A 144,179-nucleotide genomic window follows, 5' to 3' on the forward strand; every position below is an offset into this window, starting at 1 on the left:
ATATTTCATGGATCAATAAAGTTGAATCATCAGTGCCATGTTGAATTGTAAGAGTTGCCACTCTCTTAGACTTTGACCATTTTCGAGGATATGAGAAATATGGTCTATGGATGAATTAGTACAATTCATTTTAAGTGTGGTAGTATTTCGTAAAACCACAGGGTCAAAGGAGAAACAAACGTGTTGTTCATGTCGATCCATAGAAAGGAGCTGGACAAAAATAAGTTGCAGTTTGATTTTATTATGTTGGTTACCACAAGGAGATGAAGGAAATGAAGTGGTATGTGAATTACCGGATAATATGGATCAACTATAACTCCAATGATGAGTAAAAGCTATACAAGTGTTGAAGAGGGCCATAACCCACAAGCCCAGGATTTACCGAGGAACAAGCACAGTCTTGTTGAAGGAAGAATTATGAAGGATCCATGAAATGTCTACCGATCAATTTATAGCTATTTCATAGGAGGATACGTAAAACCAGAGGGTATTGGTGAAATGATAGTTGTTTCCATTTGGCTCGGAGAATTGATGGATTTATCCTAACCCAGTTCGTGGACAAGAGAAATCTGCAATGCCTGTGAGGATGCACGAGTGTTAGGATGCGAGATTCACTAAACCTTATACAGGGTAATGATTTGGGTGCGACATGGCTTGGCCACCATGACGACTTACTCTTATCATTCACTCTTGTTATTTGGAATGGTAAATCTGAGTGACTTACCTACAGTAAAGTGTCGACGCCCATTGAAGCCTTGATTAAGCCTTAGAATGGTATGATGATAAACCCATGTACATGGTAGCTGTTGCCAATCGTAGGTTACACGGTGAGAATGAAGCCAAGACCCATTTCTTGCAGGGAACCAGCAATGGCAGACCACCATGATATTTTTGTGAGTTGTTTAGCATTGGCGCTAGACCTGTCAGATGAGAAGATCCAGTCTCGGAATAATTCATTTTGATGCAAAGACCCAAGATATTGAAGGAAATGTTATGCCTCTAACAGGAGAGCATCAATGAAGGAGTTATTACAAGAAATTTGAGGACAAATGTGTTGTCAACACTATAGAGGTGGTGCATGAGTTTATTTTAAGTGTGGTAGCACCTGAGACATTCATGATGATCAATGGAATTGCAAGGAGACCCCAACCCTAACCTTCTCTTTCTAGCCTTTCCAAATCTCGAGGACGAGATTCATTTTAAGTGTGGTAGGTTTGTAACATCCCAAAATTCTATATTTTGGAATGTTATATTAAATAAATAAATAGGGTTGTTTGTTTGATTGTAGTGTGATGGATTGTGTCACAATATTTTATTTTCACTAGAATTAAAACATTTTAAGTTCTTGTTTAAAACTTTTCTAATCATGTTATAAAAGTTGGGTAACATTTTGTCCAATAAAGAAAACTATGGTTGGGGAAGTTTATTCAAGAAAATCAAAGGGCTTTAATTTTTGTTTGACTTTTTTTGAAATATTGGAAGCCACAATCACAATTTTGGAGTGAGAATAAGATGACTTTCTCAAATGTGGTGGATGAATATTTCATATGGAGTTTGTTTGGATTTTGGAGTTCCAATTGAAATATGATATTATTTGGAGTTTTACTGTCGTTTAAATATTTCCAAATTAATCTAATAAAATTTAATGAGAGGAGATAATGTGACTTCTCCAAAAATATATTTGGAAATATTTAATACGGTACAATTGTCCTTTTGTTAATTTACAATTGTCCTTATGTCCATAAAAAAATGTATTCTAGCTTGTGCGCACAGATACTATTTTGTAGGCACCAAACTATAATTATGTGTATGTGAACATTCATTTTATTTGCTGTTTTAAAACTTTTGCACAAAAAATATATTATTTTGTAATTATGTCCTAACCCTATTTGGACCATGCCCACTTCTATTTTTTTTCATTCTCTCTTTCCATTTTTCCCCATGGGCCTGGTTCCCCACTAAGGCCCATCTTATTTTTTTTCCTTAACCCAAGTCCATGAACCCCTTCTTCCTCCTCCTCCTCTGTATGTTTCTATCTTGAGGAGAACAGAAACGGCCATGGCTCCCCACCTCTTCCTCTCCTCCTCCCACTCAATTCATATCCCATTACGACTTGCAATCATTGCAAAAATTATTGAGGAATGTCAAGAGAACTCATTCAGGGAATTAAAACTCAATTTCATTGCTTTAATTGGACGCACGGAGCCGTGAAACATACACGCACAAACTGCCATTGGAGGCCACAATGAGCTCGTTTGATCTCCCTGTACCGGCTCCCTCGGCCACTATAAATAGGACCCCTAGGTGCGCCTCGAAGCCCTCATCCCTCTCCCTGAAAACCCCTCTTTATATCGCTCTATTCCGAGAGGAATTGCTCGTCGGGATTTATCCGTTTTCGCAACTCCGGCGGCTTCTCCATCGCGCCCGAGGACGAGGACGATCTCAACTCTGCTTCTCTCAAGTTCGCCTCGGCCTCCTCTCCGCCGTTTGGCCATTCGTTGACGTCGGTACCTTTTCTTCTCCAACTCCGACGAAACTCCGGCGAAACTCTGCTGAGCACTGTTGAAATCCCGTAATTGTTTTTTAGAAAAATACTCAAACTTCGGAAATTCATATCTCCTAGACCATAAGTCTGAATTCGACAAATTTTATATCCACGGATTCGTTGAAACACGAAGTTTATCATGAGACAAAAATATTTCACTTTAGGTAAATTAAATTTGACACAAATTTAAAATTTGTATTTGAGTATTTCTGCTATATCAATTAATCTATAATTCTTTTGAAAATGTTTCCTTCAGAAAAATTGATCCTTCGGTCCATATCTCGCTGTTAGAATTTTTTCCTAATTGTTCACCAATGTCTAGCCATTATTTCAACCTTAACACTTCATATAGTTTTTCTTTTATCGTAACTCAATTTCATCATTAGTTTAATTTGATTCTTGATTCAACTTTCTTGAGAAGATCATTAGGAACCTCTCTGGTCATATGCTATCATTATATAAATTTAGACTTCATGAGATGTTACAAACATTTCGTAACATAAACCTTTATGCCACAAACTCCATCTACCATTTTCATTATAGACTTTGTCGTAGAACCTTGCCTCACAACTCTTCAACCCGTGATCTTCACTTTGACCCAACCCTAGAACAAAACCTATATCATATTTTCATTCTTGATCTTATCTCAACCCGTAACCAAGTCCTAGCAACTTATGTAGGAATGTTTTTTTTATTTTGTATTGTAATTTGAATATTTTATTTGTGTCTTTATTTGGATGTTGTTGTGTGTTAAAGTACTTTCTTATATCGTTAGATATATCATAACGAGAAGGAGAGATGACTCAATAGAATATTTATCTTCTTCAAGACTATAAGGCAAGTTACATCTTGATCATGCTCTTTTATACCTATGTTTTATATATGCATTTAGTCCTTTGATGTAGGGTTTGCATGAATATGTTAGTTGGCTATATTATAAACCCAGTAGTGCAATGAGGTCGGTCTGAGCCTTTACTTCTTTGTCGCCAATGTTGTAGGATTTTGCTATGCCATTGTAGACGGGGATTGGTATGTGAGATCATGAAAGTTGCGAGTGATATAATAATTAAGGGTAACCTTAAGGTGGCAACATTAACACACATCTGGGTGGATTGGTAAGGGGCACCCTGGAGAAACCAGTGGACTTGCCCGGGCACCCTGGAGAAACCAGTGGACTTGCCCAGGGGATCCCGGAGTACCCGTGTGATCACCCTATGGACTGCCACCCAGGCTCAAAGGGATTCATCAATTTTTCATGACTAGAAGCTTACCTGCACAGCCACAAGCTATTATGGGCTTTGGCTTAGTTGAGTACGTTGTGTGACCTCTTACAGTGGTAGACGAGCAGATGTAGTTATATATGTAGGTGTACCGGTCTACCCAGGGTTAAGAGGGAACACTTCAGAAAGACTATGTATCGATCTTCCGGCTCTCAAACACCAGGCAGTGCGAGGACTGCAAAGGAGGTGATCGAGTCTTGTGGGGAAAAGTGTGCAAAACTCTGGAGAGTGTAAAACTAATCGATTAGTCGTGTCCCCGGTTATGGAAAATTTGAGAATCTGGAAAGAGGGAATTGAGCAATCCCATCACTCTAAATAATCTAATGGGTTTTAATGAATTTGGGTATAGATTGAATGGAGCAACCATCTCAATCATATTATGATGAATTATGTAGTAACAATATGATATTATTTTGATGATAGGGAAAAATCAGCTTTATGCAAATTAAATTTAGAACCAACCACCAGCCATATTGCATGTATAAATAGGACATTTATTCATCTCTTGTGGTGTGACTTGCCAGTACATTCAACGTACTGACCTACACGGCTGCAACATATTATGTTGCAGGTATTATCCAACGAGTAAGTGATACGATAGGGTTACGGTCCGCACTCAACTTGCCGATGGCGTTGATGGGACTCCACACCCGTTTTCCTGTTTCTGCTGAGATTCTTAAGGTATATATCAGTTTTTTGTTACTTATACATGTGATTGCACTTTGATATGTACATTGATGTACTATGTGTGCTAGCATACAGATCCAGGGATAGCACAGATACACAGAGACTTAACCGTCTGAGGTCGGGTCGCTATAGTGATCCAAGATCACATTGAGTCTATAGGAAAAGCCAATACTATCAAGGAGGGATGAGGTGTTGCTTAATGAGGTTCTTGCTCAAAATGCTTAGTGATATGCTCCAAAACCCTCAACTACTTTATCACATCCACATATGATCTAAACGAGAAGTCAAACTCGGCCCCACCGATTCTTCCTATCCGGCGCCACCGAGTTTCAAATGGCATAGCCACTGCCACAAACCCTAGGCACATCGGTCTCACTGATAGGGATCTCGGTCTCACCGAGATGGGGTTGTAATCTCTCTGTTTCCCTTCGTAACATTTCAGTCTCACCGAGATGAGCGATCGGTCCCACCGAGATTGCAATGTAAACTCTCTGTTTTCCCTTCGTAACGTTTCGGTCTCACCGAAATGAGCGATCGGTCCCACCTAGTTTACCTGGCCAACTCTCTGGTTAGCTTATTACCAAAATCGGTCTCACCGAGTTTGTGTAATCGGTCTCACCGAGATTACGTTATGCCCTAACCCTAATCATATCGGTCCTACCGAGTTGCATGTCGGTCCCACCGAAAACCCTAACGGTCACTAGCTTTGCTGAATCGGTCCGACCGAGTTTAACCATTCGGTCCCACCGAGTTTGGGAAGTTATGTGTAATGGTTAGATTTTGTGTGGAGGCTATATATACCCCTCCACCACCTCTTCATTCGTGGAGAGAGCCATCAGAACGAACCTACACTTCCAACTTACTTTTTTGAGAGAGAGAACCACCTACACTTGTGTTGAGACCAAGATATCCCATTCCTACCATATGAATCTTGATCTCTAGCCTTCCCCAAGTTGCTTTCCACTCAAATCTTCTTTCCACCAAATCCAAATCCTGTGAGAGAGAGTTGAGTGTTGGGGAGACTATCATTTGAAGCACAAGAGCAAGGAGTTCATCATCAACACACCATTTGTTACTTCTTGGAGAGTGGTGTCTCCTAGATTGGCTAGGTGTCACTTGGGAGCCTCCGACAAGATTGTGGAGTTGAACCAAGGAGTTTGTAAGGGCAAGGAGATCGCCTACTTCTGAAGATCTACCGCTAGTGAGGCAAGTCCTTCGTGGGCGATGGCCATGGTGGGATCGACAAGGTTGCTTCTTCATGGACCCTTCGTGGGTGGAGCCCTCCGTTGACTCGCGCAACCGTTACCCTTCGTGGGTTGAAGTCTCCATCAACATGGATGTACGGTAGCACCACTTATCGGAACCACGACAAAAACATCTGTGTCTCCAGTTGTGTTTGAATCCTCCAAACCTCTCCCTTTACATTCTTGCAAGTTGCATGCTTTACTTTCCGCTGCTCATATACTCTTTGCATGCTTGCTTCAATTGTATTAAGATTGCTTGACTTGTCCAAAGTTGCTAAAATCTGCCAAGAACTAAAATTGGGAAAAGGCTAGATTTTTATTTGGTCAAGTAGTCTAATCACCCCTCCTCTAGACATACTTTCGATCCTACAAGTGGTATCAGAGCTTTGGTTTCCATTTGCTTTGATTTTCATAGCTTTTGGTGGTCATAGCCTTGGTTTCACAACCTAGGAGAGTATGGCGTCTAGCGAGGGAAATTACCACCGTAGAGGTCCTTGCTTTGATGGCACTAATTTTGCTAGTTGGAAGCATAAGTTGAAAATGCATATTCTTGGACATAACCCCACCGTTTGGGCTATTGTGTGTATTGGCTTGCAAGGTGAATTCTTTGATGGGAGAGAACCGAACCGTGAAGCTACCGTGGAAGAGTTGAAGATGCTACAATACAATGCTCAAGCTTGTGATATCCTCTTCAACGGATTGTGCCCCGAAGAATTCAACAAAATCAGCCGTCTTGAGAATGCAAAGGAAATTTGGGATACTTTGATTGATATGCATGAAGGTACCGACTCTGTCAAGGAATCCAAGTTGCATGTGCTTCAAAGTCAACTTGACAAGTTCAAAATGAAGGATGGTGAAGGTGTCGCTGAAATGTACTCTAGGCTTGCTCTTATCACAAATGAGAATGCTGGCTTAGGAAGTGAAGAGATGACCGACAAATTCATCAAGAAGATCCGAAGAGTCTTGGATGGAAAATATGATACCGTATGCACATTTATCCAAATGATGCCAAATTAAAAAGATCTCAAGCCAACAGAAGTCATTGGAAGAATTGTTGCTCATGAGATGTCACTCAAGGATAAGGAGGAGCTCCATAACAAGTCAAGTGGTGCTTACAAAGCCTCATGTGAAGCACCCACATCATCAAGTGAGAAAAAACCTTCAATGAATAATTGAGCCTAATGGCGAAGAACTTCAACAAGTTCTACAAGAGTAGAAGCAAAGAGAGAAGTTCCAAGTCAAGGTCCTACAATGACAAAAGATCTTCTAGTCGAGAGCGAAACTGCTACAATTGTGGAAGACCCGGACACTACTCCAATGAGTGTACGGCCCCCAACAAGAGAAGAGAAGATTCTCCCAAAAGAAGAAGTAGAAGAGAAGAGTCACCATAGAGGGAGAGAAGGAGTAGGTATGATCGTTATGAACGAAGACCCTCTTGGAGAAGCAAGGATTCGGAAAGGAAGGACTAGTCATCAAGGAGCTACACAAAACGAAGACATCAAGCTCATGTTGGTGAATGGGTATCCGGCTCCGACTCCGACAATCACTCTCAGAGAAGCTATCACTCCGACTCCGAATATACTCAAGATGAAGGTGTTGCCGGTCTAGCACTTGTGTCAACCAACTCCTACGACATATTTCATTCACCAAATGAAGGACTTGGAAGATGCTTCATGGCTAATGGCCCAAAGGTATCACACCCCGAGTATGTTGATTTCAGTAGTGATGATGATTTACTTGTTGACAACTCTAGTGATGAATACTATGATGAAACATCAATTAATCATGCTAATCAAGATAAAATGAATGGCAATGATAAGGAGAAGATTGAGTTTCTAACTAAAGAACTAAACACTCTTAAGTTAGCTAATGAAAGTATCTTAGGAGATCATCGAGAACTTTTAAGGACTCATGAGAAATTACGTTTTGAAAAGCTCAACCTTGAGCAAGAGCATGAGTTCTTAAAAGCAATCAATGATGATCTTCGCAAGAAAATTTCTTCTTACATGGCCAAGCGTTTACTCTTATCCACTTATATGCCTCAAGTCAAGTCTAGTAACAAGAACAAGAAGGATTCTTCCTCTAGTAGTAACAATAATCATGCTAAATCCAATATTGTTGCTTCTAGTAGTTCTCTTGATTCCGCTAATGATTCTCTTAGCCTAGTTACACTTGAGCAAGAAAATAGCTTATTGAAGGGAATCATAGAGAAAGGTGTTTACAAGAGCCTTGCCGGGAGTAAGAAATTCAAGGAAATTGTACACAAGCAAGGAAGGCACCGGAAGAATCAAGGTATCGGTTTTGAACGAAAGTTCAACGCCAATGGAGTTGAGTGGGAAGAAGATCAATACCCCAAGACGAAGTTTGTTCCTCAACAAGAGAAGTATGATCCTACTTCTTTCAAAGGGACACAAGCTCAAGATGATCTTCCACCATAAGACCACAAGGAAAAAGGCAAGGACCAGCTTCAAGAGGAAATTGATGCATTTGAAGAAGCTCCTAAGGCCTTGGTCAAGTGGGTTCCCAAGACTACATCAAGTTCCACTTCATCAAGTACAACTACAACTCCAAGGATTCCCATCAAGATGGTGTGGATCCCGAAGAAGAAGAACTAGAGAGTTCTTGAGGGTGACTCCGCCAACATACTTCACTCTTATCATTTTGGCAAGAACAAGTGCAATCAACTTGCACATCTTGCACTAGCTCAAGGAGTCACAAACCCTCTTGTTGGTAAGACAAGGGACAAGGTAACCTAATGCTCTCATAGACATCATCTTGTATGTGCATCACTCTATGTCTATGGATATCCTTGTCTGTTCCTTGTGGGACTAACCCGTGTAGGTATTGAAAGTGCAACTCACTCCAAAGGATAGCTCCGAATGATCTACATCAACTTAGAGCATCCACATCTTCAACAACTACATGAAGTCATCATCGACAAAACCCAAGGTTAGTTCATCCCTCTTAGGGGGGATCTCACATCTAGGGGGAGCTTTACTCTAAGAATTGAGCTAAAGCAAATCTAATGGTGTGAACACAACAACGCTTTATGTAAAAGTGGTAACCCCACTTATGCTTAAACGATGAGTATGACCTATGATCAAATGTTCTCATTTGACTCCTAAGTCAATATACTCATATATAGATGACCTAGTCATCGCCAATTGCTTGATGGATGCTAGAATTGTTTGTGCATGCTTTGCCACATATTTCATTTGTCATTTTATTGTGTGAGCATGCTGGTTGCATAATTTACTAATTCGAAGACATCCACTTGTTGTTTTGATTGGTTGGTTTCTTTTTCTCTTGCCAAGTGGATGGACAAGAATGCCTAAGAACCTTCTCCAGCTATCTATGCTCTTCTCGTCTCAAACTCTATTCATGCTGCATCACAAAGTTTGATCAAGTCAGATTCGAACCACTCTGTGTGAGGAGCACTCGGAGTCCTCGATTCATCATAGACTTAAACTTCCAAAACTTATTTGTGTGTTTCGGTCTGACCGATTCATCCATTTCGGTCATACCGAGATCACTAAGTTGATCTAGGTTTTTAATCTCGGTGCAACCGATTTGAACTTTTCGGTCACACCGAGTTGCAGTAACTACTTGCAGTTATGAATCTCGGTGCCACCGAGTTGTTCCACTCGGTCACACCGACAGGGTCAGGCTATATATACCCACGGGCCAAAATTTGGAAAACTTTCCGAACCTCTTCGCCCGTGCTCAGCCTGCTCTGCCTCCTTGGGTCTCCGGATCATCCTCCTTGTCGCTAGCCGCCTCCAGTCGCGGGTCTTCGCCGCCGTCAACGGGGTCGTCTCCATCGTTGCCGCCGTAGCAAGTCCATCGCTGAACTAGGGTATGGACTTGATCTTTGTGCTGTTCTCACTCCGATTCCCTAGCACATTGTTTTGCCATGTATCTTGCCACGATTGAGATCACTCTATCCAATGAAAACACTCCATAGTTTAGTTGTGGATTGAAAATTTAGGGTTAGGTTTCCGCCGAAACCATCTCGGACCGACCGAGTTGCTGAAATCGGTTCCACCGATTTGGCTCAGGCCATTGCACATGTGATTCTCGGTCTGACTGAGAATTGCAAATCGGTGTGACCGAGTTCGAGTCTTTGTGAAAGCCTAGCAGTCTCGTTGCCACCGAACTATGACTCGGTCTGATCGAGTTCACTAGTTTAGGTTCCAACAGCTGCTTCGGTATCACCGAGATTTCAAGTCGGTAGGTCCGAAATGCTTTCTGTGGAAAACTAAATTAAGTTTTTGATTCATTCTTTTGCAAAAACCTCTGCAATTTGTGATGCTCGTCCACTCTACCTCATCTATAATCCATTCACAGGGTCTGCTGTCAGTGACAGTCAAAACAAGTCTGAGGAGCAAGTGAACTTGAGTGAGGGCACTAGTCCCTCTAGCAGCTTTGATGAAGGAAGCAGAAGTACCCCCAGCAACTTGCCTAAGGCAGCCACCAGGACCAGAAAGAAGAAAACCTCAGATTCTGAGGATGAGGACTATGTGGCTGCTGAGGAAGAGGCCATCTCAAAGAGGAAAGTCCTGAAAAAGGAATATGGCACAACTGCTGCCACTAAGCCAGGGATGAATCAAAAGGTTCCTGTCAAGAGAGCTCCCATGCCAAAAGCCAGAACATCCACTCAAGAGACTTTGGTATCTGCACCCGAAGAGCAGGTTGTGGCAGAAAAGAATTGAAAGGAAAGGGTCAAGAAGACCACTGCCAGAGTTCTTGGGAGATCTTCAATAATGAAAGACTCTGAAGAAGAGGAAGAGGAAGAGGATGCAGCACCAGCACCCAAAGCTCAAAAGCTTATGGGAGATGCTATAAGGGTAGGGGATGTTCCATCTAAGCCTAAGATTGCTCCTAAGACTGCTACTCTAGCTCCAAAGCCAAAACCAAAGAGGAGCACCAGGAACATCCCTGCTGAGGAGAAGAACAAGGCCCCAGTGCCTCAAGCTACTGAAGAAGAAGATGATTCTATCGTGTTAAGGAAGTTGAAGCCCAAAATTCCAGACCACAATGATGCTCATCTAGTTGCAGAGAACATGAAAATCAGGAAGGATATTGTTCTAAGGCTATGGAGAGAGTCTGATCCATATGCCACCAGGAGAAGGACTGTTGTGGACTACAAGTTCCATACAAAGGAACAATAGGACTTCTATGAGACTATCTTACTTGAAAAGAAGCCCATAGTGTGTGACATGAGATGGGTCGATTGGACATTCATTGAGGAAAATGAGGATCACTTCCTTGGTGTATATGACAGCTTCAAGGCGTGTGGAGTCGATGAATTTGTGGCTCAGAAGCTCACAAAGTGGAATGATGAGCTCATCATGCAGTTCTACTCCATAGCTCATTTCTACCCAGATGGAAGAATTGTCTGGATGTCTGAAGGTACTAGGTACCAGTCAATGGTTGCTGAATGGGAAAAATTGATCAATGCTCCTGAGGAGAGTAAAGATGACTTGGATGTCTATGCCAAGAATAAGAAGGATCACAACACCATGGCACACATGTACAAAGAGATCCCAGATGCTCCTCTTGAGACACACAAGTTTGGATCAGTACATTACCTTCTGTCAGGCTTCCCAACAATCAACTGGATCCTCAGGCACACTCTCTTGCCAAAGTTAGGTGATCACAAGATGATAAGAGGCCATGCAATTAACTTGCTTCACATATTTGATCTGCCTCAAAAGTTCAAAGTCATGAGCCTAATTGTGGAAACCATAAAGAGGATAGCTGCAGATCAGAAGAGGAGTTGTGGGTATGCCCCACAGATCTAGGAGCTAATCAACTCCAAGATGGGCACTGGCACATATCTCCTAGACAAGGAACACATGCCCATCTACCCAGATTTTGAGGACAACACTATGGTGATGGATGAGAATGAACCATCTTCTATGCACGCACAAGCCAAGAAGGAGAAGGCAAGGGCTGAAAAGGCTGCAAAGATGCCAACCATGGATGAGGCATCTCGGTATCTTCTGAAGAGCAAGCAAGATCAGCTTGGCTACTTGATTGCCTCCACTCTGAGGATTGAGAAGGGATTGGCTACCCTGACTCAAAACCAGGAGAGCTTGGAGAGGATCGTGGAGTAGAAGTTCTATGACTTAGATGTGAAGGTCACTGAGATCCAGTCAGTCGTTGAGCAACTTCAGGATGAAGTGCAGGAGAAGAAGGGCAAGTCTACCACTGATGCTTTTTCTAGAGTGCCCAGAGGTCAGAGGTCTGCTGCTATGCCTGTCACAGACACCAGAGCAACTTCATCTGCACCAGCTACAGCTTCAGTGCCACCAGCTCCAGCACCTACTCCACCAGCTCCATCTACATCGACTGACACATTCGTCCTTGGAGTTCTGTCTACACCACCACCTGAAGACCAAGCTTGAGTGATGATTTAGAACTATGCATTTTTATGAGCTTTTTGGTAACTTGTTGCCAAAGGGGGAGAAAATGTATAGTTCATAGGCTTCGAGAAAGAGTGTTGCTTTTGTTCTCTCTTGCATTTCTCCTTGGTGGTTGAACTTTATTATCTTCTCGTTTGAGATACTTTATACTTTATTATCATGTGTTTGATCATATACTACCTTTATGCTTGTTGGATGACATTATCCTTTTATATTCCATATGATCACTCACTTTGCTTGGTGATGAGTGCATGTATTTCAATTATTATCATTTTGAGCGCTCCACCAAGATGTATGTGACATGGAAGAGTAACTCATGATCCTAACTCTTTGTGCATTTGCAGTCCAAAGCAAATCTTAAACTATGCACAAATTCAGGGGGAGCTCTTGCTTTTCACATACTTATCAAAGCGACAATGTTTTTCACTCTTATTATCATTTGTCGAAGCTTTGATCTATATGTTGTCATCAATTACCAAAAAGGGGGAGATTGAAAGTGCAACTATCCCTAGGTGGTTTTGGTAATTCCTAACAACATATAGCTCATTGAGCTAATGCTATTTCAAGATTAATATCTCAGGAAAGCTCAATGATTGGCATGGCATGGATGAGAAAAGTGGACCCCTCAAAATGCTAAGGACAAAGGATTGGCTCAAGCTCAAAGCTCAAGACTCTACATTTTCCATTTTAGTGATCCAAGATCACATTGAGTCTATAGGAAAAGCCAATACTATCAAGGAGGGATGAGGTGTGGCTTAATGAGGTTCTTGCTCAAAATGCTTAGTGATATGCTCCAAAACCCTCAACTACTTTCTCACATCCACATATGTCCTAACCCAGAAGTCAAACTCGGCCGCACCGATTCTTCCTATCCGGCCCCACCGAGTTTCAAATGTCATAGCCAATGCCACAAACCCTAGGCAAATCGGTCTCACCGATAGGGATCTCGGTCTCACTGAGATGGGGTTGTAATCTCTATGTTTTCCTTCGTAACATTTTGGTCTCACCGAGATGAGCGATCCATCCCACCGAGATTGCAATGTAAACTCTCTGTTTTCCCTTCGTAACGTTTCGGTCTCACCGAAATGAGCGATCGGTCCCACCGAGTTTACGTGACCAACTCTCGGGTTACCTTATTACCAAAATCGGTCTCACCGAGTTTGTGTAATTGGTCTCACCGACATTACATTATGCCCTAACCCTAATCATATCGGTCCTACCGAGTTGCATGTTGGTCCCACCGAAAACCCTAATGGTCACTAGCTTTGCTGAATCAGTTCGGCCGAGTTTAACCATTCGGTCCCACCGAGTTTGGGAAGTTATGTGTAACGGTTAGATTTTGTGTGGAGGCTATATATACCCCTCCACCACCTCTTCATTCGTGGAGAGATCCATCAGAACAAACCTACACTTCCAACTTACTTTTTCTGAGAGAGAACCACCTACACTTGTGTTGAGACTAAGATATCCCATTCCTACCATATGAATCTTGATCTCTATCCTTCCCCAAGTTGCTTTCCACTCAAATCTTCTTTTCCACCAAATCCAAATCCTGTGAGAGAGAGTTGAGTGTTGGGGAGACTATCATTTGAAGCACAAGAGCAAGGAGTTCATCATCAACACACCATTTGTTTCTTCTTGGAGAGTGGTGTCTCATAGATTGGCTAGGTGTCACTTGGGAGCCTCCGACAAGATTGTGGAGTTGAACCAAGGAGTTTGTAAGGGCAAGGAGATCGCCTACTTCGTGAAGATCTACCGGTAGTGAGGCAAGTCCTTCGTGGGCGATGGCCATGGTGGGATAGACAAGGTGGACCCTTCATGGGTGGAGCCCTCCATCGACTCGCGCAACCGTTACCATTCATGGGTTGAAGTCTCCATCAACGTGGATGTACGATAGCACCACCTATCGGAACCATGACAAAAACATCCGTGTCTCCAATTGCGTTTGAATCCTCCAAACCCTTGCCTTTACATTCTTGCAAGTTGCATGCTTTACTTTCCGCTGCTCATATACTCTTTGCATACTTGCTTGAATTGTATTAAGATTGCTTGACTTGTCCAAAGTTGCTAAAATCTGCCAAGAACTAAAATTGGGAAAAGGCTAGATTTTTATTTGGTCAAGTAGTCTAATCACCCCCCCTTCTAGACATACTTTTGATCCTAGACCTTCCCTCGTTCGTCCTTATATCCAACAACCTCATTGTTGAGAAATTAAGAAAGGTAGCCTCTGGAACAAACTAGCCTGGTGGCCACTGCCGGCGTCGTCAATCCCCATGCCTCCGCTCAGGCCGACCACCAATCACCACTACGCCCCACTCCTCTTCACCTTATCTCCTATTTCTCGAGATATCATTAGTTTTTACACATGGGATTACTCCCTCATGGGTCAATCACAACAAGTGTTTTATAAAAAAAATGCATCTTGATGTTCTGTGCAATGCACGGATCTTGCTAGTACTCCTATAGAAGACTAAGTTGGTGATGATGCTGTATCTGTCATCCGTTGTTTGTGACCATTAGATCTACATCTAACGACTGTGAGGTAAGTTGTTGCCTTTTCTCACCAACATCCCACTTGTCTACCAATTTGCAGAAAAACCCACAATTAGTATGTTAAAACCAACCACATCCCTCCCTGACCTCTCCAAAATAGCCCAAGGAATATATTCTAATTGAAACATAATATATCTCTAGTGATATATGTATATCAAAATTAGAGTGTTTTGTATCAAGTTCGTGAATAAGTATTATTCTAATTATGATTCATTGCAACGCACATGAACATTGCTAGTATTTCCAACCATGCAAAAAAATTCCCTAGTATTCCATAGTTTCGAGTTTTCCATCAAGATATTAGTCACTCATGGTTGATATTTACTTTCAATCATGTACACATATGCTCTATGTAACTAGCCTTGCTTATTGGGTTCCAAAGCTTAACTTTCACTCCTACTTACAATATGTCGAGTATTTAACAAAAAACTACCACTTTCAACCAGCCCTAGGAAGAATCTATTGTACAAAAAATAGCAAAAACATACCCAAAATTTCTTAATCCACGCCAAAAACTACTACCTAGTACTCCCTTCATCCCATAATGTAAGACGTTTTTGCAAGCTAGTTTAGCTTGCAAAAACATCTGATATTATGGGACAGAGGGAGTACCGATTAGGTTTGCTTAAACCCATTTATGATAGGGTTGGACCACACGTCCATGCTGACGAGGCAGCTTAAACCAACACATTTTGTTTGATCCTTGACACAAGGGACCCACATCTGACCTTCTATCCTGTTATTCCCCCTCAAATCATTATTTTTCCTGAATATTACTTCAAACAGTACTGATGCGTGTTCGTTGATGGCGCTGGTGATGAGCGAGTTGGTCGACGCTCCACCGGACGGGGTGGACACCGCGCTGGCCTCCGCACGGGTTGGCAGGCTGGCCCGAGCATGACTCACGAGCGAGCAAGCTGCTGCTCTGGCCTTCGCTCGAGCCAGATGGCTGGCCTTAGCACGGCGCGCGCGAGCAAGCCGCCGCCCCACCGTGCCAATCTAGCTAGCAAACCTTGCAGACAAGCAGCTGGACAGAGCTATCTTGGCTAGCTAGCAGCCGCGAGCGCCGGACGGAGCTGGCATCCGGGCTGCCGCAAGATGGGCTCCGCACCGCCGGTTGTTTTGACCTCTCCTTCTGCCGGCGGTGGTAGCTGCGTCCCATGGCCGAGGATGACTAGGCGGACGGGCTAGAGGTAGGAGGTCACTCGGGGATTTTTGTGCAGACTAACATGTAGGTCCCACAAGTCATACCGCCCGGTCGAATAGAAGGCGTTGACTTAATGGGTGACATGGGCCCTATTTGGATACTCTAAGCCAAAGGTTAGAGTTAGATTCTAACCCTAAAGTAACTCTAACCAAAGTGGTGTTGGGATGGCAGGGTTAGATTGAAAACAAATGTATCCAAACAGGGCCATGGGTTGAAACGTGCCTATAACGGCACTTTGTAGAGTAGTCGTTTATTGGTAGGGCTGGTTGGTAAGAGCATGTACAATGGTTGATAAGGTAGTCTTATCTTAAGGTTCCACGTATGCAAGTGGCAGTAGTTTCTTAGCATTATTAGTGGTTTCTTGCATTATTAGGGGTTTCTTGTAAGGAACAATGTAATTCTAGGGGGAGTGCATACCTCATTTTGTGGGATCGATCCCGACCGAACGCACGGCGGCCTTTTTTTTAAATAGTAACTTCGCTGCGAGCCAATATTTTACACGACTAGTATGAGGTTTGAAGTCAAACGGACGTGCGGCACCACAATCTGGGTGCACTAGATAGCCTAGCCACGTGAACGGGTTTTCCTTCCCAGCATCTCGTGGCTCGCGTGCTCGCCCTAGCCGCACCTCGCTTGCAGCTACCTCATCAGCTAGTAGCATATTTAAACTAGCGCCTCCCAATTAAGCCTGAGGAGCCAGAAAAGCCTGGTGGGGCAATGGGAACTGTGCAATATGGCTCTGTACGTAAAGTGCTCTACTACTACTCTATAGTTTGTGGTGTTGCATGTATGGACTTCACTCCATTATCAGCTGTACTATAAAAGAAATTCCTCTTGACATGTTTTTTTGAAACGGAGGCAAAAGCTTTGCTTCATCTCATTCATAAAGAAGGAACTACTAACAAAGTTCGACGAGACCCATTACACCTCCACAAATGGAAGCGAAAATCATAGTCTCGCTGTATCAAATAACTCAAATGTTCTGCCCCCGCAGTAACCGTCGCTGATAAACAGGCTACTAGTGTGTGCGCGAGAGGAGCGGCTCAGTAGGCCAGCTACGTGAGAGGACCGGCTGAATAGAGCACCGAGAGTATCCACTAGGCTACTATGCAGGTGTACTTTCCCTGCATTGATAGTACAACGATGGTTCTAGAGCACAGTAGTACCCTCCACTTCCAACTGTAGCTCCTTGGCCCTGAGATTCAAGAGTTCAAAAATGGTGCACTATACTAGAAGTACAGTACATCACACTACTAGTTGAGAAAGTAGTACTAGTACTACTACAGTACGGGTACGTACTCCTCCGTCACATAATGTAAGACGTTTTTTGGCACTAGTTGGCGTGTACAAAAAATAGCAAAAACATACCCAAAATTTCTTAATCCACACCAAAAACTACTAGCTAGTGCCAAAAATTTCATACTAGTGTTATTATTTATAGTATAATGCAATCCCATAACGTCCCATAATGCTAGTACTAGTAGTAAATAATAGCCTCACCCCTTCACTAAGGAACGATCTACAATTGAAGGGATGAGGCCCTGCGGTTACTACGCTCTTATCTCCTCCTCGCCAGTTCCCCTCCCCCTGAAGAGAAGGCAGTTCGTCGCTGCTCCCATGGATTCGCCAAGCGGTTCTCCTCCTCATCGGGGCTAGGAGACCTTGGACGACGATCCTCTGGGAGAAATCGCACGCCGCTCCGACGTCCTCACCTCTGCAAGACTCGGTCCTTCCTGCACCAACTTTTTCAAGACGGTGCTTAAAAAGGCTTGGGAAAAGGCCATGCTTGTTGGTCTTCCATGCGTCCTTGAGGAGAAGGTTCTTCTATGGGACAATCCTTCGAACAGTCCACCGCTCCCTAGCCATGGTTGCACATTGACTCTGCTAGAGTTGCCGACGTTGAGAGCTAGTCGGGTTTTGTCCGATGAGCAGGTCAGTAATGGAGTTTGATCATGTAGTACTTAGTTATTCCATTTCCATCCCGTAATTTCTCCGCTGCCCACCGTCTTATATATAGGTCTGGGTCGGTGCCAATGAAGATTGGCTTGCGTACCTCTAGACTGGCTGGGCTTGAATACGTATGATGATGCCTACATGAGATTGAAGAAGATAGCAATTGCGGACCCACCGACAAAGCGACGTGGCTACGACGATTACTATCTCATCGCGGTTTTCGACATAAGGATTGCCATCAATGCAAGAGGCAGTAACGGCAGAGGCTGGCGCATGTTGGTGGCGGCAGATTTGTACCCCTACATGTTCGAAGACGTCATGCGCCATCTAGGCCGCATCTTCGCGGTGACAAGCCAGGGGACTTGTTTCATCTGTTTGCCATCCTACGGTACGGGAGATTACAAACGAAATGCACAAACCATCATTTGCATCCCTAATGGTACTCCATTATTTTGCAGGGACCAGTCATCCCGCGATCAAAATAAGATCGTCAATCCTAGATGTGCATTTGCATCCGTGATTTGGTCTAACCTGGAACCTTGTAGCTGACTTTGGCATATTGGGATCAACTATCTTAGCAGTCATTACCCATGGTACCACTAATGTGCAACATGGTCACACAATCTACCATGATCGGACCGTCACCATCTACCCAGGTATTCCATTTTTAACCCTCTCACCTTCTCTTTCATTGTTGTACTAGTACTCTACTTACGTACTAGTAGGAGTACTGTTTACCTTGGAGGACGTGTACAGCTAGCTAGGCCCTTGAAGACTTGAACCCACTAGCTGCCACCATTTTTGTTTTTCCATGTCTTACTATCTCATCCATGTAGCCAAGAGTGGCTATATATAATAAGCTGTTTATTTTACTTCCTCTACACCGAAGTAGTACTATTTGCCGCAGAGTATTACTGACCGCCATATTTGAGCACAACATTATTATGCATGGACCTTGACTATGTACGTCACCATGTGCCCAGACCTGAGATGCCGCATGTACCAGATGAACGGCGCCGAGTTCGACCCCATTGATGCTATGTGGGTGCTGAGGAACACTCTTCGAGAGTACTCGGTTTTCATTGGGGACAGCTACCCCATTGTGAAGTGGATGCCACCTTCCGTGCACGACACGAAAGGCCTGTCGTTCATGAAGCGTGGTTGTGTCTTCAGTCCGCACCGCCGGATGAATGACATGCTGGGACACGCTATCCCTGATTTATGCCGCTTCAGCTTGGATGAGTCTCTGTCGTGTGGAACAGGACTAGAAAGCTGCGACAATGATTCCCGTTGCCACCGCTATGGATCGTGACATCCATGAAGAACACCTGGGACTGGAACCTGGAGGAGGACATGTAGCCCATCTATAACATGTAATTGGAGTACGGTAAATTGTGAATGGTAACGCTGTGAATATATGTAGACTAGTCGTGCACAAATTTATCACATGAATTGGAGATGAACTTGTGTGGCATACTGGCATTTGTCCTTTAGAAATTATTACTAGTAAATGTGTTATGTGTACGTGCAACTTGCGTGGTTGTTGCATGGGCTCCAACATGCTCTTTGATAAAAAAGGTGGCACAGCTTTGGATATACGTGACGTGCCGGCATCATACAGTAGCATCGTTCTCTATAGTTGTAGTACACTCCTACTAGGACGACAACTCCTATAAAACCTTGCGCTTGGCTCTTTGCCTCTTCGGGAGGTTCAACAGTTCGTACTCGTGTGAACCTTGCACTTGGCTCTTTGCCTCTTTGGAAGGTCCAACAATGATGATACTACAGTACAATATGCTTCTAGCAATCTGACACCGATTGAACTGCTGCACGTCCACCGCGAGGGCGAGGGAGAGGGAGAGGGCGCTGTAGTCAAAACCCTCTCCTCGTCCTGCGAACCACCACGCACGTGGGTGAGGGAGAGACGTAGTGTTACACCCACAATGCAGCTATATCTCCCACGTGTCGGGGCACGACTTAGAGGCATAGCCGCATGGTTGTTTTGTCGCAAGAGGGGTAATCTTCACACAATCCCATGTACTGAATAAGAAAGGGATAAAGAGTTGGCTTACAATCGCCACTTCACACAAATAAAAAGTTAAACATACATCATCCAGAGTACAATCAAGGTCCGACTACTGAACCAAAATAAAGGAAGACAACCCCAGATGCTAGATCCCCGATCGTCCCAACTGGGCACCACTACTGATCATCCGGAAAAGACACAAAACAATGACTAAGATCTTCATCGAGCTCTCACTTGAGTGCGGTTGCGCCACCTGCACTGGTATCATCGGCACCTACAACTGTTTGGAAGTATATGTGAGTCACGAGGACTCGGAAATCTCACACCCGTGAGATCAAGACTATTTAAGCTTATGGATAGGATAGGGTAAAGAGGTGGAGCTGCAGCAAGCACTAAGAAAATATGGTTGCTAACATATGCAAATAAGAGCGAGAAGAGAAGCAACGCAATAGCCGTGAAGCTAGAAGTGATCAAGAAGTGACCCTAAAACAACTTACGTTCAAATATAACACAAGAACCTTGTTCACTTCCCGGTCTCTGTTGAAAAGAGACCATCACTACTACACACGCGGTTGATGCATTTTAATTAAGTCAAGTGTCAAGTTCTCTACAACCGGATATTAACAAATTCGCATCTACCACATAACTGCAGGCACGGCTCTCGAAAGTTTATACCCTGCAGGGGTGTCCCAACTTAGCCCATCACAAGCTCTCACGGTCAAAGAAGGATATTCCTTCTCCTGGAAAGACCCGGTCAGTCTCGGAATCCCAGTTACAAGACATTTTGACAATGGTAAAACAAGACCAGCAAAGCCGCCTGATGTGCCAACAATCCCGATAGGAGTCGCACATTTCTCGTTCCCAGGGCAACACCGGATGAGACTAGCTACGAGTAAAACCAGCCCTCAAGTTTCCCCGAGGTGGCCCCGCAAGCAGCTCGGTTCGGACCAACACTTAGAGAAGCACTGGCCCGGGGGGGTAAAATAGAGATGACCCTTGGGAGCACGACTCCCAAGGGAAAAGTATTGGTTGTGGTGAGGCAAATGGTAAAACAAAGGTTGGGCCTTGCTGGAGGAGTTTTATTCAAAGCAAACTGAGAAAGGGTTCCCATAACACCCAACTGCGTAAGGAACGCAAAATCAAGGAACATAACAGCCGTATGACGGAAACTAGGGCGGCAAGTGTGGAACAAAACACAAAGCATAAGGCTGAGCCTTCCACCCTTTACCAAGTATATAGATGTATTGATTAAAATAAGAGATATTGTGATATCCCAACATATCCATGTTCCAACATGGAACAAACTTTAGCTTCACCTGCAACTAGAAACGCTATAAGAGGGGCTGAGCAAAGTGGTAACATAGCCAAACAACGGTTTGCTAGGACGGTGGGTTAGAGGCTTGACATGGCAATATGGGAGGCATGATAAACAAGTGGTAGGTAGCGTGACATAGCGGTAGAGTGAACAACTATCAAGCAAAGATAGAAGTGATATCGAGGGTATGGTCATCTTGCCTGAGATCCCGCAAGGAAGAAGAATGAGTCCATGAAGAAGACAAACAGACGTAGTCGAACGGATCCTCACAAATGCAACGTTACCAGAACAAACAAGAAGAAGCAACACCAGAAAAAAAAACATGGTAAACAACCATCACATCAACATGGCATGATGCACAATCAAGTATGATGCATGTTTGGTTTAAAGAGTCATGGCATGGCAAAGTGCACAAACAATACTACAAATTAAGTGGAGCTGAATATGCAACGAGTTGTGTATTGACGAAACACCACATCAATTATTTAGTTCTCTCTCGTTTATGTACCCAACAATATCAAATGTTAATAAACATGGCAAGGGGTGAAGCATATGAAAACTACCTATCTAGGCAAGCTTAAATGAGGCCGGAACAACAAACAACAATTCCCGAAAATCCCCATGTGCATATTTTAAGGTTGGTACTGTTCTGCCCTATACACAATTTTAGAGTTATTAAACATGCATAGTAATGCCACGATGTTAAACTAGGCATTTTTCCACCCCATTTACATATAAATTTTGTTTAGTTTGGAGCTATGGTTATTTAGTTATGAAATAAATCATTTTTTTGACTGGTGACTGTAGGGAAAACCCCCCACAACATTTCACTTTTATTCAAATGAAAAGAATACAATGTACAAAGATTACAAGGGGTAATCAGAACAGGAAAGTAAAAGAAAGAAAAACTAATCATCTGAGAATACAAAATCCTCATGGAGGTAGAAAGGAAATCCATTTTAGAAGCTCCTCCTTGTATCTAGCCTTGACTTTGTGTTACATGAGTGTAATATCATGGATAAATTACACTTCTCCATTTATTGAAACTCTGCCTCTCATGCCTGAACACTCTTGCATACCTGATTATCCAAATGTTCCAGCAAGCAACAAAAACAACTTAAGTAAAGAATGGCTTTGCAAAATCATGTTTAGCTTGCATAACAATAGAAGACATGTCATCCCCAGGTGGCCATGTAACTTGCAGATAGTTCCATATTCTCACACTGAAGTTGCATTCAAAGAACAGGTGGTTCCTGGTCTCACGAGCCCTCAAGGGACAAAGAAGGCAGTCAAATCCATCATCCAGATGTCGATGCCTTCTTTCCACCATATCTTTGGTATTGAGCCTGTCCATGATTAACATCCAGGCAAATACTTCGATTTTCATTGTGCAGGAGGATTTCCATGTCCATAGAAGGGGAGGGTTAAAAGACATGTTAGAATGCATGAAAGAGTAAAATAGCTTGGGCTTAAATGCATTACATGTCCCCTATGAAATAAATCATTTTAACATGGTATTTGAGGAAATTTAAACAAACATCAATTTAAACATTTTAACATGGATGAAAGTGGCATATTATGAAACTAGACAAAATTCTAAGCATTTTACATATATGAAGTTTTTACATACGATGCACGGTTTGTGAGTTAGGATATGCATGAACATGAAGGGCTTTTCTGCAAAACTGTCAGGCTTTGGAAAAATAGTCAAATCGCTACACAGGGAAAAAAATATGCCACGGGCCGAAACTGTTGGGCCAAAGTGCACAGGAGACTGGAGGGGGCTGCTCACCCATGGGCCAAGCCCAGTCGGAGCAACGGCTCGACGAGCTGGCTAGGTGGCCTGGTGAGGCAGGGACTCGGTCAACGCTCGCAGGCGCTGCATCAGAGCAGGTCAACGCGGGCGAACCCACACCGCTCGAGGTAGAGGAACATGAGGCAGAGGCGAGGCGGCGTCATGGGACTTGGGAGCGATGCTCATCCGACGACAGTGGCGCAACGATGGGAGCCGGGAACGGGCGGCGGTGCTCTAGGGTTGCAAAATTTGGTGATAGAGGGAGTTGGCGGGGATGCGAACGTATCGCAGCTGCGACAGGAGCTCCTGCTGAATAAAAGAGAGAGGGTTCATCGAGAGAGAGATTGGGAGGTTGAGAGCCGGGGAGGAAGAACTGCCGGAGGAGGAAGGAGAATAAAGGGAAGGCACGGAGTACAGGGAACCTCGGGAGGTTGGTGCTTGGTGGTCTGGCGAGGTCCTGCGCGGGCGCTCGAGGCAGCAGGGGGGTCTGGACGGCCATTGCAGGGCTTGAGTGGAGACGAGACGACAGCATGAATCTGCTGGGGACGGGCCGGAGCTTGCCGGATCCGGCAGCGGGGCGATGAACGAGCGGCGGCCATGGCACGGTCTCCTGTGTGTTGCTCGCCGGTGAGGTCGTGGCGGCGCACTCCAGCACAAGCGAAGGAGGCCTCGGGCGTGGATCTGGCCCCCGAAAACAGACATGTAGAGGGGAGGACCGGGTGAGCTTGGGCTCCTGGCGCCTTGGCCGTCAGGGTCCTACGAGAGAGAGAGAGAGAGAGAGAGAGATGTGAGAGAGAATAGGAGAAAGAAGGAAGAGAAAGAGGGACCGAGGGCGAGGGCATGGGGTCGGCCTGGTGGTGGCTCTGGTTGCCGGCGGGAGAAGTCGCTCAGGGTCGATGGTGGGAGCGGCAACGAGGCAACGGGGTGCTCCGGCAGGACCGAGGCTAGAAGGAGGAGGCGGAGGGAATTGGATCAAGAAAAAAACAGAGGAGGCTCTGGATTGGGATGATGGAGATCCCGAGGAAGATGCGGCGGCGGTTGAAGGGACAAGTCCCTAGATTTTAGGGTTTGTCCAAATGACTAGGGGTGGACTATATATATATGGAAAAGAGGGAAGTTTGGTGCATCCGATCGAAATTAGCCGGTTGAGATAAAATAGACTAGGTGAGTTCAAATAAGGAAACGGAGATGTTTTAGAGATGTTTGGGGATGATCAGGATCCAACGCTCACGACTGCTCGGGTCGGGTTCGGGGAACTTTCGGACGCGCACGCGAGGGGTCGGGTGGAACTTGTGGGCTGTGCAGAAGGCCTCGGGCTGAGAGAAGAGAAGAGAGAGAGAGGCCCGACAGCAGTTTTCGGAGACCGAAAACGTCCGACGTATGACCGGCTATAATGCCGCTATATGTTTAACGGTTGGGCTATCAAACGAGCTCTGAATGTGACGAAACTTGGCAGGCGGCCTACTGACAACATAACAACACCGCATGTGAACTTTCAACCCATTCCAAGAACATTTTCCAGCCACTTATAAAATAATATTTTGGACGTGCCACGGGTGCGTGCAAGTGTGTCTGGGCTCAGAACGGACAATGGAAAGAACTTGGAGACCCGGACAGATGCAAGTTTTGAAAACATGATGATGCAATGCGGATGATGACAAGGAAAAATGCAACACGCAAGCAAATGACATGGCAAAGACAGCGAATAACTGGAAGACACCTGGCGCAACGGTATCGGGGCGTTATAACACTCCACCACTACAAGAGGATCTCGTCCCGAGATCTAATGATGGCATCAGAGAGAAACGGAAGAGGAAAAGGTAAAACAAAATTGCTTCTTTGAAAAATGAGTGAAACCAAAGAACCTTACGAGGTTGAACAACTTGAAAGAAAGAATACAACGAAGATGACCAAAGTTGAAAACACTCCGTTAGAAAAGATGAACAAGGAACATTACTAGAACCTTGGAGGTTGCAAAGCTAAGAATGACGAGCACAATGGAAAAGAAGGAATTGAAACCACTCTCTTTGAAATGAGATAAATAAGGAACAAGGAAGAACAATTTCGTACAACACTCCGGTTGAAAAGAGATACAAAACTTGATAAGATGAAAAGAACTCGAATGAAAACACAACACTCCGGCTAAATGGATAAGCAAGGAAAAGAACATGATCTTGAGAAAATGAGATGATTGGTCGAAGTGAGCAACAATACAACGCCTCCGGAACAAAGAGTAGAAGCTAGATCGTTGGAAAGAATAGAACGGAGAAGAAAAAGACAACTTCTACCACAAATGAACTAGCAAAGCACCCTTCCAAGAAGGTTAAAACGGAGTTGTTGGAAAAACCAACAATGGAACGAATAAGCTTGTAGTGGGCTTATGGAAACACCTCAACATTATGAGGTGACAAATGGCCACTAAAGGAAGCCATTGATTTGAGTGAGAGAACCAAGGCGATGAAAAACTTATTTCACCTAGAGGATAGGAGAAAACTTGGATCATTGGTAAGTACCATAATAGCAACATTCCTTAGGGAAGGATTTAGGTGAAATATAACCCAAGATAACTTCAATGAAGAGATTGATGGGTTGCAAAGCATCTCCTGAATGAAGAGAAAATGATGGGTTTAATTATCTCATTCTTAACCACTTGTGAATCATGAAACACGAAGGGAAATTATCAACAATGACATAACACCACCTCAAAAGATGAGACATGAAAGAATTGCACTTCGGAATGCAAGAAGAAGAATGCTTGAACTGCTCAAAACAAGACATTTGCTGAACACCATGTTTATTTTAGAGAATAGGTTGGCGGATCGTCACTTCTAGAGAAATCTTGAAGAATGAAAGGAATCCTTGATGAGCCACCATGTTGAGCCTCCATGAAGAACTCCGGTAATAAAAGGATGATAAAAAAAGAGAAGCTGAAAACACAAGGTGAAGCCTTGCAATGATTTAGATGGATCTTCGTGATGATGAGAGATTGGAACTCCGGGAAAAGAAGAGATGAAACAATTGAAACCGAGAATTTATTCATCATGAACAAACTCCGAAGGAAGGAATTAATCACTTGGGTGAAAGAAGAATAAGAATTACATTATGCGTATCCTTTACCAATTTAAATTGATGACAAGCAACGGATTTGGCATACTACTTATTCTCGTAGAAATGATTAAGAGAGATACAACGTAAACTTGAGAAAGGTGTTGATGGAACCACCGGTGGGATTTGGAAACAACGAATGAATTGATATGACAACGAAGGAAGAGAAATCTTGAACGAACCATCGTAAGAATTGAAAATGAACGGAGAAAAGATAAGGAAACACTGGGAAGAATTAGAAAATGAACGAAGATACTTGAGAGAATTTAGATACAAGTAAACAGAGAGATCCCGAGCTGATTAGATTATACTTGAATGATGCACCGGTAAGATTTGGAAAACGAGAGCTGAAAGCTGAGAATGAATAAACCCAAAATGATGGCCTTCGTGGAATCAAACTGAAAAGACTCATCAATTGCTCTGGATGGGTGAAAATAATTCTCACAATCAAAAACAATTATGAGAGGATGGCATCAAGCTTGAACTACACATCTTTGGAAAAAACGGGTATGATTTGGAGGAGAAACTCTTCTTCGGTCTTCAAATGCATAGAATGACGTTGAGAAACACCACCATGAATTGTTGAGACACTCCGGAATAATGTAGAATATAAAGGTTGAATCAACAATGAAAAGACTTTGAAAGATCTTAGAGAAAGACATATGACTGGTGACAATTCATTCTTATGTCACACTTTAAAATGAATTTGAGAGTAATTCCAAGAAAAAGAAGAGTTAGGTAAGATTCTTAAAAAGACCTGTGGGTTAGGGCCCATTCAAAAGATACACCGTTGAACGATATAAAAGAGAGATTGCGCCGGTTGAATTAAATGGCTTGAATGAGATTACAACCTCGAAAGAGCTTGAACGAATGCAGAGTGCAAACACGAATCTTGGAGATATCTTCAGCAATCTGGAACAATTGAATAGCAAGAGGGGAATGATTATGAGGTGCACCGGAATAGGAAAGCGTTTGGAACAAGGAAAAGGATATGATCAACAAATCTTGAATTGAATCCACCGGAGAAGAAAACGAGTGAAGAGTGACGAACTTGCAGCTCCCTTAGCATCTTCATACGAAACACCGGGTAAAACATTGAAAGAAAAGACTGAAGAGACTTCTCACAAATAAAATGATACATGATTAGAAATCTGAATCCTTGAAGAAAAAGGGTGGGAGGGCGGCAAAAACAAAGACAACTTGGGACTGATGAAACAAACACCAATGAGAAAACTGAGATTGGATCTTGCAAATGGGAAAATGATAGGATCATCTTGAAGAGAATCGCATCGGTTGGACATAGAATTGAGATGACAATCTCGATAAATAAGAAGGGTTAGCATTCACATAGTAATATGAGAACACCACTTAGGATAGAGGCATGGAATCAACATTTGACTTCGAAGCAACTCGAATACCACAACTCAAAACAAAATAAAGGATTTGGCTTGCAGAATAAGCTGGAAAAAAAACATATGATAGACCCCATATCGTATCATGTGTCAGTTGGAAAGATATCCTACGAGATACTTGAATTCCCACTTATAACTCCCGAAACTTTCTGGTTATGCAATCAGGTGTTGGGGATATAGGGGAAGCATAATATCTCACCCAAACTAACAATCCCTACATCTAGGTGTATCCATCCTTCAACACATAACCAAGAAACCTTCAAAAATCATGTACCTCAACCTTTGAAAAGCATCCGTTATACGAGTTATGGCAATACTCCCGAACTCCCGCCCAAGTACTGGGTGGCGTCGAGGTTATCTCACCAACAACTGCATAAAAGAGATTTTCGATGTCGGCGAACTCAGGTATTCTAGAACTGTAACGATAAAATTGTGACGACAGCACCTCGGAGCTCAACTCCCCGGGACACATCCACAACCCCTAAATGTCAGGAGGCACCAAGAACAATGTTCTCATCACAAGAATACCAGAACGATTCCAAGATACCCGCATGATCCTAAAAAAATCGTGAAATTTGAGGAGAGGAAAGTCAAAACTTCTACGTTAGGAGACCTCACCAAAGCGACGAAGGGACTGAGGAGTAAAAAGAATCCTACTCTCTGATATATATAATACTAAGACTCAAAACATTTTGTTCGAGACTCAACAACGTCAGCGATTCGATCAAGCAGGGGGCTCCTAAGTCGGGGATGGCTCTGATTACCAACTTGTTACACCCACAATGCGGCTATATCTCCCACGTGTCGGGGCACGACTTAGAGGCATAGCCGCATGGTGGTTTTGTCGCAAGAGGGGTAATCTTCACACAATCCCATGTACTGAATAAGAAAGGGATAAAGAGTTGGCTTACAATCGGCACTTAACACAAATAAAAAGTTAAACATAGATCATCCAGAGTACAATCAAGGTCTGACTAGGGAACCAAAATAAAAGAAGACAACCCCAAATGCTAGATCCCCGATCGTCCCAACTGGGCACCACTACTGATCATCTAGAAAAGACACAAAACAATGACTAAGATCTTCATCGAGCTCTCACTTGAGCGCGGTTGTGCCACCTGCACTGGTAACATCGGCACCTGCAACTGTTTGGAATTATCTGTGAGTCACGAGGTGTAATGCCCCGAGACCGTTGCGCCAGGTGTCTTCCAGTTATTCCACTATCTTTGCCATGTCATTTTCTTGCGTGTTGCATCTTGCCATGTCATCATGTGCATTGCATCATCATGTTTTCAAAACTTGCATCCGTCTGGGTTCCCCCAGTTTCGTCCGTTGTCCGTTCTGAGCCCAGACACACTTGCACGCGCCCGCGGCACCTCCGAAATATTATTTTATAAGTGTCCAGAAAATGTTCTCGGAATGGGATGAAAGTTGGTGTGAGGTGTTATTATGTTGTTAGTAGGTCGCCTGCCAAGTTTCATCGCATTTAGAGTCCGTTTGACGCCCCAACGGTTAACTATAGCGGCATTATAGTAGGTCTATCGTCGGACGTTTCCGGTCTCCGGAAACGGTTGTCGGGTTGTAGTCCCCCTCTCTCTTCTCAGTCCAACCACACACTTGACGTCGTTTGCCTAATCCCTCTTTGCACAATGCATCGACCCCTCGCGCGTGTCCGATATTTCCCTGAACCCGACCCACTCAGTCGTCACCGATGGGTCCGGATCATCCCCATACATCTATAAAACATCTTCGTTTTGTTCATTGGACTCCCTAGCCTATTTCTTTCCATCCGTCTGATTACGATCGGAGGGGCAATTAGTTCCGGCCTCATTTGAACTTGCCTAGATAGATAGTTTTCATATGCTTCACCCTTGGCATGTTTAATATCATTTAATTTTGTTGGGTACATAAACGGGAGTGAACTAAATAAGTCATGTGGTGTTCCGTCAATATGCAGCTCATTGTATATTGAGCTCCACTTAATTTGTATTATTGTTTGTGCACTTTGCCATGCCATGCCTCTTTAGACCGGACATGCATCATACTTGGTTGCGCATCATGCCATGATTATGTGATGGTTGTTTACTATGTTGCTTGCTTCTTTCCGGGTTGCTTCTCTCTTTAGCTTCGGTTTCGTTCCGGAGTTGTGAGGATTCGTTCGACTACGTCTGCTTGTCTTCTTCATGGACTCATTCTTCTTCCTTGCAGGATCTCAGGCAAGATGACCATACCCTCGAAATCACTTCTATCTTTGCTTGCTAGTTGTTCGCTCTATCGCTATGTCGCGCTACCTGCCACTTGTTATATCATGCCCCCCATATTGCCATGTCCAGCCTCTAACCCACCTTCCTAGAAAACCGTTGTTTGGCTATGTTACCGCTTTTGCTCAGCCCCTCTTATAGTGTTGCTAGTTGCAGGTGAAGTTGAAGATTGTTCCATGTTGGAACATGGATGTGTTGGGATATCACAATACCTCTTATTTTAATTAATGCATCTATATACTTGGTAAAGGGTGGAAGGCTCGGCCTTATGCCTGGTGTTTTGTTCCACTCTTGCCGCCCTAGTTTTCATCATACCGGTGTTATGTTCCTTGATTTTGTGTTCCTTACGCGGTTGGGTGTTATGGGAACCCCTTGACAGTTCGCCTTGAATAAAACTCCTCTAGCAAGGCCCAACCTTGGTTTTACATTTGCCTAAGAACCTATAACTTTCCCTTGGGTTTTCGTGAGCCCGAGGGTCATCTTTATTTTAAAGCCCCCGGGCCAGTGCTCCTCTGAGTGTTGGTCCAACCTGTCAACCGCCGGTGGCCACCAGGGGCAACTCTGGGCTGGCCTACCAGAAGTTTGGACAATCTGGTGTGCCCTGAGAACGAGATATGTGCAGCTCCTATCAGGATTTGTCGGCACAGTCGGGCGGCTTTGCTGGTCTTGTTTTACCATTGTCGAAATGTCTTGTAACCGGGATTCCGAGACTGATCGGGTCTTCCCGGGAGAAGGAATGTCCTTCGTTGACCGTGAGAGCTTATGATGGGCTAAGTAGGGACACCCCTGCAGGGTATAAACTTTCAAGAGTCGTGCCCGCGGTTATGTGGCAGATAGGAATTTGTTAATATCCGGTTGTAGAGAACTTGACACTTAACTTAATTAAAATGAATCAACCGCGTGTGTAGCCGTGATGGTCTCTTCTCGGTGGAGTCCCGGGAAGCGAACACGGTTCTTGTGTTACGCTTGAATGTAAGTAGTTTCGGGATCACTTCTTGATCACTTCTAGTTCACGAACGTTGCGTTGCTTCTCTTCTCGCTCTTATTTGCATAAGTTAGCCACCATATATGTTTAGTGCTTGCTGCAGCTCCACCTCACTACCCTTTCCTACCCATAAGCTTAAATAGTCTTGATCTCGTGGGTGTGAGATTGCTGAATCCTCGTGACTCACGGATACTTCCAAACAGTTGCAGGTGCTGAGGATACCAGTGCAGGTGACGCAACCGAGCTCAAGTGGGAGCTCGATGAAGATCTTGGTCGTTGTTATGTGTCTTTTTTGGTTGATCAGTAGTGGAGCCCAGTTGGATGATCAGGGATCTAGCATTTGGGGTTTTCTTCCTTTATTTTGGTTTCGTAGTCGGACCTTGATTGTATTCTGGACGATGTATGTTTAACTTGTATTTGTGTGAAGTGGCGATTGTATGCCAACTCTTTACCCCTTTCTTATTCAGTACATGGGATTGTGTGAAGATTACCCCTCTTGTGAAAAAACTACCATGCGGCTATGCCTCTAAGTCATGCCCCGACACGTGGGAGATATAGCCGCATTGTGGGTGTTACAAGTTGGTAATCAGAGCCATCCCCGACTTAGGACCCCCCTGCTTGATCGAATCGTTGACGTTGTTGAGTCTAGAACAAAATGTTTTGAGTCTTAAGATTATATATATTGTAGAGTAGGATTCTGTTTACTCCTCAATCCCTTCGTCGCTCTGGCAAGGCCTCCTGACGTAGAAGTTTGACTCTCCTCTCCTCAAATTTCACGAAATGTTTTGAGGATCACACGGGTATCTTGGAATCGTCCGATATTCTTGTGATGAGAACATTGTTCTTGGTGCCTCCTGACATTTAGGGGTTGTGGCAGTGTCCCGGAGAGTTGAGCTCCGAGGTGTTGTCATCACAATTTTATCGTTGCAGTTCTGGAATACCTGAGTTGCGTCGACATCGAAAATCTCTTTTTTGCAGTTGTTGGTGAGATAACCTCGACGCCACCCTGTACTGGGCGATAGTTCGGGAGTATTGCCATAACTCGTATAACGGATGCTTTTCAAAGGTTGAGGTACATGATTTCCGAAGGTTTATTGGTTATGTGTTGAAGGATGGATCCAGCTGGATGTAGGAATTGTTAGTTTGGGTGAGATATTATGCTTCCCCTGTATCCCCAACACCTGATTGCATAACCAGAAAGTTTCGGGAGTTTATAAGTGGGAATTCAAGTATCACATAGGATATCCTTCCAATGGACACATGATACGATATGGGGTCTATCATATGTTTGTTCCGGCTTTTTTCCTTAGCCAATCCTTTGTTTTGTTTTGGTTTGTGGTATTCGAGCTGCTTCAATGTCAAGTGTTGATTCCATACCTTTTCCAAATGGGGTTTCTCATATTTCTATGGGAGTGCTAATCCATCTTGATCATCGAGTTTGTCATCTCAATTTATTCTCAACTAGTGTGCTCCTCTTCAAGTGGATCTGATCATTTTCAACATCCGGAAGATCAACTCTAAGTTTTCTCAACAGTATCCTTTCCATCTGCCCAAGTTGCCTTTGTTTTCCCGCCCTCCCACCATTTTTCTTCAAGGATTCAGATTTCTTAATCAGGTATCCTTTTATTTATGAGAAGTATCTTCACTCTTTTCTTTCAATGTTTTACCCGGTTTTTCTTATGAAGATGCTAAGGGAGCTTCAAGTTCGTCACTCTTCACTCGCTTTCTTCTCCCGTGGATTCAATTCATGCTTTGTTGATCATATCCTTTTCCTCATTCCAAATTCTTTCCCATGCCGGTGCACCTCATAATCATTCCCCGCTTGCTACTCAAATGTTCCGGATTGCTAAAGATATTTCTAAGATTCAAGTTTACATTCTCAATTCGCTCAAGTTCTTTTGAGGATGTTATCTCATTCAAGCCATTTAAATCAACTGGTGCAATCTCTCTTTTCAAGCAATCTCTTCAACGGTGTTTTTTTTGAGTGGGCCCTAACCCACAGGTCTTTCCCAAGATCTTACCTGACTCTTCTTATTTCCCAGAGTTATTCTCAAATTCTCTCAAAGTTTGATGTAAGAATGAGTTATCATCAGTCAAATGCCTTTCTCCAAGATGTTTCAAAAAAAACTCATCGTTGGTTCAACCTTTCTAATTGTCATTCCGGAGTACCTCAATGTTTCTAATTGTCACACCGGATGAGCAATCAGTACAACGAAAACCAAACCTCAAGTTTCCCCGAGGTGGCGCTGCAAGGGGCTCTAGTTCGAACCAACACTTAGAGAAGCACTGGCACGGGGGGTTAAAATAAAGATGACCCTCGGGTTGGCCGACCCAAGGGAAGGTTAATAGGTTTTTAGGCAAATGTAAAACCAAGGTTGGGCCTTGCTAGAGGAGTTTTATTCAAAGCAAACTGTCAAGGGGTTCCCATAACACCCAACTGTGTAAGGAACGCAAAATCAAGGAACATAACACCTGTATGACGGAAACTAGGGCGGCAAGAGTGGAACAAAACACCAGGCATAAGGCCGAGCCTTCCACCCTTTACCAAGTATATAGATGCATTAATTAAATAAGAGATAATGTGATATCCCAACATATCCATGTTCCAACATGGAACAAACTTTAGCTTCACCTGCAACTAGCAAAGCTATAAGAGGGGCTGAGCAAAGCGGTAACATAGCCAAACAACGGTTTGCTAGGACGGTGGGTGATGAGGACATCAATACCATTGTTGCACCCACAGCCCCTGCTGCTATACACACTGGACCGATTACTAGAGCTCGCGCACGCCAATTGAATTATCTGGTACTTTCGTTTCTTGGTAACGATTCTAATGTTCATGAGAATATGATGCTGCCTAAATTGGATACATTTGTTTTTCTTACAAATGAAGGGCCTAGCTTGGACAAGAAAGATGAACCTTGGAGCAAGTTCAAGCATGGAGATGATGGCATGCACAAGGGGAACAAGAACGGAGTTACAAGTGATGATTCCAGGACTCTGAAGCCACCATAATGAGTGCATGAAGCATGGGACGAAATATACAAGATGCCACTTCATAAATTTCGTCCCGAGGCTATTTTAGGTGCTGCGTCACCTTATTATTGGGCCAGGCCCATGTATTTTCGAAGTACTTCAGTATAGGCTGTTTTTAGAGTCCGTATGTGTGGGGAAACAAGAGTTAGGGTTGGTTTCAGACCCCTCCACCAAGGGCCACGAAATTCCCCCTCTCTCCTCCATATATACAGCCCTTAGGGCATCGTTTAGGCTTTGGGTTTTGTTTAGATTAAAAGTTCGCCATAGCTGCAACTTCGCGTACTTCGTTTGTGTCCAACGACCAAACCAAGACGTCACAGAACCCCACCTTGATGAATAAAGCTTTCATCTTATATTCGCAATATCCAGATTGCAATCTCAGTTTCTTGCTTGTTCTTCGTTTGCTCGCAGGAAACAGACCCTCGTGGTCAGGTTGATCGTGCTCCGGCGTGGTCAATAACCCTCGGAAGTTGGTTTAGCGATTGCTAAGGCGCGACGTCTCGCACGTTCGTAGTCGGATCGTCAAGGTTGACTCCCACAGAAAACGATAGCCACCATCTCACCGAAACATCGGGACACCTTTGCCTCTATCAAGTGGTATCAGATTTTCAGGTTGCTCGGTGAGATTTTACAGTTTTTCGTAGATTAGTTCGAGTCTGTTCTTCATACCTACAGTCCACGAAAAAGCCAAAAAAAATTAGGGTTAGTTCATCCTATCCAAACCAATCTGAGCCTTTGCATAATCTTTTCTGTATTTGCTTTGTTGAATTTGCGGTTGCATCGTCGTGTCAAGTTGTTGGTCTTAGCGTCTAGTCCTTTAGAGTTTCGAGTTCTGTTCACAGGTTGTCACGCCGCCGCCGCACCATCGTCATCATCATTACCATATACCACCACCCCACCATATACATCGCCGCTGCCATATACAACCACCAATCCGAGTCCACATATACCATCTCCATATACCACCACCAATCCGAGTCCAGATATACCATCGCCATATACCACCACCAATCCGAGTCCAGATATACCACCACAGTCCGAGTTCCACCAGATTCATCTCCGCCACCAGTCCTAGTCCGTGTCCGGTATTTGTTCCTTTGTTTTCGAGTTCTAGATCACGCCATACTCCGAGTCGTGAGAGAGTAGGACTCCTAAGATTCCGTGCTACCCGCAGAAGAAAAATAGTTCCAAACTCAAAAAAATTCTGGCTAGGCAGTTTTTAGACCATTTGTAGACTTTTTCGAAAAAAAATTGTTGCAGAGCAAAAAAAAGAGGAAAAAAAGTGCAAAAAAAAGTGAAAAAAGAGAAAAAAATTCAGAGTGTGCTCCTCCATTGTTTACGTGCAGCGTCGTGATTTTGTTAGTGTTCTAGGCTCGTGTCTCTAGCACGGTCTAGCCTAGGACCAGCACAGTACCATCGTTGAGCATTTATTCAACTTTGCATCTCTGAATTGATTATTGCTGACCCTTTTTGCTACCATATTATAAGCCTTCCCAGTTCCACATACATCTACGTCGTGCGTTTGACTCTCCCTGGTAATCGCTCTATCCAAGCTTTGAGAGTTTTGACTACGATGGTTGCCGATCACCGCCTGCTGCTGGGTAAGAACTGGTAAGAATTTGAGATTGGCTTGACGGATTTGTGACACCACCACCACCTCTTGTTAGTATTCTGTAGGATCATATTCATGTGTGTTTCTATTGTTGCTAACCATGGCAAGATCACAAGCCGACGAGACTAACTGGGAGAACATGACGAATAAGGAGTTGCATGATAAATTTCAGCAAATGATGAGTGGACAGGTGCAAGATGTGCTAAACAGATTTGAAGAGGCCATAGAGAAGATAGATTACATGGAGAAGACGTTCGAAACAAAGCTCGATAACAGGTTTAATGAATTGCTCGCGCGTCTTCCACCACCACCACCGGCTGCACCTAACGCACCTCTACAACAACAACAACAACAACAACGACTACCTACACATCGTGAAACAGCCCTCCGCCGAGCGAACCGTCTCCCTCTTGCACCTGGCCAAACTGTTGGTGCTGCTGTTGATACTTCTGTGGCTCCTGCTGCTGATGCGGAGGAGGATGATTTTGCCGGTGATTGCGAGGATGAGGTTGATCAAAATCAGAACTACGTTCCACCACCAGCACAGCGACCACCAGGTCGTTCACATGCAAATAATGGCAATGGTAGGGCTCACCCTCAGGTACGAGATCATGACCATCTCCCTAAACTAAAATTGAATATTCCACCATTTGAGGGTAGATATGATCCTGATATATATCTTACTTGGGAGTTAGAAACTGAACAACGATTTACATGTTTACAATATCCCGAGGAAAGACGTGTTCCTGCTGCTGTTTGTGCATTCACTAGTTTTGCATGTGTTTGGTGGTCTGAGCATTGTAGATTATATCCTATTCCTGCTACTTGGGCTGCTTTGAAAACTGCTATGCGTACTCGTTGGGTTCCACCATATTATCAACGTGAATTACTTCAAAACTTGCAGCGTTTAAGACAAGGAAAAATTATGTAGAAGAATATTATCAGGAATTACAAACTGGCATGATTAGATGTGGTATTGTTGAGGAGAATGAAGCTATGCTTGCACGTTTTATGGGTGGATTAAATAGAGAGATTCAGACCATCCTAGAGTATAAGGAGTATAATAATATCACTCGTTTATTCCATCTTGCTTGTAAAGCTGAACGTGAAGTGCAGGATCGACAGGCATTGGCGCAAACTAACTTTTCTGCAGGTCAATCTTCATCATGGACACCACGTGCATCCTCTACTTCCACTCCACCAACACCTCCATCAGGTGCCACCTCCAGCCGTGATACAAGAAAGCAGGCACAACCACCACTATCTGCCAAGAGCACACCTGCTGGACCTGCGTAGAGCTCTTCTTCTTCCATGCCATCAACAGGGCACACAAGTGATATTATTTGTCGTCGTTGTAAGGGAAGAGGACATTTTGCGAGAGAATGCCAATCTCAGCGTGTGATGATTGCTACTGAGGATGGTGGGTATGAGTCCACTGGTGACTATGATGAGGAGACTTTGGCTCTTATTACACGTGAAGAACACGGTGGAGATGATTCTAATCATGAGACGCAATACATGGCTGCTGAAGATGCTGACAGGTATGAATGTTTAGTTTCTCAACGTGTTTTGAGTGTGCAGGTTACACAAGTTGAGCAAAATCAGAGGCATAATTTGTTCCATACAAAGGGAGTTGTGAAGGAACGTTCTGTTCGCGTCATCATAGATGGAGGAAGCTGCAATAACTTGGCTAGCATGGAGATGGTGGAGAAGCTATCTCTCACCACAAGACCACATCCACATCCTTACTACATCCAATGGTTCAACAACAGCGGCAAGGTTAAGGTAACACGTACTGTTCGTGTGCATTTTAGTATCTCTACATATGCTGATTATGTTGATTGTGATGTGGTACCTATGCAAGCATGTTCCTTATTACTTGGTAGACCATGGCAATTTGATCAAAATTCTGTTCACCATGGTAGAAACAATCACTATACTCTTGTTCATAAGGATAAAAATATTACTTTGCTTCCTATGACTCCTGATTCCATTTTGAAAGATGATATTAATAGAGCTAATAAAGCAAAACAGGAGAAAAATAAGAGTGAAAATCAGATTGTGGCAAAAGAATTTGAGCAACAAATGCAGCCTAATAATAATAAACAATCTAGTGTTGCTTCTGAAATTAAATTGAAAAGTGCATGTTTACTTGCCACCAAATCTAATATTGATGATCTAGATTTTAGCAAATCTGTTTGCTATGCTTTTGTGTGCAAAGAGGCATTATTTTCATTCGAGGACGTGCCTTCCTCTTTGCCTCCTGCTGTCACTAACATTTTGCAGGAGTTCGCTGACGTCTTTCCACAAGACGTGCCACCAGGATTACCACCTATTCGAGGGATTGCGCATCATATTGACTTAACTCCCGGTGCATCATTACCCAACCGTGCACCATACCGTACCAATCCAGAGGAGACGAAGGAGATTATGCGTCAAGTACAAGAACTGCTCGACAAAGGTTATATTCGCGAATCCCTTAGTCCTTGTGCCGTTCCTATCATTTTAGTGCCGAAAAAGGATGGTACGTCGCGTATGTGCGTTGATTGTAGAGGCATTAATAATATTACTATTCGTTATCGTCATCCTATTCCTAGGCTAGATGATATGCTTGATGAATTGAGTGGCTCTACAATATTCTCCAAAGTTGATTTGCGTAGTGGATACCATCAAATTCGTATGAAATTGGGAGATGAATGGAAAACAGCATTTAAAACTAAGTTTGGATTATATGAGTGGTTAGTCATGCCTTTTGGGTTAACTAATGCACCTAGTACTTTCATGAGGTTAATGAACAAAGTTTTACGTGCTTTCATTGGACGATTTGTGGTAGTTTACTTTGATGACATATTGATTTATAGCAAATCTTTGGAGGAACATTTGGAACATTTACGTGATGTTTTTATTGCTCTACATGATGCATGTTTGTTTGGTAACCTTGGAAAGTGCACCTTTTGCACTGACCGAGTATCTTTTCTTGGCTATGTTGTTACTCCACAGGGAATTGAAGTTGATAAAGCCAAGATTGAAGCTATTGAGAGTTGGCCGCAGCCCAAAACGGTCACACAAGTGAGGAGTTTCCTTGGCCTCGCTGGTTTCTATAGGCGTTTTTTGAGAGATTTCAGCACCATTGCTGCACCTCTCAACGAGCTTACAAAGAAGGATGTGCCTTTTGTTTGGGGTACCGCACAGGAAGAAGCCTTCACGGTATTGAAAGATAAGTTGACACATGCTCCTTTACTCCAACTTCCTAATTTCAATAAGACTTTTGAGCTTGAATGTGATGCTAGTGGAATTGGATTAGGAGGTGTGTTATTACAAGATGGAAAACCTGTTGCATACTTTTCTGAAAAATTGAGTGGGCCTAGTCTGAACTATTCTACTTATGATAAAGAATTATATGCTCTTGTTTGGACCTTAGAAACATGGCAACATTATTTATGGCCCAAGGAATTTGTTATACATTCTGATCATGAATCTTTGAAACACATTAAAAGTCAAGCAAAACTGAACCGTAGACAAGCTAAATGGGTTGAATTCATTGAGACTTTCCCTTATGTCATTAAACACAAGAAGGGTAAAGAAAATGTTATTGCTGATGCCTTGTCTCATCGTTATACTATGCTTTCACAACTTGACTTTAAAATATTTGGTTTGGAGACCATCAAAGATCAATATGTTCATGATGCTGAATTTAAAGATGTATTGCAGAATTGTAAGGAAGGGAGAACTTGGAACAAGTTCGTTCTTAACGATGGATTTGTGTTTCGTGCTAACAAGCTATGCATTCCAGCTAGCTCCGTTCGTCTTTTGTTGTTGCAGGAGGCGCATGGAGGAGGACTAATGGGACACTTTGGCGTGAAGATGACGGAGGACATAGTTGCTACACATTTCTTTTGGCCAAAGATGAGACGGAATGTTGAGCGTTTTGTTGCTCGCTGCACTACATGTCAAAAAGCTAAGTCACGACTCAATCCTCATGGTTTATATATGCCTTTGCCTGTACCTAGTGTTCCTTGGGAGGATATATCTATGGACTTTGTTTTAGGTTTACCTCGAACAAAGAAGGGGAGGGATAGCATATTTGTTGTCGTGGATAGATTCTCGAAAATGGCACACTTTATACCATGTCATAAAAGCGATGATGCTGTTAATGTTGCTGATTTGTTCTTTCGTGAAATTATTCGCTTGCATGGTGTGCCAAATACTATTGTTTCAGATCGTGATACTAAATTTCTTAGCCACTTTTGGAGATGTTTATGGGCTAAGTTGGGGACTAAACTGCTTTTTAGTACTACTTGTCACCCCCAAACTGATGGACAAACTGAAGTAGTCAATAGAACATTGTCTACTCTGCTTAGGGCTGTTTTGAAGAATAATAAGAAAATGTGGGAAGAATGCTTGCCTCATATTGAATTTGCTTATAATCGTTCATTGCATTCTACTACTAAGATGTGCCCTTTTGAAATTGTGTATGGTTTCCTACCTCGTGCACCTATTGATTTGTTGCCTCTTCCATCTTCGGAGAAGGTTAATTTTGATGCTAAAGAACGTTCTGAATTGATTTTAAAAATGCATGGGTTAACTAATGCACCTAGTACTTTCATGAGGTTAATGAACAAAGTTTTACGTGCTTTCATTGGACGATTTGTGGTAGTTTACTTTGATGACATATTGATTTATAGCAAATCTTTGGAGGAACATTTGGAACATTTACGTGCTGTTTTTATTGCTCTACGTGATGCACGTTTGTTTGGTAACCTTGGAAAGTGCACCTTTTGCACCGATCGAGTATCTTTTCTTGGCTATGTTGTTACTCCACAGGGAATTGAAGTTGATAAAGCCAAGATTGAAGCTATTGAGAGTTGGCCGCAGCCCAAAACGGTCACACAAGTGAGGAGTTTCCTTGGCCTCGCTAGTTTCTATAGGCGTTTTTTGAGAGATTTCAGCACCATTGCTGCACCTCTCAACGAGCTTACAAAGAAGGATGTGCCTTTTGTTTGGGGTACCGCACAGGAAGAAGCCTTCACGGTATTGAAAGATAAGTTGACACATGCTCCTTTACTCCAACTTCCTAATTTCAATAAGACTTTTGAGCTTGAATGTGATGCTAGTGGAATTGGATTAGGAGGTGTGTTATTACAAGATGGAAAACCTGTTGCATACTTTTCTGAAAAATTGAGTGGGCCTAGTCCGAACTATTCTACTTATGATAAAGAATTATATGCTCTTGTTCGGACCTTAGAAACATGGCAACATTATTTATGGCCCAAGGAATTTGTTATACATTCTGATCATGAATCTTTGAAACACATTAAAAGTCAAGCAAAACTGAACCGTAGACATGCTAAATGGGTTGAATTCATTGAGACTTTCCCTTATGTCATTAAACAAGAGAAGGGTAAAGAAAATGTTATTGCTAATGCCTTGTCTCGTCGTTATACTATGCTTTCACAACTTGACTTTAAAATATTTGGTTTGGAGACCATCAAAGATCAATATGTTCATGATGCTGAATTTAAAGTTGTATTGCAGAATTGTAAGGAAGGGAGAACTTGGAACAAGTTCGTTCTTAACGATGGATTTGTGTTTCGTGCTAACAAGCTATGCATTCCAGCTAGCTCCGTTCGTCTTTTGTTGTTGCAGGAGGCGCATGGAGGAGGATTAATGGGACACTTTGGCGTCAAGAAGACGGAGGATATACTTGCTACACATTTCTTTTGGCCAAAGATGAGACGGGATGTTGAGCGTTTGGTTGCTCGCTGCACTACATGTCAAAGAGCTAAGTCACGACTCAATCCTCATGGTTTATATATGCCTTTGCCTGTACCTAGTGTTCCTTGGGAGGATATATCTATGGACTTTGTTTTAGGTTTACCTCGAACAAAGAAGGGGAGGGATAGCATATTTGTTGTCGTGGATAGGTTCTCGAAAATGGCACACTTTTTACCATGTCATAAAAGCGATGATGATGTTAATGTTGCTGATTTGTTCTTTCGTGAAATTATTCGCTTACATGGTGTGCCAAATACTATTGTTTCAGATCGTGATACTAAATTTCTTAGCAACTTTTGGATATGTTTATGGGCTAAGTTGGGGACTAAGCTGCTTTTTAGTACTACTTGTCACCCCCAAACTGATGGACAAACTGAAGTAGTCAATAGAACATTGTCTACTATGCTTAGGGCTGTTTTGAAGAATAACAAGAAAATATGGGAAGAATGCTTGCCTCATATTGAATTTGCTTATAATCGTTCAGTGCATTCTACTACTAAGATGTGCCCTTTTGAAATTGTGTATGGTTTCCTACCTCGTGCACCTATTGATTTGTTGCCTCTTCCATCTTCAGAGAAGGTTAATTTTGATGCTAAAGAACATGCTGAATTTATTTTAAAAATGCATGAGTTAACTAAGGAAAACATTGAGCGTATGAATGCTAAATATAAACTTGCTGGAGATAAGGGTAGAAAACATGTTGTGTTTGCACCTGGAGATCTTGTTTGGTTACATTTGCGTAAGGATAGATTTCCTAATTTGCGCAAATCAATGCTAATGCCACGTGTTGATGGTCCTTTTAAGGTGTTAGAGAAAATAAATGATAATGCATATAAACTTGAGCTGCCTGCAGATTTTGGGGTTAGTCCCACTTTTAACATTGCAGATTTGAAGCCTTATTTGGGTGAGGACGATGAACTTTCGTCAAGGACGACTTCATTTCAAGAAGGGGAGGATGATGAGGACATCAATACCATTGTTACACCCACAGCCCCTGCTGCTATACACACTGGACCGATTACTAGAGCTCGCGCACGCCAATTGAATTATCAGGTACTTTCGTTTCTTGGTAACGATTCTAATGTTCATGAGAATATGATGCTGCCAAAATTGGATACATTTGTTTTGCTTACAAATGAAGGGCCTAGCTTGGACAAGAAAGATGAACCTTGGAGCAAGTTCAAGCATGGAGATGATGGCATGCGCAAGGGGAACAAGAACGGAGTTACAAGTGATGATTCCAGGACTCTGAAGCCACCATAATGAGTGCATGAAGCATGGGACGAAATATACAAGATGCCACTTCATAAATTTCGTCCCGAGGCTATTTTAGGTGCTGCGTCACCTTATTATTGGGCCAGGCCCATGTATTTTCGAAGTACTTAAGTATAGGTTGTTTTTAGAGTCCGTATGTGTGGGGAAACAAGAGTTAGGGTTGGTTTCGGACCCCTCCACCAAGGGCCATGAAATTTCCCCTCTCTCCTCCATATATACAGCCCTTAGGGCATCGTTTAGGCTTTGGGTTTTGTTTAGATTAAAAGTTCGCCATAGCTGCAACTTCGCGTACTTCGTTTGTGTCCAACGACCAGACCAAGACGTCACAGAACCCCACCTTGATCAATAATGCTTTCATCTTATATTCGCAATATCCAGATTGCAATCTCAGTTTCTTGCTGGTTCTTTGTTTGCTCGCAGGAAACAGACCCTTGTGGTCAGGTTGATCGTGCTCCGGCGTGGTCAATAACCCTCGGAAGTTGGTTTAGCGATTGCTAAGGCGCGACGTCTCGCACGTTCGTAGTCGGATCGTCAAGGTCGACTCCCATAGAAAACGATAGCCACCATCTCACCGAAACATCGGGACACCTTTGCCTCTATCATTGGGTTAGAGGCTTAACATGGCAATATGGGAGGCATGATAAACAAGTGGTAGGTAGCGCGACATAGCGGTAGAGCGAACAAGTAGCAAGCAAAGATAGAAGTGATATTGAGGGTATGGTCATCTTGCATGAGATCCTGCAAGGAAGAAGAACGAGTCCATGAAGATGACAATAGGACGTAGTCGAACAGATCCTCACAAACGCAACGTTACCGGAACTAATAAGAATAAGCAACATCGGAAAGAAACAAACAACATGGTAAACAACCATCACGTAAACATGGCACGATGCACAATCAAGTATGATGCATGTCCAGTTTAAAGAGGCATGGCATGGCAAAGTGCACAAACAATACTACAAGTTAAGTGGAGCTCAATATGCAACGAGTTGCATATTGATGAAACACCACATCAATTATTTAGTTCTCTCTCGTTTATGTACCCAACAATATTAAATGTTAATAAACATGGCAAGGGGTGAAGCATATGAAAACCCTATCTAGGCAAGTTTAAACGAGGCCGGAACAACAAACAACAATTCCGGAAAATCCCCATGTGCATATTTTAAAGTTGGTACTATTCTGCCCTATACACAATTTTAGAATTATTAAACATGTAAAGTTATGCCACCATGTTAAACTAGGCATTTTCCACCCCATATACATATAAAGTTTGTTTAGTTTGGAGCTACGGTTATTTAGTTATTAAATAAATCATTTTAACATGGTATTTGAGCAAATTTAAACAAACAGCAATTTAAACATTTTAATATGGATGAAAGTGGCATATTATGAAACTAGACAAAATTCTAAGCATTTTACATGTATGAAGTTTTACATACGATGGACGGTTTGTGAGTTAGGATGTGCATGAACATGAAGGGCTTTTCTGCAAAACTGGCAGTCTCTGTAAATATAGACAAATTGCTGCGCAGGGAAAAAAATATGCCACGGGCCAAAACTACTGGCCCAAAGTGCACAGGAGACTGGAAGGGGGGCTGCTCACCCATGGGCCAAGCCCAGTAGGAGCAACGGATCGGCAGGCTGGCTATGTGGCCTGGTGAGGCAGGGATGCGGTCAACGTTCGTGGGCGAACCCACACCGCTCGAGGTAGAGGAACAGGAGGCAGAGGCGAGGCGGCGTCATGGGACCTGGGACCGATGCTCATCCGGCAACGGCGGCACAACGACGCGAGGCTGGGAACGGGCGACGGCGCTCCAGGGTTGCAGAATTTGGCGATAGAGGGAGTTGGCGGGGACGCGAGCGTACCGCAGCTGCGACAGGAGCTCCTGCTGAATAAAAGAGAGAGGGTTCACAGAGAGAGATATACTGGGAGGTTGAGAGGCGGGGAGGAAGAACTTCCGGAGGAGGAAGGAGAAGAAACGGAAGGCACGGAGCACGAGGAACCTCGGGAGGTTGGCGCTTGGTGCTCCGGTGAGGTCCTGCACGGGCGCTCGAGGCAGCAGGGGGGTCGGGACGGCCATGGCAGGGCTTGAGTGGAGACGAGACTACAACGTGAATCCGCCGGGGACGGGTCGGAGCTAGCCGGATCCGGTAGCGGGGCGATGAACAAGCGGCGGCCATGGCGCGGTCTCCTGTGTGTTGCTCGCCGGTGAGGTCGTGGCGGCGAACTCCGGCACAAGAAAAGGAGGCCTCAGGCACGGATCCGGCCCCCGAAGACGGACCTGTAGAGGGGAGGACCGGGTGAGCTTGGGCTCCTGGCGCCTTGGCTCCTGAGAGAGAGAGAGAGAGAGAGAGAGCGAGGGAGAGAGAGAGAGAGAGATGTGAGAGAGAGCGGGAGAAAGAAGGAAGACAAAGAGGGACTGAGGGCGAGGGCATGGGGTCGGCCTGGTGGTGGCTTCGGTCGCTGGAGGGAGAAGTCGCTCGGGGTTGACAGTGGGAGCGGCGACGAGGCAACGGGGTGCTCGGGTATGACCGAGGCTAGAAGGAGGAGGTGGAGGGAATTGGATCAAGGAAAAACAGAGGAGGCAATGGATTGGGACGATGGGGATACCGAGGAAGATGCGGCGGCGTCTGAAGGGACAAGTCCCTAGATTTTTGGGTTTGTCCAAATGACTAGGGGTAGACTGAATATATGGAAAATGGGGAAGTTTGGAGCATCTGGTCGAAATTAGACGGTCGAGATAAAATAGACTAGGTCAGTTCAAATAAGGAAACAGAGATGTTTTAGAGATGTTTGGGGATGATCTGGATCCAACAGTCATGACTGCTCGGGTCGGGTTGGGGGAAGTTTCGGACATGCACGTGAGGGGTCGGGTGGAACTTGTGGGCTGTGCAAAAGGCCTCGGGATGAGAGAAGAGAAGAGAGAGAGAGGACCGAGAGCAGTTTTCAGAAACCGAAAACGTCCGAGGTATGACCGGCTATAATGCCGCTATCTGTTTAACGGTTGGGCTATCAAACGAGCTCTGAATGCGACGAAACTTGGCAGGCGGCCTACTGACAACAAAACAACACCGCATGCCAACTTTCAACCCATTCCAAGAACATTTTCTGGCCACTTATAAAATAATATTTCGGACATGCCGCGGGCGCATGCAAGTGTGTCTGGGCTCAGAACGGACAACGGAAAGAACTTGGAGACCCGGACGGATGCTAGTTTTGAAAACATGAAGATGCAATGTGGATGATGACAAGGCAAAATGCAACACGCAAGCAAATGACATGGCAAAGACAGCGAATAACTGAAAGACACCTGGCGGAACGGCGTCGAGGCGTTACACGTAGTAAGCAAGCTTCTGCTCGTTCGACGAGTTGACGGGACACATCAAAGCAGTAATAGTACTAGTCCATACCGCGTCCTTTCCGGTTAATATGTCTTAATTTGAAACGAGAAAAATACACTGGCGGTGAACGTATGTAACAATACGCTCTTTACGGTCACTGTATATAGTTTTGCGGTGATTATAAGATCACTAGCTCATCATAGAGCACCGTATTGCACCCTACTTACCGGCCACATAGTCGACGTGGCACTTTGTTGACTGGTTAAATTGTCACCTTGTTTCTAGGGTCAGTTGACAGCGAAAAGAAATCAGTTAAACAAAACTTTACGCAGGCGCGACAGGAGTCCAATCCTTGCGCGTGAACCACCCTGGCTGTGTATGTGAGTGCATGCACGTGTACTCCCTCGGTCTTCCAACAAAGAGTGTACATCGGCTAAAAAACAAAGAGTGTAGTACATCTACACTTCCAATGCATTTAGCCTTTAGTCTAAATCGATATTGATTGACTAATGCACCAACTTGTGCTCTAGGTATAGGCTACATGTCTATCCTTAATTACAGCATGCAATGACCTTCATTCAATCTTTTTCTCTCAATGGTCGCATGCACACATAAGTCTGGTACTTTTGGGCATTAATTATGCCATGTTCAATGTGTAAATCTCTAAATGTATAGTCTTTCACGGACGTAGGGAGTAGGTTGAGCACTTGAGCGTGAGCGTGTGTGTTGCGTCGTGTGCTGTGTTCCACATGGGTGCGTGAGTGTTGCATGCGTCCATGTGTACGTGTGAGTGTTGCATGTTGCATACATGCATGCATGCATGGGGCTTACTCCCTCCCATTGACATGTTCATATTTCAAGCTTCCTCTGTTCCCTCCATATGGTGATACTCCCTCTATTCCCAAATACGGAGTATTTGTCTTTCTAGAGATTTCAACAAGTAACTACGTAGGGAGCAAAATGAGTGAAGTGAGCGTAGAGGCATAGGGATAATGTAGAAAGGAAGTATTCGCGATCCATTATTCCCCATCTCGGTCAGAGAGAACTATTCAACTAGTCTTCGCAGTGAAGTGACAATACACGCTGCAGTAGATGGGACACTTAATTAATAAGTTGAACCAGCGTGTTGGTGTTACTAAATCAGCCTTACCCAGTACTGCCATCATGTTTTCCAGTAGAGCACGCATATGTCCTTCATTAACTGACATATGAGCCCTCTTGTGGTAGACCCACATGTCATCCGTGTAACTATTTACACTTCGAAGGACACTATATCCTGGTAGTAGTAGTAGTAGTAGAATTGAGATTTAATGCACTTTCTTCCCCATCTTCCACTCTTCTTCCTCCTCTCTTCTTCTTCCTCCTCTCTTCCCCATCGTCGGTCGCACACCATTTCCCCCCGCTCACTTCTCGCCCGCCCGCGCTATCTTCCTTGGTAGCTCACGCGTACCATATCCCCCCGCTCACTGCTCGGCCACACGAGGAGAAGCTTCTTCGCTCGCCTGCCCAAATCCACTTCCCCGCTAGCTCACAGGCACCGAAAACCCCAATGGCAGAACCGACTGACACGCAGAGCCGCGATTGGAATTCCCTCCCCGATGTTCTCTTGGAGCATATCTATAATCGTATGGACCTACTCAGCACCGTCCGTCTGGCCGCATGCTCGGTGTCTTTGTATCGTCTACTCGTCAGCAACCGGCCAGCTCTGTTCAAGACACCCTGCTTGCTGATGCCCGATCCTCGCAGGTGGCCCAGACACCGACTTGACGATCCTACGGAGGTTGCTGTGGTGCCCCTCGACATGCTACCACTACCCGTCCACCTATCCTTCATGCGCAGCCACTACTAGGCGGGCATGAAGGCCAACTGGATCGTCCTCATCCACCAATCCGATAGTCTGTGGTGTCTCATGGATATCTACACCCAGCGAGAGATCACCCTTCCATCGTTGGATAGCGCCGCCATCGAGCCTCGCGGCCCGCCGGACTCTCCTGCCTACTACGCATGAGATGCGTCAAGCTTTTGGCTCGACCTTTGTTTGCTAAAAGTTGTAATCTCCGAAGTGCCCACACCATCAGAAGACTACATGGATTACAAGTTCATTGCCTTGTTCAACATGGGATTAGTCTATCTGGAATCCGGTCGCCGTACATGGTTATGGCTCATCGTCAATCCTGTTGAGGCAACATTTCTGTCTGATGCTATAGTGCATGATGGCATCGTTTACGCGGTCGACGCACAGATTGGCTGCCAATACTGGTGGAATCTATCGTCGTGTAATTTTTCTATCTCATCTCATCTTTACCTTATGAATACGACTGCCTATTCATTGTTACAAACTTAGAATAGATAGTATGTCTATAACCACATCATTGCTATATGTTCCTCTCATTTCCTAGATTTTTATGACCACACATGTTATTGTTAGAGTTGATATGAGAACAATTGGCATCTAATGATTGTTAGAATAGATATTATGAGCATAACATCATGATTGCTATATGTTATTCTCATTTACAAGATTTTTATAACAACGCATGTTATTGCTTAGAGTTGATATGAGAACAGTAGTAGTAAGTGATATGGTAGAATATGAGTAGGCTCTTTCATAGTTGTTTTCCTCTCATTGTTACATGATGTTTGAACCATGACATATTGCTAGAATACGAAAGCCATTGGCTTATTTTTTTAACTTGGGGTATGATTATGACCACGGCATTGCAATTCTCTGTCTATGATATGTGTCACTATTATAATAATCTTAATTCCACACATACTCTGAACATGATTGTTTATTTTGGTCCTTTTGGTCTCCAATTTGAATTGTTGCAGCAGACGCAAATGCGTTGGCCTTCATGATTCCAGGACCTGGAATCATACCAGCCGATGGGTGGTGGTTTATCGCCCGTTCAGCTGACGGCGGTCATTTGATCCTCATTCGCACGTACCAAATTGACCAAACCATTACATGAAACCACATGTAGTACAATGCCTGGGGCATTCATGACATTGATGGCTATGGCTGCTTCATATTTGAGAAAGATCCCAGCTCCGTTGGTCCAGGCGTATTCAACTGGAGGCGGTTTTATAGCCTCGACAACCACTCCATGTTCCTCAGGCTCAATTATCCGATCATCCAACCAATCATCGATCATATCACCGGAGATGATTACCATGCTATGCAACTTCCATTCACCAGGGGGGACTATGTTTACACATCACACCATGGGTTTCATGAATCACCATATCCAGAGATTCGTCGACGGATCTTGTTACCAAATAATCTTCAGTGTGTGAAAGGCATCAAGCTTCCATGCGATGGATGGCTTTTGCAAACCCGACATGCGGCATGTGGTTCATGCCAATAGCAAATATGCACAACTTGATTCGTACTGATATCTAGACTGAGCCATGTATTCTGCTGCTGTAGCACGACCCTCTTTTGTTGGATATTATGTATTCTTGTTAGTTTGAAGCACTCCTCCGGTTTGAAGGATAGATACCTTTCTGGGATCAAGTGCATCCTAACTCATCTGCGCAAGATGTACTGATAATGATGATGGAGATGCTGTGTAGTATATATATATATATATCAATTAGGCTTCAAGTGCGTACTTGTTAGTTAAACCTATGGTTAAAATGTGACACTAAATACGAGTAGTAAGTAGTACAGTAGCAGTACTAGTATACGTCGATCAAATTATTCATCATGTCCACACATTGAATTGATGTGACAACATGCTGCACGTGAGGTGACACAAGAATCCCGGCGGCGTGGTCGGGTATTCTGGACTTCAGATTTGGAGTACCACTTATCTGTCGAAATCTTTCATCATTCACTTAAAATAGTCGATTGATCATACATTGAGTACCATATAACTCGAATTAACCGATGCAAGTCGAAGAAGGATTGGCAAGTGTTGTCGGCTGATAGAGGCAAAGGTGTCCCGATGTTTCGATGAGATGGTGGCTATCATTTTTGGGGGAGTCGACCTTGACGATCCGACTACGAACGTGCGAGACGTCGCGCCTTAGCAATCGCTAAACCAACTTCCGAGGGGTTATTGACCACGCCGGAGCACGATCAACCTGACCACGAGGGTCTGTTTCCTACAAGCAAACGAAGAACAAGCAAGAAACTGAGATTGCAATCTGGATATTGCGAATATAAGATGAAAGCTTTATTGATCAAGGTGGGGTTCTGTGACGTCTTGGTCTGGTCGTTGGACACAAACGAAGTACGAGAAGTTGCAGCTATGGCGAACTTTTAATCTAAACAAAACCCAAAGTCTAAACGATGCCCTAAGGGCTGTATATATGGAGGAAGAGGGGGGAATTTCGTGGCCCTTGAGGGTGGGGTCCGAAACCAACCCTAACTCTTGTTTCCCCACACATACGGACTCTAAATATAGCCTATACTTAAGTATTTCGAAATTACATGGGCCTGGCCAATTAATAAGGTGACGCGGCACCTAGAATAGCCTATGGAGGAATATTATGAAGTGGCATCTTGTATATTTCGTCCAAGGCTTCATGCACTCCTTATGGCGGCTTCAAAGTCCTGAAATCATCACTTGTAACTCCGTTCTTGATCCCCTTGCGCATGCCATCAACTCCATGCGTGTTCTTGCTCCAATGTTCATCCTTCTCCAAGCTAGGCCCTTCATTTGTAAGCAAAACAAATGTATCCAATTTAGGCAGCATCATAATCTCATGAACATTAGAATCATTACCAAGAAACGAAAGTATCTGGTAATTTAATTGGCGTGCGCGAGCTCTAGTAATTGGTCCAGTATATGTAACAGTAGGGGCTGTGGGTGTAACAATGGTATTGATGTCCTCATCATCGGCTGGCGTCAAGTTTGATCCCATGGATCAGGAGCTGATCGAGCACCTTGAGGCCAAAGTGAGTGCTGACAGCGCGAGATCTCAGCCTCTCATCGATTTGTTCATACCAACCATCGACAGCAAGCACGACATATGCTACACCCATCCTGAGAGACTTCCAGGTAAGACACCGATCGGCCGTCTACTTGCACAAACATATTCCTTTGTTTATAGCTCTATTTTTCTTTTTAGACGCAGACCTGGTGAAGCAATTACAATTTTACAGTTAATAAAAAGTGAAACAAGTGACTGCAACATGCCAAAGATGTTATGAAAATGCAAACTACATACACTAAATCATGTATTCGACAATACTGCAGGTATCACACTGAGTGTCCTAAGCAAGCATTTCTTTCAGCGCAATTCCAGGGCGTTCAAAAGGGGCACGTGGACGCGTCGCAAGATACAGTCAGAGTGCGGCATGCAAGCGATGTGGCATAACACCGGCAATACCTTGTCGGTGATGGTCAACGGCCCGCACACAGGCAGCAAAAAGGTTCTGCTGCTGCACACCACCAAGAACTTCGACCAGCAGAGGACCAACTGGGTGATGCACCAGTACCACCTCGGGGACCTGGAGCAAGAGAAGGAGCGGGAGCTGGTCCTCTGCAAGATTTTCTACCATACGAACACTAGGGCCAGGAGTAAAAAGATTATAAGTTAGTTTGGTATTGGTACTTGTACTAGCTTGTCGTCTGCAAGTTGGTATTGTTGTTAACGATCTTTTGGTATGAACTTGGCATTTGGTTCCAACCATCATGCCGAGGGTCGACGTGGATATAAAGCTGAATCATTTGTTTCGAAACGAATTTTCAGGCACCTAATTTTTATTTGATGGGTAGCATAAGCACCTGCCGTTCGAATTCCCAGTTCTCCAAATTTTTCGAAACAAGTGCATGCACTTTTTATCACGATGAAAAAACAATATCCCTGTTGCATCCCAGTTATCAGTTTGTACTTGCAGAATTCTCTCGTTTATTGAGCACGTATTGTTTTTTCAGGTCGAGCAAGTTTCAACTGGGTTGTAGACTTCCCAGTCTTGGTTTTGCTTTTAAGAGGCCCAGCCCATGACGACAACGGGGAACAAAGATCCAGCAAGTATCTACTGGCCTCTGGCCCGCCAGCGTTAGTTATATTTTGTCTTACAACATCTATAGGCAGTTTTTTTACTGAATCAAACACACAGCCCAGTTCTATTTTCCTCTTGAAACGCATGTCCTACATCTGTTTTCTAATCTCTACCTATAGTTTTACTAGTTCATATACACGTATAATTATATTGAAAATACATAAAATTCCCTTTTCATATTTACATCCTTATTTTTGTTGTTATTTTCCCTCCCAGCGCTGATTTTTTTACCACTGGTTTTCCCTTAAACCAACACAATTGTCCCACGTCTTATTTGCTTACAAAAAATGATTTTTTGGCAAATCAATAAGTTCTTAAAAAATGTTTATCATTTCAGGATTACAAAAGTTCGGACTCCACCGAAATATGCAAAATAAGGTTGAACTTTTTGATCGTGGTCCTAGGCAGAAAATGGGCTGTAATAAATTACTTAAGAATTAGCAAATGGGCTACAAATTATTTAAAAATACGAAATGGGCTCTATGTTGTCTGCCACAGATTTGGAGGCTGACTTGTGGGCCTACTAAGTTCATGCGTACACAAGGTTTCTAAAAAAAGAAACTTAGTCAACAATCGACTCTACCAGCGTGAGACTGTTAGATGTCAATCTAACAGCAATCGTGCTTCTTCAGTCTCTGATCTTCCTGCCCCAACCGCCCAAACCAGCGCCGTCGAAACCGCCTGCTCCTGCCTCCCGTGGTCGGCTGTGCTGCCGGGCAGGCCTCACGGCCCCATCATATACTCGCATCCCTGGCCGGTCTATCCCTCTACTCACCCACACCTCCTGTTATTTTCCAGCGATGGTAGCCGAACCAGTCAACCCTCGTACTCTCCACCGCGTGGGCAGCCACTGCCATGTCTTCCACGGCTCCGTGTCGTTCCCTTCGTAGGCCTCGCCGTCGTCCACCGCCCTGGTGCTCTCAGCGCGGCGTGGTCAAAGTGGTCAACGAACGACATCCATCGGAAGTGTACTGTACGTGGATAGGCTGACAGTTGGGTCCACTGCCGCACATAAGGAAATGCCTCCTTATTACTCACAAAATAATGATTCCTCCACCTGACATGTTAGACCAACCAACTATATCTTCGCACGCAAGGAAGTGCCTCCTTATTGCGCACAAAAAAATGAATACCCCCCTGCCAGCTGGGAACCACCACAGTGGGAGGCTGACTTATGGGCCTACTAATTTGACGGGGACGGAGGGATTTTTCAACTTAGTCAATATATGAACGATTCTAGCTCCAGTGACCATACGATGTCCATCCAACGGCCATAGTGCTTCTTCAACCTCTGGTCTTCTTGCTCCAGCCGCCCAAACTAGCGCCGGTCGTGCCGCGTGCTCCTGCCTCCCGTGGCCGGCTGTGATGCCGCGAAGGCCTCACCGCCCCATACTACTCCCATCGCTAGCCAGGCCATCCCTCTACTCACCCACATCCCCTATTATTCTCCTGCGACGATAGCCTAACACCGCAGTCGAATGGGTGAACCCTCGTACTCCTCTCAGCGTGGGCATCCACTGCCGCATCTTCCCTAGCTCCGTGCCGTTCCCTTCCTAGGCCTCGCCGTCATCCACCGCCTTGGTGCTCTCGGCGCGGCATGGTCAATGTGGTCAATGACCGACTTCCGTTGGAAGAGTACTATATGTGGAGAGGCTGACAGCTGGGTCCATGGCAGCCGCAAGGAAGTGCCTCCTTATTACGCGCAAAATAATTATTCTTGCGCCTGACAGCGGGGACCCACCGGACGGGCCACCGTATTTGGCGAAAAAATGTTTCCCCCCTGACTGCTGGGACCTACCAACTACATCTTCGCACACAAGGAAGTGCGTCCGGGCAAAAAATGATTCGCCCCCTGACTTATGGGACCCACAAGCTACATCTTCGCACGCAAGGAAGTGCCTGACAGTCGGGACCCACCTGGTCGAAGCATACGTAGTGTTGTCATTCTGGTCGCAAACGTGTACGTACATACTGGTCGATGTAGAGGCGCGCACGTGTCGTAGTACAGGCGCGCATGTAGCATGTACACGTACGTACAGCGGCCAGGGTGCAAGAAAGTAAATATGGCCATGTACTTACATACGGGCGGGGTCTCGAACGCCTACTCGCTCGTACATACGGCCAGGGCTCGTGTACATGGCAGGGTGGGAACAGAGAAATAGCATCGTCATCGTGTTCATGGGGAGCCAATCGGCTGGGTCGGAACGGAATACATCGTCGTGTTCATAGGGAGGGCTTGGATGGAACGGCCGATGGAAACGAGGCTTGGCGTACCGCAGAACGAAGGAAATGTCCTTGTGTTCGACTGACCATGGTCGAAACGGGATCCTGTTCATCGGGAGGGACCTGGCATACCGCAAAACACAGGAAACGGACCTCCTACGGTCGAAACAAGGGGTCATGTTCATCGGGAGGGGTGTGGCATACCGCAAAACGGAGGAAACGGACTTGTGTTGGAGCGCTACGGTCGAAACATGGGGTCATGTTCATCGGGAGGGGTGTGGCGTACCGCAAAATGGGACTCCACGGGATACTATTCATCTCCACCGTCGACCCCCTCCAGCCTCCACGGGCTATTGTTCATCCACCGTTGACCTCCTCCAGCCTCCACCTGCGACTATGCATCCACGGGCTCCTGTTCATCCAGCCTCCACCGTGCGCTACTCCACTGACTACTGTTCAACCACCCCTCCACGGGCTACTGTTCATCCAGCCCTCCACCATCTAATGTTGATCCAGCCCTCCACCGTCTAATGTTCATCCAGCCCTCCACGGGGTCCTGTTCATCCAACCCCAACCGGCTCGATCGATCGGGGTCCTATTCATCTAGAGGCAACACCACGGGGTCCTGTTCATCCACCCCCACCGGGAACTATTCATCCAAACCCCCCAGCAACGCTCACTGTTCATCCAGAGGCAACATCGATCGGCTTTAGTTAGCAGTAGTAGCAAAGGAATCGCTCTATCGGGTTCAGTTAACAGCCATCGATCGATCGCTTGGGTTCAGTAATGCATAGCCTGCGGTGCAATCACTCGGGTTCAGTTAGAGCCCAACGCCTCGCTTGGGTTCAGTTAGAGCCCAACGCCTCGCACCCACGCACGTGCATGTACGAGAGAAACATGCATCGCTCGGCCCCGACCACCCACAGTAACCGGGAACACCCCGATATTTTCCTCGCCCTTGCTTCTACCATAGTTTTTTCCATCATGAACAGCCCAAAGAATCTCATGCAGCTGCATCTCCGGCCCGCCCTGGACGAAAATCCCATTTTCTGTCATGATTTTTTGTCATAGAAGTAGGAGCTCACCACATCTATGATGATACCGGGTTTTGGCACAATTATCTTCATAGAAGTGTCATAAGTATGACAGAAAAAATTTCATTCGGCCCAAAATGTCACGGATGTGTCTTTTTTTCTAGTGGGCATCGCCACCCACACCACGAACTCGCATGTCATGCCATCAGCATAGGCCCACGGAGGAGATGGTCGAACGGCCGTAACACGCCTTCCTCCTCGGCCTCGTCCTCCGCGGCTTCCACGGCCACCGGAGGCAATGCAGACGTACGTAGGTATGCGCCATGCCCGTGGGAGGCCGCCGCCGGCGTCGCGGTGGACATGCAGCGACGGCCGCGGCCCGCATCATTCTGGGAACGGGGGTACCCAGACCTACATGTGGCCCATGGCGTTGCTCCCTCGATGGCCTGGTACGGCCCAGCTGCAAGGTCTCCAAGACAAGACCCTCACGAGGGCCCCGGCCTCATGAGGAGTATGACGTCAAGACCTCCAGAGGGGCAGCCTCACCAGGTTGCCTCCCGAGGAGCAGAGATTTCTATGTAGGTACCTAGCCTCATGAGGTTGTAATGACGTAAGCCATAACGACCAAGGACAGGTGGATGCCAGTGGGAGCAGAGGAGGCAGTTTCCTCTTTGGTGGAAAGGAGACAAGGACGAGCGTAGGTTCCCGAGGAGTCCCCCAAAGGTTTCCATTCCAGTGCAACAAGACCAAGACCACAGGCTCGGCAGGATGGATGTCATCACCGAGCCCACTACTACGTCATGACCAGAAGCTTTGCAGGTGAAGACCACCTTTCGTCAGGATAAGATGTACTACTTGTCCTCTTTCAAATTGGCCGTTGTGGGATCCCTTCCCGCCTAAGTTTAGAGGGAAAATGACCAAGGCAACTAGAAGTATAGGTTAGCCACCATTGTAGAGGGATTAGATCCTTTCCAGCCTCACCACCAGAGCCCACGCGAGGCTGTTCATCCACTATACTTGTTCATCCTCAGCCCCTCATGAGGCCAATCCACCACAAAGCAGGAGTAGGGTTTTACAACCGCTAGGTGGCCCGAACCTGGGTAAACTGTTGTGTTCATCTTCTTCCCCGCTCGCGCGTACTCGACGAGACTAGGGTGTAGGGTGATGAGCGTGGGACTTGAGGGGTTAAGACCTTCGCACACGCCCTAGAGTTCAAACCTTCTTGGGTATGTAGAGCCCTAAATCCAATAGTCGCCCCTCATGAAGCCCTCGGGGCACCTGACGACGCTTGCTGATGCTCGCCTCACAAGGCAGGGGCGATCACGAGACCCTTTTTGTTGAAGTCTGGACGCCGGGCGCACCGGGCGCTTTGATGATGCCAAGCGATGGGTCGCAGGTAGACGGGCCTGGGAACCCGCAATCCCATGGGACCGACATCTTCATCCCCCTCCCTGGGTAATGCCTAAGTAAGTCCTCGTGCTTGGCTTCATATGTAATTCATTAGGATCTTCCTTGATATGATCTTTCTAGTATCAGATGCAATATTATTCACTGTTGCTCTGATCCCTTTTCACACTCTGTTTAGGCAACAAACGCTTGGCTACCCGCTTGAAACTTCTTATTGTACCTTCTTACTTTGTTCTCTATGTATTTCATTTGTTCAACTGGAGAGATACCTTGTGCCACAATCCTAGAGCTAATTATCGAATATCAGTCCTTGTAGACATCTGTCATTATAGTTTTCGCCTCATATCCCTTTGTAAGTACAATGGAGTTCCTAAAAAAGGATGACGACTTAATCATAATGAAATGAAACTGAGAATTGAAGATATCAACAAAAGGGATCAACTTCTTCAAGAAGGTTAACGAGAAAAATAAGATTCTTTAGAATTTCGTCACAAATTCTGATGTAGGGTAGAACCCTAATCGGCCGATCTTTCATGAAAGGAGCGGATCCCACGAAGAACACAAGAAACACGAGGGTGGAAATGAGGGGAAACATGAGAGAATCACTCAACCAACAAGAAATAGCCACACATATGCTAGATCATCGAGTACATAAAGTAAGATACACGATGCACGATCAACTAGGGACGATACATGGTAACCGGTCTTCTCCATGAGGAGGTCTTGAAGTTCTTCTCCAAAAGGAGGTCTTGAATCCAAAGGGATCTTCTCCGTAGAGGCCGCGGTCTCTCTCATGGAGTAGATCCGATGTGGATGAGCAATGCTCTATCTCTAAAATGAGCTAAACCAATGCTAACCCTAGAAGGTTGTACGGGGTGGAGTATATATAGTCTAGGGGGGAGAAGGGATACACGGGCCTCGACCCTTCACTGTGCGCAGAAAGGGGAGGCTGGATGTCCGGGCTGGTCGGCCCAGGTGTCCGGGCTTTCAGGCAACGCCGGATGTCCGGGCTGGGGGGCCAGATGTCCGGGCAGGAGTGGTGGCATTTGTTGCTCTCGGGTTCGGAGGGGCCGGATTTTTGGGCCGGTGGCCGGATGTCTGGGGGCTCGGGAGAGGCCGGATGTCCGGGCTGCCGGGGCCGGATGTCCGGGGCCTGTAGCTTCCGGTGGCTGTGCTGCTGTAGCGGATGACGCTCCAGGGGCCGGATGTCCGGGGCCTTGGCCGGATGTCCAGGGCCTGGGAGATGCTCTTGGCTCCTTCCGTTGGTTCTCCTCATCCGTGGACTTGGGGACTTGTACATCTTCATGCGCATCTTTGGGAGGGCCCTCTTGGTGCCTAAGCATGCACAACACCTCATAATTAGGTAGTAGCCATGTCTCATGCATAGAAAGTGGGAGTTCGGAGAGGAGTGAGTTCACCTTATCTTCGATAGCCTTGGCTCGGGCTCGTGGCATTGGTCCAAGTGGTGTCGTTGGAGGTGTAGGTGCGTCCATGGGGATGATCTTGGGATGCTCCGCATCATCTCCCCTCCCTTGGGGAAGATCCGTCCTCGGATCGAAATCCTCATCACCATGGTAGGGCGAGAGATCTTGGATGTTGAAGATGTCGCTCACGGAGTACTTGTCACGAGGGATGTCGATCTTGTATGCGTTGTTGTTGTAGCGTGCAAGCACCTTGAATGGTCCATCTGCGTGTGGTCGAAGTTTGGACTTGCGTTCTTGGGGAAAGCGGTCCTTGTGAAGGTGTAGCCACACGAGGTCTCCAATGTTGAATATCATAGGGTGCTTGTTGACGTTGAGCTTGGTCGCGAGGCGTTGTACTTGGCGCTCGATGGTGTTTCTTGTATCTTCATGCACCTTCTTGAGATGGGTCGCTCGTGCACTTGCGTCCAACTTGATTCGCTCTTGGAGTGGTAGAGGGAGAATATCCAATGGTGACAAAGGGTTGAATCCGTAGACGACCTCGAAAGGGGACTTGCCGGTTGTTGAGTGTCTTTCTCGGTTGTAGGCGAATTCGGCGATGGGTAGACACTCTTCCCACTCCTTGATGTTCTTCTTGATGAGTACATGAAGTAGAGCTGAGAGTGTGCGGTTTGTCACCTCTGTTTGGCCGTCGGTTTGAGGATGGTACGCCGTGGAGAAGAGTAGCTTGATTCCGAGCTTGGCGCATAGGGTCTTCCAAAAGTAGCTAAGGAACTTGACGTCGCGGTCTGAGATGATAGTCTTTGGCACACCATGGAGACGCAATATTTCCCTACAAAAGAGATTAGCAACATGTGAAGCATCGTCTATCTTGTTGCAAGGAATAAAATGTGCCATTTTTGAGAAACGGTCCACGATGACAAATATGGAATCTTTCCCATTTCGAGTCCTAGGAAAACCAAGTACAAAGTCCATGCTAATGTCTTCCCATGGTTGGTATGTAATTGGTAGAGGAATATAGAGGCCATGAGATTGAGCTTTGGTTGGTGAAACGATTGACGTCCCGAAACATCTTTGGCCAAAAGAAGTTCTTCGAGAGCGTGGCGATCGTCTTTTCGCGTCCGAAATGTCCCATTAAGCCTCCTCCATGAGATTCCTACAAAAGCAACAAACGAAGAGAGGACTCGGGGATGCAAAGTTTGTTAGCTCTCATAAGATATCCATCTTTGATGTAATAGCGTTCCCAAGATGTATTCGACAAACACTTGGCATAAGGAGTAGCAAAAGTTGCATCATGCTCATACAAGTATTTGATATGCTCAAAGCCAATGACATCTAACTCAAGTTGTGTAACAAGCATGCATATGCGGAAAAGAGCATCCTCTACGATGTTTTCTTTACCCTTGATGTACTTGATGACAAAAGGGAAACACTCAATAAATTCACTCCATTTAGCATGACGCTTGTTCAACTTGGTTTGTCCCTTAAGATACTTGAGAGTCTCATGATCGGTATGAATGATAAACTCATGGGGACGAAGGTAATGTTCCCATTCATGAAAAACACAGACTAAAGCATATAGCTCTTTGTCATAGATGGGACAATTGAGTTGCACTCTGGAAAGTTTCTCACTAAAGTAAGCTATGGGGCACTTCTCTTGCGTTAACACACCTCCTATGCCATTACCACTAGCATCACAATGAATCTCAAAAGGCTTGTCGAAGTTGCGTAAAGCAAGCACGAGAGCATGAGTAAGCAAATTCTTAAGCTCATAGAATGCGGTATCTTGGGATGGTCCCCAAACAAAAGGTGCATTCTTCTTGCTCAAAGCATGCAAAGGTGAAGCAATGGTGCTAAAATCCTTCACAAAGCGACGATAGAAACCCGCAAGGCCAAGAAAACTACGCACTTGATGCAAGTTGGTTGGTTGCGGCCAAGTCTTAATAGCATTGATCTTGGACTCATCAACATGAACACCCTTAGAAGAAACAACAAAACCCAAGAAAAAGAGATTATCAGCACCAAAAAGGCATTTCTCCATATTAGCATAGAGGCGCTCTTTTCTAAGAGTTTGCAAAACGGTGCGGACATGGGTGACATTTTCTTTGATAGATTTGCTAAAATCAAGAATGTCATCGAAGTAAACCACAACAAATATACCAATGTAAGGGCGAAATACATGATTCATAAGGCGCATAAAAGTGCCCGGTGCTTCCGAAAGACCCATAGGCATGACTAACCACTCATACAAACCAAATTTGGTTTTGAAGGCGGTTTTCCATTCATCACCCTCTTGTATGCGGATTTGATAGTAACCACTTTTAAGATCAATTTTGGAAAATATAGTGGCACCGCTAAGCTCATCAAGCATATCATCTAGGCGTGGAATGGGGTACCTATAGCGAACGGTGATAGCATTGATAGGTCTACAATCGGAGCACATGCGAAATCTACCATCACATTTTGGCACAAGAATGACCGGGACGGCACAAGGGCTCAAACTTTCACGCACATGTCCATGGTCGATGAGATGTTTTACTTGCCTTTGTATATCTGTGGTTTCTTCGGGGATGACACGGTAGGGAGCTTTGCTCGAAAGAGGTGCTCCAGGGATCAGGTCGATTCGGTGCTCAATGCCTTGTAGAGGAGGTAGACCCGGAGGTAGCTCATCGGGGAAAACATCTTGAAATTCCTGCAAAAGAGAAGACAACACTAGAGGAAGAGTATGAGAAGTGTTAGTTTGTGGTGCATTGTCCTTGCACACAAGGACGTAGTGTAGGACACTAGATGGGTTCTCACACACTTCTCTTATCTCACGTTTGGTGGCAAATAGAACTAAGTTCTTGTTTTCGCTCATTGTGGAGGCACTCGATTTGGGCTTGTGGCGCTCACTCTCTTTTTGGTGGCTCGCTCTCTCACTATGATCTCCACGATGGGTGGCTTGCTTGTCGGCGATCACTTGACTTGGCGACATTGGACTGAGGACGTACTCCTTGCCCTTCATCTTGAAGATGTAGTGGTTCGTTTGGCCATTGTGGACGACTCCTCTATCGAATTGCCATGGCTGTCCAAGGAGAATATGACAAACGGTCATTGGGATGACATCGCACTCCAAGGTGTCTTCGTAGGCGCTGATTTTGAAGGAGACTTGTACTCGGTGCTCGACTTGGATGGTGCCGGAGTCACTAAGCCATTGCACTTTGTATGGATGTGGATGCTTCGTCTTGGGCAATTGGATCTTGGAGCAAAGTTCTTCACTTGCGAGATTATGACAACTCCCACCATCGATGATGACCTTGACGGATCGTCCATTGATGTCGGCCTTGGTGTGGAATATGTGGCATCGTTGGTCTTCTTCTTGGTGATGTTGGAGAGTCAAGACTTTGGAGACAACAAGTGCGGGACTTGAGTCTTCATCACAAAAGACTTGTTCTTCTTCATTGTTCACTTGGCGGTGCATGGCGACTTGCTCAAGGGCTTCCATTTTGCCTTCACTCATGGAGTCATAAGTGCCATCGTCGTTGAAGACCATGGTTCGCTTGTTGGTGCACTCATAGGACTTGCGGCCTCGGCCTCCGCAAGTGAAACACTTGAAGGAACTTGTCTTGACGGTCTCATCGGTTGGGGTTGATGATGATGAAGCTCTCGGCTTGAAGTTGCTCGTAGGAGGATGGCTTGTAGTTAACGAAGCTTTCTTGGAAGTCGACTTGCCGATGTTGGTAGTAGAAGGCTTTGTAGTCGGTGTTGGAGTCATTGAAGCTTGGTTGTTGGAGAAGCCGTAGGACTTGGATGACAACTTGGCATACTTGAAATCATCTTGCATTTGGCGTTCCGCTTTGGTAGCTTGGTGCAGTAGCTCGATGAGATTTGAGTATGGTTGGAAGTCGGCGATCTTCTTGATCGGATGATTGAGTCCATTCAAGAAACGTGCCATTGTTTGCTCATCATCTTCCATGACATTGGCTCTTATCATTGCAATCTCTGTAGTATTCTTCAACGCTCTTTGTTCCTTGCTTGAGTTGTTGGAGTTTCTTGAAGAGGTCGCGGTTGTAATAGGTAGGTACGAAGCGTGCTCTCATGACATCCTTCATTTGCGCCCAAGTAGTGATGGGTGGTTCACCTCTTGCCTCTCGGCGCTCTATGATTTGTTCCCACCAAATGAGGACATCGTCTTGGAACTCAAGGGATGCCATCGTGATCTTCTTCTCTTCTTCATAATTGTGCAAGCGGAAGATCTTCTCAACCTTCAATGCCCATGAAAGGTACTCTTCGGGATTGTTGCTTCCGTTGAACTTGGGCATGGTGAACTTGAGCTTGCCATAGCGTTGCTCTTCATTGTGTTGGGGTCGAGGATGATGACGCCCATGTTGTTGATGATTGTTCAACTCGTGGTGCTCTTGGCGCGGAGGGTTTTCATCGTCATGTTGTTCTTGTCATGGAGAATCCCCAATGTCTTCATGCTCTGGATTGACTTGTTGTTCTTGGCGAGCTTGTGGAGGAGCTTGTCGAGCTCGAGGAGGAACTTGACGATGCACGCGAGCTTGAAATCTTCGTTCTTGAATTTCTTTGTGAAGTGCTTCCTCTTGTTCACGGGCTTGTCGGCTTCGGTCAGCTACGGCTCGACTCGAATCGCGTAGAGCTTGTTGCGCCGCAAGTGCTTGAGCATCACGGAGTTGTTGTTCTTGATGTTGTGCCTCAGCATCTTTAGCATTTTGGTGTAGACGCGCTCGCTCTTCCTCTTCATGTTGGCGTTGTTGTTGCCGTTCTCGTCCTAGCGGAAAGGCCTCTTGAGTTTGACGTTGTCGGCGCTCTTGAGAGTCGGTGTCGCGTAGAGGATTGAGGCTTGCTTGATGGTTGATGCGCGCGGCTCGGTGAAGAGTGTTCGATGTTGGTGTACTTGAGCCGGAGAGGGTGAAGTCAGAGTGGCGGCTTGAACGGCTCCTTCTTGAAGTGGAAGACGAGCGGTTGAGCAACAAAGCACGAATTTCGTCCATCCTTGCGTCATTCTCTTGCTTGTGATCATCAAGCTTGTGGTCGAAGTAGTCCCTTGTACGTTGCTCAGAAAGTCGCAAGTTGGCGGCAAGGTTGTCGATGCGTTCACTCATAGCTTGTTGCTCTTGATGCAAAGCACGTTGTGCACCAAAGAGGCGACTCTTGGTGACGAAGGAGTTCATGTCGTCGTCTTGCTCCATGAAGAGTGGGTTGGTAGAAGTACTTGGCCTATCCATCATTCCAAGACAAATGTGAGTGGTAGAAAGAGAAGAACGAGTACCAAATGTACCTTGAACGAAGTTGAAAGTGGATCGAGGATCACCCCAATGTAGGACAAGGAAATAGCACAATTGGTACTAGCTCTTGTCGGTTTCTCACACCTACACAAGTACAAGCTTTTGGTGGAGCTTGGTTAGGATGGTGGCACAAAATTTGATGCAATTGTAAGTGAGCTTCAATAATGTTGGAAAAGATTCGCAAGATGCAATGTAACAAGTAGACCAAGCATATAAGGTACACGGAAACACACACGCAAAAAGATAAGTGGGGTTATGCAACCAAGGGTCAGCCAAAATGTGGAATCCACAAAAATGCTCTTGTTGCACAACACTAGAGAGACGCTAGCACGATTGCACAATAGGCGAATACAAGAACTTGTGCACAGCCTACTTAGCAAAAATGCAACGACTTCTATCCCAAATATGCTCTATGCAAGGTGTTGCTATGATATGATCCAAGATGATCGAGTATGACAATCTTAATGTTGTAAGATGCTATGGTTCTTGCTTAAAAGCTCTTTGCTTATCTTTCCTCTTTGCTTAAAAGCTTGTTTGGCTCTTTGATGTTTGAGCTCTTTTCTCATGCAATGCTTTACGAACCAAGATAGCAAATGAGTATGTGATGACAACTTTATGACACAAGAGATGATACCAATATATGCAACAATGATGTATGTATGCTATGGGAAGTATGATCACTAATGTGCACAAGTCTCGTTGACGGCAATAATCAATGGCTAGTCTCGATGGGTAAGCAACGCAAAGGAGTAAGGCTGTGATGGCTATCAATGTAATGGCAAGAGTGATATGTCCAATACCAAGATGAGGTTACCGGTCTTGCTTCTGGTATGGTGTCAAAATGGTGCCACGAATACCAAGGTGTAGTCGAGGTGGTCGTTGTTGATGACGATGTAGGACGCGTCCGTGGCGAAGATGAGCGGCGGTGATGTCGAAGTCGAACCGTACCTAGATAGCCGAAACACAAAAGGATACGGTACCGCAACTCAAATTCTCAAACCTTGAAGTAGAAAATGTGTCAGAGAGCAAAACGGTCCAAAAATGGTTGGGTTATGTGGAAGTGGTGGAGGTATGCGGAAGTATATACGGTATATGGTGGGCACCGGAAACAAAATTTGGTGAAAATGGATGAAAAACGGGCCGGTGGATGGAGATGTTGCTGCCAGCGGTCGGAAGTCCGGGTGGAAAGCCGGATGTCCGAGGGCCGGATGTCCGGGCTTGACAGGCCGGATGTCCGGCTCTGAATCCGGGGACGAACGGGATGAACACCGCGTGGAGAGGTCAAAGTCGGGCGAAAATCGGAGGAATATGTGGATGGAAATTGGGGGAAAAGGGATGGGAAGATAGATCCACTCAAAACAAAGCAAATCCGCGGATCCAAACCAACAAAATCTCAACACACCAACAAATCACAAAAACAATTGGGGCTATTTTTGGTGGTGAATTTTCGAATTAGGACGAAAAACAACAAAACAAGGCTAGAAACACAACGGGGAGGCTCCGAAATCATGATCAATATGGCTTTGATACCAAGATGATGTAGGGTAGAACCCTAATCAGCTGATCTTTCACAAAAGGAGCGGATCCCATGAAGAACACGAGAAACACGAGGTGGAAATGAGGGGAAACACGAGAGAATCACTCAACCAACAAGAAATAGTCACACATATGCTAGATCCTCAAGTACATAAAGTAAGATACACGATCCACGATCAACTAGGGACGATACACGGTAACTAGTCTTCTCCGTGAGGAGGTCTTGAAGTTCTTCTCCAAAAGGAGGTCTTGAATCCAAAGGGATCTTCTCCGTAGAGGCCACGGTCTCTCTCGTGGAGTAGATCCGATGTGGATGAGCAATGCTCTATCTCTAAAATGAGCTAAACCAATGCTAACCCTAGAAAGTTGTACGGGGTGGAGTATATATAGTATAGGGGGAGAAGGGATACACGGGCCTCGGCCCTTCACTGTGCGCAGACAGGGGAGGCCGGATGTCTGGGCTGGTCGGGCTGGATGTCCGGGCTGGGGGGCCGGATGTCCAGGCTGGAGTGGTGGCATTTGTTGCTCTCGGGTTCGGAGGGGCCGGATTTCCGGGCCGGTGGCTGGATGTCTGGGGGCTCGGGAGAGGCCGGATGTCCGAGCTGCCGGGGTCGGATGTCCGGGGCCTGTAGCTTCCGGCGGCTGTGCTGCTGTAGTGGATGACGCTCCAAGGGCCGGATGTCCGGGGCCTGGGAGATGCTCTTGGCTCATTCCGTTGGTTCTCCTCATCCCTGGACTTGGGGACTTGTACATCTTCATGCGCATCTTCGGGAGGGCCCTCTTGGTGCCTGATCATGCACAACACCTCGGACTTAGGTAGTAGCCATGTCTCATGCATAGAAAGTGGGAGTTCGGAGAGGAGTGAGTTCACCTTATCTTCGATAGCCTTGGCTCGGGCTCGTGTCATTGGTCCAAGTGGTGTCGTTGGAGGTGTAGGTGCGTCCATGGGGATGATCTTGGGATGCTCCGCATCAAATTCCTTCCCCTTAGAGGAGGACAAGATTTCTTGTAGTGCGGGACATTTGTAACAGCCCCAGTAGGTTAGCTACGTCGACCACATGGTAATGATGCCAAGTCAACATCCTTACATCCTAACAAATATAGTTAAGAACTAATTCAACTCAGATTAATAATTCAAATAGTAAGTGAAATATGAAAATCTCCAAACTTGCTAGCAAAATAGTTCATAAATTTTGGAAATAATCCATATGAAATTATGGTAGAGGAGCAAAGCAACACTTGTTTGCTCATTTGGGAGCTAGTGCCAAAAATAGTACCAAAAGAGTAGCATTTAATCTTTTTCTTAATTAAAGAAAATTCAAATGAAATTGCCATGTAGCCAAACTTTTTGTGGCAGTACTAGATTTTGCCTAGTATTTATTATGGCCAATAGCACTTTTTGAAAAAAGTCATTTAGTGCAAGAATGAAATCGAAAACATAGGGAAATTAAACAAACAAAAAATAGAAGAGAAAAATGCCTACTAACCTACTGCTCAGCTAGGCCCTAAGCTACTACAGTGCGGCCTGGCCTAGGCCATCGGGCCTTTCTCCCACCTCCGGCCAGGGAGGAGGCAATGCCAACCTGTGGCCATTGGCCGGCCATCCACACGATCGATGACGCCGTGTCAAACATCTGAACCGCCTCCGAGAAGGATAAGACCCTCCCTGACGTAGTGGACAAACCCTAAAACGCCATATCCCCCTCCCTCGCCCCCTCTTCTCTGTTTATCTCGCGCCCGAGCATGTGGTGACTGCCACTTTGTCGATCTCGCAGCCACCGGCCTCCTCTCGTCGTGCAAAGACGTCCAGGAGCTCCGCCATCGTTGACTCCTTCACCCTCGCCCAAGGGCATGAGCTAGGAGGCCCCGTACGCTCGGCAACACCGTCGTCTTCGCCCATGGCCTACACATTTCATTGTCGAGTTCTTCGCGTCCGTCCACCACAGCGCTCCCTAACCACGTCCACAAGCTCCGAAGTGAGCTCCTCTGCTGATTCCCCTCACTTTTCCCATCGATTCTTCATTACAGTGGTCACCTTGTTCTTGTCCATGGCTGCAGCCATGATGTACGCACGCACACTGCTCCTGTTGTCTTACCCAATGGCTGCATCGTGCTCCTTGCTGCTCCTGCCCACTGCTACTTGCTACAGCTGCTCTATGCTGCTCCGTGCTGCTTGCTACTGCCCTTTGTGTCTACCGCTGCTACATTGTTGTTTCCGCCGTTGCTGCCGGCTGCACTAGGCTGCGCGCCCCATGCTCGCTCGCCGCTGCTCGCTCGCACCCACGCAACTCCTCCACTAACTAGTCTATGACATGTGGGGCCCTATTGCTAACTAAATAATTAATCAAAAACATTGACACTGACATGTGGGTCCCCTACACCCTGTTGACTAATCAAACTTTGGCTGGTCAAATAGTCAACCAACCCTCCTGGCCCCACCTGTAATACACAATGACTAGAGTAGTACTAGGTAGCAAATGTATTTACTGTTTTTATCTCGAATTAATATATTCTAGAAATTCAATTAAACTTTGGAAAATCATATAAAATAAACCATAGCTTATATGAAAATAATTTAAACATGAAAAATGATCAGAAAAATATGACGAATAAAATATGCCATCCATTGATACATCTCCAACGTATCTATAATTTTTTATTGTTCCATGCTATTATAATATCTGTTTTGGATGTTTAATGGGCTTTATTATGCACTTTTATATTATTTTTGGGACTAACCTATTAACAGAAGGCCCAGTGCAAATTGTTGTTTTTTTTGCCTATTTCAGTGTTTCGCTGAAAAGGAATATCAAACGGAATCCAAACGGATTGAAAGCTTCGCGAGGATATTTTTTGGAAGAAACGCAATCCAGGAGACTTGGAGTGGAGGTCAAGGAAGCAACGAGGCAGCCATGAGGTAGGGCGGCGCGCCCAGGGGGTAGGCGCGCCCCCACCCTGGTGGGCCCCTCGTGGCTCCACCGACCAACTTCTTTCGCCTATATATACTCTTATACCCTGAAAATATCCAGGGGAGCCACGAAACCACTTTTCCACTGCCGCAACCTTCTGTACCCGTGATATCCCATCTGGGGACCTTTTCCGGTGATCTGCCGCAGGGGGATTCAATCACAGAGGGCTTCTACATCAATACCATCGCCTCTCCGATGATGTGTGAGTAGTTTACCATGGACCTTCGGGTCCATAGTTATTAGCTAGATGGCTTCTTCTCTCTCTTTGGATCTCAATACAAAGTACTCCTCGATGTTCTTGGAGATCTATTCGATGTAATACTTTTTGCGGTGTGTTTGCCGAGATCCGATGAATTGTGGGTCTATGATTAAGATTATCTATGAACAATATTAGATTCTTCTCTGAATTCTTATATGCATGGTTTGATATCTTTGCAAGTCACTTCGAATTATTAGTTTGGTTTGGCCTACTAGATTGATCTTTCTTGCAATGGGAGAAGTGCTTAGCTTTGGGTTCAATTTTGCGGTGTCCTTTCCAGTGACAGCAGGGGCAGCAAGGCACGTATTGTATTGTTGCCATCGAGGATAAAAAGATGGGGTTTATATCATATTGCTTGAGTTTATCCCTCTACATCATGTCATCTTGCCTAATGCGTTACTCTGTTCTTATGATCTTAATACCCTAGATGCATGTTGGATAGCGGTAGATGTGTGGAGTAATAGTAGTAGATGCAGAATCATTTCGGTCTACTTGACACGGACGTGATGCCTATGTTCATGCTCATGACTAGATATCATCATAACTATGCGCTTTTCTATCAATTGCTCAGCAGTAATTTGTTCCCCTACCATAATATATGTTATCTTGAGAGAAGCCACTAATGAAACCTATGGCCCCCGGGTCTAGTTTACATCATATAAGTTTCCGATCTACAATTCTAGTTTACTATTTATTTTGCAACCTTTACTTTTAAATCTATACAACAAAAATACCAAAAATATTTAGCTTATTATCTTTATCTGATCTCACTTCCGTAAGTGACCGTGAAGGGATTGACAACCCCTTTATCACGTTGGTTGCGAGGTTCTTGTTTGTTTGTGCAGGTACTAGGTGACTTGCGTGTAGTCTCCAACTGGATTGATACCTTGGTTCTCAAAAACTGACGGAAATACTTATGCTACTTTGCTGCATCACCCTTTCCTCTTCAAGGGAAAACCAACGCATGATCAAGAGGTAGCAAGAAGGATTTCTGGCGCCGTTGCCGGGGAGATCTATGCCAAGTCAAGACATACCAAGTACCCATCACAAACTCTTATCCCTTGCATTACATTATTTGTCATTTGCCTCTCGTTTTCCTCTCCGCCATTTCACCTTTGTCGTTTTATTCACCTCTTTTCTATTCGCCCTTCTTCCATTCATCTCTTTTCACTTGCCTCTTGTTTGTCCATGTGTTAGATCATTTATTTTGTCCTCATGGCTAGTTCTTCTATCATTGTTAACACTCCCGATAATGAAGTTCTTAATTTTAAACAAAGGGAGGGAGAAAACTTAAAAGATGCTTTGTATAGAATTTGCAATGCTCAAAATAGATCTATTAAAAAGCAATCTACTTCCGTTCTTCTTCGCAACTTTTACGTAGGCATCACTCCTTGGTATAGATATGTTCTTGACACTATCACCGGAGGGAATTTCTTGGGCAGCCATACTTTTGATTCTTATAATGCTATGATAGATTTGTTAGGCCTTCCACCTCTTTTGGTCAATGGAACTATTTTAACTTTAGAACATGTGATGCAAAGGCTTGATATTATTGAAAATAAAATTGCCACTGTAGAGCTAATTGAAAATTTGGATAAAAAGATCCACAATGAAATTACCCAATATGGATCTAAGGTAGGAGTTACTCTGAAAAATCATAAGGAAAAGGAACCCACAGTTAATGAAAAGATAGATCAAGATTCCAGTCGAGTTGACAAACTCGAAGAGATTATTACCAACTTGGGGTCCACTTTTTCTGCCCTTAAAAACACCTCAAATCCTCCTCCTACCAAAGTTGCCAAATTTATCTGTGTTCCTAAAAATAAGGGTGAATCTTCTAGTAAGAAAAATGAAGATCTCAAATCAATAAGTGTTCACCCCAACTTTTTAGATATCGTTAAGGAACCTTTTGCTACAAGTGAATTTCTTGATTTCCTACCTAGGAGTTTGATCATTTACAAAAATAAAGAACCTCCCAAGGGCTATAAGTGTTCAATTGAAGAATTTCCTACCAAAGAGGACAATACCTAGATCTATTCTTGCTTTTATGCCTAGCTAGGGGCGTTAAACGATAGCGCTTGTTGGGAGGCAACCCAATTTTATTTTTGCTCCTTACTTTTAGTTCCTGTTTAGTAATAAATAAATCATCTATCCTCTGTTATGATTGTGTTTTTTATGTTTTAATTAGTGCTTGTGCCAAGTAAATCCTTTAGTTCTTGGATGATTGTTATTTGATCTTGCTGAAAAAACAGAAAGGATAAGCTCACGAGAATAATTTTCATTTCTTACCACAGAGAGATAAAATACCGATTCCAACTACAGTAGATCATTATACAAATATTTTAGGATGCCCTAATTTCTCAGAATTTTTGGAGTTACAGAAATATTCGAAACCTACAGATTGCTACAGACTGTTCTGTTCTTGACAGATTCTGTTTTTCGTGTGTTGTTTGCTTATTTTGATGAATCTATGGCTAGTATCGGGGGGTATGAACCATAAATAAGTTGGAATAAAGTAGTTTTAACACCAAAATAAATAAATAATGAGTTTATTACAGTACCTTAAGGTGGTGATTTGTTTTCTTATACTAACGGAGCTCATGAGATTTTCTGTTGAGTTTTGTGTTGTGAAGTTTTCAAGTTTTTGGGTAAAGATTTGATGGATTTCGGAACAAGGAGTGGCAAGAGCCTAAGATTGGGGATTCCCAAGCTACCCCAAGGTAAAATTCAAGGACAACCAAAAGCCTAAGCTTGGGGATGCCCCAGAAGGCATCCCCTCTTTCGTCTTCATCTATCGGCAACTTTACTTGAGGCTATATTTTTATTCACCACATGATATGTGTTTTGCTTGGAGCGTCTTGTATGATTTGAGTCTTTGATTTTTAGTTTACCACAATCATCCTTGTTGTACACACCTTTTGTAGAGACAACATGAATCAGAATTTATTAGAATACTCTATGTGCTTCACTTATATCTTTTGAGCTTGATAATTTTGCTCTAGTGCTTCACTTATATCTTTTTAGAGCACGGCGGTGATTTTATTTATAGAAATTATTGATCTCCCATGCTTCACTTATATTATTTTGAGAGTCTTTTCGAACATCATGGTAATTTGCTTTGGTTATGAAATAAGTCCTAATATGATAGGCATCCAAGATGGGTATAATAAAAACTTCCATATAGAGTGCATTAAATGTTATGAGAAGCTTGATACTTGATAGTTGTTTTGAGATATAAAGATGGTAATATCAGAGTTGTGCTAGTTGGGTAATTGTAGAATTGAGAAATACTTGTGTTGAAGTTGGCAAGTCCCGTAGGATGCACATACGGTAAATGTTGTGTGACAAATTTGAAGCATGGGGTGTTCTTTGATTGCTTTCCTTATGAGTGGCGGTCGGGGACGAGCGATGGTCTTTTCCTACCAACCTATCCCCCTAGGAGCATGCGCGTATTGCTTGGTTTTGATGACTTGTAGATTTTTGCAATATGTATGTGAGTTCTTTATGACTAATGTTGATTCCATGGATTATACAAACTCTCACCCTTCCATCATTGCTAGCCTCTTCGGTAACATGCATTGCCCTTTCTCACCTCGAGAGTTGGTGCAAACTTCGCTGGTTAATCCAAACCCCATGATATGATACGCTCTATCACACATAAGCCTCCTTATATCTTCCTCAAAACAGCCATCATACCTACCTATTATGGCATTTCCATAGCCATTCCGAGATATATTGCCGTGCAACTTTCCACCGTTCCGTTTATTATGATGTAACACCCACAATGCGGCTATATCTCCCATGTGTCGGAGCACGACTTAGAGGCATAACCGCATAGTAGGCATGTCGCAAGAGGGGTAATCTTTACACACCCCATGTACTGAATAAGAAAGAGATAAAGAGTTGGCTTACAATCGCCACTTCACACAATACATAAATATAGCATTACATCATCCAGAATACAATCAAGGTCTGACTACGGAACCAAATAAAGAAAGACAACCCCTAATGCTAGATCCCCGATCGCCCCGACTGGGCTCCACTACTAATCAACTGGAAACGAAACAACACAACGAACACGATCTTCATCGAGATCCTCCTTGAGCTCGGTTGCGTCACCTGCACTGGTATAATCGGCACCTGCAACTGTTTGGAAGTATCAGTGAGTCACGGGGACTCAACAATCTCACACCCGCGAGATCAAGACTATTTAAGCTTATGGGTTGGAAAGGGATAGTGACATGATATGAAATGCACGACATGAGCAAAAGCAAAACAAAGACAAAACCCAACCAAAAGGAATCTCATATCGCCTCTCCGGAAAACGCAAGAGTCTGAGTACAAATATGGAAAGTTGTATCCGGGTCGTTACAACACTCCACCACTACGAGAGGATCTCGTCCCGAGATCTAGGATGGCACCGGAGGGGAAAAAGGAAGAGGAAGATAAGAGGTAAAACTAAGTTGCTTCTTTGACAAACGAGTGAAACCAAAGAACCTTGAGAGGTTGAACAACTTCGAGAAAAGAATACAATGGAGATGAACAAAGTTGTAAACACTCCATTAGAAAAGAGGAACAAGGAAGAAAAAATTTGGACAGCACTCCGGTTGAAAAGAGATGTGAGACTTGATAAGGCGAAAAGAACTTGAGCAGAGGGCACAACACTCCGGTTAAATGGAGAAGCACGAAAAGAACACGATCCTCACAACTCGAGATTATGAGAGAAAAGAGCAACATCACAATGCCTCCGGAAGAAAAGAAAGAATGGAAAGGAGTGAACGGAGGGAAACAAGATCTTGAGAGAGCACGCTTACAACAAAAGCTAGAACGGAGTTGTTGGATTATCAACGACGAAAGGATAAGCTTGACGTGGGCTTATGGAAGACATCTCAAAATTATGAGGTAAAATTCTGCCACTAATGGAAAACAACAGCTTGGATTGATATGAACAAGGGGACGAGAAACTTATATCACCGGGGGGATAAATGAAGAACTTGGATCATTTATAAGCACCATAAATAGCAACAATCCTTAGGGAAAGCTTTAGATGAAATATAACCCAAGATAACTCCACGAAGAGAATGATGGATTGAGAAGAGCTCATGCTCGAATAAATTGATGGGTTTAAACTATCTCATACTTGACAACTTGCAAATCATGAAACACGAAGGGAAATTGTCAAGAATGACATAACACCACCTCAAAAAATAAGGTATAAAGAATTGCACTCCGGATTGCAAGATGAAGAATACTTGAGGTCCTTTGAAAAGAATCTTGATGAACACTTCGAGAAGGAATTAAGTCCTTGATGAACCAACATGTAGAGCCTCCAAGAAGAACTCCAGTAATAAAAGGATGATAAAAAGAAAGAGAAGTTGAAAACACAAGGTGAAAGCTTGTAGTGATTTAGATGGATCTTCGTGATGATGAGAGCTTGGAACTTCGGGAAAAGAAAGATGAACAATTGAAACCGAGAATTTTTTGATGAAGCTCCGGAATAAGGAGTTGAATATACTCGATGAAACAAGAATAAGAATTACATTATGCTGATCCTTCATCAATTAAATTGATGGCACACAATGGATTTGGCATACTACTTATTCTCGTAGAAAGAATTAAGATAGATATAGCGCGAACTTGAGAAGGTCTTCGACGAACCACCGGTAGGATTGGGGAGACCAAATGAATTGATATGATAACGAAGGAAGAGAGATCTTGAACGAACCACCGTAAGAATTGAAAATGAACGTAGCAAAGGCACAATTCACCGGGAAGAATTGGAAAACGAATGAAGATACTTGCTAGGATTTAGATACATGAGAACGAATAGATCGTGAGCTGATTAGAGAATACTTGACTGATGCACCGGTAAGATTTGGAGAACGAGAGCTGAAAGCTGGAATGAATAATTCTGAGATGATGGGCTCCGGATGATCAAACTGAAAAGACTCCTGAATTGCTCCGGATAGATGAAAAGAATTCTCACAATCGAACACAATTATGAGAGGATGGCATCAAGCTAGAACCATGAATCTTGAAGAGAATGGAGCAAAATTGAGAGAAAAATCTTCTTTAGTCTTCAAATACAGAGAATGACGATGAGAAAGACCACCATGAATTGTTGAGATATTCCGGGATGACGAATAGAAAGGTTGAGCCAACGATAAAAAGAATTTTTGAAAGATCTTGGAAAAAGCATTTGACTGATGATAACTCATTCTTACATCAAACTTGGAGAAGACTTTGAGAGTAACTCCGGGAAAATAGAAGAGTCGGGTAAGATCCTGGGAATAGACCTGTGGGTTAGGGCCCACTCAAAAGAAACACCGTTGAAATGATTTGAAGGGAGAATGTGTCGTTTGAATTAAATGGCTTGAAGCTTGAATGAATGTAGAGTGGAAACATGAATCTTCGAGATATCTTCAGCACTTCGGATATGAATAGAGAGAAATGAACGATTAAGAGGTGCACCGGCATGAGAAAGCATTTGAAACAAGGAAAAGATATGATCAACACCAAAAGCTTGAATTGAATCCACCGGAGAAGAAAAGAGAACGAAGAATGGTGAACTTGTAGGGCATCTTCATGAGAACCACCAGGTAAGAACATCGATGGAAAAGAATGGAGAGACTCTCACAATTAAAAGGATACATGATTAAGAAATATGAATCCTTGAATAAAAAGGGTGGGAGGGCGGGAAAACAAAGGCAATTTGGGACGAATGAAGCAAACATCGTTGAGAAGAACTGATAATTGATCTCGCGAATGTAGAAGTGATCGGATCCACTTGAAGAGAAGCACAACGGTTGAAAAGGACTGACATGACAATCTCGATTATTAGGGAGGATTAGTATTCACACAGAAATATGAGAACACCGCTTAGGAAAGGTATGGAATCAACACTTGACATTCAAGCAACTCGAATACCACAACTCAAAACAAAACAAGGATTGGCTTGCAAAATAAGCCGGAAACATACATATGATAGATCCCATATCTTATCATGTGTCTATTGGAAAGATATCCTACGATATACATGAATTCCCACTTATAAACTCCCGAAACTTTCCGGTTATGCAATTAGGTGTTGGGGATACAGGGGAAGCATAATATCTCACCCAAAACTAGCAAATCCTACATCCAGCTGTATCCATCCTTCAACACATAACCAAGAAACCTTCGGAAATCATTTACCTCAACCTTCGAAAAGCATCCGTTATACGAGTTATGGCAATACTCCCAAACTCCCTTCCCGGTACTGGGTGGCGTCGAGGTTATCTCACCAACAACTGCATAAAGGAGATATTCGATGTCGGCGAACTCAGGTATTCCAGAACTCCAACGATAAAATTGTGACGACAACACCTCGGAGCTCAACTCCCCGGGACACTGCCACAACCCCTAAATGTCAGGAGGCACCAAGAACAATGTTCTCGTCACAAAACCATCGGAACGATTCCAAGATACCCGTGTGATGCTAAAAAAATTCGTGAAATTTCAGGAGAGAAGGGTCAAAACTCTATGTGAGGAGGCCTCACCAGAGCGACGAAGGGACTGAGGAGTAAAAAGAATCCTACTCTCCGACATATATAATCCTATAAGACTCAAAACATTTTTCTAGACTCAACAACGTCAGCGATTCGATCGAGCAGGGGGCTCCTAAGTCGGGGAAGGCTCTGATTACCAACTTGTAACACCCACGATGCGGCTATATCTCCCACGTGTCGGAGCACGACTTAGAGGCATAACCGCATAGTAGGCATGTCGCAAGAGGGGTAATCTTTACACATCCCATGTACTGAATAAGAAAGAGATAAAGAGTTGGCTTACAATTGCCACTTCACAGAATACATAAATATATCATTACATCATCCATAATACAATCAAGGTCCGACTACGGAACCAAATAAAGAAAGACAACCCCTGAAGCTAGATCCCCGATCGCCCCGACTAGGCTCCACTACTGATCAACTTGAAACGAAACAACACAACGAACACGATCTTCATCGAGCTCCTCCTTGAGCTCGGTTGCGTCACCTGCACTGGTATCATCGGCACCTGCAACTGTTTGGAAGTATCTGTGAGTCCGAGGACTCAACAATCTCACACCCGCGAGATCAAGACTATTTAAGATTATGGGTAGGAAAGGGATAGTGAGGTGGAGCTTCATCAAGCACTAAGCATATATGGTGGCTAACATACGCAAATAAGAGCGAGAAGAGAAGCAAAGCACGGTCGTGAACTAGAAGTCCCGGTTAACGAACGATATCCCTTCTCCCAGGATATCCCTTCTCCCAAGCTCTCACGGTCAACGAAGGATATCCCTTCTCCCAGGAAGACCCGATCCATCTCGGAATCCCGGTTACAAGACATTTCGACATTGGTAAAACAAGACCAGCAAAGCCGCCTGATGTGCCGACAAATCCCGATAGGAGTCGCACGTATCTCGTTCTCAGGGCACACCGGATAGGTCAAGCTACGAGTAAAACCAACCCTTGAGTTGCCCCGAGGTGGCCCCGCAGGCTGCCCGTTTCGGACCAACACTCAGAGGAGCACTGGCCCGGGGGGGTTCAAAATAAAGATGACCCTTGAGTCTGTAGAACCCAAGGGAAAAAGGCTTAGGTGGCAAATGGTAAAACCAAGGTTGGGCCTTGCTGCAGGAGTTTTATTCAAAGCGAACTATCAAGGGGTTCCCATTATAACCCAGCCGCGTAAGGAAGGCAAAATCAAGGAACATAACACCAGTATGACGGAAACTAGGGCGACAAGAGTGGAACAAAACACCAGGCATAAGGCCGAGCCTTCCACCCTTTACCAAGTATATAGATGCATTAAAGTAAACAAGATTTAATAATGATATCCCAACAATATCCATGTTCCAACATGGAACAAATTTCATCTCCACCTGCAACTAGCAACGCTATAAGAGGGGCTAAGCAAAGCGGTAACATAGCCAAACAACGGTTTGCTAGGAAAGGTGGGTTAGAGTCTTGACAGGGCAATATGGGAGGCATGATATAGCAAGTGGTAGGTTTCGTGGCATAGCAATAGAGCGAACAACTAGCAAGCAAAGATAGAAGTGATTTTGAGGGTATGGTCATCTTGCCTGCAAAGTTCTCCGAGTAGACGAAAGCTTGATCCTCGTAAGCGTACTCAACGGGTTCCTCGATCACGAACTCATCTCCCGGCTCTACCCAAGGCAAGAACATAAGCAAAGGAAACCATAATCAACCATGGTTCAATGCGCAAGCAACATGATGCAAAACATGGCATGACATGCGGGATGTGATATGCAATGCATAAGCGTGCTTCAGAAGGAAAAGAATGAACCAGGCATCAACTTGGCAAACCAAGTGTGCCGCTGGATCGATATAAAGATCACCAGAATCGCATGCACGGTTTGCAAATGGCAAGCAAAACAATAATGGCACAATTATGTGATTAACAGCACGATGCCATCTAGAATGCAACAAGAAACTAAGCTACTGCACTCCAACATAACAACAAGGCACATGGCAGTGATCTACTCAAGATGCTAGACAAAAGATGAACACTGAGATATGGCTAAATCACACAAGAACAGTTTCAACCAACATGGCAAAAGTGCAAAAGATATCAGCATCACAGAATTGTGAAGGCATGTTTAGAGCAAGATATCAACATGCTACAGGAATAGAACATAGCGAAACAAGGCATGGCATGAATCTACTCAAAGCATATAACAAACGTCCCTTACTGATCATAAGCCAAAAAGGATCAGAAGATATAATGGCACCCATGTGAACATAGCAAGTTTCGTTAACAGATTCATACTTAGCAGAAAAGTAGACATGGCATCACCAGAATTATGAAGGCATGTTTGCAAGCTCGATGCACTCAACACAAGGCATTGCATGACAAGATAAGCATACTACCAGCAAGAAGACATGATCAATAAGCTAACCATGGCAAGAACAAACTTATAGCATGCATGGATCAACTACAACAACCTTGGCAAAATTGATTAACACGTAAACAATCTGGCAGGAACATTTTATAGCAAAAGTAGAGCAAGATTGAGTCATGCTAGGGCACTCCATAGATGCAAACAGGGGCATGGATGGATAGAGAACAACCATATGTCAAAATCAACCTTACTGAACATACTCAAAACAAGCATGGATCTCTCTGTAGCAACATGAATACATGGCATAAAAATAACAGCAGAGCAATGACTTAGTGAAATTCTAAGTCCCTGAAATCAGTAATATCACGAGAGCTACTTTGCATGCTTGTGCTAGTCACCACATTGATCACAAAAATACATGGCATACACCCCTGTAAAGATGGCATGGCATAGATCAAAATACATGTAATCTGATAAGAATCAGCACCTAACATTTTATAGCACTCTTGCATTAGTCATTTGGACATCAAGATGGACTCAAACCAGCATGGCCCAATGGAACAAATTGAAGAGCACATCCTGATGAACATTTTGATATCTTATATGCATGAAACGGAGCTACGGACATGGTGATATGAGACAATGAATAGGGCACCATAATATGCAGACTTCGAGACTTAGAGGAAAAAACACACGGGCGATGGATAGTGAACAACGCACAGGGCGCGGGTTTAGGACTCCTCACTAAGGGACGAGCCCATCTGAGGAGGAGGGAGTTGGGACGGCTCTGGGCCTGCTGTGCGGGGAGGGGCCCACGCGGCGCTCGCGGTCGTCCTCCCGATCCCGCCTGGATCGACGAGGCAGGGGCGATGGCGGCGGACCCAGGCACTGCTCCGGCAAGCTCGGGGCGCGGGGCGGTCGGAGGCGACGCGGGGAGCCCGGATCTGGCGACGGGTGGCCGGATCCGGTCATCTCCGGTGATAGGCGACGGCAGGGAAGCGACGGCGCGGCGGGGAGCCTCGGCGGAGATGACGCACTCCGGCGAGCTCGGTCGAATCCGGGGCGGCGATGTGGTGGCGGGGCGCTCCGGCGACGTGGCCGGTGAAGTCTGGCGAGCGGGCGCGGTCGACGGTGCGCACAGGCAGCGGCAGGCGGATCCGGGCTCGCGCGGGCCCGTGATGGGCTCCACGGGCCAGCGACGCGGGGACAGCGGCGGAGGATAGGTGGCGCGACGCGATTGGGTGGAGCGGTGGTGCGGACATGTCCGGTGGTGGGAGGAGATGTGTCCGGCGGCGAAGAGGGGAAAAATGCTAGGGTTTGACCGCGAAATTTTGGAAGGGGCACATATTTATAGGTAGAGGGAGCTAGGAGAGTCCAAATGGGGTGTTGTTTTCGGCCACGCGGTTGTGATTGAACGGCCGGGAGGATGGAGGGGGCTTGGATGGGTTTTGGGCCACCTGGGAGGGGTGTTGGGCTGCAACACACACGAGGCCATTACGGTTCCCCAGTTAACCGTTTGAGTATCAAACGGACTCCAAATGGCACGAAACTTGACAGGTGGTCTATCGGTGGTGTACCAAGGCCGCTTGGAAAATTCCGGTCCATTCCGAGACAGTTTAACAGACGCTCACGAAAAGAGGCAAAAGGGGCGCCGGAGGACATAGGAGTGCCGGAATGCAAAACGGACAACGGGGAAAATGCTCGGATGCATGAGACGAACATGTATGAAAATGCGATGCACATGATGACATGATATGAAACCCAACCATAAAGTTACATATGACACGCTCCATCATTGTCATATTGCCTTGCATGATCATGTAGTTGACATCGTATTTGTGGCAAAGCCACCTTCATAATTCTTTCATACATGTCACTCTTGATTCTTTGTATATCTCGGTACCCCGCCGGAGGCATTCACATAGAGTCATATTTTGTTCTAAGTATCAAGTTCTAATTCTTGAGTTGTAAGTAAATAAAAGTGTTATGATTTTCATTATTAGAGCATTGTCCCATGTGAGGAATGTTCTTCAAAAAATGAGAGAAAAAGAGAGAAGGGGCAATGTTACTATCCTTTCTCCACACTTGTGCTTCAAAGTAGCACCATGATCTTCATGATAGAGAGTCTCTTATGTTGTCACTTTCATGTTCTAGTGGGAATTTTTCATTATAGAACTTGGCTTGCATATTCCAATAATGGGCTTCCTCAAAATGCCCTAGGTCTTCGTGAGCAAGCAAGTTGGATGCACACCCACTTAGTTTCTTTTGTTGAGCTTTCATATATTTATAGCTCCAGTGCATCTGTTGCATGGCAATCCCTACTCCTTGCATTGACATCAATTGATGGGCATCTCCATAGCCCAGTGATTAGCCGCGTCAAGGTGAGACTTTCTCACTTTTTGTCTTCTCACACAACCTCCATCATCGTATTCTATTCCACCCATAGTGCTATCTCCATGGCTCGTGCTCATATATTGCGTGAAAGTTGAAAGAGTTTGAAAATACTAAAGTATGAAACAATTGCTTGGCTTGTCATCGGGTTGTGCATGATGGGAGCATTTTGTGTGACGAAAATGAAGCATGGCCAAACTATATGATTTTGTAGGTGTAAGCTTTCTTTGGCTATGTTATTTTGATAAGACATAATTGCTTGGTTAGCATGCTTGAAGTATTATTATTTTTATGTCAATATTAAACTTCTATCTAGAATATTTTGGATCTAAACATTCATGCTGCAATAAAGAGAAATAAATTGAAAATTATGTTAGGTAGCATTCCACATCAAAAATTCTGTTTTTATCATTTACCTTCTCGAGGACGAGCGGGAATTAAGCTTGGGGATGTTTTATACGTCTCCAGTGTATCTATAATTTTTCATTGTTCCATGCTATTATATTATCTGTTTTGGATGTTTAATGGGCTTTATTATGCACTTTTATATTATTTTTGGGACTAACCTATTAACCGAAGGCCCAGTGCAAATTGTTGTTTTCTGCCTATTTCAGTGTTTCGCAGAAAAGGAATATCAAACGGAATCCAAACGGAATGAAACCTTCGTGAGGATCTTTTTTGGAACAAACGCAATCCAGGAGACTTGGAGTGGAGGTCAAGGAAGCAACAAGGTGGCCACGAGTTAGGGCGGCGCCCCAGGGGGGCAGGCGTGCCCCCACCCTCGTGGCTCCACCAACCTACTTCTTTCGCCTATATATACTCTTATACCCTAAAAACATACAGGAGAGTCACGGAACCACATTTCCACTACCGCAACCTTCTATACCCGTGAGATCCCATCAGGGACCTTTTCCGGTGATCTGCCAGATGGGATTTGATCACGGAGGGCTTCTACATCAACACCATAGCCTCTCTGATGATGTTTTAGTAGTTTACCACAGACCTTCGGGTCCGTAGTTATTAGCTAGATGGCTTCTTCTCTCTCTTTGGATCTCAATACAAAGTTCTCCTCGATGTTCTTGGAGATCTATTCGATGTAATTCTTTTTGTGGTGTGTTTGCCGAGATCCGATGAATTGTGGGTTTATGATGAAGATTATCTATGAAGAATATTTGATTCTTCTCTGAATTCTTATATGCATGGTTTGATATCTTTGCAACTCTCTTCGAATTATCAGTTTGGTTTGGCCTACTAGACTGATCTTGCTTGCAGTGGGAGAACTGCTTAGCTTTGGGTTCAATCTTGCGGTGTCCTTTCCTAGTGACATCAGGGGCAGCAAGGCACGTATTGTATTGTTGCCATCGAGGATAAAAAGATGGGGTTTATATCATATTGCTTGAGTTTATCCCTCTACATCATGTCATCTTGCCTAATGCGTTACTCTGTTCTTATGAACTTAATACTCTAGATACATGCTGGATAGCGGTCGATGTGTGGAGTAATAGTAGTAGATGCAGAATCGTTTCGGTCTACTTCACACGGACGTGATGCCTATGTTCATGATCATGCCTAGATATCATCATAACTATGCGCTTTTCTATCAATTGCTTGGCGGTAATTTGTCACCCACCGTAATATATGCTATCTTGAGAGAAGCCACTAGTGAAACCTATGCCCCCGGGTCTAGTTTACATCATATAAGTTTCCGATCTACAATTCTACTTTACTATTTATTTTGCAATCTTTAATTTTCAATCTATACAACAAAAATACCAAAAATATTTATCTTATTATCTTTATCAGATCTCACTTTCGTAAGTGACCGTGAAGGGATTAACAACCCCTTTATCGCATTGGTTGCAAGGTTCTTGTTTGTTTATGCAGGTACTAGGCAACTTGCATGTAGTCTCCTACTAGATTGATACCTTGGTTCTCAAAATGGAGGGAAATACTTACGCTACTTTGCTGCATAACCCTTTTCTCTTCAAGGGAAAACCAACGCATGCTCAAGAGGTAGCATCCACATACATGCCACATGCCCCCAACACAGCGAACATGGAACCTTCCCCTCTGGATTGTTTGTTCGATAATTGCCTAAAGCCAGGAAATATTCCTGGATATTTTCTTGCTTTGTCTGTAACGTGTAGCACTCCATTAGGTCACCCCTAGCACAACATATTGTCAAGGAATGCAAAGTAATGCATTTGTTTGCCTTATATTTACCATTTCCCCCCTCTTCTCTTAGGTAGACCCCGTGACCACTATTGATGCCCATGTGATCGACTACATTGACGACGACCCATCCTTTTCGGCAAAGCTTCTAGGAAAGAAAAACCCCCTTGATCATTCCTCTATCGCCCATTCCTTCTCTCTCATGCTTGCATTAGATTTTGCTACTGTTGTTCCATAGCTCCTATTCTACTACATAGCCTCCTCCTTTTGTCACATTATATGTTATCCTATATGCTTAGTATAGGTTGATTAGTGATCCATCAGTGGCCCCTCACCTTGTCCCTTTTGTCCCGCTTTATCACTAGATAACTCGATCAACGTGATCAAAGTGCAGAGACCGACACATCACTGCACACCCCCCTTAGTCATATGACTCTGTGAAGCTACTATCAAGTGCCGAGGGTGATACCTCGTATGCACTCCTGATGATATCTTTGTAGTGTAGTTAATTGGTCATGGATTATGGAGCGTGATTCCTCCTTCGCCATTCCTGATAATGACTCTATCGTGCAGCTCTTCAAGTGTGAACCTACCGAGTGTGAATCTTCCAAGTTCACCTTGATGGTTACATCGAGTGGGAATCTGTGGCACCCTGGCTCAGAGCAACCGGTTTACCTTGCATTGCGAGCCCAGAGATCAAGTCTTCTGGCAACACACAACAACTTGGTACAGAAAACAACCACTTTATTCATGCTAGCGGAAACATAAGTCAATATTACATCAAATAGCGAGGCCAATCGGCACACATGATAACTACGCAGCAGCGAAATGACGACTGTCACGCCCTCGATTCAATCGTACACTAATCATACACGCAAATGTGTACGATCAAGATCACGGACTCACAGGAAGATATCACAACACAACTCTAGACACAAATTAAAATAATACAAGCTTTATATTACAAGCCAGGGGCCTCGAGGGCTCGAATAAACAAGATTCAGCGGAAGCAACATTATCTGAGTACAAACTGTTAAACAAGTTTGCCTTAAGAAGGCTAGCACAAAAGCAACAATGATCGAAAAGGCAAGGCCTCCTGCCTGGGAGCCTCCTAACTACTCATGGTCGTCAGCGGTCTCCACGTAGTAGTAGGCACCCTCGGGGTAGTAGTAGTCATCGGTGGCGTCGTCTGGATCCTAGGCTCCATCATCTGGTTACGACATCCTAGAAGATAAAAAGCGGGGAAGAGGAAGCAAAGCAACCGTGAGTACTCATCCGAAGTACTCAGCAAGCAAGGATTTACACTACATATGCAACATTATCAAAGGAAGGTTGTATATGTGGACTGGGCTGCAGAAATGCCAGAATAAGAGGGGGAGAAGCTAGTCCTATCGAAGACGAGCATCTTCTGGAAACCACCATCTTGCAGCAAGAGGAGGGAGTAGAGTAGCATAAAGTAAAGTAGCAGTAGTGTTATCAACCTCGGCCAGAGATCCTTTCTCGACTCCCTGCGAGAAAGTAATCCCAGAGCCATACTATCCATTACTCATATCCATTTCTCTTCACAAGTATCCAATTCTAGTTGTATCAATCGGGATACAACTCCAAGTGTCTGTTACTGTAGGACAGGCTATCGATAGATGTTTTCTTCCCTGCAGGGGTGCACCAACTTACCCACCACGCTCGATTAACTCCGGCCGGACACACATTCCTAGGTCATGCCCGGTCTCGGCCAAACAATACGCCGCATCCCGACCTAGGCTTAATAGAGAGGTCAAGCACGCCGGACTAAACCTATGCCCCCAGGGGTCATGGGCCATCACCCCGGGAACTCCTACATGTTGCGTGGGCGGCCGGTAAGCAGACCTAGCTACCTCCATAAAAAAGGCAGGTGCTTACTGAGGGAGTCCTGGATTAGGGGGTCCTCAGACAGCCGGACTATATACTTTGGCCAGACTATTGGACTATGAAGATACAAGATTGAAGACTTTGTCCCGTGTCCGGATGGGACTCTCCTTTGCGTGGAAGGCAAGCTTGGCCGTTCGGATATGTAGATCTCCTCCCTTGTAACCGACTTTGTGTAACCCTAGGCCCTCCGGTGTCTATATAAACCGTAGGGTTTTAGTCCGTAGGACAAAAACAATCATACCATAGGCTAGCTTCTAGGGTTTAGGCTCTCCGATCTTGTGGTAGATCAACTCTTGTAACACTCATATCATCAAGATCAATCAAGCAGGAAGTAGGGTATTACCTCCATCAAGAGGGCCTGAACCTGGGTAAACATTGTGTCCCCCGCCTCCTGTTACCATCCGCCTTAGACGCACAGTTCAGGACCCCCTACCCGAGATCCGCCGGTTTTGACACCGACATTGGTGCTTTCATTGAGAGCTCCACTGTGTCGTCATCATAAGGCTTTATGTCTCCTTCGGTCATCGGCAACGATGCGATCCAGGGTGAGGTTTTCCTCCTCAGACAGTTCTTCCTATTCGGCGGCTTCGTACTGCGGGCCAACTCGCTCGGCTATCTGGAGCAGATCAAGAGCTACGCCCCTAGCCATCAGGTCACGTTTCGAAGCTTGAACTATACCGCCGACATCCATGGAGACTTGATCTTCGACGGATTCGAACCTATGTCAGGTGCGCCGAACAGTCACGATGAGCATGATTTAGCTCTGCCATCGGACAGTGTTTGAGAGATCACACCTGTAGCTACTCTGGCCCTCAATCCGGAACATATCGCGTCGTCCGAGGATGGGTGGATGGACCCCGCCACGGAGGCCGCATACTCTGCGGCGATAGAGCCGACTACAGACTTCACCTCCTATGTGACCTGTGTTGCCGGACACTCGGATTCGTCCCCGGCCATAGACTCCGAACCGCTCGCGCCCATGCCCATCCAATCTGATTGGGCACCGATCATGGAGTTCACCTCCGCGGATATCTTTCAGCACTCGCCCCTAGGCGAGGTGCTAAACTCATTACGGTCTCTCTCCTTGTTAGGAGGCCCTTGGTCAAACTATGTCCGGCTCGAGTGGGAAGCGGACGGCAAAGAAATTCGTTCCCCACCCACCACCCACTTAGTAGCCACTGTCGACGACCTAACCGACATGCTCGACTTCGACTCCGAAGACATCGACGGTATGGACGACGATGCGGGAGACGAACAGGAACCACCGCCCATAGGGCGCTGGACTGCCACCTCATTGTATGATATATACATGATGGACACCCCCAAAGAAAGCGATGGCAATAAGGCAATGGAGGATAATCCCCCTGAGAGGCAATCCAAGAACCGGCATCATCGGCGCCGGTCTAAGCCCCGCCATAGCAAAAACAACGATACCAGCACAGGAGACAATAACACTGCAAATAGTGCCAAAGACGAAGACAATCCCCTCCAGCCAGGCTTTGAGCAGGAGGATGGGCAAGCCAGCCCCAAGGAACAGGCAGCAGACGGAGAATCAGAGGATGACAATTACATGCCTCTCTCCAAAGACGAGGTGAGCCTCGGCGACGAAGAATTAATCGTGCCTAAGGATCCCGTCGAACAGGAGCGCTTCAAGCGCCGGCTTATTGCCACAGCAAAAAGCCTGAAGAAAAAGCAAGAATAGCTTCAAGCTGAGCAAGATCTGCTAGCAGATAGATGGGCTGAGGTCCTGGCAGCCGAGGAACACGAACTCGAGCGCCCAATCGAAAGTTTCCCAAAGCGCAGGTTGCTACCCCAACTTGAGGAGGAAGCATTAAAGCATGCGCTTCCAGCATATGATGCGGTAGACCGGCCACCTCGTGGCCAAGACAAGGTGGCATATAAGCCCGAAGTCCAGCCCGCACACCGACGCCAGTCAAACAAAAACAGCAAGGCCTGGGGTAACACACAGGACCTGCGAGACGTATTGGAAAACAAAGCAGGACACAAAAGATCGATCTTCGGATCACGAGGGCGCGCCCCAACACATGACGACGACCGTCATGCCGGATATACCAAAAGCAAATCTGGCTGGGCCGAACACAACAGACAAGACTCATACGAACTGCGTAGTGACATAGCCTGGCACAGAGGCACCGCACATCCCCTATGCTTCACTGATGAAGTAATGGATCATGAATTCCCAGAAGGGTTTAAACCCGTGAACATTGAATCATACTATGGTACTACTGACCCCGCGGTATGGATAGAGGATTTCTTCCTCCACATTCACATGGCCCGCGGGGATGATCTGCACGCCATCAACTACCTCCCGTTAAAACTCAAAGGACCAGCTCGACATTGGCTAAATAGCTTGCCAGCAAACTCCATCAGAAGTTGGGAGAACATGGCAAACGCATTCCTATACAACTTCTAGGGCACTTATGTGCGACCATCGGATGCTGATGATTTAAGTCACATAACACAATAGCCCGGAGAGTCAGCCAGGAAATTTTGGACTCGGTTCCTAACCAAAAAGAACCAAAATTTGGACTGTCCGGATGCCGAAGCCCTAGCAGCCTTTAAACATAACATCCGTGACGAGTGGCTCGCCAGACATCTCGGCCAAGAGAAGCCAAAATCCATGGCAGCCCTCACAACACTCATGACCCGCTTCTGCGCGGGCGAGGATAGCTGGTTGGCCCGTAGCAACAACACAGCAAGCAACCCTGGCACATCGGAGGCCAGAGACAGCAACGGCAAGCCACGTCGCAACAGATACAAGCGCCGCAACAATGGCGACAACGCCGAAGACATGACAGTCAATGTCGGATTCAGTGGCTCTAAATCCGGTCAGCGGAAAAAGCCGTTCAAAAGAAACAATCCTGGCCCGTCCAGTTTAGACCGCATACTCAACCGCTCGTGTCAAATTCACGGCACCCCCGAGCCAACCACACCAACAGAGAATGCTGGGTGTTCAAACATGCTGGAAAGTTGAATGCCGAAAGAAAGGAAAAGGGGCTGCATAGCGACGACAAGGAGGAACCCCGGCCGCCGAACACAGGAGGACAGAAGAAATTTCCTCCCCAAGTGAAAATGGTGAACATGATATACGCAACCCATATCCCCAAGCGGGAACGGAAGCATGCACTCAGGGACGTCTACGCGATGGAGCCACTCGCCCCAAAGTTCAACCCATGGTCTTCTTGTCCAATCACTTTTGATCGCAGGGACCACCCACTAGTATCCGTCATGGCGGTTCTTCCACATTGGTCCTTGATCCTATCATTGACGGATTCCACCTCACTCGAGTCCTTATGGACGGTGGCAGCAGCCTGAACCTGCTTTATCAGGATACGGTGCGCAAAATGGGTATAGACCCCTTGAGGATCAAAGCCACAAAAACCACCTTCAAAGGTGTCATACCAGGTGTAGAGGCCTACTGCACGGGCTCAATCACACTGGAAGTGGTCTTCGGATCTCCGGATAACTTCCGAAGCGAAGAGTTAATCTTCGATATCGTCCCCTTCCGCAGTGGTTATCACGCACTACTTGGACGAACCGCATTCGCTAGATTCAATGCGGTACCGCATTATGCATACCTCAAGCTCAAAATGCCAGGACCTCGCAAGGTTATAACAGTTAACGGAAACACAGAACGCTCGCTCCGCACGGAGGAGCACACCGCAGCCCTTGCAGCAGAAATGTGAAGCAGCCTTTTGAGGGAAACCGCCAATTCGACAACAAGGTCCACAAAAACATTCAAGCGAGTCCGGAATAACCTGCAACAGAATCACCAGGCGCGTTTAGAGCTCGCCTAGAAATTCGGCCTCCGTCCTAGTCCCAGTCAAGCGACAAAATTTACGCCGCGCGTACATAACTACGCACTAAAGATACCATGGGTATAGGCGGAGGCACGGCTATGACGCGTCCCACAATGCGGTTCAACCGCCTCAGGACCAGTATATATTTCTCATTTTCTTCCTTTCAGGACCTATTCTCTGGAGGCCCTCTCCGATAGCTAGATCATCGGACCCATCACGGGAGCGAAGCACCAAGGGAGCAAGAAGCTTTGACGTACAAGGGAATACCCAGGTGCTCTCTCATACCGATCGTTATACCTGTTTTACATACTCGCACGCAGCTCGCCCTTGGATCGGACATGTTAGATAGTCCTATTTTTGCTTATTGTACTACATATACACATATGCTTTGACGTAACCTAAAAATGACAACGCACAACGTCAGCTTATTATTACATTTCTTCATCTTCCTTTTTCCCCTTGTTTGTCTATTCACGAGAAGTTGCTCCCGTACATTCTGGTACGTTCAGTACGCCAGGGGCTTCACTGTACCCCATAACACGTCAAGAAAAGTCTGAACACTTTCGACAGTGCGGCACCCTAAACTTATAGCATTATATGCATCAGCTCCGAATCATGTCTTGGGTCAATAGTTGGGTTTGTCCGGCTCCCATGTTTTGGTGCCTTACGTACCGCTATATCGGCTAAGGTAGCACTGGGAGAACTACTGCGATTGTGTCCCGGTTCTTCCGGACGAGCACCTCAGTAGAGAAAGCCAAAAACTGACTGTCATGATGTGGCAAGAGCTGGTCAGTGTCGAGAGGTCCCAAATCCTAAAGATTTTTTCCGCTTCATGCGAGGAGTCGGCCTTGTCCGATTTAGGCGTTCATAGCGCCCCAAGATTCGGCCTTTAGAATACTAGGGGCTTCGCCAAAATTTAAAATTGTAGACTTCTATGGCTAAGTGAGAGCGATAAAGCCTTATAGTCCGATTGCCTGGTTCGTTGTGCTGAACACCTCCTTCGAAGGACCCAAAAATGGGATAAAGAGTGACCAGATTTATCCCGAACACCTCAGTACTAGCTACATGAGGGCAGAAGCCGACGACTGGCCAACTCTCAGATTTTATAAATGGCCGCACATAAGGTGATATTTTAAATCAACAAGCGTTATATAGCGCAGACGAACTCGTTTTTCATATTACAGGATCACATGAGTACATTCATTCAAATATTACATCCTTAGAACATTCCTCCGCCACAAGGCGGGCACCCTTCAGGACGCTGTCATAATAATTTTCAGGGCGGCGATGCTCCTTGCCCTCCGGCGGCCCCTCCTTCACCAGCTTCTCGGCGTCCATCTTCGCCCAGTGCACTTTCGCGCGGGCAAAAGCCCTACGCGCACCCTAAATGCAGACGGACCGCTTTATGACTTCAAGTCATGGGCAGGCATTCACAAGCCGCCTCACCAGGCCGAAGTAGCTGCCAGGCAGGGGCTCGCCAGGCCACATCCGGACTATGAGGCCCTTCATGGCCTGTTCAGCCGCCTTGTGGAGTTCGACCAATTGCTTCAACTGGTCTCTCAAGGGCATCGGATGTTCGGTCCCAGTATAATGGGACCAGAACAACTTCTCTGTCGAGCTGCCTTCCTCGGCCCGGTAAAATTCCGCGGCATCGGACACACTGCGGGGAAGATCTGCGAACACGCCTGGAGAGCTCCGAACTCGGGTAAGTAAAAGGAAAGTTTCCTTCACATGCTTGCTTTGCATAATGAATTCCTTACCCGCCGCTATCTTCTGGACCGCCTGAAGCTCCTGGAGGGCCTTGTGGGCTTTGGCCTTAGCATTTTTTGCGTTCTCAAGGGCCTTCGCAAGCTCAGACCCTTGCGTCTTATAGTCACGCTCCAAGGACTCATATTTTTTGACGAAATCCTGGAGCTCTTGCTGCACCTCGCCGACTCGAGCCTCCCTCTTCTCGCGCTCGGTGCGCTCCTTGGCCGCTTTGTCTTCGGCCTCGGACAGCGCCTCCTTCAGGGATGACACTTCGGTCGTGGCCCCTAGCAAAATTCATGATGATCATGTGACTTAACAACCACATTATTTTTTATTCCTTATCAATATATGGACGGGTATTACTTACCTTTGTTCTCTTCGAGCTGCCTCTTGGTAAGGCCGAGCTCTTTTTCGGACCGCTCAAGGTCCCGCTTCAGTGCGGAGACCTCCGCAGTGCGAGCGGCAGCGGCTAGCAGCGAAGCTTGCTTATTCACATATGACACATTCTGATTAGACTCCTGTGATTATTATTTGATCCTCTGTTTGACCTTTCTTTGTGAACGCCAAATAGAGCATCAGGGGCTACTGTCTATGCTATAGCATTTTCTTATAAATTGATTACTTACCTCAAAGCCTGTTAAGAGGCTGGCACAGGCTTCAGTCAGTCCGCTTTTAGTGGACTGAACCTTCTCTACCACCGCACTCATGACAGTGCAGTGCTCTTCGTCAATGGAAGCGCCACGAAGCGCTTCCAGCAAGTTGTCTGGTGCCTCTGGATGGACAGAGGCCATCGGCCTAGACGGCTCGCCCCCCTTTGTGAGGGGTTGCCCGATAGAGTCCGGAACCACGGGAGGTTCCGGCGCGGTATTCGGTCGGGGGCCGGACTTGCTGCCCCCGTCATTAGGGACCATGGGAGCCTTGCCTCCCATGCGCCCGGCGTCTGGGAGGTCGCCTTGGGTCACCCCCAGAACTAACTTCCCTTGGCTTCGTGCCCTTTGGGACAACACCTCGGCGTCATCCGTAGGGCGGGGGGAGGAGGCGGTCGGGAGCGAATCACTGTTCATCTCCGACGGGCCCAGAGACCCATCCGAAGAGGATATGTCGAGACGGTCCTTGGGAGGGCTGCATGATCATGTTCGGCATGGTAAGAAACGATAAAATGAAATATACTAGAACTGTTATGGTATCCGGATACTTACGACTTTGTCAGGGGCTTGTCCCTGGGCAACCACTCCTCGTCATTGAACGCGGCCATGGTGGAGCGGTCCGGAAGGAGGGCTCTTCCCTTCTTGGACCCTTCGGCCTCCCCGGATGGGGCGTCCTTCCTTTTCTTATCTCCCCCCCCCCCCCCCGGCTGGATGGGCAGAATTTTCCTCTTCCTCCTCCTCATCTTCGTGGGAGGAGGGCGTCTCGGTGTTATCGGACGAAGATTCCGATACAACCTTGCGCCGGAGACCTTTCCTGGTCCCCGCGGCCTTCTTCTTGGCCTTCTTCTCCGGCGCCTCATAGGGCGCCGGAACCAGCATCTCCGTCAGGAGAGTACTTGCTAGATCTTCGGGCAGTGGGGCCGGACAGTCGATCTGCTCCGCTGTCGCGACCCATTCCTTTCAAATAATGTGGAGACTCAGATCCCTCACATAATTATACTAGGGAAAGAAACACCTTATGAGATATAAGGAGCTTACCGGATTAGCAGGGCGCTTTGCGCTGAGTCTGCGGTCCTCGGTAAGGGGAGGAGGTACCTCAGCAGACTTGAACCGCACCCTCCAGATGTCCTGGTGCGTCGTGTAGAAGAGCTCTCGCAGCGTCTGGTGCTTTGCCGAGTCGAACTCCCACATATTGAATGCCCGTCTTTGACACGGAAGGATCCGGCGGAAGAGCATGACCTGGACCACGTTGACAAGCTTGATTTTCTTGCTTATCATGTTTTTAACACAGTTCTGGAGTCCGATCAGCTCCACCGATGAACCCCAAGATAAGACGTTCTCTTTCCAGGAGGTTAGCCGCATGGGGATGCAGGATCGGAATTCGGGGGCCACCACCCAGTTGGTGTCGCGTGGCTCGGTGATGTAGAACCACGCCGATTGCCACCCCTTCACGGTCTCCACATAGGAGCCTTCGAGCCAGGTGACATTGGGCATTTTGCCCACCATGGTGCCTCCGCACTCCGCTTGCTGGCCGACCACCATCTTCGGTTTGACATTGAAGGTCTTCAGCCACAGGCCGAAGTGGGGCTTGATGCGGAGGAAAGCCTCGCACACGACGATAAACAGCGAGATGTTGTGGATGAAATTGGGGGCCAGATCATGGAAGTCCATCCCGTAGTAGAACATAAGCCCGCGAAAAATGGGTGGAGGGGAAATCCTAGCCCGCAGACGAAATGGGTAAGGGATACAACCCTTTCGTAGGGCTCGGGGGTAGGAACGATCTGCCCCGCGCTGGGGAGCCGGTGCGCGATATCCGCGGCCAGGTATCCGGCTTCCCGGAGCTTCGTGATGTTCTCCTCCGTGACGGAGGAGGCCATCCACTTGCCTCCCGCTCCAGACATGTTCGGAGTGTTTTTGCGGAGAAGATGCGAACTTGGGCGCTGGAGCTCGAGTGTGCGAGAATGGATGGGCAGGGAAGAAGAAGGTGTGGGTAAAAAATAGGAGTCCTTATCCCTTTATAAGGGCGGTAGAAACTGCGTGCCTCCCCACTTGCCTGGTCAAACTCGTTTCTTCCCCAAGCGTAATGATTGATGGCGCGGTTGGGTTGCCCACACCCGTATTGATGAGAATCCCGTGATAAGGGGACACGATATCTGCTTCGACAAGACCTGCCAAGAAAACCGCCTCGCAATATGTGCAGTAGCTGGTTGAGAAAAATGGTTCGAATAATAACCGGGGCCATGGCATGATGTCACGTTATGAAAAGTTGTCAGCAGATTAGATTTGTGGAAATATAATACTCTCTACGGTGGTATGTGGAATTTGTTTTGCAAAGCCAGACACTATCCTTGTGTTCAAAATCCTCTATGGAGTATTCGGAGGAGGAACCCGCCTTACAATGCCGAAGACAATCTGCGTGCCGGACTCATCGTCATTGAAGCCTGGTTCAGGGGTTACTGAGGGAGTCCTGGATTAGGGGGTCCTCGGACAGCCGGACTATATACTTTGGCCGGACTGTTCGACTATGAAGATACAATATTAAAGACTTCGTCCCGTGTCCGGATGGGACTCTCCTTTGCGTGGAAGGCAAGCTTGGCCGTTCGGATATGTAGATCTCCTCCCTTGTAACCGACTTTGTGTAACCCTAGCCCCTCCAGTGTCTATATAAATCGGAGGGTTTTAGTCCGTAGGACAACAACAATCATACCATAGGTGTAACACCCCGAATATGACTTACCCAATATGTACTCCAACTCTTGCCGTTTCCGGCCTTAAGTTATTTTATTTTCTCAGGTTCAGGTTTTTGTCTCCGTGTGTTGTTATCGTTGTCATGCATCTCATATCATGTCATCATGTGCATTGCATTTGCATACGTGTTCATCTCATGCATTCGAGCACTTTCCCCGTTGTCCGTTTTGCATTTCGGCGCTTCGTTCTCCTCCGGTGGTCATTTCTACCTTTCTTTCGTGTGTGGGGATTAAACATTTCCGGATTGGACCGAGACTTGCCAAGCGGCCTTGGTTTACTACCGGTAGACCGCCTGTCAAGTTTCGTACCATTTGGACTTCGTTTGATGCTCCAACGGTTAACCGGGGGACCGAAAAGGCCTCGTGTGTGTTGCAGCCCAACACCCCTCCAATTTGGCCCAAAACCCACCAAAACCTTCTCCATCATCTAGAGCGTTCGATCACGATCGCGTGGCCGAAAACCGCACCTCATTTGGACACTCCTAACTCCCTCTATGCCTATATATACCTCCCCCATTCCAAATCTCAGACCCCCTCTCTCAAAACCCTAAAAATCCCAGATCTGCTAGCCGGACATGTCCGTTTCCAGCCGGACGAAGCCGCCGCCGCCGCCCGCGCCAACCAGCGCCTGACACGTGGCACCGCCGGCCTCCTCCGCCGCCAGGCCCAGCGCCGGCCCTCTCCGCCGCCCGAACCGACCCGCGCCTCCACCGCGCCTCCCTCCTCCTTCCTTGCCCGAGCCGGTGAGCTCCGGCCGCCGCACCACCGCCGCCGGCGAGCTCTGCCGAGTCCATCTGCCGCCCGTCGCCGCCCGCGGGTCAATGCCGACGACCTCGCCGGCGCGGCTCCGCGCGCCGCCCACGCCATCATCTCCGGCGTCGTCCGCACCCACCGACGCCGCCCTCCGCCACCTCGCCGTCCGATCGGCCAACTCCTTCTCCGGCGAGCCCGCGCCGCCGACCTCGGTTCGCGCACCGGCTGCTACAGTGCCCCGGATCCAGATCTGGATCGGATCCGGTTGACCTCTTTTGCCCTAACCCTAATGTTTTATGCATTTTTCATCATGGTATAACTCTGCATCCGTAGCTCCGTTTTTGGCATATAGCATATCAAAATGTTCTTCTCAGAGAGCACATCATTTTATCTCATTGCATCATTTTCATTTGAGTTCATCTTGATGCCCGAAATGCTGTTAGAAGAGTGCTAGTTGAGATAATTGTCAGATCTGCTGCTCCATTTAGATATTTGTCATTTTTGCCATGATTAATGTGTGCATGATATGCCCATGAGCTCTACATGTGTTTTGTTAAGGGTTTTGCCATCTTTCCAGAGGTGCAACCCATGTATTTTTGTGATGTGTGTGGTGACTAGCACAAGCTTGCAAAGTGAGGCACTTGGTAATGCTGATTTCAGGGACTTAGCATTTCCACTAAGTCCTTGACCTGTTTATCTCATATGGCCATATGTTCATGTTGTTTCCTAGTGATCCGTGCATCTTTTGAGGATGATCAGTAAGGATGTTTTGTTAATCTTGTAGTGCTCTATCAATCCATGTCTTTGTTTGCAATTATGGAGCACCCTAGCTTGAGTCAATCGAGCTCTACTTTTGCTACTTCGTGAATCCGGGCAGATTGTCTACTTGTTAGCGATTTTGCCGAGGATGTTGTAGTTGATCCGTGCATGATATATTATTGTTCTTGCCATGTCTAGCTTGCATTTTGTGTATTCTTGATGGGTGTATTCTTAGATTATCATGACTTGCTCTGTAGTGAGTGCATCGAGCTCGTAAACATGCCTACTTGATATCTGTTTTCAGCATGCTCCGGTTTTCACTAAGTCTGAGAACTGATGATGTTTTTGCCATGTTCACATTCTTGCAAATGTGTTTCCTGATCCCTTTTGGCTCAAGGTCACTAAAGGACTTTTGTTAAGCTTTTTGAGTAGCTCCATGCCATGTTTTACTTTGCCATGTTCAGGTCCTGTAGCATGTAGTTTTGTTGCTCCAAAGAGTGATATCTGATCTGAAATTCCAGACAAGTATTAATTTCACTAAGTCTGAAATCTGTTTACCAAATGCATTTTTGCCATGCTTGCTTGAACCTGTTAATGGATGAATTGGCCGTAGCTCAGTGCTAGTCTTTTGTTAAGAATCATGAATGCATCCCTGCCATGTATTTTGTTATCATGTTTGAGTGTTGTAGCATGTTCATCTTGTTGCATTTAGATGGCTACTTGCTGTAAATCGCAGATCGTGGTCATATTTGAATCGCTTGCCATTTCCAAACCGTAACTCCGATTCCGGCATTCTTTATATATTTTTCAAATGATTTCATCCCATCTTTCCAGTGACACACTTGGATTTCCATGTTGAGGCCAGGTTCATGCATTCCTTGCCAAATCTTGCATATGCATCACATATTGCATCCCGCATAGCATACCATCCTTGCATCATATTGTTTGAGCTTTGCACGTGGTTGATTGTGTCCTTGTTGCTTGTTTGTCTTGTTTGGGTAGAGCCGGGAGACGAGTTCGCTAACGAGGAGCCCGTTGAGTTTGCTTTCGAGGATCCAGTCAACTCTGACAACTTTGCAGGCAAGATGATCATACCCTCGAAATCACTACTATCTTTGCTTTGCCAGATGCTCGCTCTTTTGCTATGCTTATGCTACGATGCCTACCACTTTCTTATCATGCCTCCCAAATTGCCATGTCAAACCTCTAACCCACCATGTCCTAGCAAACTATTGATTGGCTATGTTACCGCTTTGCTCAGCCCCTCTTATAGCGTTGCTAGTTGCAGGTGAAGATTGGAGACTGTTCCTTATTGGAACATTATTTACTTGTTGGGATATCATTATATTTCCATGTTATCTTAATTCATCTATATACTTGGTAAAGGGTGGAAGGCTCGGCCTCTCGCCTAGTGTTTTTTTCCACTCTTGCCGCCCTAGTTTCCGTCATATCGGTGTTATGTTCCCGGATTTTGCGTTCCTTACGCGGTTGGGTTATAATGGGAACCCCTTGATAGTTCGCCTTGATTAAAGCTTTTCCAGCAATGCCCAACCTTGGTTTTACCATTTGCCACCTAGCCTCTTTTTCCCTTGGGTTTTCGGAGCCCGAGGGTCATCTTATTTAACCCCCCCCCGGGCCAGTGCTCCTCTGAGTGTTGGTCCGACCGAGTAGACTGCGGGGCCACCTCGGGGCAACTTGAGGGTTGGTTTTACTCGTAGGATGTCTCATCTGAGTGTGCCCTGAGAACGAGATATGTGCAGCTCCTATCGGGATTTCTCGGCACATTCGGGCGGTGTTGCTGGTTTTGTTTTAACCTGTCGAAGTGTCTTGAAGAACCGAGGTACCGAGTCTGATCGGAACATCTCGGGAGGAGGTCTATTCCTTCGTTGACCGTGAGAGCTTGTCATGGGCTAAGTTGGGACTCCCCTGCAGGGATTTGAACTTTCGAAAGTCGTGCCCGCGGTTATGGGTAGATGGGAATTTGTTAATGTCCGGTTGTAGATAACTTGAACCTTAATTTAATTAAAATGAATCAACAATGTGAGTTACCGTGATGGTCTCTTCTCGGCGGAGTCCAGAAAGTGAACACGGTGTTGGAGTAATGCTTGCGCAGGTTGTTCTCTAGATTCTCGCTCGCGCTTTGCCTCCTCTTCTCGCTCTCTTTTGCGAACAGGTTAGCCACCATATATGCTAGTCGCTTGCCGCAGCTCCACATATTTTTACCTTGCCTTTCCTATTAAGCTTAAATAGTCTTGATCGTGAGGGTGCGAGATTGCTAAGTCCCTGTGGCTCACAGTTTACTTCCAAACCAGATGCAGGGCCTGATGATTCTGCCCCAAGTGACGCGCTTGAGCTCAAGTGGGAGTTCGACGAGGACTCTCAACGATACTACGTGTCTTTTCCTGATGATCAGTAGTGGTGCCCAGTTGGGGTGATCGGGACCGTGTCGCATGTTGGGTTGTCTTCTATTTTGGCGCCGTAGTCGGGCCATGAGTGTTTGAATGTTGTAATGCTATTTATGTACTTGATTGACGTGGCGAGTGTAAGCCAACTATGTTATCTTCCCTTTTATTATCTATATTACATGGGATGTTGTGAATATTGCCTAACTTGCGACATATGCCTTCAATGCGATTATGCCTCTAAGTCGTGCCTCGACACGTGGGAGCTATAGTCGCATCGAGGGTGTTACAATAGGCTAGCTTCTAGGGTTTAGCCTCTCCGATCTCATGGTAGATCAACTCTTGTAATACTCATATCATCAAGATCAATCAAGCAGGAAGTAGGGTATTACCTCCATCAAGAGGGCCCGAACCTAGGTAAACATTGTGTCCCCCGCCTCCTGTTATCATCCGCCTTAGACGCACAGTTCGGGACCCCGTACCCGAGATCCGCCGATTTTGACACCGACACTTACGCAGTCCAACCCGGCGCGCGCCTCTCAGTCGCTGACGTCTATTAAGTTTCTGCTGATGTATACGACGCAGAACGCCCATACTATGCCCACGTGATGGTTAGTGCTATCAGGCCAGAGGCCCCTCAGATCAAATATCCAAATCGTAGTGGATTAGGAACACGCGGTAACAAGCAGAGACTCACGAAAGATGTGACCCCGTCGCCCCATCCCGAGTACTTGCGGCAAGGGCTAAGAATGCACGGCCATGCCTCGTAAGTATCTCACGGGCACCCTCCAGGTCAACCCGACTCCACATCACTCGCTATTAAGCTCGCGCGGGTACCCTCAGGGCCGACCCATCTTTAGTAACAGGGTTTAGTGTAATGTCATAGTAACCATAGTAACTGTGTGTCTAACACCAAGGGGAAAACCCGAGGAATCACCCCCGGTGAATTACACTTGATGTAATCATCAAGGTGAATGTAAGAGGATCCACCCTCGAGGTTCACACTTGAGGGTTGCACGACCAAGCCGTATCGGAAGTGGTTAAGGAGGAAATCACCCTCGATGACCACGACCAAATAGCTACACTACAGAGATCTCATGTAACGCCCTCGATGCGGCTATATCTACCACGTGTCGAAGCACGACTTAGAGGCATAACCGCATTGAAAGCAATGTTGCAAGTGAGGTAATCTTCACGCAACCCATGTAATACATAAGGGAAAGAGATACATAGTTGTCTTACAATCGCCACTTCACACAATACATGAATAAAACATTACATCATCCAAATACAATCAAGGTCCGACTACGGAACCAAAATAAAAGAAGAACCCCAAGTGCGACAAAGGTCCCGATCGACCCCAACTGGGCTCCACTACTGATCAACTAGAACGGAACAACACAAAGGACAAGATCTTCATCGAGCTCCTCCTGAGCTTGGTTGCGTCATCTGCACGGACTCATCGGCACCTGCAAGCTGGTTTTGGAAGTAACTGTGAGCCACGGGGACTCAGCAATCTCGCACCCTCGCGATCAAGACTATTTAAGCTTACGGGTAAGGTAACAGGTATGAGGTGGAGCTGCAGCAAGCGACTAGCATATATGGTGGCTAGCATACGCAAATGCGAGCGAGAAGAGAAGGCAAAGCACGGTCGATAAAAGTATGATCAAGAAGTGATCCTAGAACAACCTACGTCAAGCATAACTCCAACACCGTTTTCACTTCCCGGACTCCGCCGGAAAGAGACCATCACGGTTACACACGCGGTTGATGCATGTTAATTAAGTTAAGGTTCAAGTTATCTACAACCGGACATTAACAAATTCCCATCTGCCCATAACCGCGGGCATGGCTTTCGAAAGTTCAAATCCCTGTAGGGGTGTCCCAACTTAGCCCATAACAAGCTCTCACGGTCAACGAAGGAATAGACCTCCTCCCGAGACATTCCGATCAGACTCGGTATCCCGGTTCTACAAGACATCCTCGACAATGGTAAAACAAGTCCAGCAAGACCACCCGCTGTGCCGACAAATCCCGATAGGAGCTGCACATATCTCGTTCTCAGGGCACACCGGATAAGCTAAGCGTACAGGAGCCGACGTAACCCACGTTGCCAAGGGATGGCTCTGCACGGTGCTCTGGGTTGGACCAACACTCAAAGGAGCACTGGCCCGGGGGTTTAAATAAAGATGACCCTTGAGTCTGTAGAACCCAAGGGAAAGAAAAGGCTAGGTGGCAAATGGTAAAACCAATGTTGGGCCTTGCTGGAGGAGTTTTATTCAAGGCGAACTGTCAAGGGGTTCCCATTATAACCCAACCGCGTAAGGAACACAAAATCCGGGAACATAACACCGATATGACGGAAACTAGGGCGGCAAGAGTGGAACAAAACACCAGGCATAAGGCCGAGCCTTCCACCCTTTACCAAGTATATAGATGCATTAATTAAAATAAGAGATATTGTGATATCCCAACAAAATATCCATGTTCCAAACATGGAACAACCTCCAATCTTCACCTGCAACTAACAATGCTATAAGAGTGGTTGAGCAAAGCGGTAACATAGCCAAACAACGGTTTGCTAGGACAAGGTGGGTTAGAGGCTTGGTTCAACAATATGGGAGGCATGATAAGCAAGTGGTAGGTATCGCAGCATAGTCATAGCAAAAGAGCGAGCAACTAAGCAAGCAAAGATAGAAGTGATTTTGAGGGTATGGTCATCTTGCCTGAAATCCCGCAAGGAAGAAGAACGAGTCCATGAAGAAGACAAACGGATGTAGTCAAACGGATCCTCACAAACGCAACGTTATCGGAACCAACCCGAAGAAGCAACACCGGAAAGAAAGCAAACAACATAGTAAACAACCACCACATAAGCATAGCATGATGCACAATAAAGTATGAAGCATGTCCGGTTTAATGAGGCATGGCATGGCAAAGTGCAACAAACAATACTACAAGTTAAGTGGAGCTCAATATGCAACGAGTTGCATATTGACGAAACACCACAACAAGTTATTTAGTTCGATCTTGTTTATGTACCCAACAATATTAAATGTTGTTAAACATGGTAAGAGGTGAAGCATAACAAAACTACACCTTCTAAACAATTTAAATGGGGCCGGACATAACAAATAACGAATCCGGTAAATCCCCATATGCATTTATCAATTTAATGCAAACAACGATTTTAAACATTCTTGGTGTTGTTAACATGATGCGGATGACATGTGCAAGTTTTATGCAATATTTATGAATAAGTTGATAAGAGTATTATGAAGCATTTGTCACCATGGCGGAAACGAAAGGGGTGCCACGGCAACGAATCCGAAATTGATGCCACGGTAACATATCGGTTCCGGTAGCTCACGGAGATACCGGTGCAAAAGGTGGTGTGGCGGGAGCAGAATAACTAGAGATGGTGGGGTGATCCCGGTTACCGGGTGTCCCACGAGACGACGGTATGGCCATGGGTAACATGGAAGAAACACGTCGGGCACGGTGCAAACGCGAGCATTTCATACAACACGCAACATTCGTTCACGGGCGTCGTCTCGGGGTTATACCTTCGAAGCGTGTGTTGTCGGAACGAACCAAGTTCGATGCGGTGTAGGGGAAGTAGACGTTCTCGAGACGTTCGTAGTGGAAGTAGGGGTACATGGTGACAGTAGAGGTACACGTTTGGCGTTTCATAGTCGTTCGAGTCATCGGTAGAGAAACTTGGTGGTCCATGTAGTCGAACTTGGCGCATCCGAGGGGTACTTGGTGAAATCACGTAGTCATACACGGTTCGTAGAGGTACTTGGCGTCCCTGAGTCGAGGGTAGTGGTTCCCTTGATGTTGTAGTCGTGCATGGTGATGAGCGTCGGGGTACTTGATGGTCTCGAACTCCAAAGTGGTACAAGGAGAGATGCACGGTCGTGGTCATCTTCGTACCTGGGACTCCATGACGGCGCCGTGGTGGTCTTGCAGCAACAGCAGCAGCAAGGCGTCCAGGAGGAGATGGTCGCGGCAGAGGACGAAGTAGAGGACCAGCAGTGCGAGGTCGGGCTTGCGGGAGGTGGAGCGACGGGAACAGCGGTGGACGAGGTGGAGACGCTCGATCCTCGGGCACGAGCGGAAGACGGTTAGCTGCGGACGAAGACGGCTGTTGGAAGTCGAGGTTGTCGGCATACTTGGTCGCCAGAGGCGGGGACGCGGGAAGGAGGTTCGATGACGACCGATGCTGGGGCTCCGGCGAGCTCCGGCCAAAATGAAGGGAACACGCGGCGCGGGGCTCCTGCTGGGCACGGAGGACGTCGGCTGCGGGCGCAGGTGCTCGAGGAGCTCCTCTCCTCGGGCGCTTGGGCGATGGTGATTTGGCGAGGAGGCGCGGTCGCGGCCTGGTGCCGTAGAGGGAGGCGCGCGGTGAGGCTGAGGGGGGATCGGGCGTGAGGTGGCAGCGCTGCGGGATCGAACGAGAGGCTCTCGCTCCTCTCTGGCGGCGCGAGCGGGGGAAGGAGGGAGAGACCAGGGGATCGAGAGGAGGGGATCGGGGCTAGGGTTAGATAGGCGCTAGGGGAGGAGGCTGCCAGGCCCTGGGCCGAACTGGCAGCTACTGTTGCTGGGTCTTGGTGGGCTGAGGGGGAACAGGGGGGTCTGGGAGAGCTGCACTCTCTCTCTCTCTCTTATATTTTCTAAAACAGAAAAATAACAAAGAAGAAAAGAAGAAGGAAGGAGGTGTTGGGGAAGAAGTTGGACACGCGGATAATTTTCCCGGACTCACAAAAATGTGCTTATTCCAAGAAAATAGAAAAAAACATGATTGAAAGATTTAAATTCAAACTCATTTGATTTAAATTCAAATGATTTGAATAGGAAGTGAGGGTTGGGAAGGTCCAAAAATGTTCGGATTTTTGGTGGAGCTCCGGAATATGATGAAAGAATATATGTCAAGGTTGGAAACCAAGAATTAAGATAACAAAGGCATTGGGATAATATGCAAGTGTGTTATGGTGATTTCCAAATTAAAGAAATATTTAATATAGCTCCCTAATATTGGGACAACATGTTATAAAGAGAAGTCACCCTTCCCTCGATTTAAATAGATTAACCATCTATGCAATTTGTTAGTTGAGTTGAGATGCAAAGGTTAATGACATGATGGCATGATGACATGATGCAATGCAAAAGTAAAAGAGCAAGCACCAAAGAAACACACGGCGAAACTCGGAATAGCTGGAAGTCTTCTGGAGCGTCGGTCTCGGGGCGTTACATCTCATCAAGAGTGATGTAAGAGGTTCCACCCTCGGCACTCTTTGGTAACTCTGCAGAGTCGAGCAACAAAAGGGGAAAGTGATGTGCGGTGTCGGGCCTGGTCTTCGATGATGAAGTAGGGGCAACAAGGACAAGGTGGGGGTCACTAGTGGTTCACTAACCAACCTATACTAAGCAGTTTAGGATAAGCAGGTAGGTAACAATAAGCAAGTTACAAAAGCAGGCTATGCATCAGAATAGGAGCAAACAGTTACATCAGCAAAATCTAATGCAAGCATGAGAGAAAGGAAATGGGCGATATCGGGATGATCAAAGGGGGGGGGCTTGCCTGGAAGCTCCGCTGAAAGGGAAGAAGGGTCGTCGTCGACGTAGCCGATCACAGGGACATCAGCAGTGGTCTCGGGGTCTACCGGAGAGAAGAGGAGGAAGAAACAGTAAATATAAAGCAAACAAAGGTACCAGAAAGCATGACATGACGAAAAGCAGAACTAGGGTCAACCTAATGTAGTACTGCACGATATAGGTGAAGGGAAAATTCAACCGGGAACGTTTTCCCGGTTCCGGACTTGTGTCAAACAGATGACCATAGGGGGAAAGTTCCTTGTTCAGATAGTTAGCAGCATCTGACAGGTTAACGGACCGCGTATTCGGATCTGTCTCATTTTTCTGAGCAACTTTCATGCAGAAAACATGTTCATCTAACTTACGGTTAATTTTCTATGATTTTTCAAAGATTTAATAAAATTCTGAAATTAATTCATAAATATTAAAACGAATTAAGAACAGTGTACTACGTTTTATACACAGCAGTGGCCAGCCACAGTCAATGACATGCGGGGCCTGGGTCAAAGTCAACACAATCAAATTGACATGTCAACATGGTCTATGGGACCCTGCTGTCATAGTCACATTGGCAACTTAAAAGAATTAACTAATTTATTTAGTTAGGGGGTGGGTCCTACTATCATAGACAGAACCTGAATTAGATTTTTTATATATAAAACAATTAGTTAAACAAAGTGGCTCGCACGGCATAGTCTACTAGTTGAACTAGTTAGGCAATCAGACTAATCTATCTTAGTACTAAATAAACAGGTCATGCCATGTGCACAGAGACGCACAGCACGGGAGGCACAAGGCCACGGCTACGGCCAGTCGGCCACTGCCCAGGCGAGCGCGGGCGCTGCCAGGGGAGGGCGCGGGCATATCCGCATATGTGGGTGTGGACGCGCGTGCGCGGCGCGGCTAGGGTGCACGCAGGCGGGCGCAGCGCAGCAGTAGTAGCACCGCCAGCAGCAACAATGCAGTAGCAGTCAGCGCATCGGCAAGCGGCGCAGCAACAAGCGACAGCAGCAGCGGCAAGAGCAATAGGAGTGTGAGGAGCAGCGGCAACAAGCAGTGCAGGCAGCAGCAGAGACAGAGAGCAGCGGCAGAAAGCACGCACGTACGCGTACGCAGGAGCTCGAACGAGCTCGGGGATGGCGACTACGGTTACGAATCGAAGGGGAAAGGGAGGGGGTCGGCAGAGGAGCTCACTGCGGTGCCAGAGATGAGCTCGAGGTGACCGGGGATGGACCAGAGACGAGGCAATCGACGACGGCGGCCGGTGATGTACGCGAATGACTCGAGTTTGATGGCGAGCGTACAGGCCTTCCCGGCTTGATTCAATGGCCGGGGATGAAGCAGACAACGACGAGGATGCTTCGAGACAAATTCGTACGGCACGGGGAGCACGGTGGCCACAATGGCGTCGACGGCCATGGCGTGCGCGAGCTCGGGTGAGCGGGCGCGTCGAGGGAGAGCGAGGCACGGCGCGAGGAGGAAGGGGGGAGAGGCAGGGGCGTCCTAGGGTTCGAGGGGGAGGGGCGCCGTGGTCTTGTAGGTGAGTGTGAGCCGGCAGATGGCCTCCACGGCGTCGGTCGGCCGACGGATGGCCTCCACGCCCCCTGCCCTCTGTAGCGAGGTGGCAGGAGGGGTGGAGGTGGGCTGCTGGGCCAACAGGCCAACTGGGCCAAGTGGCCCAGGGGAGGGGAGAGGCTTTTCTCTTCTTTTTTTAACGTTTGCTTTTATTGTTCTTTTAACATTTCTGCTTATTTGTTTTACTTTTTTATTTATATTTTTACACTATTTTAGATTAATAAAAAAGCAGACCAACATCTAAATCAATGTTTTAGTTTAACCCTCTGCCACAAAAAGTTTGCGACTCAAATAAAATAGTTTGATATTTTAGAAATTATAAAAGGAATTTACATAATTGTTTAAGCCATTGTTTCATTTAATTTTGAGCACTTAAACATTTTATAAAAACTCTGTTACTTCACTAATAATACTTATGAATTATTTGCCACATTTGCACATTTTAGTTTTGTCATTATGAAAACTTCAAATTTTGGCTTTAAATTAAATTTGAATTCGAACGGATTTGAATCTAAGCGAGATTAGCAAGAGTAACAGTGGTGACGTGGCCTCATTAGTAGAGAATTACTGTAGCTTGACACTGGGGGTGTTACAAGTCTCCTCCACTACAAGAAATCTCGTCCCGAGATTTAAGGGGTGGTGTAAGGGGGAAAGACTCCGGAAGGACGGAGCTCAACACAAGATAATTACCTGGGGACTATCTCAGTGAACATGGCAAAGAGGCATCTCTCGAGTTGAAATTCAAGAAAGTCATCGAGGGCAAGGTAAGAAGGTGCAACAAGAAGCTTCAATTGGGTAGGTAATAGTTTGTTGCCTGAAACAGAGTGTGAAAGGGGTTTCAGAGCGACGGGAATAAGTATTTTGTCTGATACCAGAATTGGTGATCTCTTGGAAGGTGGCTCATGAATTACTTATGAAACCAAGCGTGAGGAAAAACTTTTAGAAACAAGAGTATACATGAGAGTTAGGTTTCGATCCTGTGGAACTATGGGTTATGGGCCCACTATGTGGGTTAAAAGTAGAAAGGCGGCCGATAGCAAGGCATGTCAAATGATAGACTGTCAGTTATGTTGCCAACAACGTTGGTACCAAGGGCGAGGGACGAAGAGAACTATTTTCCTGCTCGTTGAACGAGGCGGACCAATAGGCAAAGTTCTCGTCCATCGGTGGTTACCAAAATTTCAACAACAATAATAACAAGGTCTTACTGACAACTTGTACACCGAGGTGTTTACATAAGCAGGGAACTATTACCGCTTAGATCATATAGATCACAAGAAAGGTTAAACAAAACAATGGAAAGGAAAATGTGGTTATTAGTTTAACCAGACCAATGGAAAGGAAAAGGTTCTTATACAAAAGTATTAGAGTATATACTTCCCAAGAACAAACAAAGCATGATATACATGACAGGACATCAAGTACTTACCCATTTAGCTAATGGGGCAAGGAGAATCATGATGTTTACCCATACAGCGGTGTTTGGATAATTGATCAAGAAACATCTAGCATTGCACCTCCAATGTTCTTAATGATGTTTGGAGTAACACGGTCATACTTTTGGATAGCATTGACATGGTCATCAGGTAAAGGCCGGACCTTGGGAACACAAAGGGTCCATCGGGAATTACTTGAACACCTCATGCAATTTTATCAGGGAAGATGAGGAGGTGGCCGATGGTTTCAACAAAAATCCATCGACATGTTAAAAAATGTATTTCCAAAATTTAAATGAACAAATTTGTGTTGGGGAAGGCAAGGATGTTGTCGATGATAACACAAATCATCGAGGGGCAAGGATTGCATTTCTCATCATGAATTCGATTAATATCTTGGAGGAAGAGCTCAGGATGTTGATGATGATCACGACACATTTATCGAGTGATTTCATGAAGATGTAATCAATCAAGTCAAGGAATGATGAAGCGAAAGGTTACTAGAACCACGGGTACGACACAAACTAGAAATCCAGCTTGCAGTTCAAGGCGAAAAGATATGACGAGGAAGATCGACGTAAGATTACCTCATCGTCGAAATTCGTGCTTCGAGAAGAAGGACCAGATAGCACAGTTAAAATTTAGCACGATAATGATATAGCCGATTAGGCTAGGAATGACTTGAAGGATTATTAAACTCGTAAGAAACAAAAATTACTTAGAGTTATAGAATCGGAGTGTGGAATCGACTCACTTATCGACATTCTCAAGTGACTAACAACTCAAAACCTGGGGAAATCTGAAATCGATGAGAAGCAATACCAGGTGAAGACTCGTAGGAAGCAACACGGTTCTTTGTTATTCTCGAGATACCATAGGGTAATACTCGATGGAAGATCAAAATAGAGATTGCGAAGATGCATTTATCTACAGAAGACAAGTGCTTTAACTTGTACGAGAAATGGAATCAAGGAAGAGCAATATGGTCGGAACCACAATTGCGAAAGGCAAAACACATATACGAGATCAATTTATACCATGGGGACAATCATTGTTACGAGAAGCTTCCATCATAAGATCTACATCGTTTCCATGGGCATGAACACAAAGTTCAAGGTCGACTCCCACTTCTCCAATGCATAACCTTTCATTCACTTCTCGCATTCAATGAAGTTGTAGTGTTGAAATTTTATCTGGCAAAATGTCAGAAGAGTATGACTCGTGAAAACTTTCGAGTCCATACGGTTAAGGGAAGGCATAGGTTCAACCCATCGGAGCATTTTTATGAATCTATACAGCCATCAACCAAGCAAAAGATACGAGTTCAAAAGCAGAGTATCGAAGTCAAAGCAGATGATACAATTTACTGAAGGCATCATGTATTAGGGAAAAACTCATAAGATTTTGGATGCGAAGGACAATGTGGGATAACAACCCAACAATGGATCTGGCGATTCACGACAGAGTTGATGGGAGTATCGGTAATCAATCAGATGAAGAAGGGGATGCAAAGGCATCGGCTTATAGAAATGTCTGAATGATTCGATGCTTGGGTACAAAGGAATTATGATTTCAAGACAAAGGATCAGAAGCAGAGGCTCTGATCAAAAGATGAGTAAGTTGAATAGACTTAGAGGTGCACCCGATCAAATATGGATTGGGCAAGAACCAGCTCATATCTGGAAGGATGTCTGAGCCGGAAAGAAAATTTCCAAGGATTAATTGATGATTGCGAGTATTTGCACACACGCTGAATCCATAGGAACAGAATGACAATCATAAAGAATTTTAAAGAATATTGATAGACATATGGAATTAATCATAATGCAAGCAGGCAAGGAGAATCAAGAGCAATATGCTGTAGAGGATTTTGAAAGATCAGATAGCATTTTCAGGTATTTTGGAAAGCATATGAACAACTGGGGACGAAAGAACCCCGGTTAAGTGAATTATCCGCAATGCGAAAAGAAGCTGCAAAGCAAAAGGCATAAAGGATTCTCGGAACAATGGAGAGTACTAGGGGTATCTTGTAATACCAGGAGCAACTGGGGATGAAGGTACAAGCGGCAAGGATGTTATTCACGGGGATTATCGATGGTTAGGAACTGCAAGGCAGTTGGCATAGTGTCTCGAGAAACATCGAGGAGTATCTGCAAAAACTTCTGGCGTAGCAGGCGATCATCTGTAATAAGGGGCTCTCCGGGAGGAAGTAGTTATGAGATCCTAATGTTAAAGTTAGCAAAATTGTTTAACCCGAATGGAGGAGAGATCAGAGTCCCAGAGTATAGATGAGGAATAAAAGATCCTAACACCACCCAATGGCGACGTGGACCCATAAGACACAGAGCCATGTTAGTAAAAGTTTTTTTGTAGTGACTAGACTCGACTTCGGCCAAGGAGTTGGAAAGGGGGATACCTACAGGCAGTCGGCTCTGATACCAACTTGTCACGCCCTTGATTCAATCGTACACTAATCATACACGCAAATGTGTAAGATCAAGATCAAGGACTCACGGGAAGATATCAAAACACAACTCTAGACACAAATTAAAATAATACAAGCTTTATATTACAAGCCAGGGGCCTCGAGGGCTCAATACATAAGCTCGAATACACAAGAGTCAGCGGAAGCAACATTATCTGAGTACAGACATGAGTTATACAAGTTTGCCTTAAGAAGGCTAGCACAAAAGCAACAACGATCTAAAAGGCAAGGCCTCCTGCCTGGGAGCCTCCTAACTACTCATGGTCGTCAGCGGTCTCCACGTAGTAGTAGGCACCCTCGGGGTAGTAGTAGTCGTCGGTGGTGTCGTCTGGATCCTGGGCTCCATCATCTGGTTGCGACATCCGAGAAGAAAGGAAAAAGGGGGGGAAAGAGGAAGCAAAGCAACCGTGAGTACTCATCGGAAGTACTCGGCAAGCAAGGATCTACACTACATATGCAACATTATCAAAGAAAGGATGTATATGTGGACTGGGCTGCAGAAATGCCAGAATAAGAGGGGGAGAAGCTAGTCCTATCGAAGACTAGCATCTTTTAGAAACCACCATCTTGCAGCGGGAGGAGGGAGTAGAGTAGCATAAAGTAAAGTAGCAGTAGTGTTATCAACCTCGGCCAGAGATCCTTTCTTGACTCCCTGCGAGAAAGCAATCCCAGAGCCATACTATCCATTACTCATATCCATTTCTCTTCAGAAGTATCCAATTCTAGTTGTATCGATCGGGATACAACTCCAAGTGTCTGTTACCGTAGGACAGGCTATCAATAGATGTTTTCTTCCCTGCAGGGGTGCACCAACTTACTCACCACACTCGATTAACACCGGCCGGACACACTTTCCTGGGTCATGCCTGGCCTCGGCCAAACAATACGCCGCAACCCGACCTAGGCTTAATAAAGAGGTCAAGCACGCTGGACTAAACCTATGCCCCCAGGGGTCATGGTCCATCACCCCGAGAACTCCTGCACGTTGCGTGTGCGGCCGGTGAGTAGACCTAGCTACCTCCTTCAAAAGGCAGGTGCTTACGTAGTCCAACCCGGCGCGCGCCGCTCAGTCGCTGACGTCTATTAAGTTTCGGCTGATGTATACGATGCAGAACACTCATACTATGCCCACGTGATGGTTAGTGATATCAGGCCAGAGGCCCCTCAGATCAAATATCCAAATTGAAGTGGATTAGGAACACGCGGTAACAAGCAGAGACTCACGAAAGATGTGACCCCGTCGCCCCGTCTCGAGTACTTGCGGCAAGGGCTAAGAATGACCGGCCACGCCTCGTAAGTATCTCACGGGCACCCTCCAGGTCAACCCGACTCCACATCACTCGCTATTAAGCTCGCGCGGGTACCCCTCAGGGCCGACCCGTCTTTAGTAACAGGGTTCAGTGTAATGTCATAGTAACTATGTGTCTAAAACCAAGGGGAAAACCCGAGGAATCACCCTCGGTGAATTCCACTCGATGTAATCATCAAGGTGAACGTAAGAGGATCCACCTTCGAGGTTCACACTTGAGGGGTTGCACAACCGAGCCGTATCGGACGTGGTTAAGGAGGAAATCACCCTCGATGACCACGACCGAATAGCTACACTACAGAGATCTCATCAAGAGTGATGTAAGAGGTTCCACCCTCGGCACTCTTTGGTAACTCTGCAGAGTCGAGCAACAAAAGGGGAAAGTGATGTGCGGTGCCGGGCCTGGTCTTCGATCCCGTTGATAAGGTCTTCGATGATGAAGCAGGGGCAACAAGGACAAGATGGGGGTCACTAGTGGTTCACTAACCAACCTATACTAAGCAGTTTAGGATAAGCAGGTAGGTAACAATAAGCAGGTTACAAAAGCAGGCTATGCATCAGAATAGGAGCAAACAATTCCAGCAGCAAAATCTAATGCAAGCATGAGAAAAAGGAAATGGGCGATATCGGGATGATCAAAGGGGGGGCGGCTTGCCTGGAAGCTCCGCTGAAAGGGAAGAAGGGTCGTCGTCGACGTAGCCGACCACAGGGACATCAGTAGTGGTCTCGGGGTCTACCGGAGAGAAAAGGGGGAAGAAATAGTAAATATAAAGCAAACAGAGGTACCACGAAGCATGACATGACGAAAAGCAGAACTAGGGTCGACCTAACGTAGTACTGCACGATATAGGTGAAGGGAAAATTCAACCGGGAATGTTTTCCCGGTTCCGGACCTGTGTCAAATAGATGACTATAGGGGGAAAGTTCCATGTTCAGATAGTTAGCGGCATCTGACAGGTAAACAGACCGCGTATTCGAAACCGTCTCGTTTTTCTGAGCAACTTTCATGTAGCAAACAATTTCATCTGACTTACGGTTAATTCTCTATGAATTTTCAAAGATTTTAACAAAATTCTGAAATTAATTCATAAATATTAAAACAAATTAAGAACAGTGTACTACTTTTTATACACAGCAATGGCCAGCCACAGTCAATGACATGCGGGGCCTGGGTCAAAGTCAACACAATCAAATTGACTTGTCAACATGGTCTGTGGGACCCTACTGTCATAGTCACATGGCAACTTAAAAGGATTAATTAATTTATTTAGTTAGGGGATGGGTCCTACTTTCATAGACAGAACCTGAATTAGATTTTTTTATATAAAACAATTAGTTAGACAAAGTGGCTCGCACGGCATAGTCTACTAGTTGAACTAGTTAGGCAATCAGACTAATCTATCTTAGTACTAAATAAACAGGCCAGCCCATGTGCATAGAGACGCACAGCACGAGAGGCACAAGGCCATGGCTACGGCCAGTCGGCCACTGCCCAGGCGAGCGCGGGCGCTGCCAGGGGAGGGCGCGGGCATATATGGGTGTGGACGCGCATGCACGGCGTGGCTAGGGTGCACGCAGGCGGGCGCGGCGCAGCAGCAGTAGCACCACCAGCAGCAGCAATGCAGTAGCAGTCAGCGCATCGGCAAGCGGCGCAGCAACAAGCGACAGCAGCAGCGGCAAGAGCAATAGCAGTGTGAGGAGCAGCGGCAACAAGCAGTACAGGCAGCAGCACAGACAAAGAGCAGCGGCAGCAAGCACGCATGTACGCGTACGTGGGAGCTCGAACGAGCTCGGGGATGGTGACTACGGTAGCGAATCGAAGGGGAAAGGGAGGGGATCGTCAGAGGAGCTCACTGCGGTGCCGGAGATGAGCTCGAGGTGGCCGGGGATGGACCGAAGACGAGACAATCGACGACGGCAGCCGGTGATGTACGCGAATGACTCGAGCTTGATGGCGAGCGTACAGGCCTTCCCGGCTTGATTCAATAGTCGGGGAAGAAGGAGACGACGACGAGGATGCTTCGAGACAAATTCGTACGGTGCGGGGAGCACGGTGGCCGCGATGGTGTCGATGGCCATGGCGTACGCGAGCTCGGGCGAGCGGGCGCGTCGAGGGAGAGCGAGGCGCGGCGCGAGGAGGAAGGGGGCGAGGCAGGGGCGTCCTAGGGTTCGAGGGGGAGGGGCACCGTGGTCTTGTAGGTGAGGGGGAGCCGGCAGATGGCCTCCACGGCGTCGGTCGGCCAACTGATGGCCTCCACGCCCCCTGCCCTCTGTAGCGAGGTAGCAGGAGGGGTGGAGGTGGGCTGCTGGGCCAGCAGGCCAACTAGGCCAAGTGGCCCACGGGAGGGCAGGGGCTTTTCTCTTCTTCTTTTTAACGTTTGCTTTTATTGTTCTTTTAATGTTTCTGTTTATTTGTTTTACTGTTTTATTTATATTTTACACTATTTTAGATTAATCGAAAAAGCAGACCAACATCTAAATCAATGTTTTAGTTTAACCCTCTGCCACAAAAAGTTTGCGACTCAAATAAAATAGTTTGATCTTTTAGAAATTATAAAAGGAATTTACATAATTGTTTAAGCCATTGTTTCATTTAATTTTGAGCACTTCAATTTTTTATAAAACTCTGTTACTTCACTAATAATACTTATGAATTATTTGCCACATTTGCACATTTTAGTATCGTCATTATGAAAACTTCAAATTTCGACTTTAAGTTAAATTTGAATTCGAACGGATTTGAATCTAAGCGAGATTAGCAAGAGTAATAGTGGTGACGTGGCCTCATTAGTAGAGGATTACTGTAGCTTGACACTGGGGGTGTTACAACGACGAAGCGGAACTCCATAGCATTAGGACACCGATGTGGACACGATCTAGACATGAGAAGCACTACAATCCGGTAAGACTTTCCTGAAATCTAGCATGACACGCCAGGTCAGTACATTGAATGTACTTGCAAGCTCACAACAAGCATAAGCATAATGGCAAACAATGTCATGACAATTAATCAACTTAAATGCAATGCGATAACATACTACTTATGTAGTGAATCAAACTTGTGCACCGAGTCTCTTGGACTCTCTTACCAAACGGGTTACCTCGTAACCAACATCATCATACAGTGATCACTCCCGCATCACAAACGAACCAACACTTTGGTTCCCACAATAAAAACCATCTTCATGGTCTCAAAAATCTCATCACATAATCAGTGCCAAGCATAAGTTTAGTGTGCAAGATTACTTAATCATGTTGATCCATGGTGTGACTTACTCACAAGCTATGTCCATAACCGAGGATGCGGCTATCGATAGATTTAATGAACACTCTGCAGAGGTTAGCACACTGTACCCACATCACGGAACCCATGGACTCGCGTTCCCATTCGGGTGGACCAACGGCATTCCGACAGAACCCTCCCATTGCCATGACACTCTCCTGGCCACTCCGACCAACTCCCCTCTGGGCTAAGTCATGGGTGGCCCCCAATGTCTACCAAAGACATCCAACGACCACCGTCGTGGCAAAACAAATCAATGATCCCAAACAGGGACAAGGTACCATAACAACAACGGGCACACAAGGTTATGCCTGTTTACCGGGCCATGGTACCGCACGCCCATAACCTTCCCTCATTGAAAGTACCGACCATAGGCATGACAACGGGCTGAATAAAGGCCTTCCCATAAAGGCAAATGCGGTTGCACTGGGAAAAACTCGATTCAGTGCACCATGACTCGATCACCATTATGTTCAAGTTGAATTAACATTAGGTTTAACTTGAAACGAAAATAAGTCGAGTCACAATATGCCATGAACATGCATCACATATCACTTAAAGTAAACAGATCAACATCATCAAAATTTTCTACTTGCACTAATCATCACTTAACTTCACAGATTTCACTTCACTCATTTTTAACACTCATCATTTTTAGTTATGTCATTATATATTAAAAATCATAAATCACATAAAGAAAATGCAACCGATCATAACCAAATCATAACCATACTTTCAAAACTACTTTTACTGCCTCATACTAGTCCAAGCATTCAAACTCTACTGTAAACTAAGCATCTCAAACATGACAAAGTAACTAGCTTACGCAATATTCATTTAAATAATTAAATGCATGAAATAACTTATATTCAAGTTGGAAAATCATAGATATTGAAATCACACCATGCAAATCTTGGTGCGGATTTCCTTAGTGCAGAGGAGGTTCACACTCCTCCTGGTTCTCTTCAAGACAAGCTTCTCCCTCTGAAAATAATTAAAAACAGCAAAAGAAAAAATCAAGAATCGTTCTGAAATTCACCAGAAATTCTAGACAACAGAGAAAAATCTCCAAATTGGTGTGCTGCTAGAATATTCCAGTACAAACACAATGCAAAAAGAATCAATTCATTTGGACTTATGGTTTAAAAGTTATGGCTGGTCAAAGTTGCTGGTCAAAATATTTGAATTAAATTCAAATAAAAGAAAACCAGGGGGTGACGTCGAAGACGTATTCTGAGAATACGCCTCCACTTGTACCGCTTCAGGCGCGAGTGGAGAGGCTGACAGTGGGCCCCGCTTGTCGGGTGTGGAGAGAGGGAGAGGGAAACAGAGGGGTGGCGGTGCTCCGCCGGAGCTCTCGCTGGCTGAGGGAGTCCTGGATTAATGGGTCCACGGGCATCCGGACTATGTAACATGGGTCGGACTAATGGGCTATGAAGATACAATACAGAAGACTTCTCTCCGTGTCCAGATGGGACTCTCCTTTGCGTGGATAATCTTGGCGTTCGGATATGTAGATTCCTTCCTTTGTAAACTGACTCTGTACAACCCTTAGGCCCCTCCGGTGTCTATATAAACCGGAGGGTTTAGTCCATAGAGGCAATCACAATCATATAGGCTAGACATCTAGGGTTTAACCATTACGATCTCGTGGTAGATCAATGTTAGGACCCCGATTCCAAGTCACATCGATCTAGCCGGTAACACCTCATATCACTTTGCGGCCTCACGCACGGTATCCCCACGGGTGTCGCCTTACCATGGCCCGGGACCGCTTGCGCCTTTTGGCTCACATATATGATAGTGTCGCTAGCATCCATATGACAGAGAACCCGGGCCGACATGGCTAGTCATGAACCCAAAGCGACACTAACCTATTGGGACAGGCATACATGAAGCACATCGAACATGTCGGTCAGCAGCGTGTGAATCCGGGCTGTAGCACTGGGCTAATAGGACTCCAGGAACCCGGGCTGTAGCTGGCTAGGTAGGACTCCGGATGTCACTACGTGACATTTCCCCGAAGGGACAGACACAGGAACGAAGTGAAACACATGCCGGCCAGTCAAGTGTCCTGAGTAGTAGTGTTGGGCTAGCAGGACTCCGGTGAACCGGGCTGTAGCGGACTACTATGGCTCATGGAAGCACTAGACTACATTTCCCCATAAGAGAGGCTGCCAAGGATAAACAACTAGATTGTCGGATCCCACACATACCAAGCATTTCAATCATACACAATATGCTCGATATGTGTAAATACAACATGGCATCACAACAAAACTCTACAACTCAAAGTACTTTATTTAAAGGCTCCAAAGAGCCATACATAACATGTTCATACAGGTAGGGGTCACATGACCCGACACTCAAGTCATACAAGCATACAAGCACATGTGGAAGCAAATTAGTCTGAGTACAAACACTAGAAAGAAAGAAGGCCTGACGAAGTCTGTCTATCTACATAGGGCCCTCCATGGCCAGAATCACCACCTGGGTGGCAAGTCACTCATCGACGTCGAGGTCTACGTAAAACCCGTCGGAGGGGGCGGTGTTGTCGTCTGAAAACAGTAATTAAAGCAACATGAGTACAAAGGTACTCAGCAAGTCTTACAACAGATCCTACTATACATGCTCATTCTTAAGAAGGTGGTGGAGTTATTGCAGCAAGCCAGCTTTAACTCTTGGCTAAGCTATCCTATGAGACACCACTTGTAAAATAGTTTTCGCACACGAGTCCACTAATCACAAACACAATACTCCACCGAGGATCCTCCCTCGTCATCCTACGAGAGGGCCATCCTCGGTACTCACACTTATCTTGAGTCTTTTAGTAGTAACCATTAACTTGTCTATGAACTGTATAGGCAACCAAGTAGTCCTTTACCACGGACGCGACTATTCGAATAGATGATGTTAACCCTACAGGGGTGTACTTCTTCATACACGCTCTCACCACTTACCGCCATTTACACGACATGTACTCGGCAACCTTCAAGCGGAAGCCCAACGAGGGTGTCGGCCACGGCCTACCTAAACACTCAAGTCTCTAGTCCAGGTTTATCGCCTATCCAGGTTCCATCCGCAGGGAGTCCGGCCGAGGTTTCCACATACGGCCCCGAACGATGTGTACAGGGTCCCGAGACGCCAAACGGGCGCCCGGCATACCCGGCTACGGTCTATCTACCGCATCATAGCCCACCCCTAGGGTCAGCGCTATGCACGGCCGCCAACACATAACCTACAAACACCAGAAACTAGTTGCAACTCCTGGACAGAGTACTAGGGTGGTTAAGAAGCCGAGAGGGTCAATTAAGGATCCCAATGCATGGTAGTAACTGATTCTTAAATCACACATACAGATCTCAGTTCTTAGGGACGGCCTCAATGAAACAACCCACCATGTACTCCTACATGGCCTCTCATCGATACCTTTACCAAATCATGTTCAACACATCCCTCACATTACCGACGTAATCATTTCACTCTAGCCCATCACCCAGATGAACCAGACCTGACACAACTCTAAGCATAGCAGGCATAGCAAGGTAGGAAACACAAACATGGCCCAATCAACTCCTACACATGCTAGTGGGTTTCATCTAGTTACTGTGGTAATGACAGGTCATGCAGAGGATAAGGGTTCAACTACCGCAACACACAGCAGTTTGAAACGTTGTTGTCTTAATGCAGTAAATGAGAGCAGGAGGGAGAACATGAGATTGTATCGATATGATCAATGCGGTTGCTTGCCTGATGGAGTAGTAGTAGGGTACTGCCCTTCGGTTGGATACTCGGAAATATCCTCTGAGGCAGAACCTACCACGAAAGACACCACAGAACACAATAATCACATGGCAATATGCAACAATATGATGCATGCTATGACATGGCAATATGAGGTGTCCTGCCTAATGCATTGTGAAACAAGCTGGTTTGAGTCTATTTGAATCAAGGATTCAAATGAAAGCTTATGTTCTTAAGCCATTTAAGTGCATTAGCTTGTTTCACCTAAACAGCAAGGTTAAAGTGTTTTGTCATGCACGAAACCATTACAGATGGAAAGATTGAATTTTTTTGATCAAATTTCATATATAAATCTTTGCATTTGGAGTTACACATTAAAAGTTATGAATTTTTGAAGTTCGTAATATTTTCTGGAATTTCCTGTATAAGAATAATTCCAATAATTGAATTATTGCGTCAGCATTGCGTCAGGGTGACGTCAGCGGTCAACAGAGCCGGTCCAGGTCAAACCTGACCAGTGGGACCCGCGTGTCAGTAGTTAATTAACTAACTAAATTTAGTTAGTGCTAATCTAAGTTAATTAGCAGAGCGGTCCCACTTGTCATAGACTCAGGGGGAGTCAACCTGGGCCCACACAGGATCAACCAGGGTCAAACGAGGTCAAACTCACCGGCGTTTAGCCACCGGCGAGGCCAGACGCGGCGGAGCAGCGTGGGTTTCGTGCTTCGGCGACCAAATGGGCGGTGGTGAGTATCTACGCGTAGCTGGGAGCAAGCCACATTGTTTGGTGGCAGTGGTGGAGCTCGGGGTGGCCGGAAATGTCGCCGCCGACGAGCTGTGCGGCTGCCGGAGCTCGGGTGAGGTCGAACCTGAGGCTACGGGGCACGGCGAGGCACATGGAGTAGTGCTACGGGTTCCTGCGAGTGCGGTGAGTGCGTTGGTCACGGTGGTGTGGCCGGTGGGTGGCCGGAGTCATGTCGGCGACGAGCTCGGCGACGGCGGGTGCGGGTGAACATGGTGCGGTGCATACGATGCAGGATAGTAAATGGAGAGGGGGACGACGGAGCTGAGCTCAGGGCGATTGCAGCAAGCGTCGAAGCAGGCTCGGGGAAGGCCGGAGCTGAGCGGGGCGACGATGGCGATCTCGGCGACCGGAGTTGGGGGAGATGGGGTCAGGGCGACTCCAGAGCGGGTGAGCACTCGGGGCTCGGCCTGCTCGACGTAGTCGACGACGGCGGAGCGAACGGACACGGTGACGCGGCACGGGGACGGCGGCGGACGCGGTTATCACAGTGGCGCGGGCGCGGCAGCGTCGGCCATGGTGCGGGAGAGCGAGGGAGAGGAGCTGTGGAGGAAGAGGCTTTCCTATGAGCTCGGGGAGGAATGGGTGACTGACCCAGGGCAGCAGAACGGCGAGGGGAGGAAGCAGGGCGGCGGGCAGTTGCGTGGCGCGCACTGGTGCCGGCGTCGAGCACCTGCCTGCCTGGCCGAGCCAAGCAGCTCGCTGGAGCGGTGGCTGGGCTTGGCCGGCTAGGTGGGCCTGCTAGGTGAGCGCCAGGTAATCCTCTACTCTCTCTGCTTTCTGTTTTTCTTTTTATTTATTCCTGTTCTGTGTTTTGAAAAAATACTATTCCATTTAGGAAAAACCTGAAAATATTCAGAGGCACATTTGAAAATATTCTCAACATCCTAAAAATACTTTCAAGGCTATTTGGGCATTTTAAAATATTTATTGGATTTAAATTACCCAAATGAAAATACTTATGGCTTGGTGTAAAAATCCAGAATGGCCTCCAAAAATATGAAACCATTTTTGGCAGAGGTTTTAGCCAGGACCAAAGATGGTGAACATTTATGAAGGTCATTTTTGGTTCATTGAAAATAATTTAGTAAACCCTAGTTGTTTCAGGGGGGTGCTGGGGGTTCTGTCATCCCCATTTCAGTTTTCTGGAAAAGAAGACATGATGCAACACTCTAATGCATGAACTAGCTAGGGTGTGACAACTCACCCCCACTCAAAAGAATCTCGTCCCGAGATTTAGGATCCGTTGGTAAGAAGGTGGGGTACTCAAGTCGAAGGCGATCCTCCCTTTCCCAAGTGGCTTCTTTCTCAGAATGGTGTGACCATTGAACCTTGAGAAACTTGATGTTATGGCGTCGAGTGGTGCGCTCAGCTTGATCAAGGATACGAACGGGATATTCCCGATATGTGAGATTATCATGGAGATCAAACGTTTCGTGGTCCACTCCACGGATAGGATCCGCGAAGCAACGCCTGAGTTGAGAAACGTGGAAGACATCGTGAACTCTGGAAAGATGCGGAGGTAGTTCCAATTAGTAGGTGACTTCTCCTCGTTTGGCAAGAATGCAAAAGGGTCCAATGTAACAAGGAGCCAATTTGCCTTTGATACCGAAACGATGGGTTCCCTTTAAAGGAGTAACCCGAAGGTAAGCCTTCTCGCCGACTTCATAAGTCATGAGCTTATGTCTACGGTCATATTGGCTCTTTTGACGAGATTGGGCTGTTTTCAATTTCTCATGAATAACGCGAACCTGCTCTTCTGCTTCCTGAATCATATCCGGGCCAAAGAGTTGTCTTTCCCCCGTTTCTGACCAGTTAAGATTCGTTCGACATTTTCGTCCATAGAGAACTTCGAAAGGACCTTTGCCCAAGCTAGCTTGATAACTATTGTTATAAGTGAACTCCGTGAATGGAAGGCATTTCTCCCATTCCATAGCGAAAGAGATGACAGAAGCTCGGAGCATATCCTCCAGAATTTGATTTACTCGCTCTACTTGACCACTTGATTGGGGGTGAAAGGCGGTGCTAAAAGAGAGACGAGTTCCCATAGCATTCTGGAAACTATCCCAAAATCGAGAGGTGAAGAGACTCCCACGATCTGAGTTAATTTCCAATGGAACACCATGAAGAGACACTATTCGGGAGATGTACAAGTCAGCTAGCTGGCTAGCGGTTATACTCTCACGAACAGGTAGGAAGTGGGCTACTTTGGAAAGACGATCGACAACGACGAAGATAGCATTATTCCCTTTCTTGGTCCTGGGAAACCCAGTAATGAAATCCATACTAATTTTATCTCATTTCCATTCAGGAATAGCCAAAGGTTGAAGGGTGCCAGCAGGCCGTTGATGCTCTGCTTTAACACAACGACAGGCGTTGCAACTAGCAATGTACTGAGCAATTTCTCTCTTCATCCTATTCCACCAAAACCTCTGGCGTAGGTCTTGATACATTTTAGTACTACCGGGATGAATGGTGAGAGGGGATTCATGAGCTTCCTTAAGGATCAGTTGCCGTAGTTGTTGTTTCTTGGGAACCACTAGGTGGTTCTCAAAGAAGACAACGCCTTGATCGTTCATCGAGAAACACATAGCAGCTCCGCTAGCAATGTTCTGCTTGATCCGAGATATCCCCTTGTCATACCGTTGGGTGGTTATGATCTGATCCATAAGGGTCAGTTTCACCACCAAGGTAGATAGGAATCCCTGAGGAACAATGTGAAGATTAAGCTTCCGAAATTCCTCATGGAGAAGTGGTTGACCTTGTTGTAACATCAGGTTGTTACAATAGGATTTACGACTTAGTGCATCAGCCATAACATTGGCTTTTCCCGGGGTGTAAGTTATCCCTAAGTCGTAATCGGAGATCAACTCGACCCAACGTCTTTGCCTGAGATTCAAATCCGGTTGGGTGAAGATATATTTCAGACTTTGGTGATCAGTGAAGATCTCGCAACGATTACCGAGAAGGTAATGTCGCCAAGTTTTAAGTGCATGGACTACAGTTGCAAGCTCTAGATCATGTGTGGGATAGTTTTCCTCATGTGGGTGTAATTGCCGTGAAGCATAGGCAATTACCTGACGATCTTGCATGAGTATGCAACCTAGTCCTTGTCGCGAGGCGTCGCAATAGATAATAAAGTCCTTGGAGAAATCTGGTGGTACCAGTACGGGAGCAGATGTCAGGCATCTTTTTAGTTCCTGAAAGATGAACTCGCACTGTGGGGTCCACTCAAACTTTTTATCTTTCTTGGGGAGTTCAGTTAGAGGTTTAGCAACCTTGGAGAAATTCTCGATGAAGCGGCGACAATAACTCGCTAAGTAAAGGAAGCTCCGAACTTGCTTGACCATTTCAGGTGGAGTCCAATCAAGGACGGCTTGAACTCGCTCGGGATTCACAGCAATACCCTTACCAGAGATTACATGGCCTAGATAGGTCACTTCTGGCAACCAAAATTCACACTTGGAGAATTTGGCATAAAGGCGATGCTCTCGAAGTTTCCTCAATACCAGCCTTAGATGTTCGGCATGTTCTTCCTCATTCTTGGAGTAGATGAGTATATCATCGAGGTATACCACGACGAATTTATCCAAATACTCCATGAAGACCGAGTTCATTAACCGAGAGAAGGTGGCCGGGGCATTGGTTAAACCGAAGGACATAACGGTGTACTCGTATTGGCCATAACGAGTAACAAAAGCCGGTTTAGGAATGTCCCCGTTCTTGATTTTGATTTGATGGTAGCCTAACCTCAAATCCATCTTGGAAAAGACTGAGGATCCAGCAAGCTGATCATACAGATTGTTGATCCTGGGAAGCGGATACTTGTTCTTGATAGTGACCAAGTTGACAGGTCGATAATCTATAACCATCCGATCTGTTCCATCCTTCTTCTTGACGAAGAGGACGGGGCAAGCCCAAGGAGAAGAACTAGGACGGATGAAACCCTTTTTCAAGGACTCATCGAGTTGTTTCTTAAGCTCGGCTAGTTCTAAGGGTTCCATCTTATAGGGTCTTCTAGAAATTGGGACGGTTCCTGGAACAAGGTCTATCACGAACTCGACATCCCTGTCAGGTGGAAGACCTGGCAGTTCTTCTGGAAAGACATCCGGGAAGTCTCGGACTACCAGAATATCTTCAAGGTTTGGAAGGGGGTTGACATTTAGGGAGTAAAGCTGGCGCTTGGCCACTCGAGTTAAGACATTGACTGTCTTGCCCGATACATTGACTGTCTTGCCCGATGGGTGAGTAAGTTGAACGGTTCTAGTGGTACAATCAATCTTAGCGTAATGAGCTGACATACAGTCCATACCCAAGATGATGTTTATGTCCGAGGACTTGAGAGCTATTAAAGGTGTAAGGAAGACAAGTCTATCGACAAGAATTTCATTCCCATGGCTTACTCTAGAAGTTTGCCATCTAGAGCCAGGGGTTTGAATTTCCATGGAAGTGGGCATGTCACAGAATGTCGTGTTATGCAATCGAGCATAGCTCTCAGATATGAATGAATGAGATGCTCCAGTATCGAAAAGAACAGATGCCGGATGGCAATTAACAAGGAGCGTACCAAGGACGACGTTAGGATCATCATGAGCCTCCTCAGCTAAGACATAGTTGACATGGCCACGTGTAGTGGTGGCTGGCTTGGCGTAGAATGTCTTTCCCACTGGCTTACCACGGCCAATGGACTTTCCAGACTGGTTGGGGTTGTTGTTTTGGGGACACTCTCGACTGTAGTGACCCGGTTCTCCACACTTGAAACATGTCACAACATTGGGGTGTGGAGCAGCATTAGCAGCGGGGCCACCATAGGGCTTAGGCGGTGCAAACTGCTGGTTGGGGCGAGGCGCCTCAAAGGATGGCCTCGGAGTGAACCTGGGTGGCAGCTAAGGATGGCAATTTTATCCATGGACATGGATATCCATGGATATCCGACCCGAATGGATAGGGTTTGGATATGCTTTTGTGTCCATGGGCGGCGCCCAAACCCGACCCGATTGTTCGTGGATAGGGCATGGATATAATCTTGTACCCATAGATACATCCAAACCCGACCCGATAGTATGACTGAATGGGGGAAAATCTGCTACCCCTGCCTCACGGTCGTATGTCCCACAGCAATTTTACACTTTTTTTTATCTAAAACATGCATAAGAAATTACACAATCCCCATCGTAACTTTTTTAGTTGACATTCAATCCCCTCTGTAACATACTCCAACACCCCTTCCCTTATTTTTACCTCCTTCTTAAACGACTCATCATTCTCATCTGTTAGAAAAATACTAAATGATCTTAGGTTGTTAGTGGATGTTGATTTACCATAAGTGAAGCCTAGCCTACCACGAGGTGAAGAATGGAAGAGTTTATGTTAATATTGTGTTATGTCTTATTTATATGTCTCGAGAGGACCCAATGGATATCCAATGGGTATGGATATCCATCGGATTTGGACATGGACACAATTTTTCACCCATGGATTTTTCATGGGTGGGCAAAGATTGTCTTCATGGACATGGATATGGATTTGAGATTGTTCAACCCGATCCAAACCCGACCCATTGCCATCCTTAGTGGCAGCGCTGTGCTTGGAATCCACACCCAGCGCTTTTGAGATCCAGAGCCAGATGAAGAACCAAAATCGCGGGAGTGCTTACGTGAAGCGTCATAGTCAGTCTGACCTGTCTCAGCACTGATGGCCTTATTAACCAGCTTCTGGAAGGAGGTGCACTCGTGCAGACGAAGATCGCGGTGAAGCTCGGGGCTAAGTCCCTTGTGGAACCTTGCCTGCTTCTTAGCGTCGGTGGATACCTCTTCAGGAGCATAACGTGCTAAATTTCCCAACTCACGGCTTTATGCATCCACAGTCAGTCTGCCTTGGGTGAAATTGCAGAACTCTTCCCTCTTACGATCCATGAGACCTTCCGGGATGTGATGCTCATGGAAAGCCTCACTGAATTCAGCCCAAGTAGTGATTTGGCCGACCGGGCGCATAGCCTCAAAGTTTTCCCACCAAAGGCTAGCAGGGCCTTCGAGGTGATAGGCAGCATAGGTAACCTTATCAGCTTCGGCTACATTGGCAGAACGTAGCTTATGGGTGATGCTGCGAAGCCAATCATCCGCGTCGAGGGGCTCGACGGAATGATTAAACTTTGGTGGGTACAACTTGATAAAGTCATTGATTGACACCAAGTTGTTTCGCTGATGACGTGCAGTGTTCTGCTCAATCCGCTCTAGCAAGCGGTTAGTCTCACGCTTGTTTCTTTCTGCCTCCAGCATAACTTCGGCCAGAGAAGGCGGGTGAGGCAGATTCTCATCCCTAGTTGCACTGGCTTCCCCCTGCTCCGGGGCAGCAGGGTTGCTGCGGGTGTTGACCATCCTAGGAAAAACAAGACAATGGTTTAGACAAGGATGGCACAATCTTGGCAAAGAAGTGCGGAATGCAATGGATAACATGGAATGCTGAGATGTTCATTGCACGACATGGTAATATAGAAACTTCCATATATATACCATGGGTCATACACACCGTACATAGTTTAGTACAAGCCCAGGCTAGAGTACAACTACGGTGAAAGACGTTACATCTCATCGGAGGCATTCCAAGCTCCTATACATTATTTTCTACACCTCCGGAGCGTGATACACACCAAGTCGTATCCCACAGGTCACGCAGGACTGTGGAGAATACAACTATTACAGTGCTAGTGAAACTACTACTAGCTCAGACAGCTCTGTAGTAATCCTCATAAAAGTCACCACCAAAACCTGGAAGCGGAACATGATCATCTGGGAAGAGACAGTCCTGTGGAGCTTGCGGTCCATAGGGACTCAGATGTGGCCTTGGTCCCACAAACGGTGCCAGACAGGGACCATGAGGAAGGGTGATGCCTCTTACATCACGCCAGTCCATACAATCTGGAAACCCAGACCGTACGGGGTACAGGTCCCTGATGTCCATGTATCTCGCCTGCACAGCAGGTGCAAACTGAGTCAAAGTGGCCCAGTGATCAGAACGAGAGTTGAAGAGCTCCAGTCGCAAGGCCCGATTTTCGCGGTCCTTGTCCTCGAGCATCTCGGCAATGGTGCGCAGTAGTGACTCCTCATGTGTAGAGTCATAGTACAAAGCCTGACAGTACCCTTGTGCCCTAGGGAGTGAGGCTGGCATGTAGTGAAAATCGGTGTTCTGGAGCAAGGCAGTTCTGGCTCGAATGATAGTCATCATTGAGTAAGCTGCATCCTGCACGGACATCTTGATAGGGTTCAATGGCTCCAGGATAAGAGGGATATATCCTGACGGTACAAAGGTACTGGCTCTGATTGAAGTCTCGGAACTGCTCCTCGACAGTATACTCAGGATACCATCGATAGCCTGTCTCGACCATCACTCGAACCAACATGGCTGTGTGACCGGGTACATCGAGGCACCGAGTCAGATGAACCACTTGGTTCTGAGAACAGGTGGCCATCTGAAAGCACAGAATAATGCAAAGGCATTAGTATTTTCTAGGAGAAATCGAACAGCATAACGGCTGTAAATGCTCAGAAAAAGATTGAGACATTCACAACAGTTTGCAGAACTACTCAACAACATCATATCAAGGTTCTGGTTCAACTGACAACATACTAAAAGTAGTAGAAACTGAACTGAGGCTTGAACCCACAATCCTATAAGTTACTACAGATTAGTAACACGTGAACCTGATAGAGAGAAGAGAGCCTAGTCCTTAACCCACGTAGAATGAGAAGAGAATGATTCGATTCAGAGGGCATAAGGTAAAGGAGTAAAAGAGCCATACGTTTCCTCCCACAATCAATTCCCCTACATATAACTAAAGCATTTCTAGACTCGACATCGACCAGTTTGGCTCAACAAACCTACAGGCAGTCCGGCTCTGATGCCAACGCTGTCAGGACCCCGATTCCAAGTCACATCGATCTAGCCGGTAACACCTCATATCACCTTGCGGCCTCACGCACGGTATCCCCACGGGTGTCGCCTTACCATGGCCCGGGACCGTTTGCGCCTTTTGGCTCACGTATATGATAGTGTCGCTAGCATCCATATGACAGAGAACCCGGGCCGACATGGCTAGTCGTGAACCCAAAGAGGCACTAACCTATGGGGACAGGCATACATGAATCACATCGAACATGTCAGTCAGCAGCGTGTGATTCTGGGCTGTAGCACTGGGCTAAAAGGACTCTGGGAACCCGGGCTGTAGCAGGCTAGGCAGGACTCCGGATGTCACCACGTAACATTTCCCCGAAGGGACTAACACAGGAACAAAGTGAAACACATGCCGGCCAGTCAAGTGTCCTGAGCAGTAGTGCTGGGCTAGCAGGACTCCGGTGAACCGGGCTGTAGCGGACTACTATGGCTCATGGAAGCACTAGACTACATTTCCCCATAAGAGAGGCTGCCAAGGATAAACAACTAGATTGTCAGATCCCACACATACCAAGCATTTCAATCATACACACAATATGCTCGATATGTGTAAATACAACATGGCATCACAACAAAACTCTACAACTCAAAGTACTTTATTTAAAGGCTCTGGAGAGCCATACATAACATGTTCATACAGGTAGGGGTCACATGACCCGACATTCAAGTCATACAAGCATACAAGCACATGCGGAAGAAAATTAGTCTGAGTACAGACACTAGAAAGAAAGAAGGCTTGACGAAGCCTGTATATCTACATAGGGCCCTCCATGGCCAGAATCACCACCTGGGTGGCAAGTCACCCATCGACGTCGAGATCTACGTAAAACCCGTCAGAGGGGGCGGTGTTGTCGTCTAAAAACAGTAATTAAAGCAACATGAGTACAAAGGTACTCAGGAAGTCTTACAACAGATCCTACTATACATGCTCATTCTCAAGAAGGTGGTGGAGTTATTGCAGCAAGCCAGTTTTGACTCTTGGCTAAGCTATCCTACGAGACACCACTTGTAAAATAGTTTTCGCACACGAGTCCACTAATCACCAACACAATACTCCACCGAGGATCCTCCCTCGTCATCCTATGAGATGGCCATCCTCGGTACTCACACTTATCTTGAGTCTTTTAGTAGTAACCATTAACTTGTCTATGAACTGTATAGGCAACCAAGTAGTCCTTTACCGCCGATGCGACTATTCGAATAGATGATATTAACCCTGCAGGGGTGTACTTCTTCATACACGCTCTCACCACTTACCGCCGTTTACACGACATGTACTCGGCAACCTTCAAGCGGAAGCCCGACGAGGGTGTCAGCCACGGCCTACCTAAACAGTCAAGTCTCTAGTCTAGGTTTATCGCCTATCCAGGTTCCATCCGCAGGGAGTCTGGTCCCAAGGTTTCCACATACGGCCCCAAACATGTGTACAGGGTCCCAAGATGCCAAACGGGCGCCCGGCATACCCGGCCACGGTGTATCTACCGCATCATAGCCCACCCCTAGGGTCAGCGCTACGCACAGCCACCAACACATAACCTACAAACACCAGAAACTAGTTGCAACTCCTGGACAAAGTACTAGGGTGGTTAAGAAGCCGAGAGGGTCAATTAAGGATCCCAATGCATGGTAGTAACTGATTCTTAAATCACACATACAGATCTCAGTTCTTAGGGACGGCCTCAATGAAACAACCCACCATGTACTCCTACATGTCCTCTCATCGATACCTTTACCAAATCATGTTCAAAACATCCCTCACATTACCGACGTAATCATTTCACTCTAGCCCATCACCCAGATGAACCAGACCTGACACAACTCTAAGCATAGCAGGCATAGCAATGTAGGAAACACAAACATGGCTCAATCAACTCCTACACATGCTAGTGGGTTTCATCTAGTTATTGTGGTAATGACAGGTCATGCAGAGGATAAGGATTCAACTACCGCATCACACAGCAGTTTGAAACGTTGTTGTCTTAATGTACTAAATGAGAGCAGGAGCGAGAACATGGGATTGTATCGATATGATCAATGGGGCTGCTTGCCTGATGGAGTAGTAGTAGGGTACTGCCCTTCGGTTGGATACTCGGAAATATCCTCGGAGGCAGAACCTACCATGAAAGACACCATAGAAAACAATCATCACATGGCAATATGCAACAATATCGTTTGAGTCTATTTGAATCAAGGATTCAAATGAAAGCTTATGTTCTTAAGCCATTTAAGTGCATTAGCTTGTTTCACCTAAACAGCAAGGTTGAAGTGTTTTGTCATGCACGAAACCATTACAGATGGAAATATTGAATTTTTCTAATCAAATTTCATATATAAATCTTTGCATTTGGAGTTAGAGATTAAAAGTTATGAATTTTTGAAGTTTGTAATATTTTCTGGAATTTCCTGTATAAGAATAATTCCAGTAATTGAATTATTGCGTCAGGCTGACGTCAGCGGTCAATGGAGCCGGTCCAGGTCAAACCTGACCAGTGGGACCCGCGTGTCAGTAGTTAATTAACTAACTAAATTTAGTTAGTGCTAATCTAAGTTAATTAGCAGAGCGGTCCCACTTGTCATAGACTCAGGGGGAGTCAACCTGGGCCCATGATACGTCTCCAATGTATCTATAATTTTTGATTGCTCCATGCTATATTATCTACTGTTTTGGACTATATTGGGCTTTATTTTCCACTTTTATATTATTTTTGGGACTAACCTATTAACCGGAGGCCCAGCCCAGAATTGCTGTTTTTTTGCCTATTTCAGTGTTTCGAAGAAACGGAATATCAAACGGAGTCCAAACGGAATGAAACCTTTGGGAACGAGATTTTCTCACCGAAGTGATCTAGGAGACTTGGACCCTACGGCAAGGCATCAGAGAGGCGGTCACGAGGGTGGCGGGCCCCCCCCCTAGGGCGCGCCCCTTGCCTCGTGGGCCCCTCGGAGCTCCACCGACGTACTTCTTCCTCCTATATATACCAACGTACCCCCAAACGAACAGAGACGGAGCCAAAAACCTAATTCCACCATAGAAACTTTCTGTATCCATGAGATCCCATCTCGGGACCTGTTCCGGAGCTCCGCCGGAGAGGGCCGTCATCACGGAGGGCTTCTACATCATCATAGCCTCTCCGATGAAGTGTGAGTAGTTTACCTCAGACCTTCGGGTCCATAGTTAGTAGCTAGATGGCTTCTTCTCTCTTTTTGGATCTCAATACAAAGTTCTCTCCCTCTCTCGTGGAGATCTATTCGATGTAATCTTCTTCTTTTTGCGGTGTGTTTGTTGAGACCGATGAATTGTGGGTTTATGATCAAGTCTATCTATGAATAATATTTGAATCTTCTCTGAATTCTTTTATGTATGATTGGTTATCTTTGCAAGTCTCTTCGAATTATCCGTTTGGTTTGGCCAACTTGATCGGTAGTTCTTGCCATGGGAGAAGTGCTTAGCTTTGGGTTCGATCTTGCGGTGTCCTTTCCCAGTGACAGAAGGGGCAGCAAGGCACGTATTGTATCGTTGCCATCGAGGATAACAAGATAGGGTTTATTTCATATTGCAGGAATTTATCTCTCTACATCATGTCATCTTGCTTAAACCGTTACTCTGTTTTTAACTTAATACTCTAGATGCATGCTGGATGGCGGTCGATGAGTGGAGTAATAGTAGTAGATGCAGAATTGTTTCAGTCTACTTGTCACGGACGTGATGCCTATATACATGATCATGCCTAGATATTCTCATAACTATGCTCAATTCTGTCAATTGCTCAACAGTAATTTGTTCACCCACCGTAGAATACTTATGCTCTTGAGAGAAGCCACTAGTGAAACCTATGCCCCCCGGGTCTATTCTCATCATATTAATCTCCATCACTTTAATCTTGCTTTGCTTTTTTACTTTGTCTTTTACTTTTCACTTTGCATCTCTATACCAAAAATACCAAAAATATTATATCTATCAGATATCACTCTCGTAAGTGACCGTGAAGGGATTGATAACCCCTAATCGCGTTGGTTGTGAGTAGCTATCGTTTTGTGCAGGTACGAGGGACTTGAGCGTGGCCTCCTACTGGATTGATACCTTGGTTCTCAAAAACTGAGGGAAATACTTATGCTACTCTGCTGCATCATCCTTTCCTCTTCAGGGAAATCCAACGCAAGTTCAAGAGGTAGCAAGAAGAATTTCTGGCGCCGTTGCCGGGGAGTCTACGGGAAAAATCAACATACCAAGTACCCATCACAATCCCTATCTCTCGCATTACATTAGTTGCCATTTGCCTCTCATTTTCCTCTCCCCCACTTCACCCTTGCCGTTTTATTCGCCCTCTCTTTCCCAATCTCCTTCTCCTTCTCCTTCTCTTTCTCCGTTTGCCTTTTTCTCGCTTGCCTTTTTGTTTGCCCGTGTGTTGGATTGCTTGTTTGTCGCGATGGCTCAGGATACTACCAAATTGTGTGACTTCACCAATACCAATAATAATGATTTCCTTGGCACTCCGATTGCTCCTCTTGCTAATACTGAATCTTGTGAAATCAATACTGCTTTGTTGAATCTTGTTATGAAAGATCAATTCGCCGGCCTTCCTAGTGAAGATGCCGCTACTCATCTGAATAGCTTCGTTGATTTATGTGATATGCAAAAGAAAAAAGATGTCGATAATGATGTCGTTAAATTGAAGCTATTTCCTTTTTTGCTTAGAGATCATGCTAAAGCTTGGTTTTCGTCTTTGCCTAAAAATAGTATTGATTCTTGGAACAAGTGCAAAGATGTTTTTATCTCTAAGTATTTCCCTCCCGCTAACATCATATCTCTTAGAAACGATATTATGAATTTTAAGCAACTTGATCATGAACATGTTGCACAAGCTTGGGAGAGAATGAAATTAATGATACGTAATTGCCCTACTCATGGTTTGAACTTGTGGATGATTATACAAAAATTTATGCCGGATTGAATTTTGCTTCTAGAAATCTTTTAGATTCGGCCGCGGGAGGTACTTTTATGGAAATCACTTTAGGAGATGCTACTAAACTCCTAGATAATATTATGGTTAATTATTCTCAATGGCATACTAAAAGATCTTCTAATAAAAAACTACATGCGATAGAAGAAATCAATGTGTTGAGTGGAAAGATGGATGAACTTATGAAATTATTTGCTACTAAGAGTGTTTCTTCTAATCCTAATGATATGCCTTTGTCTACTTTGATTGAGAATAACAATGAATCTATGGATGTGAATTTTGTTTGTAGAAATAATTTTGTAACAACGCTTATAGAGAGAATTTTAATCCTAGGCCATATCCTAGTAATTCTTCTAATAATTATGGGAATTCCTACAACAACTCTTATGGAAATTATAATAAGATGCCCTCTGAATTTGAGAATAGTGTTAAAGAGTTTATGAATTCACAAAAGAATTTTAATGCTTTGCTTGAAGAGAAATTGCTTAAAGTTGATGATTTGGCTAGGAACGTTGATAGAATTTCTCTTGAGGTTGATTCTTTAAAGTTTAGATCTATTCCTCCTAAGCATGATATCAATGAGTCTCTCAAAGCCATGAGAATTTCCATTGATGAGTGCAAGGAAAGAACCGCTAGGATGCGTGCTTCCAAAGATGCCTTTATTAAAGCGTGTTCTTCCAATTCCTATGAAAATCAAGATGAAAATCTAAAAGTTATTGATGTGTCTCCTATTAAATCTTTGTTTTGAAATATGAATCTTGATGAAACTGAATATGATCTTCCTTTACCTAGAAGGCGTTCTAAAAATTCAAAGTAATTAGATCTTTATGATGAAATTGATGAAAGTGGGATTGAAAGAAATAAAAATCTAGATGTTGCTAAACCCACTATATTGGATTTCAAGGAATTTAATTATGAAAGTTGCTCTTTAACTGATTGTATTTCCTTGTTGCAATCCGTGCTAAATTCTCCACATGCTTATAGTCAAAAGAAAGCCTTCACCGAACATATTGTTGATGCCTTGATGCAATCTTATGAAGAAAAACTTGAGTTGAAAGTTTCTATCCCTAGAAAACTCTATGATGAGTGGGAACCAACTATTAAAATTAAAATTAAAGATCATGAGTTTTATGCTTTGTGTGATTTGGGTGCTAGTGTCTCCACTATCCCCAAAACTTTGTGTGATTTTCTAGATTTCCGCGATTTTGATGATTGCTCTCTAAACTTGCATCTTGCGGATTCTACTATTAAGAAACCTATGGGAAGGATTAATGATGTTCTTATTGTTGCAAATAGGAATTATGTGCCCGTAGATTTCACTGTTCTTGATATAGATTGCAATCCTTCTTGCCCTATTATTCTTGGTAGACCTTTCCTTAGAACGGTTGGTGCGATTATTGATATGAAGGAAGGGAATATTAGATTTAAATTTCCATTAAAAAGGGCATGGAACACTTTCCAATAAATAAAATAAAATTGCCATATGAAACTATCATGGGAGCCACTTATGGATTGCCTACCAAAGATGGCAATACCTAGATTTATTCTCGCTTTTATGCCTAGCTAGGGGCGTTAAACGATAGCGCTTGTTGGGAGGCAACCCAATTTTATTTTTATTCCTTGATTTTTGATCCTGTTTAGTAGTAAATAAATTATTTAGACTCTGTTTTGGTTGTGTTTTTTGTGTTTGTGCCAAGTAGAACCGTTGGGAAGACTTGGGGAAAGTCTTGTTGAACTTGCTGTAAAAAACAGAAACTTTAGCGCTCACGAGAACTGCTGTCATTTTTATTTGGAGAGTGATATTTAGTTAATTCTTTTTGCATATGATTAATAGATAAATTACTCACGTCCATAAATTTATTTTAGAATTTTGGGGTTCCAGATCTTGCGCTAGCTACAGATTACTACAGACTGTTCTGTTTTTGACAGATTCTGTTTTTCGTGTGTTGTTTGCTTATTTTGATAAATCTATGGCTAGTAAAATAGTTTATAATCCATAGAAAAGTTGGAATACAGTAGTTTTAAAACCAATATAAATAAATAATGAGTTCATTACAGTACCTTGAAGTGGTCTTTTGTTTTCTTTCGCTAACGGAGCTCACGAGTTTTCTACCTTAAGTTTTGTGTTGTGAAGTTTTCAAGTTTTGGGTAAGGATTTGATGGATTATGGAACAAGGAGTGGAAAGAGCCTAAGCTTGGGGATGCCCATTTCACCCTCAAGATAATCTAAGGACACCTAAAATCCAAAGCTTGGGGATGCCCCGGAAGGCATCCCCTCTTTCGTCCACTTCTATCGGTAACTTTACTTGGAGCTATATTTTTATTCACCACATGATATGTGTTTTGCTTGGAGCGTCTTGTATTATTTGTGTATTTGTTTGTTAGTGTGCCACAATCATCCTTGCTGTACACACCTTTTGAGAGAGCCATACATGAATTAGAATTTGATAGAATACTCTATGTGCTTCACTTATATCTTTTGAGCGCTATAATTTTGCTCTATGTGCTTCACTTAGATCTTTTAGAGAACGGTGGTGGATTTGTTTTAAAGAAACTATTGATCTCTCATGCTTCACTTAAATTATTTTGAGAGTCTCTTAATAGCATGGTAATTTGCTTAATAATATTATGCTTGGTATTCAAGATTTGTGAAACTTTCTTTTGAGTGTGTTGAATACTAAGAAAAGATTTAAGCATGATAATTGTTTTGAGATATGGAGGTGATAATATTAGAGTCATGCTAGTTGAGTAGTTGTGAATTTAAAGAATACTTGTGTTGAAGCTTGTGATTCCCGTAGCATGCACGTATGGTGAACCGTTATGTGATGAAGTTGGAGCATGATTTATTTATTGATTGTCTTCCTTATGAGTGGCGGTCGGGGACGAGCGATGGTCTTTTCCTACCAATCTATCCCCCTAGGAGCATGCGCGTAATACTTTGCTTCGATAACTTGTAGATTTTTGCAATAAGTATATGAGTTCTTTATGACTAATGTTGAGTCCATGGATTATACGCACTCTCACCCTTCCACCTTTGCTAGCCTCTCTAATACCGCGCACCTTTCGCCGGTATCATACACCCACCATATAACTTCCTCAAAACAGCCACCATACCTACCTATTATGGCATTTCCATAGCCATTCCGAGATATATTGCCATGCAACTTTCCACCGTTCCGTTTATTATGACACACTCCACCATTGTCATATTGCATATCCCGGTACACCGCCGGAGGCATTCATATATAGTAATATTTTGTTCTAAGTATTGAGTTGTAAGAAAAATAAAAGTGTGATGATCATCATTATTAGAGCATTGTCCCAGTGAGGAAAGGATGATGGAGACTATGATTCCCCCACAAGTCGGGATGAGACTCCGGACGAAAAATAAATAAAAGAGGCCAAAGAAGCCCAAAAAAAGAGAAATAAAAGAGGCCATAAAAAGAGAAAAGGCCCAAATAAAAAAATAATAAAAATAAAAATAAAAAAATGAGAGAAAAAGAGAGAAGGGACAATGTTACTATCCTTTTACCACACTTGTGCTTCAAAGTAGCACCATGATCTTCATAGTAGAGAGTCTCTCATGTTATCACTTTCATATACTAGTGGGAATCTTTCAATATATATAGAACTTGGCTTGTATATTCCAATGATGCTTCCTCAAATTGCCCTAGGTCTTCATGAGCAAGCAAGTTGGATGCACACCCACTTAGTTTCTTTTTGAGCTTTCATATACTTACAGCTCTAGTGCATCCGTTGCATGGCAATCCCTACTCACTCACATTGATATCTATTGATGGGCATCTCCATAGCCCGTTGATACGCCTAGTTGATGTGAGACTATCTTCTCCTTTTGTCTTCTCCACAACCACCATTCTATTCCACATAGTGCTATATCCATGGCTCACGCTCATGTATTGCGTGAAGATTGAAAAAGTTTTGAGAATGTCAAAAGTATGAAACAATTGCTTGGCTTGTCATCGGGGTTGTGCATGATTTAAATATTTTGTGTGGTGAAGATAGAGCATAGCCAGACTATATGATTTTGTAGGGATAACTTTCTTTAGCCATGTTATTTTGAGAAGACATAATTGCTTTGTTAGTATGCTTGAAGTATTATTATTTTTATGTCAATATAAACTTTTGTCTTGAATCTTTCTAATCTGAATATTCATACCACAATTAAGAAGATTTGCATTGAAATTATGCCAAGTAGCACTCCGCATCAAAAATTCTCTTTTTATCATTTACCTACTCGAGGACGAGCAGGAATTAAGCTTGGGGATGCCTGATACGTCTCCAACGTATCTATAATTTTTGATTGCTCCATGCTATATTATCTACTGTTTTGGACTATATTGGGCTTTATTTTCCACTTTTATATTATTTTTGGGACTAACCTATTCTATTAACCGGAGGCCCAGCCCAGAATTGTTGTCTTTTGCCTATTTCAGTGTTTCGAAGAAACGGAATATCAAACGGAGTCCAAACGGAACGAAACCTTCGGGAACGTAATTTTCTCATCGAACGTGATCCAGGAGACTTGGACCCTACGCCAAGGCATCAGAGAGGCGGTCACGAGGGTGGGGGGCACCCCCCTAGGGTGCGCCCCCTGCCTCGTGGGCCCCTCGGAGCTCCACCGACGTACTTCTTCCTCCTATATATACCTACGTACCCCCAAACGAACAGAGACGGAGCCAAAAACCTAATTCCACCGCCGCAACTTTCTGTATCCACGAGATCCCATCTTGGGGCCTATTCCGGAGCTCTGCCGGAGAGGGTCGTCATCATGGAGGGCTTCTACATCATCATTGCCTCTCCAATGAAGTGTGAGTAGTTTACCTCAGACCTTCGGGTCCATAGTTAGTAGCTAGATGGCTTCTTCTCTCTTTTTGGATCTCAATACAAAGTTCTCCCCCTCTCTCGTGGAGATCTATTCGATGTAATCTTCTTCTTTTTGTGGTGTGTTTGTTGAGACCGATGAATTGTGGGTTTATGATCAAGTCTATCTATGAATAATATTTGAATCTTCTCTGAATTCTTTTATGTATGATTGGTTATCTTTGCAAGTCTCTTCGAATTATCCGTTTGGTTTGGCCAACTAGATCGGTAGTTCTTGCCATGGGAGAAGTGCTTAGCTTTGGGTTCGATCTTGCGGTGTCCTTTCCCAGTGATAGAAGGGGCAGCAAGGCACGTATTGTATCGTTGCCATCGAGGATAACAAGATAGGGTTTATTTCATATTGCATGAATTTATCTCTCTACATCATGTCATCTTGCTTAAAGCGTTACTCTGTTTTGAACTTAATACTCTAGATGCATGCTGGATAGTGGTCGATGAGTGGAGTAATAGTAGTAGATGCAGAATCGTTTCGGTCTACTTGTCACGGACGTGATGCCTATATACATGATCATGCCTAGATATTCTCATAACTATGCTCAATTCTGTTAATTGCTCAACAGTAATTTGTTCACCCACCGTAGAATACTTATGCTCTTGAGAGAAGCCACTAGTGAAACCTATGGCCCCCGGGTCTATTCTCATCATATCAATCTCCATCACTTTAATCTTGCTTTGCTTTTTTACTTTGCCTTTTACTTTTCACTTTGCATCTCTATACCAAAAATACCAAAAATATTATATCTATCAGATATCACTCTCATAAGTGACCGTGAAGGGATTGATAACCCCTAATCGCGTTGGTTGCGAGTAGCTATCGTTTTGTGCAGGTACGAGGGACTTGAGCGTGGCCTCCTACTGGATTGATACCTTGGTTCTCAAAAACTGAGGGAAATACTTACGCTACTCTGCTGCATCATCCTTTCTTCTTCGGGGAAATCCAACGGAAGCTCAAGAGGTAGCAGCCCACACGGGGTCAACCAGGGTCAAACGAGGTCAAACTCGCCGGCGTTTAGCCGCCGGCAAGGCCAGACGCGGCGGAGCAGCGCGAGTTTCATGCTCCGGTGACCAAATGGGTGGCGTAGAGTATCTACGCGTAGCTGGGAGCAAGCCGCATCGTTTGGTGGCAGTGGTGGAGCTCGGGGTGGCCGGAAATGTCGCCGGTGACGAGCTGTGCGGCTGCCGGAGCTCGGGTGAGGTCGAACCCGAGGCTACGGGTCATGGCGAGGCGCGTGGAGTAGTGCTACGGGTTCCTGCGAGTGCGGTGAGTGCGTTGGTCACGGTGGTGTGGCCGGTGGGTGGCCGGAGTCACGTCAGCGACGAGCTCGGCGGTGGCGGGTGCGGGTGAACGTGGTGTGGTGCATACGTGCAGGAGTGAGTAAACGGAGAGGGGGAGGACGGAGCTGAGCACACGGCGATTGCAGCAAGCATCGAAGCGGGCTCGGGGAAGGCCGGAGCTGAGCGGGGCAACGATGGCGATCTCGGCGGCCAGAGTTGGGGGAGACGGGGTCAGGGGCGACTCCAGAGCGGGCGAGCACTCGGGGCTCGGCCTGCTCGACGTAGTCGACGACGGCGGAGCGAACGGACACGGTGACGCGGCACGGGGACGACGGCAGACGCGGTTATCACGGTGGCGCGGGCGCGGCAGCGTCGGCCATGGTGCGGGAGAGCGAGGGAGAGGAGCTGGGGAGGAAGAGGCGTGTCTGCGAGCTCGGGGAGGAATGGGTGACTGACCCAGGGCAGCAGAACGGCGAGGGAAGGAAGCAGGGCGGCGGGCAGCTGCGTGGCGCGCGCTGGTGCCGGCGTCGAGCAACTGCCTGCCTGCCTGGCCGAGCCAAGCAGCTCGCTGGAGCGGTGGCTGGGCTGGGCCGACTAGGTGGGCCTGCTAGGTGAGCGCCAGGTAATCCTCTACTCTCTCTGCTTGCTGTTTTTCTTTTTATTTATTCTTGTTCTGTGTTTTGAAATAGTAAAAATACAATTCCATTTAGAAAAAACCTGAAAATATTCATAGGCACATTTGAAAATATTCTCAAGAGCCTAAAAATACTTTCATGGTTATTTTGGCATTTTAAAATATTTATAGGATTTAAATTTCCCAAATGCAAATACTTATGGCTTGGTGCAAAAATCCAGAATGGCCTCCAAAAGTATGAAACCATTTTTGGCAGAGGTTTTAGCCAGGACCAAAGATGGTGAGCATTTATGAAGGGCATTTTCGGTTCATTGAAAATAATTTAGTGAACCCTAGTTGTTTCCAGGGGTGCTGGGGGTTCTGTCATCCCCATTTCAGTTTTCTGGAAAAGAAGACATGATGCAACACTCTAATGCATGAACTAGCTAGGGTGTGACAATCAACTCTTGTAATCCTCAGATTCATCAAGATCAATCAAGCAGGAAGTAGGGTATTACCTCCATCAAGAGGTCCCGAACCTAGGTAAAACTTCGTGCCCCCTGCCTCCTGTTACCATCGACCTTAGATGCACAGTTCGGTACCCCCTACCCGAGATCCGCCGGTTTTGACACCGACATTGTTGTTTTCATTGAGAGTTCCACTGCGTCGATGGCTCCATCAATCATCTACAACAATGCTGCCCTGGGGGAGGTTTTCCTCCCCGGTCAGATCTTTGTGTTCGGCGGCTTCGCACTACGGGCCAACTGGCTTGGCCATCTAGAGCAGATCGACAGCTACGCCCCAGGTCACCAGATTAGTTTTGGAAATCTGGATTATGTCGCTGATATCCGAGCATACTTGATCTTCCAAGGGTTCATGACCCCAACCTCCGCTCTGGCTTTAGATCCAGAGTGCGTCACCATGTCCGAAGACGGGATTATTGAGCCCGCCGGACTATCTATGGCCGCTAAGCCAAGCACGGGAGAACCGGATGATGTAGTGTCGCTGGCAACCATCATGAAGCCGGACTCTTCTCCGGACACTGGCTCGGAACCATCAGAGTCAGCATCGTGTGAGCCCGGGCAAGGAGTTTCCCTCTTGCCGTACTCCACGGGTTTCCTTCTCCCTGGTCAAACCTCACCTTTAAGCGAGGCTTTGGACCTGATGCGATCCCTCGTCATTACAGAGGAGCAATGTCCGAACTACGCCCAGCCCAGACTAGGGGCTATGAGCGGGGAATTTTACGTCCCACCCACCACCCACTTCATAGCCACCATCGAGACTTAACTGATATGCTCGACTATGGTTCCGAAGACATCGATGGTATGGACGATGATGTCGGAGAGGAGCAGGCCGAAAACCTGCTGTTTACCGGATGCTGGACGGCCACCTCTTCGTATGACGTGTACATGGTGGACACACCCAAAGAAGGTAGCGGCGATGATAAAGAAGATCCAGTCGAGGATAAACCTCCTGAGACACAGCCAAAGCGCCGATGCCAGCGGCACCGCTCTAAATAACCCCGTGGAAAAGATTGCAATACCAGCACAGGAGGCAACAACACTCCGGACGATGCCGAAGACAAAGAAGAACCCGTCGAGCCGACCTCCGAACAGGACGACCGGGAAGATGGGCAAGCTAGCCCCGGCGAACAGGCTGAAAACAAAGACTCGGAGGACATCAATATCTTCCTCTCTCCGAGGATGAGGTGAGCCTCGGCAACGAGGATTTTATCGTGCCTAAGGAACCTCTCGAGCAGGAGCGCTTTAAGCACCGGCTAATTGCCACTGCAAGGAACCTGAAAAAGAAGCAGCGGCAGCTTCAAGCTGATCAAGATCTGCTCAACGATATATGGACTAATGTGCTAGCAGCCGAGGAATATGGCCTCGAACGCCCAACCAAAATTTACCCGAAGCATAAACTGCTACCCCAATTTGACGACGAGGCCCTCGAGCCTGCACCTTCAGCACATAATGCGGCTGACCGACCACCTTGTGGCCGGGACAAAACGGCGACTCAAGCCGAACACCAACCCATACTACATTGCCGTAAAGGTAGAGGTATAACAGCTCACGGATACACATATGACCTGCGGCAAGACCTGGGTAGTAGAGCAGGTCAGACCAGATCGATCTACGGATCGCGGGGGCATGCCCCGACGCGCGACGACGGCTATCTAGCCAGACGTGACAAGCATAATCACGCTTGGGCCGAAAACCGCAGACGGACTCCATCCGAGCTACGTCGCGACTTGGCCCGATATAGAGGCGCCACACACCCCCTCTGCTTCACTGATGAAGTAATGGAGCATGAATTCCCAGAAGGGTTCAAGCCTATGAATATCAAATCGTATGATGGAACAACAGATCCCATGGTATGGATTGAGGATTTCCTTCTCCATATTCATATGGTCCGCGGTGATGATCTCCATGCCATCAAATACCTCCCAATAAAATTAAAGGGACCAGCCTGGCACTGGCTAAACAGCCTCCTAGAAAACTCTATTGGCAACTAGGAAGACCTGGAAGACACCTTTCGCGACAACTTCCAAGGTACATATGTCCAGCCTCCAGATGCCGATGACCTCAGTCACATCATCCAGCAGCCCGGAGAGTCAGCCAGGAAGCTCTGGACTAAGTTCTTAATTAAAAAGAACCAAATCGTCGACTGTCCGGACGCCGAAGCCCTAGCGGCTTTTAAACATAGTGTCCAAGATGAATGGATGGCCCGTCATCTCAGCCAAAAAAACAATAGCACCAGCGATCCTGTGGCAGCTCTTACCGCACCGATGACCCGCTTCTGTGCGGGAGAAGACAGCTGGCTGGCCCGCCGAAACAATAGCACCAGCGATCTTGGAACCTCTGAGGTCAGGGACGGCAATGGCAAGCCTCGACGCAATAAAAACAAGCGTCGAAACAATTATGTAGGAACCCAAGACATGTCGGTCAAAACCGGATTCAGTGGTTCCAAATCCGGTCAACGGAAGAAGCCATTCAATGCAAACAAAGATGGCCCATCCAGTTTAGACAGGATACTGGATCGGCCCTGTCAAATTCATGGCAACCCTGACAAACCCGCCAACCATACCAACAGAAATTGTTGGGTTTTTAAACAAGCAGGCAAGCTCAATGCTGAACACAAAGGGAAGGGGCCGCCTAGTGACAGCGAAGACGAGAAGACTCGCCAGCCAAACACCGGGGGACACAAGCAATTTTCCCCCGAAGAAAAAACAGTAAACATGATATCTGTGACGCATATCCCTACGAGGGAGCGCAAGCGCGAACCACGAGATGACTACGCCATAAAGCCGGTCGTACCAAAATTTAACCCATGGGCAGGCTGTCCGATCACTTTTGGTCGCAATGACCACCCAACAGGTATCCGTCATAAGGGTTCGACAGCTTTGGTCCTCGACCCAATCATTGATGGATTCCATCTCACACGAGTCCTTCTGGACGGTGGCAGTAGCCTTAATTTGCTCTATCAAGACACTATTCGCAAAATGGGCATTGATCCCTCAAGGATCCAGCCCACCACAACTACCTTTAACGGTGTAATACCTGACGAAGAAGCTCACTTTACGGGCTCAATCACATTGGAAGTAGTCTTCAGTTCGACGAACAACTTCCGAAGCGAAGCCTTGATCTTCAATATTGTTTCGTTCTGCAGTGGATACCGTGCACTGCTTGGGCGGACCGCGTTCGCTCGTTTCAATGGGGTCCCACACTACGCCTATCTAAAGCTTAAGATGCCCGTACCACGCGGCGTCATAACGATCACTGGAAAAACGGAACAACCCCTCCGTTCCGAGGAGTATACCACGGCCATCACAGCCGAAGTACAAAGTAGACTCGTTAAACCGCAAACCTTATCGCCCATTAAGCCACCGGCCTCTACTATACAAGGCCGGTCAATTTTCGAGCTAGATTAGCAGTTCTGCCTCCGTCGTTCACCGCATATGCCCGCAAAGTTCACATCGCGCATGCATAATTATGCACTTAAAATACCTTGGTCGTCGGTGGAGGCACAATGCAATCAGACCTACAGCACGGTTCGTCCTCCTACAGCTTTTCTCCCTTCTTTTTAAACTATTTCTTATCTTTTGTCACAGATGAATCAAAACATGTTCGTCCTATGGACCTACAAGGACTCTTTCGGAACCCAGTTTCGTCCAGGCAACCAAAGATTGCTCCTTTTAAGGAATCCTCTTCGCCAAGGCAAAGGCAGCACAGACGTGTGATAGGAGGTCCAAAAGATTTTTGTAGACCAAACACTCTATTTAAAACCTGGATATAGCCTTTTTCCTCAGCCTTCGACCCCTGGCATGTGAAATGACCTGGGTAGAGGTGTTATAATCTGTAAAATTGCGCTTGACATATCAATCAGATTCCAGTGGATATAATCCATCTTCAGTATTTATTTTTATAGAACTGTACCTTTTCGGTGGTTTCACATACACACCTCGGCACTAATCACCAGGGGCTCGATACGACAACATATTAAATTGCCAACGAGTCTGAACAACTCTATAGCATACTTCGGCGTCACGAGTTTTGGCATTATATGAATCAGCTCCAAATCATGTCTTTCGTCAATAGTTGGGTTGCGCGACTCCTGTGCTTACTACCTTACGTTCCGCTCTATCGGCTAGGGTTGTAAAGGGAGAACTACTACGATTGTGTTTCTAGTTCACCTGGTTAAGCACCTCACTAGAGAAAGCCGAAAACTGACTGTCATGATACGGCGAGAGCTGGTCAACCACTCGGTGACTTATTAAAATCTTTTGTGATTTCTTCTGTATAACACGAAGGACCGTTTTCTGGTATCCTATGTAGCGCAGCCGTATTCGGATAACCGCATACATACAAGGGGCTATATCGTAGACCCAATGTCAAACTCCTATGGCTAAGTGAAGGTGTTAAAACCCTATGGTCCGATTGCCTAGTTCGCCGCACTTACACCTCCTCCACGGACCAATACGTTGGGTCAAGTGTAGTCAATTGCTATTCCGAACACCCCTGCATTATATGCAAGGGGGCTGAAGCCGACAACTGGCAAACCTTCAGATTATAAAAAAATGGCCGCACAGGAGGAAATGCCTTTCAGGCAAAAGGCATAAATATAACACAACCTTAATATACCGTAATATTGTTATCACAATTCCGATACATTCACTCGAACATAATATTCTTCCAGCACTGACCCTTTATCAAGCAGGCGCCCTCTAGGACATCTTCAAAATAATGCTCCGGCATGCGATGGTCCTTGCCCTCGGGCGGACTGTTTGCTGCAACATCGGCGACCTTCATTTTCGCCCAGTACATCTTGACGTGGGCAAAGGCCATCCATGCACCTTCAATGCACGCCGACCGTTTAATGGCGTCGACACGCAGCACCGCATTAATAAGTCACTGCACCAAACCCAAATAACTATTCAGAATTGGCTCAGTTGGCCATAGCCGAACCACGACTTCCTTCATGGCAGCTCCGGACACCTTGTGAGCTCGTCCCACTGGGCCATTTGTTTGTTCAGCAATGGCAGACGCTTTGGCACGTTGAACTGTGACCAGAAAAGCTTCTCCACTGCACGTCCGTCTTGTGCTTCATAAAACTACGCCGCATCGGCGACACTCTTCGGCAGGTCCAAGAATGGGTATGGAGAACTCCACAATTGATTAAGCAGGGCATACTATGGGTCGCCAAATTTAGTCTGTTATAGAAAGGGCATACTAGCCGCTATCTGCCCAGCTTGCCAGATCTCCTCCCGAGCCGCTCTAGACTCGGACCATGCCTCTCGCGCCTCTTGTAAAGCCTTGTTAAGTTCGGATGCCTTGGCTTTGTTATCCTTCTCTAGTGATTCACATTGGCTTGTGGCATCCTTCAGCTCTCGCGCTATGGTAGATATTCTCTCCTTGCACCGGCGCCGAGCAGCTTGTTCGTCCTTTAACTTAGCAGCGGCCTTCTCGACAGTCGCATTGCTCACTCTGGCTTGCTCCTTGGCCCAGGCTAGTTCCGCCCGAAGGGTCTCAACCGCAGCAACACCATCTGCAATTACGCATGTCCCACTTTATAATTTTCAGCTTCGTGCTCACATTAGTATACATGCATAAGCCGACGGACCCAAAACATACCTTGTGCCTCGTCGAGCCGCCTGTCGATAAGAGTAATATCCCCATCTGCTGACTCAAGTTTCTGCTTTAAATCTGCAACTTCCGCAGCATGCGCAGTCGTCATTGACATACCAGCCTGTTTTCAAATTAATCATGTCATTTCCTGAGCATATCTTTTTGATACTCTGATCGCCTCCCTGTGGAAGCCGACCAGAGTCTCAGGGGCTACTATCTATACACAGGCACACTCGGCATGTAAAGAGCGGTTAAGATATTACATACCTCAAAGCCTCTTAGTAGGCCCATGAAGGCTTCATTCAATCCGCTTCTTGCGGATAGAATCCTCTCAACTACCATACCCATTAAGGTACGATGTTCCTCTGAAATGGACGCATTCTGCAACATGCCCATTAATGTATCCGGCGCCTCTGGACTCCTGGAAGCGGCTGCAGGAGCATGAACTCCCTTCGAAGGGATATGTTTACTCGACCCTTGATGACGGGAAAAATGGCGGGCTTGAGAATACGCGTCCACGTCATTGATACAGATTGAAATTTAAACGCATAAATGCATGCAATAAAAATAGGATCAAACATTGCAGATACTTTATTTCCAGAACTCTTTCATTTACATAAAAGATTTGTTAATTACATCTCCATAGAGAAAACCCCTGATTAAGAATTCCAACATATCTATTACATAGCATCACAACACATGAGTACTACAAAATGTAGAATTAAAAGAAAACTACAAAATATAGAAATAAAAATCCTCCTTGTTGTCTTCAACGTTGGCGTACTCGGAAAGCCTTGAACTTCGTCTATGATAACATATGTGTTGCACAACATTCATGATTTGACAATGTTCAATCATATGGCACGTTTATGCCTAGCTCATTAACCATAGCGA

This window comes from Triticum urartu, chromosome 3 (genome assembly GCF_003073215.2).
Source record: "Triticum urartu cultivar G1812 chromosome 3, Tu2.1, whole genome shotgun sequence".
Classification (NCBI taxonomy): domain Eukaryota; kingdom Viridiplantae; phylum Streptophyta; class Magnoliopsida; order Poales; family Poaceae; genus Triticum; species Triticum urartu.